The 144179-nt window shown below is 37.6% G+C and overlaps 1 protein-coding gene across 40 annotated transcripts; it reads left to right on the top strand.

Annotated features, from left to right (window-relative positions):
• Window positions 1–38757: 38757 nt before the first annotated feature.
• On the top strand, window positions 38758–140716 carry LOC310893274 (uncharacterized protein). Of its 40 annotated transcripts, none has more exons than XM_083821972.1 (9): window positions 60665–60965; window positions 61294–61317; window positions 69957–70089; window positions 70963–71101; window positions 74271–74393; window positions 76922–77130; window positions 78674–78768; window positions 90574–90666; window positions 91311–92005. In XM_083821972.1, the coding sequence occupies exons 5-9, from the start codon at window positions 74368–74370 to the stop codon at window positions 91449–91451; spliced, it is 564 nt and encodes a 187-aa protein (XP_083678098.1). In that variant the 5' UTR covers window positions 60665–60965; window positions 61294–61317; window positions 69957–70089; window positions 70963–71101; window positions 74271–74367; the 3' UTR covers window positions 91452–92005. The 40 variants fall into 40 exon arrangements, 30 of the variants coding, with proteins under 30 accessions (XP_083678100.1, XP_083678118.1, XP_083678114.1 ...); XM_083821967.1 differs by lacking the exons at window positions 60665–60965; window positions 61294–61317 and adding exons at window positions 61331–61822; window positions 63068–63103; XM_083821969.1 differs by lacking the exons at window positions 60665–60965; window positions 61294–61317 and adding exons at window positions 61331–61822; window positions 63068–63103 and having other exon boundaries at window positions 69945–70089.
• The last annotated feature ends 3463 nt before the right edge of the window (window positions 140717–144179 follow it).

Here is a 144179-nt window from a genome sequence, read left to right as displayed (position 1 = left end):
AGCAAATTTTTCACACGACTGATTAAAAATGATTGACTGGCAATTCCTAACTTAAGGTCGTATTACCCATTTGTGTTACAATGAGAAGATAAGGCTGTACCAGATACTAGTCAGGTCCAGGTGTTTGGCCTGGTTTCTATCCCACACACGAGATGATGAGAATTATCACAGTGATGATATTCAGAGGTCCCTGACTAACTAATATATACATATCAGGTTGTTATAGCTCTGCTGTGTTAAAAGAAAGTTTCTAGAAGGGATACCATTTTAGTATGAAATAGACAAGATATTTCTATTTATAGGTTTTGTGATATCTGTGTAAAACTATACATCAACAGAAGTGGAGATTGGCACAAAAGCTACTAAGCTCCCTTTATTATGCCAATTTATTATGGCAATATCAAACACTTGTGTAAAGCATGAATTTGCCCAATTTTCTGTACTTCCTATTTATAACAGTTTTATTCCTGAATTTAATAGATTTTTAGTATCTAGATGATTCAGAGATCCAACTTTTACTGCTTTAAATAAGTGATTTGCAATATTAACTTAGAACTAACTGAATGTTGTTGTAGAAGTCTTAGTATTCATTTGTTCATTGATTTGGGCATGGAGAGATAAGGAGACTATAGCTTAGTTGCAATGGCGGCTCTATTCCAGTGATATCAAGTTATTCTTTGATATGTTTTAGAAAGGGCATCAAATCTGCTAGGTGAATAGAACTGTAAAATTGCAAGGATTTGTAGGGACAGAGGGGATTTATTTTGTTTTGTTTTCTCTTTCCCCCTCTAGTATTACAGAAATGCTAAACAGCAGCCACCTCAAAGGAGCTTATATAAAGTAGTTTTATAGAAAAATATTTTTAGTTGACAGAGCTATTTTGCTTAAAGTTGCTAAAGCTGGACATAATCTGCTAAATGCATAGACAAGATTTTTCTTAAGCATATATTGAATATTTTAAATCCCTTAAATGATGCAGTATTTCTCTTCTATGGTTTGCACTGGGAAACAAGGATAAAGAGGCTTTCTAGGAAAATTAAATCACAAGAAAACGGATCATGTTTGCAAGTCTTTCATACACCAGATCTAAAAACCGTACTTTTTCAAAATTTGTTTCAGTTTACTGAAGATGCTGAAGTATTTAAAGAGTTTTAGTGTAGTGTTAAAAATGTTTCAAAGCCTGTGCTCAGAAGGGAAGGTAGATTACAGTCCCTCTGATATGGGATCTGATGTAGCAAAAGACCAAGGAGAAGAAAAATGCATATGCAATCATGAGGAAAGCCTGCAATAGAAAGACCAAACTATACTTAGTTCTGCATTCAAGTTAATCTGAAGAAATGATAATAACGTGGGTAGACTTAATTGTGGCATACAAAAAAAGTAGATGAAAGAGAACATCAGCATTTTACTCAGGTAAGTAAAGAATGATGCACTGGATTGAAACTGCAGTGGAAGATAAAATAGGTGAACCTATTTGTTTTATATTTGCCTAGAAAAACAAAACAAAACAAACAAACAAAAACCAGTTCAAACCTTTTTTTTTTTTTTTCTTTGTAGAAGTTTCATTTGAACTCTGACTGCAAATGTTGAAGAACTTGTTCTATCAGTTACCTGACAGCCAGTATCTGCAGCATAGTTTCTATTAAACGAATCCAATGATTTACTATCGGTTCCCAAGAAAGTGTCTGCACCAGAATTTCCTATTTCAGTTGTATCTCCTTTAATGCCTCTCAGTCATCTGGTACCTCAATCTGATGTAAGCTGTTTGGTTATAAGTTTCCACAGGATCCTAGAACTAAAAACTTCAGATTGAATTTAATTCTGCAGATAAAAGATTAAATAAAAATTAGAAGATCTGAAAATTTTGAGAACCTAGGAAACTATTATAGTATATGTATCAGCATTTACATAAGATGTAAAAGTGTTTTAAAGCCAGCAGAGTCCATTAGAAGTTGTGCAACTTCTTGCCTTAAAGCCAAGACTTGATTTCTTTTTGTGTTGAGCTTTTCAAAGGAATCCATGGATTCCCGTAGTGACTGTTTTTCTTTTCCTATGAAAAGACTATCCAATTACACTTTTTTTTTTTTAAAGGAAACTGCTACAAAAATGTTTGTATTGTGATACTCTATTTTTACATCAGCTGTACAGTACCACTGTATGATGACTTAATTAGATTGGTCAAAACAGTATTATTGAGGTTCTGAAATTTCACATGAAGGTGTTTTTAACTCCCCGGTGCCTCTCTAAACCTGTGGGAAGATTGGAGCTTTGTTATGAAACTCTTGACCATGAGCAATAATCGTGACACTGGCAGTTCTCTAAGTCAATATGGAGAACTTGTGGACATGTCACATTTCCAGGGTGTTGTAAGGTGCCAACTCAGCTGTGATTCACTGCTGATTGTTTTTTTCATATCACAGAATCGTTTAAGGTTTCAAGCCTTTGGGGAATCTTGCAGATTATGCCTGGCAAGGTGTAAAGTATCAACTAATGCATCATGTAAGAGAGTAGATAATGATTTGGTAAAAGCCAAGCTTTTTTCTTCTCCTAATGTTTTGTTCTGATTGTTTAAAAGGCAGTTATCATAGATTCAAGGAGAAGAAAGTAAAAGTAGTATCCTACCATTACTATTCACCTTTTGTTTTGTTCAGTTAACATTGTTAGTAGAGGAGTTATTGTAATGAAACCCCTTTAACGTTGTGTTTTCTGACTAAGAGAGAATGTGAGTGCTAAATGCTGTTTTTTTCCCTTTCCCTCTGAGAAATTGCTAATAGTTCATATTCATTGAATTAGCTATCTAAAAATCTGGAGCTCCACTGAGGCCAACATAATTTAAGAAAAAGCCTTTGGTAAGACGGCAGGATCTTCAGGGAGTTTTATTCATTGCTAAAAGTTTTATGGTTAGAATAAATGGTTTATTATCTCTTGTATTGGTTTATTACATTATATTCGGACATACTGACAAAGATTTGGTTCACAGTATAGTGGTATAAAATAGATGCTATACAGTTACCTAAATGACTTTGGATTGATAGTTGAATAGCTGAGAACACAAATTACTACCATTCTTACCTATGTAATGAAACATTAACAACTGTACTTTCCAAACATGTAAGCTATAAGGTTCTCTAATCTGTCAGAAATGATTGAAATTATTTAAAGGATCATTTGAAATTCTATACTTTTCTATAAATATAGTCATTGTTGAATACTTCTCCATGTACAAAGTTGGAATAAGGTGCTGTAAAATATTAATTCTAAATATTTTGATTAATAATTGGTTAATCAGAAGTGAGCTGAAATAATTAATGAACTACTTTAAAACCTGTTTAGCATTTTTAAGGATAGATACACTTCTGTTGTACTGTTACCTAGTACTGACTGCTCAGTTGCTGACATTAAGCAGTTCTTAGACCATGAATAAGCTTTGAGGGCCAAACCTTACAGAAGATTTGTCATTGTTTCAATTAGACTTCCTACCTAAACTTCACATACACATATACCTCTTCTAACCTCTCTCCCAATCTGCCTTCTTGGTCCAACAGACAGATGATTTAGCATCACCAACTGCAATAATAACTTCAATATTTTAAATATATTTTTAAGGGAGATATGAATGTGCCTGGGCATGACTGGGACACCCCTGCTTTGTAGGTTCCAGTTAAAGAAAAACACATTATAGATGTTGCATATCTTTTCTGGCATTGAAGCTTTCTCCTATGCTCTGCTACTTCCCCACAGTAAAAATTCCTATGTAGGCATCGATGTTATAATTGTAATCATGTGTTGATAATAAAGTGACTGGGTTACTGTAGGTAGGCCTTCTGTACTTCAAGGCATATGACCATAGCTAATAAAACTTTAGGCTTGGCCTGAAAACAAACAAACATAACCAACAATATTTGTTTGGTTAAGTAATTCTGAGAAGATCAGATTGAATTTGGGAAAGGAAGTAACCTGAGGAAAGAGGTTAGTTGTCTGGATGGCTGATTTTTATTTTTGCCTTAAGGGACAGGTCTAATACCCTGAACAGAAACCTCTTTAGCTGGGGAAGGAAAATCTCTGAATTTGGAGTGCTCATTCCTTTTAGAAGGAATAAGCAATTCCGTATCCCTCAGGTCAGACGTCGATATTTTAAGCCATCACCTGTGGAGATAGGAAAGACAGAAATACAGTCTATCTGCCAGCAGAGGAAGACTGTGAACTAGCCAGTGAAAGCAAAATGTAGCTTAGTTACAGCCTTGTCAGGTAAATATAAGAATGAATGTGTTGCTATCTACCAAAGAAAACAAGAGAGTATTATGCATTGATTATTCGTTGGGGTGATTTTTTGTTTGTTTGTTTGTTATGAATTGATACATAAAAGTCACAACTGATTTAGAAGAAGAAGCTAAAACCAATGTTAATAATCTCAAGTCATAAATAATAATAATAATAGTAATCGTAATAATAATAAAAACTTGCTTTTCATCAAAGTGTAAAATGTCAGCAGCAGAATTTGACCTCTCATCTGCCTCTTCAGTACTTATTATATGTGGGCTTACAGCTCTTCCCCTACAATCCCTCTTCTTTTCTCACAAAAGAAACAACCAACCAGCCAAAAAAGGATGTGCTGGAAGCATTTTTTTTTTTCCAAATCAAGGTGAAAGTGTTTATGACTGAGGGCAGTGATGGGTTAGCATGTCACGTTTCCAAGGACTTTTTTACTTTTAATTAGAATATATATTAGATAAGCAATTCCACATTTTTCCTTTAAATTATGAAGGAACCATACAGATATCTATTTAGAAGAATCTGCTTTTGCACTAAAATGTAAGGTGGTGTTAAAAGGGTCATCTAGTGAGATGAAAAGTTAAACTGGTGTCAGTCCTGAGCTGTGAAGTAGATGCTTGCCTCATTAACAACAGGCAAAGGTCTACCTGATTCATGCTAGCAAAATGATCTTGGCCTATTATGTTGCTTACCTTGTCATCCTCATCTTGTGTTTCTGTTAACCAGCTGACTCTTAGCAGGAGGAGACTTAAATGGAGCCAAGACAGCCATTACGGCACCAACCCTTAATTTACTCCAAAGACTTTCTTTAAGCTTCGTTCTGTTAAGTCCTTTTCTCCCAGCCATAAACTTAGTGTCAGCATAGGCAACTTATTCACTTTGTACTTCAATATCTAGGAGCTGAGCTAGGGGCCAGGCCCACAGAACTTCGTGAGGGAAACAAGAGTTTGTTTCACTCTGGAAGAGCCTGTAGCTGGGCTCTGGTTTGGCAGTTGTGTGGGCTGCAGTTAGTTCCTGTGTAAGCAGGGATTGCTTGGCTCAGTTCTCTAGTCTGCAGGCTGGATTAAGCTACAAATTTGGGTTAGGCATACGGTTCAACTAGAGAACATCATTGCTCAAGCATAGATGGACTCTAAATCAGGTACATGAAGGAAAAAAAAAAAAAAGGTGGGAAGTTCTCACCAGCATAACTTATTTGTTAATGTAAAGAGATGATGCTGTAGGTGTCCTTGACTTTCAGATAAGGCAGGAGTGTGTATGCAGAGGATGACAATGAAGACATACAAGGTTTGAACTGAATGTGGCATTCAGACAAGCTTTTGGCTTGGTATTGAAACCGGCCTCCAGGATACACTCAGTTTTACACTTTGTAGACATGTGTGATGGTTTTACTCAGGTGGGTGGCTGAGCTCCACCACAATGGCTCACTCACTCCCCCTCCTCAAAGAGGAACAGGGAGAAAATACGATGAAAAGGGCTCGAGGGTTGAGATAAGGACGAGGAGATCGCACAGTAATTATTGTGACGGGCAAAACAGACTCACCATAGGGAGATAGTAAGATTTATTGCCTATTACTAAGAAGCTAGAGAAGTGAGAAACAAAGGAAAGAAACCAAAAGCAGCTTCCCCCCCATCCACCCTCTTCCACCTCCTCCCCCCGAGCGGCGCAGGGGAACGGGGGAATAGGGGTTATGGTCAGTTTATAGAGCTTCTTCTCCGCTGCTCCTTCTCGGTCGCTCTTGTCCCCTGTGCTGTGGGGTCCCTCCCACGGGATGCAGTCCTTGGCGAACTGATCCTGCGTGGGCTGCCCACAGGCAGCAGCTCTTCAAGAACTGCTCCAGATATGGGTCCGTACCACGGGGTCCATCCCTCAAGAGCAAACTGCTCCAACCTGGATCCCCCACAGGCAGCAGCTCCTGCCAGGTCACCTGCTCCTGCGTGGTCTCCTTTCCACGGGCTACAGCTCTGGCCTGGAATCTGCTCCGGCAGGGGTCTTCCACAGGCCGCAGCCTCCGTCGGTGCAGGTCCACCTGCTCCACCATGGTACTCCATGGGCTGCAGCGTGGAACCCTGCTCCACCGTGGTACTCCATGGGCTGCAGGGGGACAGCCTGCTTCACCATGGTCCTCACCACAGGCCACAGGGGACTTCTGCTCCGGCGCCTGGAGCACCTTTCCCCCTCCTTCTTCACCGACCTTGGCGCATGCAAGGCTGTTCCTCACTCCTCTCACTCTCCCAGCTGCTGTGTGGGGCAGCGTTTTTTTTCCCCTTTTTCCCCTGTCTTCCCCTCTTGCGCTCACAGAGGCGCAAAACAACATCACTTACTGGCTCAGTTCTGGTCAGCAGTGGGGCCCTTACCAAACATGGGGCAGCTTCTAGATCCTTCTCACAGAAGCCACCCCTATGGACCCCTTCTACCAAAACCTTGCCACGTAAACCCACTACGACATGGCTAGACAAAAGCTGAATTTTAGGCTTCGCTTTTGTACTGACTGACTAAAATGACTAGGTCCTGGACTGAGATGGGGCTGACAGACTGTTATGATTAATTACCATGGGTCTGTCTCCCCGCTGCCTTTAGCTTGCAACTGCCATAGATCTCTTCGCTACGATTTAAGTCTGGAGTAGATCTGAGATTGTGGATGAGGTCAACAGGAAGGACAAGGGAGTATAATTGGAATTGCCACTGAGTAGTTTTGACTTATATTCTGATTTTTTTTTTTATGTACAATACAGAAAGGTAACATTCAGTAACCTAAGGAAAAGATCTTTAATAACTGTATTTGTGGGATGAAGTCAAGAGGTATACCATATAACGTTATTCACTACGGTCATTTAATTTATGGAATAAAATGACTGATAGCAGATCTTTCAAATAATCTAACAGAGACTGCTTGGCCATCCATTCTGAGGATTCAGACAGAATAAAGAGTGTGAGGTTTGTATATTATCTACATTTTTATAACTTATGCATATCTTTGTTTACAAATATCTCTTCTGGAAGTGGGTTGATACTTTAAAACACCAGTTATAGTGACTGAATTTTCTCAACCAAGTTCTGAAATTAATTTTTTGTCAGCTGACCACATAAAGGCTGAGGAAGGAAACAGTCAGTGCTTGACAGATTATGAATGTTTTGCAACAAAATGGATCTTGTTAACAAAACAGAGTAAGGTTTGATAAAAAGCATTCCTTAAAAGCGTGTAGATGGTCAACACAGTGAATTACAGCTACAGAAGTGGGTCAGTTTAGTGGTGAACAGTTCCATATCTATGCAGAGCTAATCACCATTCGTCAAAGTAATATTTGTGCAGCCTCACTGAAGATGCTGTACTTAAAAGATCACAGAATCACAGAATTGTAGGGGTTGGAAGGGACCTCGAAAGATCATTGGGTCCAACCCCCCTGCCAAAGCAGGTTCCTTAGAGCAGGCTGCCCAGGTAGGCGTCCAGACGGGCCTTGAATATCTCCAGAGAAGGAGACTCCACAACTTCCCTGGGCAGCCTGTTCCAGTGCTCCGCCACCCTTACTGTGAAGAAGTTCTTTCGCATGTTGGTGCGGAACTTCCTGTGCTCCATTTTGTGGCCATTACCCCTTGTCCTGTCCCCACAAACCACTGAAAAGAGGTTGGCCAAATCCCTCTGTCTCCCACACCTCAGGTATTTATAAACATTGATGAGATCCCCTCTCAGTCTTCTTTTCTCCAGGCTGAACAGATCCAGGTCTCTCAGCCTTTCTTCATAGGGAAGATGCTCCAGGCCCTGTATCATCTTTGTGGCCCTCCGCTGGACTCTTTCCAGGAGATTCCTGTCTTTTTTGTACCGGGGAGCCCAGAACTGGACACAGTACTTCGGGTGAGGCCTGACCAGGGCAGAGTAGAGGGGGAGGATCACCTCCGTTGACCTGCTGGCCACGCTCCTTTCTATGCACGCCAAGATCCCACTGGCCCTCTTGGCCACGAGGGCACACTGCTGGCTCATGGTCAACCTGTCGTCCGCCCCAGGTACTTCTCCTCAGAGCTCCTCTCCAGCAGGTCATCCCCCAGCCTGTACTGATATGTCCGGTTGTTCCTTCCCAGGTGCAGGACTGTACACTTGCTCTTATTAAACCTCATTTGGTTTCTTCCTGCCCATCTCTCCAGCCAGTCCAGGTCTCGCTGAATGGCAGCACAGCCTTCTGGCATGTCGGCCACTCCTCCCAGCTTTGTATCATTGGTGTACTTGCTGAGGGCAGACACTATTCCCTCATCAAGGCCGTTGATGAATATGTTGAACAAGACTGGACCCAGCACCGACCCCTGGGGAACACTGCTAGTCACAGGTCTCCAGCCGGACTCTGTGCTGCCGATCTCTGAGCTCACCCTCTGAGCTCTACCAGTCAGCCAGTTCTCAACCCACCTTACTTTCCACTCCTCTATCCCACACTTTCTCAGCTTTGCTAGCAGGATATCATGGGAGACAGTATCGAAAGCCTTGCTGAAGTCAAGGTAGATGACATCCACTGCTCTCCCCCCATCTACCCAGCTGGTGATGCCATCATAGAAGGCAACAAGGTTGGTCGAGCACGACTTCCCCTTGGTGAATCCATGCTGACTACTGCTCATAACATTCTTCTCTTCCAATTGCTTGGAGATGGCATCCAGAACAAGCTGTTCCAACACCTTTCCAGGGACAGAGGTGAGACTGACTGGCCTGTAGTTTCCCAGATCCTCCTTCTTGCCCTTCTTGAAGACTGGCTATCCTCCAGTCTTTGGACAGCTCTCCTGTTCTCCAGGACCTTTCAAAGATGATAGAGAGCAGTTCGGCTATCACCTCTGCCAACTCCCTTAGCACACGTGGATGTATCCCATTGAGGCCCATGGATTTGTGTGTGTTGAGCCCACTCAGACACTCCCGAACGACTCTCTCGTCAACCAGGGGGGAGCCCTCCATTTCCCAGACCCTTTCTCTTCCCTCCAGGGTCAAGGAGTCCCAGGGGAGAGTCCTTGAAGCAAAGACTGAAGCAACGAAAGCATTCAGTATCTCCGCCTTCTTGGTGTCTCCCGTTACCAGGACAGCCCCCCTCGTTCAGCAAGGGACCCACATTATCCCTAGTCTTCCTTTTACTGTTTACATACTGAAAAAAAAACCCTTCTTATTATCCTTTATCTCTTCTGCAAGCCTCATCTCTAGGTGGGCTTTAGCCTTCTTCATCGCGTCCCTGCAGGCCCTGAAAACACTTCTATACTCCTCCCAAGAGGACAGGCCCTTTTTCCACATTTCATAGAACTTCCTCTTCCTTTTGATCTTATCGATGAGCTCCTTGCTCATCCACACAGGTTTCCTGCCCCCCTTCCCTGATTTCCTACTCTTAGGGATGCACCGATCCTGAGCTTGGAAGAAGTCCTGTTTAAATGTTGCCCAGTGAGCTTGGAAGAAATGCTGTTTAAATGTTGCCCAGAAAAGATAGTCAACATTCCCACTAAAACAGTGCTTTCCAAGAGCTTGGTTGCTCACTGTAAAGATTTCTGGCTGGGATTCAGGTCAGTAAAAAATTTAAAGGACTAGCATCTTGCATAAACTGGCTACCACTTTATTGAATTATTTGCTGGCACTTTGAGTCCGAAGCCAGGCTTGAGTTTGTTGGCCTCTTGAATTTTTCTTAATATAGACACTGATAATGTTAAGTGTAGTGTTGATAACAGTGACTTTCTCAACAGTGTATGAAGGGAGATCTAAAAGGAAGAAACACAATTTGACAACCCTTCTTGAGAAACCTTAAACTAAGTTGGCATGACTTAGGTCTTTTGGTCAAATTAATTTGAGTGACAGTTGACACGTCTGCATTGGGTCAGAGTTTCCTACCGTGGACCTTCTAACACAGGTCAACTTAACCAGGCTTAAGGTTAGCCCCGGTGAAACTACTTTGAGCTTCTAGTATATTTCTGCATAAAGTGTTCCATCAGAGTCACTGAAATGTGATAACAAATGGAGTCACCTGGCATTAAGATGTTTTATTCATGCAGCTTTACACTATTTCCAATAACATTAATTTTTAATGGAAATAATATTTGTCACTTTTATAGCATTTTCCATCTCAAAGAAGGCTAAACTACTTCATGTACATGCCATGCTTTATCCACTAATGAAATGCAGTCTGAAAATTCAGCACTAAAAAAGATATTTTTTCCCCTTTTTCAGTTTTTCTGTTGCCAGTCATACTTTTTAACAATACAAATAGATTTTCTAGAGGGATATATATGTTTCTGTATAGCTTGGCACTGATATTAACAGAAATTCATGAAAAGAGAGTTGTGCTAAGCAGTGCCCTATTTATTACCTTAGAGGCCCTAAGAGCAAAAGACACACCAATAAAAATACGTATATTTGGTCACTATTTCTGAAGAAAACATCTCGAAGAAATAAGTTGGAGGAAGTATATTTTTTGAAATAATAGATACAGAAATTACTGTTGAAAATGTATGAAACTTCTAGATAATTGAAACCTTACACAGAAAGGAGAACGAAGGAACCAGTGCAAACATTTAAAAATGCTTTCGCACTGGTAGAGAAATGGGAAAGGATGTGTGGCGTGTCTTATCCATTTGTTTGTTGGACTTTTTTTTGGTAAAGTAGTTGTAGAGAGTGATGAAAAAAATACAACATTTTAGTTTCTGATATTTCATCCCCTTCTTCACGTGTCCCTATTTTGCTTCATCTCTGTTAATTATTTCCTCTGAAATTCCACTGTTTGTTTCACTCTTGGGCAATATTTTTGAACATTAACTAATGAATTTAAAAGCTTCTGTCTTGGCACACCGAATTGAAGATTTCTGTCTTGTGGCTGATAACAACATGATGACTACTTTCTACTCTTGTTTCTTTCCAACCTATAATCAGTATGTATGTGCAGGTGAAAAACACAGAAACTGCAAACTATGTCCCTGTGAAACTAAATTTGCAGAAGAAGCAAGCATGTCTGAGTTTTAAACACTTATGCCAACACATCCAGATTTGGAAGAAAGTCTCAAGAACCACTTTTAGGGAACTTTTTAGGGTAAGTAACCCATGATGTGGCAAAAGAAAATACATTACACTAGACCTAACTTTTCCCTTCTCAAGTAATACTGTGTATTTAATTTTTAGTAGGTGAAATCCAACATGATCTCATTGCTCTTCAATTATGAAGAATATTTAAATATTTAATTTGAAGAAAAATAATCAGTAATTGTCATGAGTTGGAAAGATGACTTGTAACTCTGGTGGTTTAAGCCATACAGAAAAGTTTTATTTGACTATTTGCATATCCTTGTCGTAAATAACCTGTGCATATTTTGACAAGACCATTTTTGGCAAGACTGTGTTATTGTATTTAATGTATACATTTTTTCCTTGTACATTTTCTACTGCAATGTAAGAAACTGGCAGGAATCAAAACCATCACAAAACTCTCTCTCTGTCTCTACGTGATGTGCATTTTTTTGAAGAAATAAATACTAGTCATGATTTTTACATAAACCTTGACAATATGACTATTATAAAACATAACATAGTAGTATGTCAGTATTTGCGAAAAGCACTAACAGTTTAAAAGTAGGTTAGCTACTCCTCCTCAAACCTTTGAATTATAAACATATGCTCTCAGTCCTTACTCCTTTCCTCTCTCAGACTATTTCTAGGAAGGAAGAGGTTCATGTATTATGATGATCGTTAGAATATATTATTAATGGGTCCCTTCCAACTCGGGATATTCTATGATTCTATGATTCTATGATTCTATGATTCTATGATCTCACATCTGTATTTTACTATGGGATACCTAGAATGGAATACCAGTGATCTTTACCAATACATATGACATACACATACACATATACACACATATTCAGAATTGTATTTAACATTGTAGAGGAACACAGAAAGGAAATGAAAACCGAAGGAACCCTGCTCATATATTATATTAACCTTACATGTATTGAACCATCGCCACAGAAATCAGCAGTTTTGTATAATATTGTCATGACAGCTAATGCAAAGATAAGTATTTGTTTCCTCGCATGAATTTTGAAGATGGCTACTGAATCCTTCCTTGGCAACTTTACCTGTTTTTTCAATGCTAATAGGTCAAGAGATTAGCTCAAATTTGTAAGGTATCACCTAGGTTTTTTGTTTGTTTGTTTGTTTTTTATCAAATATGATGTTAATGGAAATATATAAATCTATAATTCTTTGTCTGAATTTGCAATATTGGTGTTACTCTGAGACAAGAAGCTTAGAGATTCCTACTCTAGGCACAGTCAAAAAAAGTATAATGAAATATGTCATTTTTATACACGGTAAACACTATATATTTACTTCAAGAAGCAGCAGTGGTTGTTCAGATGCACAACATAATTTCCAGCAATAAATATGCATTGAGTTTTTGTGGAGAAATACAATGATAAATGCACATTTTCTAAAAGCTATCGAAGCTTATTCTATTGGCAAAAATAAAGCAATTCAGTCATTGCATTGCATACAACCTTTTGCTTGGAGGAGTGGGAGGAACAGGGTGGGTTGCATGATTTTCAAACTGATAAATACAGGACAATGAGCTAGAGTACTAAGCTTAAGTTGAAATGTTTATTTGGTCTTTGGTAGCTTTCACGTGATTAGATTTTAATATTTTCAGACTTGCTTTTATGTATATTGTAAGTTTGTTTTTATTGCTTCCAATACTAAAACAGACATACAATCAGAAATTCTGGAAACTGTTTCTATTATTGAAGGCTGCATGAGATTTCTCCCTTCTCTTCTCTGTCCCCCTCAAATAGCTAACTTAAAAATAAACAATTTTCCATGTAGATTTTCCAAATGCAGCTATAGCTTTCCTCTCTGTTGTAATGTTTTTGGAGTTGGTTGTTAATACGTGATAGAAGGTGAAACACTTTCTTCCTCTTTATGGTCTTAGTATCATAAATTCCTTCTTAATTACAGAATAAAAAGCACTATACCTTTAGAAACCATTGGAGAGTTTATATCTATTTATTAGTTCTTTTAGAACAGAAACACCCTCTTACCCAGTGGTCATGAACGAAAAAGGCAGATTTTGTGTGGGAGACTAGCTTTAGAGCGTGAAGGCCATAATGACCCCAGGGATAAATGCCCTTGTCAAATCTCCTTTGAATAGTGTGTACAGGAATTAATACCCATTTCAAAACGGATGTCCAAATGGGAGAAGAATTAGATAGGTATTGCTGTGCTATGGAAAAGCACTGAGAACTAAATATACATGACTTGACTACTTTTCCCTCTGTTGCCAATTAACTGTAGCTTCCTCTAATAAGTGTAATATTGTATAATATTGAGACATAGTTTTCTTACCCTTTTTGTTAGAAATTAAATGATACTTAGCAGGACTGACTGCATTGATAAGGTTTTGAAAACTTACCCCTGATTAATCCTTCATTCCTAGAATTCAGAAAAAAACATGAGCTACTTTAGAAGTTAGGAGACTTTTTCCTTAGAATCTGTTACTGGAAATGTAACGAAGTAGCTGGCCAACAGCAGCAAAACATACAAGTCTAGGAGGGAGTTTAGAACATATTCTCCTGGCAATCATCATCACAATATAATTTGCTTCAATCACATTTATGGAACAAGAGATTAGGTAATATGTATACTAGTCTGGATTTGTGAGACCACGTATATAGATAGACCTGAGCTGTTTTCATTTATGTTTGTTTCTCTGGTTTTGGCAGAGTTGTTCCAATGCCTGTGGTCTGTTGTTTAAACAGCTGTGCCATCCTACTAGTGCATATATGCCACACATCACTGAGACCATAGTGAGCACATACACCATTTTGAAGTTCCAGTGATGAATCATATATCAAAGCACTGCTTGCTGCCATTAATGGCTCTCTAGACCTGTCTGATATAGGAATAAAGAATTCAGATATTGGGTATGCAATACAAACATCTGTGGTCCTATCACAGGACAGCACGTTCTCCTGCTGTCCCTTCTACAGAATTTACAGGTTAAATGGCACATAGGGTTTAGGAACATAGCTGGGGGCAGGTAGAAATATGAAGAGTACTGAGTACATGGTTAGTTGCTTCTAAAGTTGGCTGGAGAGACAAGAGAAACAATTGGGACAGGCTCCCCAGGGAAGTGGTCACAGCACCGAGCCTACCAGGGCTCAGGAAGTGTTTGGACAACACTCTCAGATGTATGGTCTGATTTTGGGGTGATCCTGTGTGGAGCCAAGAGTTGGGCTTGATGATCCTTGTGGGTCCCTTCCAATTCAGGATATTCTATAGTTTCCAGCCTCAGTGTAGAGGATACTTGTGTCTTCAGAAAGAAGTGTCTTACTTAAGCTAATATAATGAAAACTAAAGGAGAGATGCATGTGGCAACTTTTTCATGTATATTAATTAACAAGCTTAAAAAAAAATCCTGTTTCTTTTCTTGCAGTAGGAAGGCTATGAATCTGTTGTACTAATTATAGTAGTCCATCCTTTTTTGTGATGACATATTTGCTTATAAGTGCAGGGTAAATGTTACAACGTTACAAACAGATAAACAGATTAGATTTTGTTAACTTTGAAGGGCAGTATTCTGTAAAACATACTATAGTGAAATATATTCTGCACTGAACAGTTAATCAAAATTTTAGAATAACAAGTTTCCTCCCTGTGAATTTTCTTACCTTATCACCAAGTTTTTTTGTTGGTGGTGGTGGTTTTTTTTTTTTAAGTATCACTACATCTGTTGTTCAGCAAGTGTGCAACCCTCTTCCCAGACATTCTTCCAAAAGTTTTAATGTTTCTATTGACCCAGTTGTTACTGCCACTTTCATGGTTAAAAATCACCTCAGGTTTAGTTTGGTGTACTTTTTTTCACATTTACTATATAGCAATTAGGATTCAAGTCCACCTAATCCAATGAAAATGCTACTGCAAATGTTCTCGTATGATTTTTTTCTTAGCTCCTCTGTGTTACCATTTTTAATTCCAAATTTGTAATTTAAAGAGAATAAAAAGGTGAAGAAAATTGAAATAGTGAAATAAATGGAAAGAATAAAGTTAGCAGCTATTCTAGGAATGAGATACTAGGATTTTTAATACTTTTCTGTAGCTTCCAAAAGGCTTAATGTGATGCAACATTGACACTGCTTAGAAATTTAATAATCTTCATTGGTCCATGCAGGTAATTTGTAACTAAGTGTGACCATTAAGCACCCAGTGTGAATTAAGGAGACAGTATTTGGAATGAGGATGACGTCTTAGTCTAGTAGATTCAGTTCTGATAGTCTGCTTGGCTTTCTGCACATATAATTGTCTGTGTACTGCCTGTCAAAGTGAAACGGCTAATAACATTAGCTTCTTCATCTTATGCATGTCATGCAGAAAGGTAACTTTAGTTGTTGGAAGGAACAGACAAGTGTGTCTTTTTTTTTTTTTTTCCTGCCCTTGACTTTCAAGATCACCTTGTGTTCTTTAAAGGAAACAAAACAACAACCAAACGAGCCTCTTTACTAGTTATGTAAAAGCTAGATAGGGAATGGGGCAACTTAGCTTACCATTCTACTCTGAACTTCATTAGGAAATTTATGAACTTTTTTTTTTAGGCTTCTAAGGGACATATACATTATTCAGACCCCGATTCATCCCACTGAACTGAGGCATTCCAAGAGAGGAGATGAATCACCTGAGGTTGGTGACAAAACTGGTTGGTTACTGCCAGACAGAACTATGCTGGGTGAATTGCTTTCTGCAGGTACTCTCCCGAATGACTGTAAAGTGTTAGGCAGGTTGGTTACATGCCTTAAACTAATCCCGACTCTTAAAAAACAGCTCAGTTTTTGTTTTAAAAACTCATGTTCATTTTCTGCAAAGACTAAGGACAGCTGTCAACAAGACAAAGGTAAATAAAGTAAACAAAGTGTTTTAATTCTTCACTAGAAGAGTTCCAAAATATTTTAAGAACTGATGAAAGACAAAATCAGATGGATAACAAATGGAAAAGTAACAACAACAACAACAACAACAACTTATTTTTGGACTTGCCATGAAGCTGTGTTGCAAGTTCTATGACTTCGAAGAACTGAGGGCATCCTGTTTTCTGCCAGCCTTTATAAGAATCCATACAGGACCATATACCTACAGTGAAAATATTTCTATAAATACTGTCTTTTTTAATTTAAGAATTTACTAGTCTGTCTACGGCTTTTAGAAGGACAAGACAGCAAAATTACCAGTTGTTTTAAATATTCTAGAATATACAATGACAAAGGGTTTAGTTCTGACCAAACTATCTTGTGTAGTGTAGAGAGCAGCAAAAATGAATTCCAGCCTTTTCTCAGAACTTCCAGGAGGATAAGAATGATCTTCAACTGGAGCAAAGGCAGATAGGAACATCTAAGGAGAGCCCAACACCAGGTTGTTCTGAAGCAAGACTGAAAGAGACATCACCTAGGCTAGCCTGACTAGCCAACGGTGTCAAAGCTTGAGGCATGAAATTTTTAGCTTGAGGCTAAAAATACTCAGGATGATGATTTTAAAAGAGATGATAGCAGACATTCAAATTTTTATTTTTTTTTTTTTTCAGTAGCATGGTTTTATTAGGTTATAACAAGTGCTATGTGTGTATGGGCACATTTGCATCATCAGATTTTGATAACTTTGTGTTGTCTCTATAGAGTCTCTGAGGCAGCAAGGCACAAACTTTTTTTTTTTTTTTTTTTAAGGGCGCCCTTTAGATGCAGAAAGATATGAATGTCTCTCTGTTATGAAACTCATTTGTCAGAAAATAAAATAAAATAAAATAAATTGTATTTTGCAGAGTTTATAGGAATCTTCATGGGTCAAAACTTACATGTCAAGGATCTGTTGTTGATATGAATCTACACTATCAGTAAGGTATTATTACTTAGCTTTGTAACATCATAGAATCATAGAATATCCTGAGTTGGAAGGGACCCATAAGGATCATCGAATCCAACTCCTGGCACCACACAGGTCAACCCAAAAATTCAGACCATATGACTAATAGCACAGTCCAAACGCTTCTTAAACTCCGAGAGGCTTGGTGCAGTGACTACTTCCCCAGGGAGCCTGTTCCAGTGTGTGATCACCCTCTCAGTGAAGAACCTCTTCCTGATGTCTAGCCTGAACTTCCCCTGTCACAGCTTGACACCATTCCCTCTGGTCCTATCACTGGTCACTAAAGAGAATAGGTCGGCGCCTGCTCCTCCACTCCCCCTCATGAGGAAAGTGTAGACCACGATGAGGTCTCCCTGCAGCCTCCTCTTTTCCAGGCTGAAAAGCCTGGAAATTTTATTATATCATTTTTTTTTTTTATTTTTATTTTTTTACTAGTGCTTTTACTTACAATGTAAACTTAATTTAGCTTTAAATAAAGTATTAATTTATTATTAATGTCCCCCCAAAATACATAAAACCTTTCAGTTTCTTCCTTTCACAGCTGTCACCACACTCACCTTTGGAGGTCAAAGATACATTAAATACTTTTACAGGCCAGATGGCAGTGCTTTCACATTTGTACCTCAGACTTTCATGCTGTGCCTCATTCCCATTGAAATCAAAAGGAACTGGGCATCTTAGCGTGAGTTCACAGTGTGCTAGTAAGACATGTATTAGAGAACAGAACTTGCTCCCTCTTCATATTAGTAGTATCATTCCAATTTATTTTGTTGCCTGTGCCAAAAGACTGTGTCTCCCTTAGAAAGAGCAGATTCCAAGCAGCTGTCTTTGCATCTTCAAGCAGGGGAATAAGAGGAGCATGGAGGGAGAGTTTGGTATGTCTTTTCAGTTTTATGTCTCGTTGAAAACTTAAGTTTCAAATATATTTAATTACTCAAAGGTTTAGGCTCATTCATCTTCAGACTAAACGCAAATAATTAAATTATGTTCTAACTTTTGGCATTTGTGAGACTTTTCAATATATGGATAAGTTCGTATTCTTAATGTAGAAATGATATTCCTATATTGTATTATAATGAATAAATCCTAGCATAGGGGTAGATTTTATGTATTTATATTAAAAAAAAAAAAAAGCTACAACTTTTTAGCTGCATTTGCTATGAGACATAGATAGCAACAGCAGCAGCAGGAATTTTTATCTTTTCCATTTTTCAGTGCTTGAAGGGTAACAAAGTTATGAGGTTATGTACATTATGGTATGTATTTCAAACATGCATTCTTTTTTTTTTTTTTTAAATCATTATTACAGATGATAATTCCATGCGGCTACATGACTTTGAAATATTTGGTTTTAATAAATCATGTTTTACTGTTAGCACTCCATGTTTTACAGGATATTTTTATCAAATTCCTTAAAAATCAGTCTGACTGTTCCACTCTTCATAAGTCAACAGTTGTACATTTTTTTCCTGGAAATCAACGTGATTCAGAGTTGATCCTTAGTGGTCCCAGGTGCCCTCCTCCCAGATGAGACCAACCCTGCATTCCAGACAATTCCTACCATGCTCAATAACTCACAGGAGAGCTTGTTCAGCTGATACAAGTGAGAGGAAGCATCCTTCTTTAATGACCAGCCTTACTGTTCCTGCCTAAATGTATACTAACAAACAGAACACGGTAAGTTCTGCCTGATTTCCAGGAACTGTTTAGAGATCCTTGACTTTGGCTGTACTGCCTGAAAGCACCCTCAGAGAATGAATGAAATTTCAGATTCCCATACTACCCTGACTAGTGAATCGAACATGAACTTCTTACATTTTAAAGAAAAGCCTGAAACAGATCCAAGCCAAAACAGTTCAACCTGTTTTCCCATTACACATTGAATATAATTTTAAAAGGCCCTAAATTCTATTTTACCTAGGACTTACTTTGCTTATTCACATTACTGTATCCATTTGCTTACTCACACATTTTGTTGTGGTTTGTTCTGTCTTGTTTACTCTATCTTTAAAAAGTAATGATAGGGTACCATCTAAACAATATTATGAGCTTGGTTCCTATCAGCATCTTGTTCTAAAAAGTTCCACCTGCAGGCTGATATAGCTGTGAGACAGAATTGCTAATGTTAGTGGAGCCCTGCCTCATGCTGGTATTTGGGATTACCTGTGCTAGGATTTATGCAAGCTAAAGAAAGTTCTAGAACTCTGCAAATCCTTTGCAAGTTTGGGAAAACATTTGCAGGTATGTTTTCTATATTTTAACATGAAAAAAAATGTTTGTTTGTTGAAAATGTGTGACCATGCATCCAAGCCTCATTTCAACCAAATCTTGAGCAAAAGATTTAGGAACACAGTGGATTTATAGATATATTTTACTATTAATGCGAGTTTATCCAACAATCCCCAAAGAGTTAACTGGTAGGACCATGAATCCAGCGGCCTATGCCTTTATGTACTTAAATCCAAAACTGCTAACACTAACAAAGATTTAAGATCCTTTACCAACAGATTAGAAAGTAAATCAAGCTGTATCCTGTATCTGTATCTATTTTTATTCTAGTTATCCTCACATTTTTTTTAATCTCCAGATAAAAAGTATCTTTAACATGTTGCATATTCAGGGCCTGAGAAGCTGTTTTTAATACTTTCAGTCTGATACCAATTTAACAGTAGACAACATTCTAATGTATAGAATTTTCCACTCACTACCCTGATTATCTATCTAGGACAACAATTTACATATAAAACTTATGAAATTACTTATGTTTTTAATGTAGTGTGCTTAAACATAGTATATTAGCATTTTTCTAAGTGCTTCATTCTGTGGGTATTGAAATTATGGTTCAAAATTACAAAATACTCTGCCAAACAGAATTCTTACTTTCCTAGCCAGCTCTCAGTTAAAGGTCAAAACTGATTGATACATATGAAGGTCTAGTTTTATGTCAACCATTTCTCTAATTGAAGTGCTCATTATGATGGCAGCAATAGTTTATGTGCAAGCTTTTGTGGGCCTACATGTGCAAATGCATTCATTGCAAACTTTTCTATTTTATTTTTGTTCTTCCACAGCTGTTACTACATAAATTTCTGCTATGGTAATGAAAGACAAGTCACTGCCAAGTTAGCCTGGGTCTGAAACTGTAAATTAGGCCCCTAAGGAATCACAGAATCACCAGTTTAATTTTCAGAATTTCTATGGAAAGATACATAACATTCCTAGATTGTTTCCTGATGCTTTGTAACACCACAGTGATCAACTACAGATAGCCATCCCATGAAAGATAAAATCACTTCATCTTGTTTGACTTCCAATGTATTTAAAGCTACAATTGAGATGAAAATTACAAAAAGAAATGTTTGTGGTTATTTTTGGGATCATGCTGGTTAGCCACCTGCTAACTAATCTATCCCTATTTTAGTTGAAGTATTTTCTTCTATAGTAAAGTATATGTTAAGCCTGAGGGCCTATCAGTATTTACCTTTGTTGGGCTATAACTTTGCTATATGCTGTACTCAGCTGTGGGAAAGAGCAACTGTTCTGCAGCATACTCTGTCTGCCCTTGTGGTAACCTACTGCCTATTTAAGAGCCATCTAGGGAGTAGCAACTATTCATATTTATTTCATAATAATATTTTACTCACGCTCTTCCCTTTGTTAAGTATGAACATTTCAAAATGTTAACAAAGGGTTTTCTCTTTTTCATGTCAAATATTTTGTGTTCTTTTTATAGAATTTGAGGTTAACATAACCTGCCTCAGAAGTTTCATACTTTTATACGGTCACGTGGTTTAGTGTATTCTTTTTGTACATCCTTCAAATTAAAAATATAGCATCAATGCTCTCAACATAAAATCGTGAACCGTTGCCTACGAGGTGTGCAATTATCTAATCACAAATGTCTTGTGCAAAGAATAGATGCAGAGCAGCTTGTAATCTACCATAATGTTAGTGATTTATTTTTTTTTAATGTGACATAAACTTAGTTCTTTAATGCTTGGATTAGTAACTCTCTGTTTCTGAGATATTGTTACATTTTTTTTCTCCCCACTATTGGTTGAGTAGCTCATTTATAGTAAAATGCTTAAGATTTCTTTCATCACAGCAAGGATATAGCAAATGCTTAATAAATATTTAAAAGCTCCATCTGCCAGAGTAAACTAGCACAGGCAAAGCTTCCACGTCCTCTGGAAGTATTTTGCAAAACATATTCCACAGCATGTCACTGTTCTAGGAAAGCATACCCCGGCACTATATGGGAATAAACTGCGTTTTGCAAGGCAATCAGTTATGTATTACATCCTGCTTTAGCAATGAGGTCTTCATATAGAACACCTTTTAGAACAGTAGCTAAGATGAAATAAATGAAAAATTTCCCTGATTTTGTGTAAAAATAAAAAAAAAAAAATGTTGTCTATATAGTCTGTAGAGCAGATTGTAGTGGTGGGATTAGTTTCATCCAGGAATGAAATCCAAGGTTTCTAGAGAATGTTAACCATGTGAGCTTAGTACCACAGCACAACAGCTTCTTGAGAAATCTCTTCTTGTGATATAGCTAGCTCTGACAAATGATGGCTATATTTGTCACTTTGCATTCTTGTTCAAGCTATGCTTTTTATTCCTCAGTTTGTTCCCTGGGGATCACTGAGGTGTATGAAATCTTGAGTATATTTGGAAGGATTAGACTATCAAATGGTAAAGTTATTCTTCATGAATGTCATTCTTCATAGGATGTCAAAAACATGAAATATATCAGGTGGTCCAGAGTGTAAAGAATCTGGAGAAATGCTTTTTCCAACAGCAGAGGGTGGTTGCTTTGTTTCCCAGAATGCTTCTGAGTGCATTGGTGGCTGCTACTTCAGCAGGTCTTCTTCAAAGCACCTTTACAAATGGGGAAGGACAGCAGAAGCTTTCTTCGTGGCCTTTTAAATGCCATAAAAATTGTGCTTGTGCAGTTTCACTTTATTCTACTTCACATTTGGATAGATGTAGAAATAGTTAAGCTAAATTGCCAATACTCTTATTTTAAAGGCATAGTTCTACAGTGAGCTAAATCTGAAGACCATACTGACCTTCCGAAAAATAGTTTACCTCTAAGCTGTAAAAGCTTAGTTTAAGATTTGATAGAATGAAGATTTCTTAGTTGCACTTACTGCGTTCTGGCATGGCCAGGAGTCAGACAAAAAACTTACTGACTGTATGATTCTCCAGGTTTTAGAGCACTACATTGAACCAGGATAGTTTTTATGTCCTATCAATTTAAGCAGAAGTGATAAATGGGGTAGAATGAGAATCAACCAACTTCTCACGCACCCGTTCATCCAGTTAATGATCTGAGAAAATGATAAAAAGAAATGATGAAAGAAATATGTGACTAATTTTGAAATGTGTTGGAAACACTCATTTATCTCTGGGTCTCCATGTCTGAAAACAGGAGGTGAAATTTGAGTAAGGAATACAATGCATTGAGCCAATTTCTTGTTAAACATGGCCATCATAGGGGTGATTTTGTGCAGGAAAAAACAGTGGTTTATAAGTCACACTTGATCGTACAAATTAACGTCAGAAGTCTCGTAAAGCAAACTCCACTGCTTACACCAGTTGGCTTATTTTGGAACCTTATTGCAGTTGATGAAAGCAGTTTGGTAATGCTCTGAGAACTGCAAAAGGTTCATTAAAAAAAAATCAGCTGCCGGCATAGCGTGTATTGTGCATTTTTTCAAAGCAATTATAACTAACTCCTCCCCAAGCTGTTCTGACAGATACACTGAGGAAGCATATGCTTAAATCTTACTTTCTGCACTGTTTCTGTGTGAAAGTTTTTCAAACATCTTTGACAAAACTCTGAATTAGAAACCCTTGAACTGCAGTCTAAAATCAGGGTTAAAGGAAAGCTTAACACTTCAGTGAGATGTTTCCCTTCTCCCACAGTGCTTCTCTCTACCACACCCAGCAGCAGAATCCAGATGTTTTATGGCCACTATCAGTTCTGCCTCACCACAAAGTCCCTGCATGGTCAGTGCTGTCAAAGCACCTCTCAGGCAATGTCCAGAATACTTTTTTGTGACTGAGGTTTCATTACAGCACATTAACATGGTTTAGGATGCGCAACTTAGGTTATTTTAAAGTATCTATGGTCTTTTTTTTTTTTTTAACAATATTCTGTAAGCATTCATTTATCTGAAAGAAATAAGTCATTAAGTCTTCTATGACAATATTCATTGAAAGCTACTATTTTCATTTCAAAGTTGTGATTATTTCCTCCACTTGAGATTTAATAATACTGCTGAGTTGTTTTATTTTTTTTTTTTTCACTTTTGGTTCCTTGCATGTATTTTCTGCTTTGGAATGAAGGCCACGTAAAGTGAAAGTTGCCCAAGAAATTAAGACATTAGCAAAAGTTGCCATCAAAAGATAATAGAGGACAGTGAATAATTTACTGGCATATTATCCATACTCATAGAAGTTCATCCTTTTTACTTGCCTTCTTTGCAACATACTGAGGAAGATTAAATACCTTGCACCTCCTAAATAAATAACAAGGTTCAGAGATTCAATATTTTCCCTAACATTTGGTCATTTGATATATCAGTGGAACAAGTGGTAGAGAAATCTATAGCTACCTTAACCTACAGGGAAAAATCAAATTAAATTGGATTTAAAAGGTGTATCCGATAAACTACTGGAGAATGATGTCATAAAGTGGAGGCACTGGGGAATCAGTTCAGGACCACAACCCCTAAAAGCCTCAGTGATAAAGAATGAAGACATTTATTTCTTTGACAGAGTGTATGAAGATCAGAGTGAACAATTCAATCTTAATATGTGTATTTAGAATGCATTTGGAGAGAGGCCCATTTATGCCAGCTGGATTCAAGAGATTATTGAAAGGAAAGCACCGACATTTATTTGGTATGTCACATAGAATTTTTTAAACTGGCCTTAACATGTCTCACTGGGCCTGGAAATAGCTAAAGAATCTCCCTCTGTTGAATTTGGTTTTAATGAAGTTATTGAAATATTTTATAAAGTGATTAAACTGATACAATCATAGTATGATTAATTTATATCTATATATATCTGCTTACCCTGGGAAATTTATTTCCTTTCTGGTGCCAAAAGTAGGAGATGTCTATGCTAGTGATTTCAGTCAAATCAGGGTGTCAAAAGGCATGATTTCTGTTCTGCTGGAAGATATATGGGTGAAGCCGACTATTGAAAAACTTACTGTTTTATTACTCTGTGTTTTATTTTGGCTCAAATGCTGAAGTAAAAGTGGTATTTTTCCACCATCCTGAAACAAAGTTTAGCGTACAGAATACATCTGGATCTGTAACATGAATGTTTCTGATGCAATATACCAGTAAAATGCTGTTCATGTACATGAGGTAATAGTTAGCACTGTTACACAGATGTGCCTATGTTTGCATTAGTGTGACACCATTAGTGGAGCATGAACAGATGAGCAGCTTCGAATGTGATGCTGATAACTCCAAAGCTGTGGCTATAAATTCACAAGGTGATTAGAAGCTGCTCTCTATTGCTGTCTCTATTCAGCAAGCACCTAGTTATTGTTCAAATCTGAGTAGAGAAAAAATCTCTGCAGATGTTCTTGATTTGATGAGAAGTTTTACAGTTTTTCTCCTAGATCACAGGACATGGATCTGTGAGTTAATAGGACATTTTTAAATGTCAAGATCAGACTGTTTTTAAAATGTTTGTAATTTTTTTGTTTGTGACCTAAAAGCCCTTGCAATTCTGTAGGTTCTAGACATTAAAAATTCAGTGCAAGTGTTATAGGATACTGTCTGTTAACAGTGATATTTTATGATATACATGAAATTAAGAAATTCATTTTAGTAGCTGGATGAGCCAGCTACCTTCGTGCCTTCAATATCCCTTCTGAAGCTAACATCAAGGGATCATACATCTGAGGAATTTATTAATGTTACATGCAGAAGAGAAAGGTTTTCTCACCCTTTAATTAACCAAGTATGAATAAAAAATTTTACATATCAGATTTGTGGTGTTCTTGTTTTCCATACACCATTTAAAAATTTAACTGCAACAATGCTCCAGCCCGAAGTCTGTCTCAATAGCTTGTCTTCATGTATGGCAAGTGGAAATTGCAAGGAAAACCACAGAGGAAACAGTAAAAACAAGGATTATATTGGTCTGGCAATCAGTATTTTATCTTGGGATTCCAAAGCTATACATTTCATCTGAACTATTATTCTTTATATTCATTAATGATCTGTTTTGTGTCTTTACCTAATTGCTTTCTCTTAGCCTTTACCTTGCTAGGCTTTGCAAGAAATACGTGCAAGGATATGACCATAATAAATAATCTCTTTTCACTGTGAAAATTGTCTACTTATGCCAGTCTTTTGCTTTCTACCTTTTAAACCAGTATTCATTTAGTTTACTTTTATATTTCACAACAGTTTAATTGCTTTGTTTGTTTTGGTGACATTATTGCATCAATATCTATCCGAAAACCAAGCATGTTATATCATTAACCCAGACCAACAAACTTGTTGGATCAGTGGAAGAAATACAGCTATATGTGTGAAGTGTTACATCCCTGTATTACTTCACCCTGGTATGACAGAACTGTATCTCCTACCTATGAGGCCTCTACTAATTTTTGTAATTCCTATCAGACAGGTTGATGTGGAAATTACTTTTTCACACCTGTAGTCGACAAGTTCACTTCTGAAAATATGCGTAAATACCCATGTGATATTTGCCATCTTTCATTCCTCTGACACTGAGTCTGTGTTACACGTGAGACTTGATATTTAACCAAGTGTTATGACTGAACAGACATGAAATTGCTGATCCTGTTGATTGGCTGTTGTTCAATGTATTTTGTTTTGTTTGGTGTTTTGTATGTTTTCAGTTGCTTTAACATCTCTGAACCTTTTCTCTGACAGTAGATCCCTATCCAGGTGCAGGAGCTGTCTTAGCAACAGTAGGAATACCAATACAAATAATGATTTTAGCCCTTCTATGACAGCTTTATCCTCGCTGGATAAGAGGTTCTTTCACCTCTTGGTCACCTTTCAGGTCTTCTGGCTTTCATTTTTAAAAAGTTCCAGTATGGGAGAACTTTGCTATTAAAGGCATAAAAAATGGTAAGCTACTTCTTAGCCCTTTGGCCTACCCTGTTGTGATATTATATGCAAACTGTCAGAGATTAAGTTCTTAAATATTTTTGTTGTTAGGGTATGATCCATATGTCTTTGAATATACCTTTCTGAGATGTAGTAGTCTGCATTTCAACTTTTTTTTTTTTTTTCCCCTGGGGAGGAGAAGAAGGGGAAGAGGTAGAAAGAAGTGGTAAAGGGGAAGCATGAATAAATAATTGTGTCTAAGTATAATGTCTTCAAACAATCTCCATGCCATCTGCAGGCATTTTGCAAATTTAACTGCTTGGGTTTTATTTCCTTCTAAGTTACTTTTTTTTTTTTTTTTAATGTAGTTTACATTTCTAAAGTACTTTTACAAATAAAAGTGATAAGGACTGAGTACTTTGTGAACTTTGTCATTTCACATAGCAAGCAAGTCTCCATGTAGTCTCTCATGATACCTTTAACTCTAATGTCTGTGTTCTTAATAACTAGATTCCCAGTGAGGTCTGTATCTCAGCTGACCAGCTAGTTACTCTTGTCTTCAGAAGATCATGGCTGGAACATGAGGCTGTAGGACGTAACATTTCTGAGTCTGGTTCAAAATCTGTTTTATCTTTTTAGATCTTATGCTAATATCAGTCAGGGTAAAGCTTATTAAGCTGAGTGTCAATGTTAAGCATTTCAAAAGCCATATCCATAATATTTAATACATAAGACATATTGTACCATTTTGGAATCAAAGGTCATGCTGTTCACTCTGGTGTCTCTGGCAGAGAGAAGCGAATGGACGTTGCAGAAATGACAGAGGGATACTTTACTGTCAACATTTGAATGTAATTTAAATTCTAAAGATTAAATGTCCTCAGAAAAATAAATAAATGACCAGCTGCTAGACATGACTGTGCTTGAGGTTTTAGCCTGCCCTGCACTCCAGATGAAGCGGGCTCATTGAACTAATATCATTTGGTCACAGCAGGGCTGGGTGAGAGTACACACAAGCTGAAGCACTGTCAGTCACATTCAAGGCAGAGACGGGGTCAAAACTACAGTAACACCGCAATGTTTGATCATATGCTCATAGCTGCATAGCTAGAGATTTTTGAAAGCCTGGAAGCAGCAGATTTACAATTTCTGTGTTTACAGTTGCATTTTTTAACAACTTCCATTGGCACTGGGTTTCACCATTTAATCACAACGTGAAAAATATACATTTCTAATGATGGATCATTAGTCATCTTTTCATATAATTGAATATTTCTTTGTCTTAAGCAGAGGGAACAAAAACATTTCCTCTAGATTCTTTTCCCATTCTTAATTCCATGTACTTATTCCAGTCACTTATTACTTCCTTTTATTTAACATAACCAATCCTGATATTTTTCAGTCAAACTTGTTTCTCAGATCCTTGACAATTTCTGTAAGTTTTCACAGAATGTTTCATTATGCTTTGCTTTCTTAAAGAACTGTGCATTTATATCTTAAGAAACCACTGCAAATTAAATAAGAGAAAAGTATCCTCATCTGGCAGGGAAACCAAAACAAAAATGAAGAAACAAACACGTGCAGGGAAAGGTTCAGGTACAAAAATATCCAACTATGTTGGTATCTGCAAGATATCCCTTACATTTGTAGGAATTAGTCTAGATGCCATGTGTAGCCAACCGTTCCTCTTTTGTGAGCCTGCCTCTTGTCAGTGACTACATAAATTCATAGATTAGGAACCTTGCACCCCTAAAGTAAAGACTTTAAAATCAGAAGATCTGAACCTCTCTTTCCACAGAGACAACTTTTTTTTTTTTTTAAAGGTACTTACTCTCTCATATCAGTGAGAGTTACATTTAATCTAAATACATCTAAATACATTTAAACTTTAAATACATTTAAACTTATAGCTCTGATTAGCTGCAGATTAAATAAGGTACCTGAAGCAAATTAGGAAATCTAATCCAGGTTGTCATTGTTCAAAGCTAGCTAGGCAAAAACTAGTCCATTTCTCTATCCTATAAAATATACAAGTTCTAGCATTCCTATTCCTCTGTATTTTAACTTTTACTTTGAAAATTCTGGCTTTCATTTTTGCCGTGTTATTTAATTACGTAGACAGAAATAGTAACAAAGGTGACTCTTCAGAAACAGTCCTTTTATTCACACAATTATAGATAATGCTCACAGTTTCTTTGTACTAATGTCCTATTCACTCAAAAGATCTTAAAATCTCAGTTTTAATAATTATTGTGGTTTTGTTTTCCTCTCCTTGTGCACACAACTTCTTTCACTTGTATATAATGTTTTTATTTTTCGGACTTCTGTGAAATCCATGTAAATCACTTTTTGTTATAAATAATGGTTTCCACAGAGGAAGGAAAATAAATCAAAACCATTTGTACTTATCTTAATATTCATAAAAGCTTACTTTGGTTTTCTCCCCAAATCTAATTTTGGGGGACTAATTAAGGTTGTAATGGCCCTCCTGAGCTATTAAATTGCTTACAGTCCCTTTTTAGTCCCAATTTTATTGACATTTTGGAATTAGTTCAGAGATCACAACTGCCAAAGTCCTTTGATCACACAGAGCTGGCCCTCCCGCTACTGCTGCTGTTCAGAGCATTCATAGCTACAGCTGCTCCAAATGAGATCAGCCAGCTTGCTCTCAGGGCTCTCCCCAAGCTTGCTCATGTAGCTGCTGTACTTCCACCAGCTCGACCCTAAGTAAAGTATTCATATTCCCAGAATGCTGAAGGGCCAAAACTGCACCGAATGACGTGCTCCGGCTCTTGCCTTCAGCCCTGTGCAGATCCAGTGAGCATTTCAGCACCCCATCGGCAGCAGAGTGTAATGCCTGAGTTTCCTCTCCATCTGGGAGCTGAGCACAGGGGGAACCTGCTCCTTTCCTAGTTTGCTGTTACAGGTTTCATCCAAGATAATGCTTGGTCTCCGTGCTGTTGCTCCTTTTCCCTATGTAACGTTAGAAGAACTTTTTCCATTGACTATGACTTATTAATAGCTCATATATGATAAATAAATGATTAATTGATGTCCTAAGCCTGTTCTGCACTTGAGTCATATTTACTTATGAAGTGCTACTTGTTACTGATGGTAATAAGTATGGCAGTAGATGCTTTTTAAATGATATTTGTGCATAAGTACAAGAAACCTACTATATTCTGAATTTAGCATAACACTTAGTGACTGAACAATCTAACAACATATGTAAATTATTTAAAAATATACCCTTAATATAAATCCAAACCCAACATTACATTTGAAGTTTTGTGATAAATTTATGTAATTAGATTTTTATGATATGATTTATATTTCATACACTCTGACACTTAACTGCCTTCTTCCGTATGAATCATTCAAAATTTAAACCTTTATAATGGTTTGAAGAGAAACAGACAGCAGAGCAGAGTTTGGAGTAAAATTGTACCACATATCCCACATCATGTAGGTATATTTGAAACAGCTGCTGTACGAATGGTTCAGCTGCTGACAAGCAGTTACTCCCATCCCTGGATGTTGCCTATTACCCTCTAGTAGTGATACTCAGCCCGCAACAGTTGTTCATTCATTTTATGCTTGTGCTAGTTAATCTGTTTGTTTTGGTATGATTTTAATGCTATAGGCTATGAGCAATAGCAAGGGCCCAGCAGTGTCAGTGTGCAATTTATGAAAGGCTCTCTAGCCACTGTCTCACGAGCTTCAAATTCCTATGTGTGCTGTTCCAACTCTTCTCTCTTTCAACTATTTATATTAACAGATCATCTCATCTTTTCAACTCATTTCAGTAAGTAATTGTGTCTTGTTTAGGTATGTTGCAACACTCATAAATGTTTAAGAATGCATTAAGTAGCGATTCTGTAATTGTTTCTAGCATGCAGGAATAGAGTATTTCTATCCATGAGACATATTTCATATGCCTAATGATTTGGAATGACCTTTTGTTATTTGTCATAGTAATTTTCCTGTTTACCCTTGTTCTCCCAGCCTGGTTTTTCCTCTACCTGTTCCTTTACTGTTTTTAAGTGTGCTCCAAAGCTAAGAGCAATTCCCGTTAAATGCATTTTTGAGGACATGAACTCCAATTATTACCTTCTGCTAGACTTTATGTTTCTGTACCTGCTTTACTTCAGAGCAACAGGAAACCAACTAGCAGCACTCAGTGCTGGTCTGTGAAGAGCTTCCATTAAACTTGCTTGGCATAATTTCTTTCAAAGAGTAAGTAATTTCCTAATTTATTATTAGGATCAAGTTTTCGGAGTGAGGCTAAGTGGTAGACTATTAGTTCTGCTAAGTTTGCATTCAAGAGCCATTATTTCAACAAGTTCATCTGAAATAATTAATTGGGATTACAGAAGTCAAACATTGGGAGTAACTTAGACAAATAATATGTTTGACTGATAGATATTTATGACATACATGACTGGAATTTCTTATTGACAGCAAATAAACAACCCTTTTCCACACAAGACCTTTGTATCCTGCCTTTTGATATACTTTTCACCATTCAAAATAACATAGATTCTTTTCTCTGATGTAGGTAAGGACTTCAGAAATGCATTTAATTTGCATGATGATATATTTACTTTTTATTTTCATTATGATTAGAATTTTGGGGTAATTTATTTCCTACACTCTATATCTAAACAACATCACAATTTGATGTAAAAACTTCACTGCATTTCTTTGGTGTAGTGCACACAAGGAAACTGAGGCACCTTAAGCAACCAAAGAAGGCAACCTTAAGTAAGCAATGAACATCCCAATAAACAGAGTATATACCAGAAAGTATTTCTGTATTCAGAACTCTTCTGCTGTTTCGGTTTCTATTATTTGTCTGATCGGTTGTGTTTTATTTACTTATTTATTTATTTATTTTTAAGGTGTGACAAAGCAAGAAAAGAAAAGTTCCTAAAATCAGAGAAGAAAAGCTGTGAAGTGTGCAGGGGTTGTGTTTCTTGCCATGAAGACCACATGCCTATGAATGTTTGCAGCTCCCAGCTTCCAGTAACAGCTGCTGAAAGAGAAGGTGGTGTTGCCAAGGGGATGGGTGCACCCAGAGCCTTGCAGCACAGTCAACCAGGGTAAGGGACGCAGAGGTTTCCTCCACCCAACTATGTATTTGCTTTGCAAAATGGAGGGATGAATTAAAATTTCCGTTGCCTGTGAGAGAACCAGCACCCTCAATTCTTCCAACAAAAAATAGAAGAAATTAAACGGGATGAAATGACTATGCTGTGAAATTGTTTATTATTAATGGAGAAGAGAAAGGAAGAGGAAAAAATACTGCAGACTGAATGAAGGAAAATTTTTAGCAGTGAAATAGGAACACCTTAGCTTTGACTTAAAAGGGCGTCCATAAGAATATAATTATGTAAATGTCAAGAAGGCTAGAAGTGGTTTTAATGTACAACATTAAGATATATATTAATAATATGATGGAATTAGGAACAGAAGAACCTATACTAAGTATCATGAAAAACGTTCTGACAGGAAGATACATTAGGCTGTAGAATAGTTTCCCATAGGGAAACCATCACTTAAGGGCTTTTTCTTCCATCATAAGTTCCCCAGTTCTATGAAGATTCATATTGAGCTCTTCATGTCCAAATGGCAAATTAAACAAGAGAGATAATTTAAGCAGGTCCCTAAATCCCTCAGTAATTTTAAGGAAATTCAGTTACATCCTCTTATCAAAATATTCCTTGTTGGGGTTAAGAATAGACCCCTCCATTTATATTTTATCAACTTATATTTAAAAAATAATTGTATTTACCTAAAAAGTGCAGATATTTCTCCATGTTTTGATCCGAGTCTTTTTGTGTATCTTCTGTCACCTACTTGTCCTTCTGCAAAATTCTGGGGCTTTTTGCTGTATGTCGGGTAACAAATGGAGCTGCACAAAATATTTGAGGTTCAAAATATCGTGTAAAGTGCATGTTACATGGAACGTTGGAGTTTGGGGGTCAAAAGAAAAGCTACTCATTTCATCACAGAAGTACAGTTGCTTTTAAAGGTTAACAGTACCAGTGATCTGTTTGAGGCTGGAGGCAAACTGAGTCTCAAGTCTCATATCAGAGCTCTAGTCTTGGAGACAATGTGTCTATGTCCCTTAGTATGATCAAAATGCTGTCCTTTGAAGTAATAGGGCATATCCAGAGGCAATGGAAACCTCAGGGTAAAGAGTAAGCTTTTGCCAGAAATTTAAGCTTTGAGCTTCAACTCACACTGCATTTTTCATTGTTTTCACAGGATTTTCCTTTATTTTGTCCTACGCTTTCTGATGAATGATTTTACATGTTTCAGTTTTTTGTATAAAGTGTGAGGAATATTTCTTTATTTTTATTTTTCAATGTCACTTTCATTAGCATTGCAGTTTGGGTTTGGGGCAAGACAGCTTTTAAGATCCATTATTTTTTGTACTGTGACTATGAGAGAAATAGTATGCTAGTGTTCTGGTTGCAGTCTTGAAAATGTGGATTTAAATCATGGCCCTGTCACAAATTATCTAAATGAGATTAAGCATATTATGATATCAAGAGATTTTTCAGTAATATGCACTGAAAAGTGGAAGACAGCATTTTGAGAGAGACCTTAAGCGTGAAGAGTAATAAAAGATTATATACCTTTTTGGCTGTTCATCCCATGTTTTATGAAATCTCAAGTAACTCAAATCTCACTTCATTTATATAATGAAGATATTAATGACTGTTTCCATCCACCTAATTTGTGTTGTAGAACAACCTGATGTCAATATAGCAACTAAGATATAGAAAAAATGTTGATTCGAGTTTTTTCTTTAATTAGACAACTGCATTTTGTGTGTGTGTGTGTGTGTGTGTGTGCGTTTTTTTTTTCTCCTAAAGCAGAATGTGGTATTCCATACCATTGATGAATTTCATAGTTTTGTAATATATTTTTTAACTGTACAGAAACATGGTTGGTTTTCTTACTGATGCAGAGTGTTTTCATTACTTTCTGCTCAGTTTATTTCCCAATAGTAAAAAATGCAGGTCTTTTGTCTTTTACAAAATTTTGAGTGTACTAGGTTTTCTGCTAAAAAGACGTTTCCTACAGCAATGACTGTGGGTATTAGCTTCTAAACTATTGATTAAACAGCACAACAAATTCTCACATTGAAACATTATGTATCTCTATATATGTTTCCTTTAATTGTCTCTAGTAAGAGACAATTGTTTAGCTTTTTTTTTTTTGGCAGTCCAAGAGGTACTTTATACATTCCTGTGTGTCCAGTTTTTGCTCCATAGTATGTACTACCACTTAACTGAATTGATAAATCTTAAGTCAAATAAGCAAGTTTAACTTCTCAGGGTAACTGAATTGCATTGAACTACAGGCGTTGTGAGAATTTTAGCTGAACTTTTTCTCATCAATAAGTCTGCAATCCTTTGCTAAGAAACTTTGCCTCTGAAACTCTCTTGGGGTTTACTAAATGAATTTAAAGCAATACAGATACCTTCCAAATCCCATAACAGAATTCACTAGTATGCCAAATAAGCTGGAAAAATTCTGTAAGTAGGGAAAGGCAATTCTTGTTGAATTAATGAAAACTGAAAAAACTGAATTCTCTGGTTGCTTATAGCCTGACTCAATAACAGTCTCTGAACAAGTAAGTTAGAAAAAACAATAGAAAGTGGGTTGGCCAACTATAAAATGTTGACCAACTACAATAAAGGAAACAACACAATTACTTTAAAAAAATTAAGGACATCAAATTGTGAAATGAGGTACTTCAACTAGGAAACAAACCATAGGGGCCAAAAAAAATCAAAAAAAAAAAATTTCATATTATTTAAGATGCACAAATGACTGTGGTTCTTTTACTGAAAACTAGATCACCACTTTCCTTACTGTAGTGCATATAACCTACACAGGAGAGATCTGAACTAAACTTCAAAACTTAATGCTCTAGTATATACGAGTAGGACCCAGAATCCAAAGCCAAAGATGTACAAATGGGCCTTTTTGATTTAGTAACACACTAATGTGTATTAAAATTGCATTGTTGAGTTCTGGGGGGAAAAAAAAAAAAAAAGACCCTCAAAAAACTTGTGAATATCAGTTTATCTGTACTGCATCTGAAAAATAAATATATATGTATTTCAGACATTGTACCTTAAAGTCCGTGGTAAAAAAGAGAAAGAAATAAACTGATACTGATATAATCAGCTTGATTTCAAGTTCTCTACCCATCTACTGACTGCATCTAATTTTTCACCTAGATATGCATACTTTGGTTACCCTGTCAAGGTATTTTAAAAAGTTGGTGAGAGCAAATCCAGAATTTTAAGTAACAGGTTCTAGTTAAATAGAAACAAATGGATACAATAAGAATAGAAAACATACACTGCATTTGATTAGCTATCCCATCAGTTTCAAAAGCTTCAGTTGTGTATATTCTAACAAAGTAAATGCAGTAGTATACAAAATATATTTTCCCACTTGTTTTCTGGACATTACAGGATAGGACGAATACCATTCATTAATAAAGTTGGTTTTGAAAAGATGGTTTCTGCATTTAAATCTAAGTATTGTAAGTTTTAACATTTCTTCTAGCAATTTTTTTCACCCTGGCCCAACTTCTCACTTGGGTCTGGTTCTTTGTGATGTTTTTCCAGTGCTTAACTACATTGCTAAGTTTTTTGCTGGGAACACAGAAAAAAAATCAGTAATCATGTTGGCTATATAGAGAGTGGACCAAGTTTCTACAGAGTAGGACTTCGTCTCTTCAATTTGATTCAGAAATAAACCAAAATCAACATGTTAATTTAATTATTATTTTTCAGCTTTTCCCCTCATTTTTAAAAATGTGATTTTAAACCTAAATTGTTGATTCCAAATTGTCACCAAAGACTCACTTAGAAAAGACCAAATGATATTCAAATGGACTATCAAGTACACCTCCCATTCCTACAAGTTTCAAATGTTCTGCCTCTATACTTCCTTTGCCTTGATTGTATTTCCCACCAAGACAAGCTTTTATAGAATGATTAGCATTTTTCTGAATGCAACTCATATTTATTACATAAACCCAAACACCTTCCAAAAGCCAAGGTTTCACTTTTCTAGCCACATGAACAGAAGCATTCCTGAAAAGCTTCTTCTTGTTGTAATACAGGTAATAATATAAAGATGATACAAGATGATGACTGTATTTGTGCTTGCCATTGGTCCAGAGTTAGCATGCAAGTTAAGTCTTTGTTCAAAAGTGAGATTGTATCTTAATTTATAACAGGTTCCTTAAATTACCATTGTTGTCAAGCTTGGACTGTTTCTGTGTTTATGTAGTTATTTAAACAGTTTTGACCTTCAGAATTTGGATTGTAACTCACTTATTTTATTTTTCCTGCAAATGAAGATGTATTACTTTTTAATTTCCAGAGTATCTGAAATCATTATTCTCAGATTCATTTCTGTATTAATGAGTTCCAAATTTTTTGTCTCAATCTGTTCACAGAGCAGCATACCAAGCTATAAATTCTGGAGCATCCCTGCTAAACATGTTTTTTAATATGTTCAAGGAAACATTTAAATTCCTCTGAAAAAAAGTTTTTTTGCTTTTAATCCTGATCATATTTTTTCAATGGGTCTATTATTAAACCACATAATTGACTATAATTTTTTAATTTTATTTTTTGTTTCCAACAACCAAATTTTTAGAGCACTTTTCTCTTTCCTTACTTTCTAAAATTAGTTTAAGAAAAAAGAAGATTGTGGGATTTCTTTTTTTCTTGTCTTCTATGGTGCTGAAGAGCCTTTAGAAAAGACTCCAGTTCTTTTTCATTTGTTTTTGGATATCAGATGACATTATTAATAGTATTTTGGCATTATTCCGAACTATGCTAAAATATTGGAACAGGGCTGTAGTTCTTAATTATGTGCACCTTTTAAACTTGTAATTTAATTGACATAATATTAACCACATCTCATCTGCCCTGTAAGCAATCCTGATCCTTTCCTGCTGTAGTGCAATGGAAAAATGGCTTCTGGAAATGATTTGGCAATTATATTAAAAATTATCGAGTGTATATAATTATCATTATAAAAACAATTCAACACTTTTTGCAGATAACATTGTATGTCCCTTTCAATTAGACAGTATTCAATGTAAAGAACAACCATAATCCTAGATCCAGCATTCATTAAGTACAATTTCCTTTAATTGTAGAAAACACAAACACAGCCTTGACTAATGTGAATTAGCATTGCTCTGAAAGGTGGAAGAAAGCTGATAGGAAGAGCTGACAAGTATGAAAGTAAGATGGAAGAGCTGGACAGATTTAATTTCTTAGCAAATAATTATCCCCAAGCTGTGTAAACTTGCTTAAATAAATCCTTATTAAAAAAAATAATAATAAAAATAAACAAACAAACAAAAAAACCCTGTAGTTCATATATTTACACATTCCAGCAGCCTCCACAGGAAGGCATCTCTCACTGGCCTTCGTCTCATCAACACCAACAGCAGTACGTCTCGGCTATTTTTACCAAATTGTATCCTTTATGAACCAAAACACAGTAAAGGAATACAGAGAATAAATGTTTAGATTTGCTTAAGATCACACTGTATAGTGATGTCTGCTTTTTGTGGACTCCAGTTTCAAGTTTATGATTCTGAGAATGATTCTGAAGGTTCAATCTGGTCCACTGCTTAAAATATTGGTTTTACAGCAATGCATAAGGAAGACATGTTTTTCTTCCTGAGAACAAAAGTTGGCTTCTGTCACAGTTAAAAAGCCAATCCGTTAGACAAATTGGCATTGAATGCACTTTGTACTTATTTTGAGATGTTTCCCTCCCTTCTATCTCTAGGTCTTCCTATGTCAATTTCCTTTTTTTTTTTTTCCTTTTTTTTTTTTTTTTTGTAATTTAGGTGTTTACATGTGCATCCTTGTAATGCTTTCTTTCTCTTTATAAAAAAAAATGCATGCATGGACAAACACATAATTGGATAAATATATATTTCCATACATATATTATAAACTGATCACTGCTTGACAGACAACAACAAAAAAATGCACCAAGATATGGTTTGCATATTCTGACTGCGAGCACTGAATGGTGAACTACTGACAAGAGTTTAAGAATGACATAACTTCATCCAGAACAGGCAATTAAATTAAAATGAGTTATCTCCAGGATGAGGAACGTTTAAGCCAGAATACTATTTAACTACAGGATATAAACATTTTATAATCATCATATTTAAGGTTTTTCAACAGATAATATTTCTTGGTGTTGGGCAGAGGTTTCTAACATCCCTGACTGTACAGATCACCAATTGCTGCCTATTGAAGAAATGTCTTACCACTGAAAATTTCATCCTGACGCACTGAACCTGGAGCTATAATCAAAGAGGAAATCAGATTATAGGATTTTTTATTGTGCAATTTAGAAATACCATTTCTAAATTATTGTAAATTTAGAAATAGAAAACAGGATATTGAAGCAACTCCTACTTAAAATGGAGTATGTCAAATTCTTGTGAAGTGCAGGCTTTTTAGTTGGAGACATTCAATGCAGGGACATTTTAGTCCAATGCTATAATCATCAAAAGAAGGAAGACAAAATTCTGGAACCTGAAAGCAACATTTCTTACAAAAAACCGCCATCAAGATATATATTGAAATGTAAGGGGAGGAAAGGGGGATGGAGGGATTTCCCTCTGATTTAACGTCAGAAGAGTTTGTCATGTTATATATATTTGCACCTCTTGAAAAAAGCAACAGACTAAATTATCTCTCTTTTATTAAGTTTCCAGAAAGAAAAAAGAACTAGGATAAATTAATATTAGAAATATTATTTATTTTAACGAGTGATTCTGTTAACATCAGCTGTGAATCATATTTATGTTCAGTTACTCTCTTGGTTCCCTTCTTTTTTCACATTTCCTGGCTTTAAAATGAAATTGTGTTTTTCATTTAGCATGCACTAATTTCTACTAAGAGAAAAATAAAATACAGAAGTGAGAGAAATTTTGAATTTCAACGCTGTGCATGTCTGGGAGGTCACAGAGACATAACTGGGGCACAAATCTTCAAACTGTGTTCCACTGCTTAGCACTGTGGCTGCTTTTTTATTTCTATCTCCCAATGAAATATTAAGTCTCTTCTCTTGCTGTGATGCTAAGACTGTTCCAAATTTATTTTGAAATCTAGTTTTCTTCAGCTTAAGTAGTCAGTGCTAGTAGATTAAAATTACTGGCATTAGTTTACATCTATAGGCTCTTCTTATTCTGTGATTGTATGTCTGTGAGAGCCTGGGGTCCATAATTATTAAATCACCCCATCAGTCTCACCTGTGAAGATGGTGATTGCTGGTGCCAAATTGCTTAGCTCCTAAATGCTTACTTTGGGAATGCTTTCTGTCTTTTTTTTGTTGTTGTTCACAGCACACTGATATTTTTTTTTTTTGAGTTACTCTTAATCAGTAAGGTGACAAAGTAGAATAATGACCATATAGCTAATACAATCAAAGCAATGTCTGGACACATTTTCATTACATTCTTATAAAAAAAAAAAAATCCGTTTCATCCCAAAGATTAATTAGAGTCTGCTCATGTAATTTAGAAGAAGATCTGTTTAAAAAAAAAAGTCATTAACAATAACCATGTCTTTGAATAGTTCTGATTGTGATGCCTTGGGAAGAAGACATGGGGTATGGTCCCTTGGAAAAGTACATTAAAAAGTCACTGCCAGAGGGGAAGGGATAACTCCCCTTTCACTGAAAGCTGTAAGGTGTGATTCTTTTTGGTGAGTCTATTATCAGTAGATATGTCACAGCAGAGGATGCTCTGTAAATGTATGGAAGGTAGTCCATCCAAAATAAACTTAAAACAGTATTTTTCAGGTAAATAACTTAGTCAACTACATCATAAATGCTACATATATTTTAGCAACAAAATAAAAAAGCTTTATCCCAAAAGGTAAAAGGTGTGATTGTTCTCAGTGACATTTTTGTAACTAAAAAAAAACTTCTGCAAAGAGGTCATTTGATCTTGAGCACATTTTTGGGGTAGGGACATTTAGGCAAGGCAACTATAATGCTTTCTGTTAAACTAACTGAAAATTCCCTTCTGAAATAGTGGAAAATTTGCTCAGCTTTAATCAGAAACAGCTCTGAACATGATTGGCATCAAAAATGAAGCTAAATTTTTCAATGTAAATGTTGCAGGCTGCTTAATTTATACATTCAGTGTATTGAGAAGACACAAGCTGACTTTGGATGCAAGCATTTTCACAGATGTATCTGTACATGGGCATATTACAGACTTATCTTTGTATAAAGTAGTTATGGGTAATTATATTTTCTATTGTATGTAGAGTTAAGCACGATGTCAACGTTAATACTAACTAAGCTTGAAAAACAATTTTCATGAGTTGAAATTTCAACTCAGGTGCAAGATAGGAGAGTTGTAGCTGTCCAGATCAAGTTAACAAAAGTTGATGATTTCCAAGTAAATGGTTAGGGTCTCTCAGCTGATCCTTTCCTCATTGCTAAAAAGAGGTTGGTGTTATGTCACAGATGGCTAGTTTGTGTTTAAAAAAAAAGAAAAAAAACAACAGATAAGAACAAATCAACAAAAATTTCTCAACAATAGTCCTAAAATCATACTATGTTTCTTTTATTCTCATAGTGTCACAAGAATAAACATAGTGTCACAGTATTTCAAGTTATATCCTTATTTCCTTGGGTTTCATTTTGTCCTGTTATCTCTGAATAATAGATTTCTTCTCAATCAGGGAAGTTCTAGGACAAATCCTTCACATAGGTCCTTCTCTGTATGACGATTCATGCTAAGTCAAATCTGGACCTGACTCAAATCAATACATACAATATTACTTTCCCAATTTGAATAGAAATCTAAAGTCCAGGTTACAAGAAATATTTTCATTTCCTCCATGATTTGATAAATGTTTATATAGTGTGGAGTTTAATACAGCCATGTTGTTAATGTACATTTTATTAAGCCTAAAGGACTTCATGCTGTTTTTTTTTGTTTGTTTTTTTTTTTTGGTTTGTTTTTGTTTTCCAAATACAGATGTGAGTAAAATATTAAATAACTGGACCTTGCAATGAAAATATTATACTTGCTACATCCCTTCATAACATGATCACTGCCATAAATCGCTGCATGATATCATTCTTGTGAGAAGAATCTGAAGTGTGTAATATGACTAGACCACACGAAGACAGTGGAACACTCCTGCACTTGATTACGTTAGGCTGTGGCTGTAAAATCTTGTGTTGTGAATTATAGATATAGGGTCTTCCTGCCAGGTCAGTCCAGTCCAACCTAGTCACACACAGGATAATGATTTTTTTTATCTGAAATACATATTTTACAAACTAGAAGAGTTGCCAGATATGAAATAAGGCTATAGAAAATAAATAAAGGAATAAATAAATAAATAAATAAGATTGAATTTTTTTTTTTTTTTTGCAGAGAAGTGGTTGGAGCAACTTTTTAGTTCATGCTTTGATACATAAATGTTCATAAATCTAAGTACTCAGTTTTAGTAAATACAGATTCTGTCGTGATCTAGTAGCATATTAGAAAGTTTTGAATTTCATCAGTGTATGTTGTTTTCGTAAAATAGAACTAACAGGTAAGTTATTATTTGTTACAGGAAAGTGTATTTTTCAGATTTATATGAAATACCTGAAATCTTCCTCATTGTTACTTCCAATGATTTTATATGTACAATTACGATTGTACCATACATGGTACTTTCAAGGGCAACTGAGCAGAAAAGAATTTTTACCGCTCAAGTAAAGAACACCTTCCAATCCCATCATTTTGACAGGCAAGATATTCTAGAATAAATTGACAATGTATTTGAATCATTCAGATCATTCTAAACTAAATTTAAAGTTCAACTGATTAATCAATAATGTAGTAATAGAATTTTAGATGTATGCTAGACCGATATGGATTTTGCAGCATTAATGTCATTATGTGTAACAGCGAACATTCACCTTAGCCTATGCGTTAATGCATTTTTCTTTTTAATATATGTATATCCTAGTAAGTCTTGTTACTTATGGAACCTTATCCATAGGAAGACAAATGCTCTAAACCAGTGAATGACGGGTGAGAGTTAATCTTTACAGCATGATTTATAAACTCTAGGCACTGAGCATGGTAGAAATGCAGTAATACTTCACTTTACCTCTTTTTGTTTTATTTCTTGAGTTAGTAGCTGATCTTCTTACAGCCTCGTTTAATGTTTTCTTGTATGACTTCAAATACACAGCAGTGCAATTACTACAGTGAAACAGGTTTTTAACAGCAACAAGGTCCCTCACAAGTCTTGTACCCACAGCTGAGCGCAGTCTGTGCTCTATCTGCTTGCTAAATGTTTTGTATTTTCATCTCACAATTAGTTTGTAGTCAAATTATTCTCTTTATAGATAGAAAACTGTGTCATTATTCTAAATTAAAGTAATCAAGCCTGCAGTTTGTGGCGTCACTTGTCTTTTATCAGCAGAGGTCCCTGTGGTGGGTTACCGGGGCTGGCTGCCAGTCACCCCCCTGGCCATGCTCCCAGTTGCCCTTGTCAGCAGGGCAGGGGTAGAAAATGGGAAGGGAAGGCTCATGGGTGTTGATAGGGACAGGGAGAGCACTCACCGAATACTATCATGGGCAACACCTTTCCTCCCCCCAGGTGTCGGCAGGGCTGTTTCTCCCCCTTTCTTTCTTTCTGCTGGCTGCTGGGCAGCGCTGTGCCCTCTTTTCTTCCCCAGGCTGTCCCCGAGGCGCGGCACCGCCATCTTGGCTGCTGGGCCCAGCCGTGCCACTTAGCCACCAGCACCCAGTACAGCCTCAAAAAAGCCCCAGATTTTGGTTCAGTACACCCTGTACTCTGAAGGTTTACCTAAGCATATGTATAAGTCCTATTTTATTTTATTATTTTATTTTTAAATAGGATTTTAGCTGTCAGCTGAATTAATCTGCAGAATTGCAACTGGAAAACAGTATTGACAGTGATGATAGGGGCTCACCTGAAATTATTGTTGAGCTGACTAGCAGGTGATGGTTGTAAATGCCTTGTCTTTCATTGGAATTCTTGCCAGTTCCTGGTTGCCTCTCTAAAAACCCTCCTTTGAGGCAGGGATTCAAGTTGTATGTCTTAATGGAAAGGTGTGCACTTATAGGCAGCTAGGGAAAGTCCAGTTGATTTTATTTACTTTTTGCAGAAGATTTTATTTACTTTAGTCTTATTATTATGCAGCTATCTGCAATTTCAGAGACAGTGAATTGTCTTTGTTGTCACTCAGAACCATGCATTTAAGCGTATCACTTGTGAGGTCGTGACTTATCCACCTGTTTGGGTCCCCCACTTGTACAAAGTACCTGACATTCCCAAACCACATCCGTGGGGTGCAGAGACCTGTGTGGCAGGTAACAAAGCAGTGTTTTACTTAAAGAAGTACCTGCTCAGCTGTCTGGGAGAAGTTGCACAATTTGACAGTTATGTAAATATGTGCTTTACTTTGCCCGATTCCCATATCCATTTATTTTCTTCTCAAGTAGTCTGTCTAAACCAGGATTCAGACACTTCCAAATAAGGAACCATGTTTATCTGATGTTGTAGCTGAGTGTCGAAACAGAAATACAAACATCAAATACAAACACCAGCAATATTTAAAAGATGCAAAGGAGAAGAGCTGCTTTTTAGTGTCCTCAAAAATATTTCCTGAGCTAGGTAAGAGGTGGGTATAGTACATCCGAGCATGTTATCAGCAAACTGTGGTGGCTTCTGCTTGGTTTTAACCAGATACATCATTGCTGAAGGGTGAAATAACTTCCAGCTGTCCCCAGTTCAGCTATGCACAGCAGCAGCGTTCAGGCAGGGAGGCTTGAGCTGCACTTGTCCAAGCTTCCTCAGGCTGGAGGAACAAGCAGTCTGAATTCAGCTCTGCTGCTGTACTAACTGCTGGTTAAAGCCACCCAAATCTGGATGAGGAAGGTGTGGATTGCAGTTGTGCAATTTCTGATGCTCTGTGTGACTTGATGAACACTTTTTGGACCAGCTACAACCTTCTCATTAAATACACACATGATAACACAAACACAGTGTACTCTGCCTCCAAACACAGGTGTGTTTTAAAGGGTATTTAATTCAGGTCAGAATTAGTTCAAGGCACAGTTTCCATTGCATGGTGTGATTTATTTATTTTTTTAATTATTATTGTTTATTTTTAAATGAATTTATCAAGCATCTTCTGTAGGATAATGCAGTGTCTGTTTATGGATCCAATTAATTCTGGGTCCTTAAAAAGTTGTGTAAGCCCTAGTGGGTGTCTGATAGAGCCAAAAGTCTCAGAAGTTTCCATACCAAGTGAGTATATATAATTGTTTACCTTCCATGGTAGCCATAATTCACCACAGGCTTCAATGGAAGTTAAATATCAAAATAGTCTGTGGGTAACCAAAATTAGGTTACCTCATAGGCAACAGAAATGAAACTCAGTCATTTAATCATAGATAAGGATAAAAGTAAAGGTGAGATTCTTTTCTTTTTGCAATGTGTTGACTTTATATAGTTATATGGAATTTGTGTTCAACTGTGCTATTTCAATAGAAGGCTCAACGTGAGGATAACGAGGTAATGCAGATGGGTGAAAAGCTTGGCTAGCCAGGCTTCTGTACCTCCTTAGTTGACAAATATTATTGATTTATCTCTTTATATAGATCACTCATATTACAATTATGGACAATATTCTTTTATATAATTTTCTGAAACATGATAAATTGAGGCATCGAAGTATATATATTTTTCTAGAGGTTAATATTTTTCAGTTGTGTGGGTCAGATTAAGCTTGTGGTAAGTTCCAAAATATATCATTGAACAACTTTTTTTTTTTTTTTTTAATGGTTTCTCAATATCCTTGATACTTTTAATGGATAAAAATCAAGGAAAAACAGTGAACTGTCTCAGACTTGAATACTTTTGATTTTCTCATTAGCAAATGATATGCTACTGGGGTCTACAAGATGCTAATGAGATAGAAACCTTTTTAAAAATTTTTTTTTTCCATGTTTTAAAATACTTTAAATGTTTTTAAACTTCAAAAAGCCAGTTGAAATATGGGGTGCTGGTCCTCTAAGTTAAGAACTGATAGGGTGTGGTTTATTCTGAAGGTTAACTTATATTAATGTAAAACAAAGAAAATATGTAGAGTGGTTTGGGATTTTGTTTTTAATAACGTTGTAGTTTGTGGAAATGAAGCTACCCTTGCCTACCATTAATAAATAGCTAAATACAGATCATATGCAACTTTCATATCTATGAAAACAGAGATTTTCAGTGCAGAGCTCCCACTGTTTCCTTTGGAAGTAGAAGTGTTAAAAGGTGTGTCAGTGTTCAAGCTTGAATGGTGGTATATAGTCGAAAAGTTATACAGAATGAGAGATATTAATGAGAGAAATTATGAGCATTTTGACTTGTGATAACCTTCTAATAGACTCTCTATAAAACATACACAGACAAGAAGAGATTGATTTGAAGGTAGGCTTTCTAAAACTATGAAATGTCACCTCATACTTTCTTAAATTTTGGTAGCCCTATCACACACAAAAAAGTATTTCTTTAGATTATAAAAGGAGGATAATATTTAATCTCACAAATAAAACATATGATGCTTGATTTCTGATTTGACAATAGTAAATTCCATCAGTAAAAAGAACTGCTCTTAGTTTTTGTCTTGCAGAAGCAAAATTAATCCACACAGACTGTGCCTGAAACTTGTAGTGAGCAGCAAAATATGAATGATTTTGATAGCCTGAGCTTCCACTATGAATCGTTGCCTAAGTGAAATTCTAGTCACTAATCACTGAACCATTCACTGTGCAGGTTGCATATGGCTTTGTTAGCAATTACATTTATTTTAAATTGAGAGAATTACTTGGAAACACTGTTCACTGAAGGTTCAAACAGACCAGAGCAATTAAGCATTAGTTGCCAAAGGCCTTCAGTTAAAATTATCGAATGGTACTTTCACTATAAATGTTCATCTACCTGATCTCTGGAGACTCCTGACTGACTTCTAATAAACATTCACCGTTTCCTCACTAACACTAGTCTGAGCATTTAATAATTAAAAAGAAAAAAAAAAAAGTAGAAAAGGGGCTATGTTCCGCTGTTCTGATGGCAAAAGGTGGAAGGTGTTCAGGAATTGTTTATTCTAGGCACTCAAATAGTAGAGACCCCATGCAATCTTAAAATAGTTTCCATCTGATGGAGTCCCTAAGCCAGGTCAAGTAGCTGTAATAATGTCTGTCATTATTAATTGTGGCCCCCTCAATATAAGTACAGATCAGTTCAATTACCTTATGATACTCCTCTCCCAAATGTACTGAATCAGTCTTAATATCTTTACAAATAGACAAAATGGACTTGGAGATCATTTGATACATTGGCCCTTGGTGGTCCCCATAAAACAGCTGTTTTCTAAAACCATGACAGAACTTAGTGGTGTGGGAAGGAGGTAAAAGAAAAATATTTAAATAATTTTTATCAGTTATTCCAAATACAGCTTCCAATTTAAACCTAGTGTATGTCCAGTTCAGTATTTTTTGGACCAAAATATTTCATTCTCTACCTTTGTAGGTCAGTAGGGATAATGCACTTGTGCATAATCACTGCAAAAGTGGTTTTGATTTTGCTTCCAGTAATTCTGTAAATGGTTTAGAGGCACATAGTGCAGATGTGATGCATCTTATTTGGCTAGAAAGAGCAAGAAACTAACCCTATCATATTTATAGAATATAACAGATTCATTGTAATAACATTTAACTTTTGTTTCTAGTTTCCAGTCTGGTTGGTGGTTTCAGTGTAACTCTGACCAATGAAAAAAGATTAATTTCTTACATTTTCATTTACTCTAGGATGAAGAAGGGGAAAGCATGAATCTAATTGCATTATAAAAAGGCAAATTAGTCATAAATCCTGAAATCGATTCACTGAAGAACTTGTATTTATTTGTATTTACGGGATGTGGAAAAGCTTGAAATATGTATTTGCAGTGGAAAAATGTATATATTAGAAAGCCATCTATTTAGAAATTATTGGCTGAAAATACATTAGCAATGCATTGAATAGCATTCAGAGAGATTATAAATTCAGTAATTGAAACACAAATTATGTATGCGTATTATTTATGAAATTTTAAGTATTGCTTTTCATCAGAAAATGTAAATGATATTTAAAACAATTAATGATTCAGATTGGTGAAAATGGAAAAGCTGGCAAAGCACTTTACTATCCCTGAAGTGAAACTAAATAAATTGAGATGACTCTAATTTGTTATGCTGTTTAGTCCTAATGTAGCAGCTTAAGTTATTGGGTTGAAAAACTATCTGTAATTCTAAAGTGTGAGGAGTAAACTGTTAATGTGTGTTCTTATTTATGATAAAGTACTATTAAAATGTATTTGTATTGGATCACCAAGACATTTTACCCCTTTGTCTTCTCTTAGAAGGGACTTTGTTTTGACAAAGAGTGGAGTAAAATAGGGGGAAGAAATCATTGGCTTTGAAGCAAATTTATCTCATTTTCTCTTCCCCATCTTCTTCCACTCCTGAAAGAGAGATATTAGGATGTGAAATTAGAAGAACAAATAATGTTTGACAGCTTCTGGTAGCATTTACCTTAAAAAGATGTTAGTACCAGCATAACGGAGAAGCTTAGCCCCCATGTATGAACATCTCTAGGAATATATCATGATTTTTGTTATTTAAAGTGAATTTCTAAAGATTTTAGGATTACTTGCTCTGTGGTGTCAAGTAGTTTTAGGGTACTTTTGTGTCCATTTTATTCCATTTTATACTGCAGTGTTCTTTTTTTTTTTTTTTTTTTTTTTTTACCTCAGGGCACGTAAAATATCTGTAGAGTTCAGGAAAGTCAGGGAAATGATCTTGGTAAGTCATCAGAGGATTTAATGTAATATTGCGTAGACAGTGACATGAGGATAGTCCAAGAGTTAATCAGATTTTCCAGATTTATAAATGGGGAAATTAGGAGGATAATGAACTGATAAATCAGTAATAAACCTATTCTAAAGAGTAAGACATTTTTGGCTCTCTTCATTAAGATTTGTATCTCCTAAAGGAAAAGTGATTTCTTAATGCTAAGCCTTCTAGAAGTCACTGTGACCTATTTCTGAGAATAAAATTAAAAAGATAAACTTTCCTTTGAAATTCATAGGTAGGACAGAGGAGTCACAAAGGGAATGTAAACTTATTTTCTGCAGATAGCTCTCATGCTAACTATTTCACAAAAGGCTACTGGACTAGAGCTGCCATTGATTCAAATATTTGAAATCCCACTGTAGCAGGTGATCTTCCACTTTCTGTGATTCAATAAAAGATTAATTTTAAAGAAAGGGCTTAATTTTGTAGCTTGAAGAAAGAAGCTCAGCAGCATGTACGCTGATGCAAATTAATTACCTAACTTTTCCAGGCTCAAAACATATATTCATATTTGCACTCTGTTACTTTCTTCAAAGACACTTGTTAGAGGTGTAAGTAAATGTTATTAAGAAGCAAAGCCAAAATATTTCAAAATTTCTGTATTGGGAGAATGTGCTTCTCAATCATCTAATTTGGGTTATGATGCTGATCTCTCTACAGTCAATAAAAAAGTCCTGCAAACTTCAGTAGACAGGATTGATTTGAAAATCTTAGCCTTCATATTTGCAAGTGTAACTTAAGGACTTTTTTTTGGAACATAACGGTTGGACACTTCACAACTACATGTAATATATGTGTGGTAATCATTTTTATTTGTTGAGCAGTTCTGCCAATGATAACAGAACTGTGGGAGTAATGATCCAGGAAATCATCTGCAGTGCTGTATTCCTTTCATCCCATAATTGCCTACTGGTCTAAGTAATCAAGGTATAATAGTTTAAAACTGATGGGGAAAAACTAAGTCTGGAAATTTACACAATCTTAGAAAATTCTTTTTTAAAAGAAGACGAAAAACTGGATGTTACATTTCACTGGAGTTTAGGAAGAGGTCAGTTGGCTGTGTTAAAAGCAAAAGAATAAAATTAGAATGTAACATAAAATAATACAGTGTATAATTAATTAAAATAATTTATGATCATTCCATAATTTAATGTTAACTCTTTTTCCTGGTTGATATTCAGATCGGTTAGGGACTTGAGCTCTAACTTGCTGTTGAAAACCAATAGTAGCTGCTTGTAAATAGATTGTATTAAATATCAACATGAGCTAAACAGAAAATTTACTGGAATCTGAAGATGAAGGAAAAAAAAGAAGTAAATGAAATGCCTAAGACAGATTTTTTTCAGCTAAAGAAAAGGCCTACAGCTATCCAAATCTGCCTTTATTGTGACCCTGGATTAATGTCTGTAACTCAGAGCTGTAGTAAAAGAAAAAAATAAGTTAATTCTGGCTTTGGAATAATGTTATTCAAATTTGAAGGCAACATAAACGTCCTTTTTTTCTTCAGTTTTTCACAAGTCAGTTTTAGAAACAAAGGAAAGCATAAGATACAACTTGATCATTCATCACTTCTTTTTATTTTATTTTATTTTATTTTATTTTATTTATTTTATTTATTTTTTTTTCCCATCAGTAGTGTGTAAAGGTAAGTTGTAAAGATGGGGAATTAAACTTTGCTTCTTTTTGTTACTGCTTGTTTTTTTTTTTTTTTTTCCTAACAGCAAAATAAATATTTATTTCTGAAACTTCTGTAGTTATTTTGTTCTCGTGCTGATTTCAGAGATGAAATCAGTGGCAACAAGCACTAATTAGACCACTTTCTTCTTCTAGTAGTAGTGTGATAACTGTTTCATCCATCAAAACAAAGTTTGTGTTTTTTTTTGTAATACTGTCCTCTGTCCTCTTTGTTTGTAGGTCTTCTTTCCCTCTACTGCAACTCAAGTGAAGAAATTTTGTCCGTTAATGTACTGTGAAAACATCTAGGTTATTGAAGGAAATGTTAAAAAAAAAAATAAATCTCTTTTTAAAGCCTTAGTAGAAATATGGGTGATACATGACGAAATGATGTAGTCAAAATTACAAAGTCACTTGGAAAACAGTTACATCTATCAGAGCTACGTCTGAAAGCTGATGGGGCTTCATTATAAATTTGGCTGGGGTTATTTGAAGGATTCTTATTTTGTGCTTTTGAATGCTTGAACCTGAAAGATGCCATAGGCAACTCACAGCTAAATATCAGTAAAGAACAGCAAGAGGCATGCAGTGGTGCAGCTGAAGATGCACACACAGCATCATGTAATGCTCAGGGCAGGGGTGAGGGAGTTATTTGGTGTCTACTTTCCTATCAATTCTGCCCCTCTGTTTCTCTAGCAACCTGACCACGTAGAATGAGTGGATTTGCAGCAAGACAGTTAAAATAGCAAAGGATGTAGCAATCTAACAGAGGAAAGAGAGCTGTGTAAAAATATTTTGCTGTCATATACGTAGTTTCACTCCCCAGTATGTACATATACCTTGTAGAATTGATGATTTATGTGATCAAAAAAGAGAGCTACTTCTGATAAATCAGGTTACAGCTTTTCCAGCCTGTGCATTTACCTAAGAAAATGGCATAAAGTAAAACGTATGCTACTTTATATACAGGGAAGACTTCTGGAAAGTTAGCAACAAAGCCAGCTTTATTACTGTTGAATAGCTTTCTTCCCAGAGGGCGGGGGGATTAATGGAGCCCTCCACAGAGGAGAGGTGATGGACATCTGGTAACCATCTCCAGACATAAGCCTACTCACCATCATCTTCATGTGAGTAGATTATAATAGTCCACACCTGGCTATTAATTGATCTGCATTATGAGCATGTGTTTTGTCATTCTTGCTCTGTGTGATGTCTGAGGTAAATTTGTGCTTGTTTGGTGTTTTACTCATCAAGAAGTTCAAAAACCCCACATCTACATCTCTTCTGCAGTTTGGGCACAGACCTGTTTGAAAGGCCTAAGCTTCCCAAAAAACCTGTTGTGCTGCAAGAGTTTCTGGAAGCTAGGGGAAATGATCGCCACCCTCCTCTGTTGCCAGGAGCAATGTGGCTCACCCTAATGTTCGTTTCTCTGGCTGTCATTTCCTAATGCAGCTTTCAGACCATGAGCTAGCAGGATGAGGCCTTGCAGTTTGTTCATGGATGTCTCTCAGAACAAGACAGGGACATTTAACCTACGTGAGAGGTGGGTTGTGTTTATCTTTCTGTCTGGATGGGAGAGCACAAGCAGTGGGTGGAAGTATTCAGATGTAGCAGAAACAGCAGAACTGAGGCTGTTTTGTTTGGTAGAAGAGAGGGAGGAACAGCAGTGGTGAAAGAAGCTAGGACCCTTTCACTAAGATTTTATTGTAAGACATGTCTTTCAGTACTAGCCACCTAAAAAAGTTAAACGATAATTCTGCAGTGGTCATTTACACTAAGTTCTCTCCTGTTTTCACTAGAAGTAAATGATCTCCCTTAAGAAGGAAAGATGTACTAACAAAGGCTTGTCTTCTGCTGCAGGTGACATGGTAAATGATAAATGACTTAAAATACCATGGGTCTCATTTTCTCATTTAACAAGGGGTTAATACTCATATTTACAACAGAGTTGATCATCTTTTGTTGTTTGTATAAAGCCTCTACATTTTCTCTAACAGAAGCTGTTCCTGAAATAAGTACAGCTAGAATTATGGTTGTAGGGGAAGCATAGGGGTTTGGGAACTCAAATTACTCTGGGCAGTACTGAACTCAAGCCATTCCTCAGTTTTGGTATGGCTCACATTTTTTGTGTTTCTCTATGTGTACTTTACCCAAGGCCTAGATAAATTTCTTGATCTTAGCTGTAATGGAGGCCACTCACTGTTGAACTGCATAAACATCAACACGTCTGTTATTCTCTGAAGTTTAAGCCATATCAAAAAGATTAAAAAAAAAAGCACTTTTAGTTTTTGGGTGCTTTGTGAAATTAAAACAATAGAATGAATTGCCAAATGTCTTTGTTTCTTTCAAACTGGGGTCTCTGACCATGAGGTTCCTGTGCCAGCTTACACTTTAATTTTATTTTGTAAGACGTGAAATAGAATTTAGAAAAGCTTGCTTTCTCATTATATGAACAAACAGTGTCACCCAATCTGCAAGTAATCAAAGAACAGGTGTTGCTTTTTGTTCAGTGTATTTACTTAAGAGCATAAAGCAGTTGTACTGCAGGAAGGATGCTAATCTTCTACAACATATAGAACAAATTAAGGTTTTTAAACCTAAAGTACTTTGTTGCTTATCCCAAATAAAATTCACTTGTCCTCACAGACCTTAGTCAGAATCTCATAGTATTACTTTTAATTGAATAAATCCATAAGGGTTTCAGCAGATACCTCATCATCTGCAAGGTACCTCACTTTTTTCAACCAGGGAATTCACTGGAATTCTGTATTCCTGCTGTTATTACACCAGGTGCTGGGATGGGTGTTGGGAATGCGGAAAAGCTCAGCTGATAAAAATGCATGCCAGCCTCACAGATAGTGTTTGTTAGACTGAGGTTCAAGAAGATCTCTTCAGCTCAAGAGTTCAATACTTTACAAGAAACAGTTATATTTGAATCAGAGGGAGAGGGAGAGAAATGCTAAATACATACACTTCTCCAGGGTGGCAGTTGTCATTGAAAATGCCTGGTTGCCTTCAAAGCTTGGACTGAAATCAGCCGGTTTAAGCTCTTATCCAGGACATGATTAATCACAACATAAAGCTGGCAGCAACAGCATTTGTCAGTGTATTGTCAACGCAGTCGTATTTATTAAAATGAGATTTGTACCCACACGTTTTAAAGTTTCCATTTGATGCAGCTAATGTGCTTCTTTACAGAGCATTTTATTGTGATGACAAATTGAAAGTAACTGAATGAAGAAAGAACCAAAGGGAAAATAAAAATGTAATGAAAATTATACTGACTCAGAGGACATCTGAGTACAAGTACTGTGTAAACTCTTTTTTTGTTGTTGTTTAAAATTACATGCATTCTGTATTGTCTGACTTAGATATACTATATATCTGGCTTAGATATATTCATGTGCTTAAATTACACATTTTCACTGTTCACCTTAGGGGAATTAGAAGTTGCAATTGAGGAAGTAGGAAGCAAAATACCCTCCCAACCCCTCAACCAAAATCCAAGGTCAAATCTAAAGGCCCTGGAAATATAAGCAGCTCAGGCATAAAAATGATTCCATCTGGTGCTGATTATTTTTGTAGTAGTTCTTGAAAAAGTGTCTTGTTTAACAACATAAGCCTGTTTTTTTCAATAATAATAATAATAGGTACCAATCTATTTCATGTTCAGCAGTGAAACTAGTTTGAGGTTGCTTATGAAATGCTCTGGAACAAGGTCTGAATTATTTCCTTTCATTATGCCTTTATTAAATACCATATTTTAATACCAATGATGTTATTTACTAATATATAATATTTTTGTATTTCAGGAAGAAATAATTTTGTTACTATATACCTAAGTATGTGCATTTACCAAAAATGTAATAAATACAGCCACGTGTTATTAAACTATCAAGGTTAAGAACCATAATCAGAACCAAGAATGCCTTGTTTAAGTTTAACTATGCCTTTTCTTGACCATCTTTCTTGTCAGTCATTATGAGTCAGTAGTATTCAAATGGATTTTCTTTTTAATCTGTGCACACAGTAAGTCATGTTTCCTTATAGAAAATCTCTCTACATATTCTGTTTTTTGAGTTGCTGTAAGACATTAAAAACAAACCAAGTTTGGAGAAAAAGTTACTTAACTTTAAATAATAGAACCTTTGCTTCATAGCTGAGGGAGCCCTCCTGGTTTGTTCATGTGTTTTCAGACAGCAAAGAAAGAACTTCCTTCTGGAATTTACAACGTAAAACTTCTCAATAAATAGTATTTCATTGATGATAGTCTGGTGCATTTCCAGCCCCTCATGAGCTTACTTTCTAGAAGGACTATGTAAGTACTCCACAGCAAAGCTGATTAGTTATTGCAAACCAAATTGGTCTTCTTAAGTCAAAGCATGTAAGTTGTCCAAAAGCATGATAGGAAGAGTTTATGTGCCAAACAGGGGTGGTGCAAGTAGCTAAAGGAAGAAGTTGTGGAGAAAAGACATCAGTAGTTTCTTGATAGCATCTCTTAAAAGGTGGGAGCTCAGCCCTGGTATAGAGTACTTGAGAGGGAAAATTCATCTCAGGATCCTGGCAGAACAGGCAAATAGAAGTTGAACTGCATAGTGCCATTTCTGGCAAAGGACTGATAGGAAAATAGGTTCTTGAGTATGGCACCTTAATTTGCTGTCATTGTATTCCTCATACTTCTAGAACTCCAATAAGCCAGTAAGTATTAACTTTTTCTTAACAACTTTAGTATTCTACATCTGTATTTCTCAGGCTTCCAAATGCAATGAACTTAAAATGCCATTTCTTTCTTACTTTTTTTTTTTTACTTTTTTTTTCAAAGCACATGTAATTAAAAAGAAAAAAGAAAAAAGAAGAATTGTACAAGTGGGGTAGAAAGCAGTTAGAAATATAGGCATCATTTGAAATGCTGTGTAGAGAAGAGTTGGAATAGCATCTGATTTTGCAATTTTGAAACCACTGTTTACCACTAGGAAATGGTAGATGACTCTAGTTGAAACTATATAGCAGAGGAATGGGGAATAGCAGAGGGCTGAGCTGGACTTGACATGGGAAATCACATGCTTACTATTGGAAGATGGAGGTTATTCTTCCTAATATTACTGAGATTTCAGGTCCTCCATAGAAAGCAAAAGGAGAAATATTTATGAATAAATGAACAGGATGGGTGTGTGAAGGATACGGTATATTCTAATGAAAGCGAACTTTGAAATTTATTTTATTGATTCCTTTTCATTCCCCAATTACTATTGACAGGCTTTAAAATAATGCTCTAAATCATCGCGTATTTGAGACATTTTCAGTATTCATCTTAGCTATCTAGAAATCTTTCTTTAAAAATAGCATGTTTCCCATGGATACAAAGAGAGAATTGTCCTTAGTGATCAGTCTTGAGATTCAAAATATTTTGAGAAATTTATTACAACTTGACTACATAAGAAAGCCCATCCAGGGATGCAGAGTTGCTTAATTTACTGAAGTGTTCTGGACTAGCCAAGTTAAAGATGTGTAACAAAATTATTTAAGTAATTTCATCCTCTCACATGTACTGTAATGGTAATAAAAGCTATTTACAGAGGGAGTACATTTTTGGGGGTAAAATGTAAAATTAAAAGCTTCTGCTTTGCTGAAGAAATTGAATTCTTTGTACTCTAGTACAACAAACATAATAAAGGTAATAGTTTAAAATCAACTGAAGTGGTAATATGAATATCAACAGAATGGTTTCTGGAAGTACTTTTCTTCAAGTTCATCTGTCTTTGTTAAACACCACAAAAACAGAATTTTATTTCCCTAGTAATTTCTTTGGCAACATTCTTTCTAATTAGCTGTAAATACATCGGTATATTTATTTATAAACCCATCTTTCACATCTAGCAATTAGTATTTTATTGATGTGTTATTTGCTTCTACATTTTTATTTAAAAATATGTAATTTTAATGCACTATTTGTGCAAAAGGATGTCAGCTCTTCATAGAACAATGTAACACAGTGTTGGAGGGTACTTCTGCTTGTGCTTTTGCTAGGTCAGTGCAATTTTACATTTATTTACTTTATAGCATTTGCAGAGAAGCACCTATGTTCCCCTAAAGGAGCCTAAGAACATAATAGAGTTTTGCTAACCCTTTGATTGGGAAGGATAACACAGTCTTTGCATTATTGGAAGTATTTGTAATATGCTTTCATGTCATGGAGAGGGGGACAAAAATTAGGACATGGAGGGAAATTAGTTGTTACTTATAGAGGCGTCTTGGTGTAGGATTTTGTTCTGTTGAACACTGCAAAATTTGACTTGCACAGTAGCAGTCAGTAGTCTGTACATCTAAATTCTGCCTAAATCAGTGATGCTATCCTGATGAAAAAGAAACTGTTTGAAAATAAATAGAGAAGAATTTTTCACTGCTTTTTATGCAAATCACATTATAATAATATACATATTACTTGAGAAGAAAGCAGAGATTTAATGCAAGGAGAAGTTATTCTTAAAATGGAAAAGGATAAATATAATAAGTTCTCCTCAAATTCTATTTGGAAGTGAAATATTTGGAGCCCAAGTTTATAGGACATTCCAACATAGCCTCCCTGTGCAAATCTTTTACAGAAGTACATTGATGAGATGACTTTCATGGTGCACTGCATTTAAATTGATGTTGCAGTCTACAGTCAGATTCAACATAAAAAACTTCCTTACGTTCAGCAGCTTTTCAATAACACTATTAGTGAGGGTAGTAGAAAAAAGGACAGGAAAGCTCTGGGAGCTCTGACAGGCTGGTGTAAAAACAAACCTTAGCATGGTGATACAGTTGTCTTCCATCTGGAAAACACGCAGCATTACTTCCCAGGGTAGTTTACCTGGGTCTCAGTTGGACATACAGGAGGGAATGCAGTAGTGGAGGGGTGCAGTCAGCATTCAGTTTATGAGCTTGGCATTATTTGGGGGTCTGAAGCAGCTGCTTCCTGTGCATGTCTACAGTGTTGTATATATTTTACACAGCTTCAAAGTAATTCCTTAGGCAGGCATAGAAATCAAATGAAAAAAAGGGAGGACTTCAGCATCAGATTTTTACATGTGAATGTTTAAACCAGTGCCAAAACATTCGAGTTTTCTGCTGTCTGGTAGAATTTTCCTCATTCACACATATATACTAAACTGGATTTTTAATTAAGCCCTTCTTTTATCCCATAGGCTACTTAAAGAGGTAACATGGTACAGTTTGATGATACCCTCTTAGAGAAAGCTGCTCAATGCTAGTGTTGCCTCCAATTAACCTATTTTTTTCCGGTTTGCAGTGGTCATTCACAGAGTATATTTCCTATTACTGTTTGTCCCTTGACACAGGGTGATCAAGAGAAAATCAGAAGGGAGGGAATTTTAGCAGCATTAAAATTAGTGCCATTGGACTGATTCATCATATTTGACAGTAATGGGTATTCTTAAATAAGTGTACACTCCAATTCATGCCAGTAGATGTTGTCTCAGTTGGTGTTTTCTCAGAGGCTTTAACTGAAGATGTAACATCTTAATTTGATGAGAATATGATTTTTATTATCATTTATGGGGACAGGATAGAGGAAGAATTCTCTTATATAGGTGTAGAAAACATGCACCATATTAACATGCAAACTAAATCAGGACTCTTTAACATACACACTCAGGTCTTCTATATTCAAAGATATTACAGGGAAACTTCTGTGGAGTTTTGAGATGGGTTGTGTGCACCTCAGATTTATTGGTGGATTTTCAGCAATAGAGCACAAAGCTCTTATGGGCTAAAAGAGACTATTTCTTTTCATAATTCTACTTTCAAGAGAAAGTGTCATATCAGGCATATCAAAATCAGAGTAAGTGACAGTCATGGAGGTTTATAAGATTTTTAGTTCATTAATATAATTGCAGCTTTGTAGTGATTCCCCAGATTTTAACCAGGATACACGAATAAGTTCTTCAATTTAGCATCCAAATAAGTTTCTGAAAAGAAGAAAAAATGGGACTGAATAATTAATTATGCATACAAAGTTAGTTTCAGCAAGAGTAGCTTGTCAGGTAGTGCTAAAGCAAGTGAATGCTTGACCTGGAGATGTTCTAATATATTTCAGTAAAACTGAAATCATTCTTCAGGCACTTTTTTTTTTTTTTTACTTTTGTTTTTTAAGTCATTACAGTATTCTTTGGAATGAGTTTAGAATAAAAAAGTACCCAAGTTTGTACATGAAATGGAACTGTGGACTTTATTTTCCCGTCTTACCTTTCAGCAAGTCAGAGAGGTTAGTTCTTAAGCCAACTGAAACATTGATTTTCATTTAAATCTTAATCTCAGCAGTGTTTTGCTATGTCACTGGCTTTTGTGTTTTACATGAGGGGATTAATGGACACAGAATAAAAAAGGGAGTTAAGATATATTTTGTGTCAGAAAATGTTAAATAATGCAAAGTACCAGATTAGAATACAGATATTTTTGATAATTGATTTATTGCCCTCGCCATCTTGCTAAGTGATAATTCTTTTGATGAAGTACTCATCTGCATGCAGAACCGTACTCTACACAGAGTACTGACTTCTCTTACTACTTTAACAGCTGTTTATCACTGTTATTTACATACTTTAGTTAAGAAATGAAAAATACTCTTTTTAGCTTAAATTTGATGAAACAAGGAACAGAAGGAAATTTTGCTGTACCTGCACACTTAGACTTTTTGTGATTTGGGGGAGATGGAATTATTCAAGTATTTGTTGAACTACTCTATAGGAAACAATACATGATAATGAGTATTGTTTTACTGAATATTATGAAGTGTCTGAGCTGAATGCATTTTCTGTATAACTTGTATTAATAAATGCTCTTCCTCAAGCTGTCTTTTCTAAAATAACTATTTAGGGAGAGGTAGACTGAAAGGGTTTAGAAAAATAAAGAGTAAACCTCTAAGGGTGGAAAAAAGCATACGGGAAAAAAAAAGGTTTCCCAGACAACAACAACCAGAGGGACACAGAACATCTGCACTGCTCATTTTTTTGCACGAAGGTTACCTCTTACGGCAGAGCATGTAGCTGTGAATGTCATTAGTTGAAATCTTAATGTATTATTATGCATAGTCTTAGAGCAACCGAAGTATCCAGGCATTTTTCCCTAGAGTAACTTCTCAGTGGCTGAGACCATCCCATGTATGGGTTATTAAAATCTGTTTCCAAACAAAAACCATTCCTTAGATTGATGCATAGCAAGGATATGCTTTTGAGCTGCGTTCATGCCTAGCTAGCAAGCGTAGAAGTGTAGCCTTTTTTTAAATTAGAAAAAAATACTGTTTGAAAAAGTCCAAATGGTAAAACAGATTAAATGCATACTCTAAGGAATCTGTGTAGTGACTTACTTTTTCTGTCCTTCTCCACAGCAATTCCTTCAAAATTTAGTTGACCTTTTCATCTCCACCTCTATACTCTTCTTTTCTTACTAGCCAATACAAGAATGTACAATACATAAAATTGGCTCGAGATATATTTTCTATAAATATAGCTAAATTCTACCTGAATAGAGATTCACAACTGCGTAGACACTCACTGTGTTCTAATTCCTTGAAGATAAAGTTACAGAATCTACCCTAATATGTAGTAAAAATTTCAAAAGAAATTATGTTAGGGTATAAAGAAAAATTAAAATTCAAAACACAACATACTGAAAAGGTGAAATAAAATACTAAGAATGATGGACATATTTAGTTTGGTGATGCATGAAATTACATTGCACCGTTGATTTATGTAAAAGAACACATATTTAAGAATATAGCATTAAAAATAAGCAGCGTGTTGAATGACTATGATTTTGATATATGTTAGCATTTGTAGTATATCGAAATGGATCATTTGATATGAAATGAGGTTTTAGAATAGAACTTCGTTTTTTTTGAGTAGAGTTTTTCAGAGTTTAGGGGACGATGTTAGGTTTCCACAAACTGTACTAGTATAAGCTGCAAGTTCCTGACGGTAGCAATAAAAAAGAAACCTGACCATATGGAGAGAATTTTCATTGTGTGTTGCGTGGGAATTAATTTCAGGTCACATTTAGAGTTTTTGGCACTTAAGCATTTGTGAATATTACTCTCTGTGCTTATACATACAGCTCTGTATGACTGTGACAGAAATATCACTGGGGGTATATGCAAGGGCTCAAAACAGTTGGATACAGTATAAAAATTAGAGAATAAGCCTAATTTTCAGAAGTAGATCTATGTGCAGAATATTTCTCTGCTTTGGCTGAACAGACGGGAGCTTATGAGTGGGATTTTTATCCAGTTGCTATTAAAAGAAGCAAACAAAACAGACTGTAAAAGATAATAGCCTATGCCCTGTAGTTGTATCTCCTTTGATCAGTGTACTTAAAGCAAGCTTCCTAGATCAACTTGTGCCACTTCCAGAGTTGCCTTTGTTTTCCACTGTCTTAGCCTAAGAAGTCTCAAGTTATCTTTTGCTCTGGCTAGCTAGGGATGAAATGTTTATTTTAATGATTGTTTTTATCTCTTCCCAGCAAAGCCAGTGAAAGCACTGTGGTGTTTGCAAGCTGGAAAATGTTGGCAACACAGTGCAGCACAAGGAGTAAGGAAGTAACTGAAACAAAAGTTCTAATTCTGTTGTTTCACTGCTGTTGCTGGTTTTGTTTTGTTTTAATTAAAAATTTCTTTGTGTGGTAACAAGTGTGGTGAAACTCTTCTGTGGAATTTGGAAGCGAGGCAAGGTCATAAATTGGGTTCATCCCTTCAAATGTAGCTTCTCCTACGTGATTCACAGCTTACTGATGTGGAAAATTGGTCACTTATTTCTTCTGCACCTTTTTTAAACGTGAACCACTGTCCACCTGAGTTTTTTGCTTTTCTTAGAGTTTTCAAACTTTGTGGCCTTGATCTTTTTCATCTTTATTAAGACTTCAAATCTAGTGGGTATTTGGTTTAATTAAACCATTGTAGCAGAGCTGTGTGGTGATATTATAGTTACTATGAGTTGAAGACTAATTACTTTAACTTAATACCTAAAGATCTAATGATATGATATTGTTTGCATTTGCATTTCTTTCAATAATGTTTATTGCTTGGGATTGCAATGTCCCCAAATTCACTAAGAATTTAAAAGGGTGAAAGACAATTTCACATTTCTAAGCCAAACCAAAAACCAAACCAAAACAAAAAACTAATTAAGTCAGCAGAACTTAATACTGAGACTATTTGTTTTAGCCCCCCTTATTGTTTTATGCAGCTAGTGACACTGTGGAAAAAAAGCAAAATACAACAATAGGACCCAGATCCTCAGCTGACAATAAGCCCATCAAACAGTGCCCGTTGGAAGTCTGCTGCAAAGAATATAAAATTTATCAGATTGGTAAATCGATCTTTCCAGCTAAATGTTTGGGGTTTAATACTTCCTAGTAGGGTAAATCTTATTAGTCATTTCCAATTTTACTATCCAATCCCAAGCAGAAAAAAGTAATCTTATGAGATGTATTCATTCGATACCTAATTGCAGAAGGAGCATTGTCAGATATCTGGGAAGAGAGGAGAAAAACTTCTTTCTCCTAATTATAGCATGCTAGCTACTAGGCCCTTTAGGTTTACCAACCAAAAAATAAATAAATAAATAAATAAAAATGGTTTTAAGATTTGTTTCAAAGAAAAAAGAAGCAAATTGCTGCATTCCTACAGAGAAGTAGTTTATGAAGGGTGGGATGATGGCATGGGATGATTGACATCCAGGTGATTTACATTCACCATCTGCAGCCTGAGTAAGTTTACTCAGGATAAGGAGGCTTTGCATACCATGCTTCATGCTGTGGTGGTGGTTGTTACTTGTTTGCATTGCAAAATTGCTTAGTCTTTCTAGCCTGGAGATTACCAGCTCTCTGTGCTAGACAACGTGCAAACTATCTGGAAGATTGTGCTTGCCAAGAGAGTATCTGGTCTTTGAAAATAAGGCACAGACAGAAAGATCAAGAAACACAAGAAAAGTAAAGAGTATTTGTCCACAGGATCATTTGGGGCCACAGCTATCACCTATTTAGCCATTGCTAATATTTTTATAAGCTTTACATCAAGAAAAGATTTCATGGGGATACTTGAAGGGGAACTGAGAAGTGGCTTTATGGGAAGGTCTTTTGAGAGTGAGAGCCCAGGAAAAAGCATAAAATCACTTACTAAAAATGTAATGAGAAGGTGATGAGGGCTGAAATCATTGGGTGATTAGAAATGAAAATCACCACAATGAGGCAATGTCTAAGCACCTGGTTCTCAGAGGGACTAGCTTTAGTTTTGTTTTTTTTTATTTTTGTTTTTTAGTCATCATCAACCTCTGGGGATAAGGTGAGGTGTTAGATTGTTCCTTCTCCCCCTCTTTCCATTTGACACTTATTATTTCTTTCCTTTTCTCTCTTTTGATAGTCTGTCACTGAAGTTTTTTGGGCAATATTCCTTTGGGACCCTGGAGATTAATCTTTGATATGAATAATATTTGCAGTATTTCATATATTGTGGTGTGATGGCTTGTACCTGTCTATTTGTTCTTAGAGAACTGGCTTTCCCTTATAAGAAGAGAGGGAAAACCCAGGTGGGATGGAGAGAGTGCTTCAGTCTACTGGGAGCAGCTGAGGCTTTGTGGGATAGACCAGGTTTCAGCCTGACGTAATGCTGCGAAGGGGTGGGGAGAGTCACGGTGATGAGCTGTAATGCTGCAACTGGATTATAGAGTGGGGGAGTCTCTGAAGAGAAGAAAAAGTTGCAAGAAAGCAGCAGCACCTGGGCAGAGTTTGCTAAAAGTCTGTCTTCTTCTGCAGTGTCTTGAATGCTGTTGCTGTGTGGCTTTTCCAAGGTAGCTCATGAATGTTTCTAATAAGGTTAGAAGCCAGACTGTTGAGCATTTAAATTATGCAGTGGAAAGTGGGTAGAAATCTTATAGGTAGCAGAGATCTGAGGCAGTATGGCCACATGGTGCAATAGACATTGTGGTTCTGGTCCAGAGCAACACTAATATGGGCACAGTGCTGTGTTTTGCAGCTGGACTGAATAAGCTTTAGCTAGTTGGCAGGCAGCTAGCTCTGGTGTTCTTGCATGTGTTCTTCATTGTTTCTTCTTCAACAATGTGGGTGGATGCAAGTAAGCCAAGTTTATTTTCATGTGTTTATTTCTATGGTTTTGGACTGTAAATTAATTCCTTAGCAATTACTCTAATTCTAGAATTTCCAAATATTTGAATTTTGCTACTTGCTGCTACCTGTACATGCTTTTTAGTCAAGTTCTCTTTCATAGCCATCCGTTTCTAAAAGCTGAATGAATTGCATGGTCCTGTGCCAAGAGCTAGCATAGTACTTGTTAATGTGTCGGAACACAGCATTATATAGGATGCAATAGAATATAAAAATTACTTTTCTTAAAATTCATTCAAGTGAGAATGTAATTAGGGGGTCATAAGAATCCCATGAAGAGGAATACTCGAATATAACCTTAACTATTCCTACTTGTGTGCCACATTATTAAGCCTGACCTACTAAGCCTGCCTCCTGAATACAGCACACCTCCTCAGTGCTTGTTAAAAATGTCTCCCTACCACTAAAAGCTGCTGGAGATACTGTGTGGTAGAATGCCTTACTGCTTACATATGCTCCATTTTCCAACAGTCTAATCTAAACAACTAATCACCTTTCTGGACCTAGGCCTTCGTAGTAGCAGGAGAAACTTGATACCTGAGCAGGAGGTGGCTAGAGGCTTTCTAGGTTTGGTAGGGAAGCGTTTAAGGAGATCCTCAGGAAGTGGAGCTTGCCTGGGTCTGACTGTGATCCAGGGTAAATTCTGTGTTACTAACCATTTTAACTATTAACTGTTTTATCTTTACAAGATATCAGGCTCAAACTGTCCTCATAGCATTCATTTCTCAGTGATGTATTTATAAATTCATTGGAATAAGTGGAGTGAGGAGGTTTTTGCGAACTTGAGCAAGCAGAAGGGGTTTAGGGGGAGAGTAATAGGACTAAATGGTGACAGTCTCTTTCAAATAATTGATTGCTGGGGGGTAAAAAAAGGCAAAGCTTAAACGTCTGAAATGTGAAATCTGTTGGAGTGAGATACTTTGAAAAGACTTCAAAATGAGCACCAGGTAAGTTCTGCTGCAAATGAGTAACGGTTTAAGATTTTCCTCTTGATGCTTCTGTGATAAGCTCATGCATGTAGATGTATCAGGAGGCTCTGAATGTTCCCTGCCTACAAAGCAATAGATTCAAACATCCTTGTTCTGTCTTCTTTCAAATCCTACGCTTGCTTTCTTCGGGTCTTTATGCGCTCTGAGGTAGTGATCCTCCAAGGGGAATTTCCTAATTCAGTAGTCTCTGAAGCTCTGTACAGAGTGTTTCACAGACTTGAGAGGACGGGTTTCTCTGGTGCTCTTAACAGAGCTATAGCCTTTAACTGCAAACAGAGCTAGATTTCATACACTTTTTTTAATTATTATTATTATTTTTTATTTTTGCCTGTGATCATATTCCACCAGGTCTGTTTTTCTACTACCTTAAACATTTAAAATCTTTGACTTTCTTCTATGGTCTCCTTTTTTCCCCCCTTTCTAATTTTGCAATAAAAAATAAGAGGCTGTTTTTGGCATAGGAATAGATATGTTACTCATTATGAACAGAAAAAGGTGTGCAAGAAACTGAGTGATTTTTTTTTTTTTAATGATTCTCAGGTCCTTATGCATTCCTCATTGCTCTAAAATTTGAATGTATTCTGTAAGTGACTAGCAATTATTAAATGGCATTTTCTCTATTTCCTCTTCACTCTGTATGCTTTTATCTCAGTCTGAAACTGCTAATGTACAAGGCCTCTTAAGAATACATACGGGCTTTTTAGGGAGATGTCGATACTCTTGGGCATGGGAGATAAGCAGAGCTCTGAACTCTTCGTATGTCTCACTTTCCTTGCATTTGGATTATACCTTCTGTGATGGAAATCTTTGGTCTTTTCCGTAAAAATGTTAATGTTTAATGTTTGTGGTTGAACACTGACTATTATTAAGTTACTCTTTTTTTATCTTTCTTTTTTTTTAAAAAAAGACTAATATCCCTTTGCTAGATAGGGTACTTTTAATTGTGTTGCAGATTAGGTTACTAGAATTATTAATCCCTTAAAATGCTTATTCTCATACATTTTTACTGCATGTCTGCTGATACTTAGAGAAGTTTTCTCATTACTACTAATGATAATAGTGTTAGCATGGTATCATAATTGCTTTGCATTCTGGTAACATGAATTAAGGGTTAGGGAGTTGACATTTTTTCTTTAAACTTCTTTTTGTTCTCATGTGTTTCTGTTTTGCTTAGTGTTCAGCAGGATATTTTTATTGGTGAAATTCCTTACCCAAACGTAATGCAAAGTGGCTTTGCAAGTAAGCAGTTAAGGGAAAAGAAAGAAACAGTTAAGGGGGAGAAGGGGCGGGGGGAGGGGAACACAAGTCAAAATCTTTCTACTCTTTTCCATTATGTTCTGTTATACTGTTTTGGATGGCTAAGGGATAGATTTTGATACAGCTAAGAGTGCCACCGGGTAAATTGTGAGGAAACATTTGCAGGATGGATATGCACTGCTTGCTCTGTAACAATTGCAAGAACTATTATTAGTGGGTTAGCACTTATTAGGAAAAGTGAATAAGCAGCACTGGACCCTGAGGGTACGTTGACACTGTGTAGTAGAGCACAGCACAAACAGTCCCCAGCTAGCTCCAAGCAGGCCGAAGCATCAGCATGGCACAGTGCAGCAGCAGATGAATGCCGACAGCAAAATGACTGTGCTGGCACGGCAGTTCTCAGCAGTACTAATGAGCACCAGTGACACAGTTAAACTATTTCTGGTTCTGGAACTAACACCTGTATAGGGCTGCAGACTTTATTCCCTGCAAAGGCTCACGTCATAAGCAATGTAATGTATTACAAAAGGAGGGAAAAAATAAAAACAGAAGAAATGTAGCTAATCCAGAGCCATGTACATGTGACCAGTGGTGTTTCATAGAGCAACTCTGCTAGATGTTACGGTTTCTGTTGCAGCTTCTGCCTTTTCTGACTTATTCTTTTGTTCGTGTGTTCAGTACACTCTGGTGATGCATATGCAGTTTATTGCCATTGTGCATCGAAGTCTCTTTTGGTGGTTTGGACCATTTGCAATGTCCTTGAATGATGGCTTTTAGTTCGTGCACATGTGTCGAGGTTTCTGATGCTCATGCTAACTGTTCACCAGTTGTTCTGGCACCAGCTGCATGCTGTGTGTGTTAAAGCAGACTGCCATCCCCTATTTCTTGGCGTGCTTGTGTAGTGAGGGAGAGAGCTTAGGCTTCTTGGGAGATGTAAGTTAACTGCATCATCCTGGTACTCATCCCAGAGGAAAATGAAGGAAAGAGAAACACCAGGGAAGGATGCTTGCACTAATGCAGTGTGAACCAAAGAAATTTTCCATGAAAGAGCAGGTGTAGTAATCAAGTCATCCAAGTTAAAAAGGAAGCAAAGCAACTAAAATACATATGTTTAAATATTTATCAATAAGCATTTTATATGTAGTTTAAGTTAATGGTGGTGGTGGGTTGACCTTCATCAGCTGTCAGACGCCCACCCAACCACTCTCGTTCCCCTTCTTCAACAGTAAATATGCTGGAAAAGCTTTATGGTTCGAGATGAAGACCCAGAGATCTTTTACCAGTTGCTGTCACAGGCAACTGGTGTGGGGTTCTTCATAGGCCACAGAGTGGGTGTCTACTCCAGCAGGGCCTCCTGCCCAGGGGCCGCAGGGGGATCTCTGCTCCAGTGCCTGGAGCCCCTCCTGCCCTCCTCCTCCTCTCCCCCATGTGGGGTGCTGGCAGGGCTGTTTCTCCCTCTTTCTTTCTTTCTACTCGCTGCCGGGCAGCGCTGTGCCTTCCTTTCTTCCCCAGGCTGTCCTTGAGGCGAGGCGCCACCATCTTGGCTGCTGGGCCCAGTTGTGTCCTGCCGTGGGGCTGTTGGGGCCAGCATGGGGCAGCCCCCGCATCGCCCCATGCAGCAACAACGCAGCCATACACCTGCACCCACGGGTGCCCACACCCCATACAAGTGCCAGTAAATTGAACGTTAAAGTTAGAAATACCTGGCTTTTGTTGGAGTAGAAAAAGCCTCACCAAAAACTCAAAAGGGCATGCCACTTCAAACATTTTAAAGTAAGATTAATTTCCCTAGTATATGTGTGCTGTTTTTCTCTTGAGAAACTTCAGCGTGAGGCAAATAATACCTTGAGGCCTTCTTGTGATGATGATAAGTGAGCACTGATGACCTTTATTTCACTTGCCTTGTGATCAAATTCCTTAACATTTCTCATGGAACAGAGTTACCGGTGAGGAGGAGGAAGGGAAACTAAGGTGCCTGCGTTGGTGTTTTGTTTTGTTAGTTTGTTTCTTATAAATGCAGCAACTTTGTTGTTGGAAAAGTTGAGAGAAAGAAATCCTAACGATTCCTGGCTGCGTTTCAGATTCCTTTCTTGCCACAGGGTGCTGTTGCTGTTTGCTCGTGAAGGGCGTACGTCACAAGGCACACCTTTGTGGCTGTACTTGGCATGGGGTACCAGCCCCAGCATTGCAGTCAGATGCAGCACGTTGCCTGCAGTGCTGACCAGCAGTTGAAAGGAACCACTTTGACGATTTTCCATTTTGACCAGAAGGTGAAAAGGTTACGTGGAAGCACCGATGTGCAGGCAGGTAGAGCTCCCTTGTTGTATCCTGTGTTCCAGGTATATTCAGTTGTGTCTTGGATTTGTGTCCTTTTTGCAAAAAGTAGATGATTGTATCCCTGATGTAATTCTTGGCAGGTCTCAAACTATTGCGTGTTATTAAGTTTCTTCAACTCTGCATTCTGGGTGCAGATTTGTCTCCTCCATGATCCATGACTGAATACCTTACGCAGTCCAGAGGGCTGGAATTGCAACAACCAGTGTCTGTTAGCATAAATGTCTGAAGCCTTATCTTCTCTGTAAATAAATGAAAAAAGGAGATTTTGGGGGAAGAAGAAGATTTGCAACAAGATTATTAATGTTTCCTGTTAGAAGAATGTGAAAGGATCAGTTTTGAGATTTTTAGAAACCAGTAATTACACAGTGGTTATGTCTGTCTTTTTACCCACTCATCATCTCTGATCTTTATTTCCCTCATGACACTTGAGTTGTTAAAATACATTTAGGTAAAACCGAAGTGTTAAAGTATGTGTGTATATATATGTAGGAACAAACAATGTACAAGGTCTAAAATATTGAAGAGTAGCGATAAATACTAATGTTTTTTGTACAGCAATTTTTAAGCTGTGAGAATAACTTCAATTTTAATTTTATAAAGTGAATACAGTGCCGTCTCACAAATCATTGATTTTGAAATGAAAGTATTAATTGGGGATCCTGATGTGACATAGGTTGTTATTTTTATAAATTATTTGAGAAATTCCGAATTCTAAAAAGCTGTTCATTCATCAGCAGCACCTGTTCTTCACAGATACTGAAATTATTGTATGCTTTCTTCTTTCAAGTGGTATAAATATGCTCTGTGGCTCCAATTCCTTCACTGCACCCTGCTTTAGCTGAGTTTTGCATGCAACTCCATAAAGACTCACTGCCCAAAGGAAGCTTGCTGTCAATAAGGTTTTGGTGTGTAATCTACTGCCATTTGCTACTGGCTATCCACCATTGCTGTCAAAATTAGTGTTGGAGAAATGCTGAAAACCTCTGCTGTTCCTTCAGTCTCCAAAGTCTTATGATGTTTTAAGCCAAAAAGACAAGCTTTGTCAAGTGGTTTGCTTTCAGACCTAAACAACAACTGGTAAAGGACAAAAAAAAGGGGGGGGGGGGGGGAGTGTGTGTAGGCAGTCTGAATATTAAAAAAAAAAAAAATCCGTATACACCGGAGGGTGGAGTTTTTTGGTTTTCTGTTTGGATGACCAAATTTTTCCTGTCTATAGTCACAGATTACTGTTTCCTTTAGATCTGAAAGCAGTCTCCTCACAGTTTTTCTTTTTTTCATTTGTTTTCATTTCTCCTCTTATGTTCCTACAACCTTTTCTGCTATTTTGTGTTCCACACAAACTGCTGTGTCTGTAATGAGATATATCACATTTGAGATGTATTTATTTACAGTAACTGTAAACAAATCTGGTTTTATATGATACATGTGTACAGTCAATTAGGAAGTAAAACAGAACTTAAATATCCTTTTGACTGCCAAGTGACAGATATTCATGCATTTTTTTTTTTTACTACTGGTCAGCTTAATCTTACCTTGTGTTTTAAAAATATGATCATAAAGTAAATACTTGTAGTTTGGTTGTCAGGAGTTGGTTACTAGATCTTGATTATGGAAATACCAAGTTAGTTTCTCTGTTACAGAACTAATCTTCAAATAACATTAGTAGAACTCTGTCATCTTGGTATTATGTTATATCACTGTGTAGAACCAGATGGGAAGGGAAAGGAGAACTCCCTTGGTACAAATACCATCTGACAAGAAGAAATAAAACCACCTGTTGTGCTGTGTAAAGGCAGAGTTAAGGCTTCTTAAGATAGATGAAGAATTTTGCTTTTCTTTATTTTTTGGCCCACGTAGGCCTATTTCTTTTTCTTACACTTTATTGGGATTATTAAATGCATTCCTGAGGCCGTAGCCCAAAATGTAGTTTATCCAGTTTTTAAAGCTTGCCTCTTTTGGAGTAATTAGCAGTTCCTGCACCTCTTTTATGCTCGCCTTCCTTCCCTATACATACTCATTATCATGGTTTGTCAATTATCTTCCAAAGTGTATTTAAAAAAAGATAACTCTCTACCATTAGCAATTGCTCAGAAGTTGCTAATAGCTCTCATGAGAGCACTTGTCTCACCCCATATCTCCCACCTTATCAAAAGGTCACATTAATTACAGGACCCTTGCTGGGAATAAATCAATGTGTCAATCAGAGACCCACAATTGTGCTGCAGTTGGAAAGTAAAAATTCCAGAACAAGGTTATATTTAGGGGCTTTTTTTTGGATACTATATTTGTGAGTTAGCTTAAGAACAAGGAATAATGCAGTATGTCGAAGATGAAGGAGTATATATATATATTTAAAATCACATATTTACTTGTATCTTTCCTTCCAATTATTCATCTACTTCTTAAAATCCTAATACACTATTCTTACTTTAAAAAAAAATAAAAATCTGAAAAATGATCGCCTTCAGTTAAAAAGAATACTTAAAACATAGGAAAATGCGTTGAATTCCAGGTATATTCAGTCTCTGGCAAATAATGAATTTTGGTCTTTAAGCATTCATCTCTGAATGTTTCAATTATGGATAATAAGAAATTTGAGCTGTAATAAAGATTTCCTTATTTAGTCTTTTTTAAGACTGTGAACAGACCTAGAGACTGTCATTCTTAAAATCTGTAGGGCTCTTTGTTTTATGGGGTTGTGTTTTGTGAAACAAAACAGTTTCTAACTGAAATGATAGTAAATGAGAACTGCATTAGCAAATAGAGGAAAACATTTAGTTTATTCACTGCTTCACTCATTTTTCCTCCAGTATTATATTCCACTGAATTATTATAGTCCAGTATTATTATATTACACTGTTTTCCAGCAGTGATAGACTGCATAAAAACTCATTCACAGACTGCTGTTAAATCCCAAGATTTAGATCAAGTTGTCACATACTGTTATTACCACCAGCGTGGTTCTTCAGGATCTTAATTGTGTGCTAACTACTCAAGCAGGTTAACGTAAAATTTAATTTGTGCTCATCACCTTAAGGCTACAGAAATGCATAATAAACTTGATTTATAAACTTCTAATTTTGCTCGCCATTAAATAAAAAATAATTTGTGTGTGCATATGTCAATATTGGAGAGGAAGCAGTCTAATAACTTTCTAAATATAGTTGGACTGGTTATGTTACATCCGTTTAACATGATGTCTGAGTCTTTGTTTTAGATCCAGACAACTTGAAGTCCGATTCCGATAGTGTTGAGAGGCAAAACTGGAAAGCTTTCACTTATACATGTGGGGAACTCAAGCAGAGACAAAATACAGGAAAGCTATAGGAGAAGATTCTATGGATACCAAGGTAAAGGGAAGATACAGCAGTGGATAACTTCTTATTTTGCCTTTTTTTTTTTTTTTACAGGAACAATAGTAGCTTCATAAAGAGTAAGCTATAAAAAAAAATAATCACTAAGCATTGTCTCTCTTTCTCTTTCACCTCCCTCTTACTAGCATGTCTTATAAAACCTTATCCATTTCTGATTGCAGCTAAACACTGTTGATGGCTTCTTTTCTTGTATTTACTCCATTGTTTTAATTATTCAGTGTAGATAAATAAAAATAGTAACAAGCAGCTGGAAGGCAGTCTGGGTTCTGCAACTCATAAATAGTAGTATCATCACTCTCCTTCCTTTCCCAATAGTGCTTTGCAGGAAAGTGTGAGTGTAGCTGGTGCTGTTAATTAGCAGTGTGCCATTACAATTTCCTAAAGACGTGCTGTAATAGTTATAATGCTCAGATTACAGGGTTTATCCTGTAATGATGTTGTACTGCATGAAACTGTACTGTGTGAAGCAAGAAGTATTTTCCAAAGAAATTTATAGTAGCATGAATAATTTCTAATAGCAGAGTTCACATTAAGTGAAATTGAGGTATTTCACATGTGTACCTTGATTTCACTTAGGCAAAAGCATCTTTTTTGAGTTGTCTAAGAAATGCTGTCATGAGCGTGGCTGCAACTGGGATTGGGATGGGATGTCTGAGTATGGATAGTTCTTGGCCATACTGTAGCGTCTCTTCATGGGTTGGGACAAAGCAGGTCGTTGCCATGCTTCTCACTATCATCTACCTATAAGTTGATATATTATGCTGCATCTGGAGTTACCTGTATTTTGAGTTTCCACCAAAAGGTCTCCTTTTTCTCCTTTTTTTTTTCTTTCTTGAAAACTCGGCTCAGAAGAATTCAAGGAAATCATGAGATTTCTGCATAAACTGCATAGTTTTACGGTGCATGGTAAACTGGATGCATCCAGGATCCATCTGACCTATAAACAAAATAGCATGTGAAGTGCTGCAAAGAATAAAGCCTGTGGGAGGTATGGCATATAGTTATTGCTCATGATTTATCACAGAAAGTAGGGTGTGTCCCAGATGCACTCGATTTACTCTGCGTGCTTGTGAAAAGGTATTAATGCTGTTCAGAGTGTAGGGCTCACTGTTGCAGTTAGGCAAGTCTTAGATAGAAATATGACAACTTTGTTCATATCAGAAAATAGTTTAGTAATTTTTAATGTCCATGAAATGGTCATATGTGGTGATGATGAGCTGAATATTAATGGAAAAACTTTTGAATGAACAGCATAGTGTCCATTATGAGGCCAGAAGGTGATTTTTTTTAAATTAAATCAACATTTAAGAGTTGGATCATGAACATGAAGGTCATACATCTTGAAATGTGCTGTTATATTATGCTAGATAAAGCATTTGAACTATTCTGATCTTATTTCCTTTCTGTGTTTTTTTTGAATTCTTATTAGAGTACCATGGGCACAAAAGGAAGAGATTCAACTAGACCACTTTCTAATTTGTGAACTATATTGTTTGGTTTTGTGAAGTGCAAAGTATTCTAGTTTCTTATCCATCTAATGTCTGAGCGCAGTGCACAATAAACTTCTGCTTCTAAACATTACTTGCACATTTGGAAAGAAAGATTCAAATGCTGCTCAGCATCCTGTTGGTAGAACCTAACTGGAAGCTTCCAAAGTGGGTTTATTGTTAAATGTGGTTTGTGGAGAGTGGTGGGTTGCGTTCTGCTGCAGTCAGTGAATGGCCTCCTCTTGTACCTATAGTTCCAGAAACAAAGCCAAAGTCCTTGTGCAGAGAGAAGGATGACAGCAATAAAAAGGTGCAGCTGCATTTGCAGAAGAATACATTTACTTGCTAAAACTCTTACGAAGTAATGAATACCAGAATTCTAACTTGGGTTGCAAATCTACTTGTAACATACCCATCTTAGGAAAATGTTATTAACCTGCATTACTCCAGGTAATTGCAATCAGACAGCAACTGCAACGGAATACACTGTAGCACCTCTATATTATTGCTCTATTGCAAGTTCAGTAGAGCAACTGCTACTTCCTCCTACCATGTTTTTCGAGCAGTCTTTACCAGTGAGATGATCAAGGAAACACGAGTATTGTTTCAGTGGTGGTCATTCTGTGCTGTTTGAGTATTTTAAGGTATGATGCTGGTATGTCATTCTGCACAAAATCTTTAAATGATTCATTTCAAGGAGTGTTTAAAACACTTTTCATATGTGTCCGTCTGGATAAACGTACTTTTTTTTGCCTTTAATTATTATGATAATTGTTTATAAAATACAAAGTTGTTGGCAATAGCACATGAGTAACCGCAGTTGTTTTCTGCAGTGAAGGAACAGAGGACAGCCTGAAAAAACATCTCTTATTCATAATTTTTACCTTTGTAGAGCTGGTTGATTGACTGGCTTTATTCATTAACTGGGAAAGTCATTTACATATGAACAGTACATTCCTTTCTTAGGAAATTATAACCATTATTAAAGAATACCTCATTAGCTACATTGATTCTTTTGACAATAACTAATCATGAATCAACTAAAATATAGAAAAATAATATCTCAGTGTTTTATAGTGTATGTTAATTTTACCCATTTCTGCTGATTGGTATTGCTCTTTCAAAAGCAAATATTTAAACATTTCAGGTAGTTAAGCTATGTCCTATAGGTATGTTGTTTGAAAATACTAGAAGATTTAGAAAGGGCTTCTGCCTGTAGGGGTGGTTCCTCCTCCTGTACCATGCTGGCGGCAGGAGGCTGAGCAGAAGGTGCAGCCCCCTCTGCCCCTGGGAGTTCACAGCTGGGGGAGCTCAGAGGAGGAGGCTGGGTTGTGTTGCTGGTCACAGGAATAAGCATTGTAAACCTTATTTCCAGACTTCCTGAGAGACAACAGCTTTTGACCTTGTGAATAAGTTATAGGTTTATATGTTGTTGATGATGACTTTTCAGCCAAAGAAGGCCAAAAGGCACTTCTTAGCTGTAGCTGCTCTGTTGATAAAGATAACTTTAAATAAATACACATAGGTCCGCTTTCCAAATGGAGGAGCAAAGGGAACTTTTTTTCAGAATGCCTGCAGAAAGTATGTGCTCTTAATTTTTATGCCAGACTCTTTTCTGAGGCAAAGGGCAGGGACCACTAAAGTAGTTTCATTCTGACAAGGTATTTCTAATGTAAGTAAAAAGAAAAAAAAAACTATAGTAAAATAGAAGTGCCCATCAAAGCTTCATGAGAATATTTGACAGTCAATTTAACTGTCTAGCAGTAGAGTATTTATTGCAGGTAGATAGGACATTTGTCTTTTAAAATTTTGGATTCCTCTTGTGTGAAGTTAGATACTATAATTAAATGTAACTGTGTTATTGTATTGTAATATAATTGTATGGAACGAGATATAATTTAAAAACCTTCTCTGTATAGTATTTAAAAATATTTTGCTATTCCTGCAATAGTTAGCTTGAATCAATAGTTTTAATGTAGGTGCTTTAATCCATTAATCATATTCTATTCGATAAGAACTGAAGTAAATTTATACATCCAATTGCCTTTTTTTTTTTTTTTCCAGAAAGCTGGGAAGGTATTTGTCATAGCCTTTCAGCTTTCTATCTCTGTATTTTCCATGTTCTGGTGAGGAGGCATCATGAAAGGCTAGTGTTACTATATTCTTGGCCCAACTCCAAAAATTTTGTAATTCTTGACTGTTAGGCATCCATGTTTTGGAGGCACGGGAAGGACTAATTAACTTTTTATTAAGAAAGTATTGGGATTAACAGAAGAAAACATTCTGGTAGTATTTTCTTGATGTATCCCATTTAAAAATACTGATTTTTAGGTTTTTTTAAGCAAGTGATAAAGCAGTTATTTACTAACAGCTAATCAGCTATTATAATATCTGAGAATGTGTATCTGGTAACACCTTTAAAAATCACGTTCATGTGCCGTGAAAGAAAAATGATGTTTTTCGGGGGTTACCTTGTTATTTTTACTGTATGGCCCTTTTAAAGGTGACTTTTTTTTTTCCCAAGAGAAACTGTAAAGTTCTTCAATACTCATGGGACTTAAGGCTGTCTGTAGTGAACTATGTCAAGGAGGTAGTTGAAGCATTCTGGATTGTGTGCCTGGAGTTCCTCCTCCCCTCCCTCCTCCTGGATAACGACCCTCCTCTTTCCAGATCAACCAGTAATTCCAGAGTTCTGGGTGGAATCGATACAGGCAAACAGCAATGAGAGGCTGAGGGTGTCTTTGCTGGTCCCACAAAACATGTAGAGATGTGGACAAGGAATTGGGATTGCAGGTAGGCTGCTGTAGCTGCAGGGATGAATGATTCAGTTTGATTCTGGAAGCTACTCATGCAATGGATAGTTGTCTTCCAGACCTTATAGCACACAGATGTATATTCACCTCAGAGTGAGTTACAAGTCAATGTGAGGCTGCCTTTAAAAAGAAATGGAACTAGGACGTGGCTGTTAATGACGTTAAATTACATGGATTAGTGGAATTTTTAGCTAGTCTTGCGATGCCATCCTACGTGTGCATTTGAGTGTAATAGATAGCATCAGTTTGTCTATCTACAGTCAAAAAAGTGAGGAAAAAAGAAACACTTTTTTTCCCTACTATGCTTTGTAACTTGCATGTGGTGAAAAGTACCATTTGTAAAGCAGAGGGAAATACAATAGTGCTAGCAAAGCAAACATTTTGCAAACACTTGAAACTCTTTTTTTAATCTATAAACACTATATACTCCAGCTAACAATTTGGTTACGGTTTATTGTATTTACTATTAAATACATCACAACTCCGTGTTGTGTTTACTAATGTGTTTTCATGTAATATAATGTGTGTCTGATGCAATGTCATACATTTTATAAACAAAGCAAGAATACACAGCTGTGCTATTAAAAGTTCCTTAAAATATAGTTCATGCCAGGGTCAAAAGAATGTTTAATTCTCTTGGTTCTGGCTGGAAATGATTTTTCATCCAAGATGGTTAATTCAAAAATAATTAAATCCCTTTTAGATTGCCTGCAGGCAACTTTATTATTTAACTTTATTATTTTTGTAACTGCATGGATTCTGAGCCAGCATGATAGATCTGTAATTGTTTTCGTTTCTTTATCTGCCACGTTTAGTTTTTTCTCCCCTCTCCCTACAGCAGGCATTGTCTTCATTTTGTTTTTTGCTCCGAGCATGCTGTTGGTACACAAGAAACAATAAAAACTAATCACAGTCATCAGCCACATTCTGTAATCCTTAGGGCTTGATGTAAAACCTGCCAGCACTGAGAGGTCTTTCGCATGTAGCGTGATAGAGCTCCGCAGCCAGCGTTGCATGCTGTGGTTCTTACTGTGGTCGTAGGGCTGACCTACTGCATGAATTTGTGCAGGTTTCTTTACCTTTCTGTCCCTCAGACAGGCAACACGCAGAGCATGTGCAGCCTTGCTTATTCAGACAGCATGTTCTCCAAGCCATGTGCTGTTGTTACTTGGTCTATGTTTCTCACTGCAGGGGAGGAATTTGGTGGCAGTGTCTTAGCAGGAAGATGTTGTAATGTTAGTGTAAAAATATCTTGTGTTTGGTGACCATTCCTGAATCTACTGGGGCTGAGTCAAAGAGACCCTGTCATGGCAAAGCATTATGCAATCAGCAATGTAGATGCCCATACCATTTTGGTTGTGTGTTCAGTTCCATTAGATTCAGTTGTATTCCCAAGTGATGAATCTAGGCAAGCTGCAATGTCCTTCTACGTCAATAGTAAAGCAGAATGTAATTTTATTGTATACTGTAATTGTAATGTTTCTCCTATCTGCAATTTTCTCTTTAGTATTTATAAACAAGCACGTTTGGTTTTACTGTTCTGTCACTTTAAGTATGTTTTTAATCAAAAAATAATGGAAATATCACATTAAACCTTTATTTCAGAGAGATTTATTTCTATATGAGTTGGATTTACACCTGCTGTTCTGAGAAGCCTTCCCCCTATATCTTTTTTAGCTGTCGTCCTATTGAAAATCTGCAGTCAGATTGTAGAAGGTCTGGCTGTGGGTTCACATCTCACAGCGCCATGTGTCAACTGGAGATGAGAAAAGAACTAGGAACAATTGGATTCAAGCCTTGTTCTGCCTCACTTTTATAGCTTCTTTTTACTGTTTCTCACTGGGTCTGGAAAGAATGCTAAAAGTCAGGTAATGGAAAGAAGGTATCAGAACGCAAGCAATGGTGTTAAATAACTCTTCACCCAATGTGAATTGGTAACTTTGTTCCTTGAAAATGTATATTTATGATGGTCATGGTATAACACCTTTTAGAGCAACAGGGGGAGCATGCCAGCAGAAAATCTACAACAAGTAGTTGTAGTATAAACATTCAGCTTTATTATCGATGTAGAATGATATTGCAGCTTGCCTAAATTCATCATGTGGGAATACAGTTGTCTGTTAGTGCTCTTCTTAGTTAAGTCTTCCTACTCAAGTATAGACTTGACACTTGAAATGGTGGTGGGGAGAGAGCAGTATCATTGTCCCATTTGAAAGAGGTGTCACATGCTGTTTAAAAAGTGAAGCGTGTGTAACAAAGCCAGCAACTTTTATTTCTTAAGAGGCATGGTGCTCTTGGAGGAATCCACAGAGTTGTGTGGCTAGCTTTCCATAACTTGAAGGCTTTAAGTCAGCTGTTAACATCTCTCTTAGAATACCCTAACTGAAGTAGATTTCTTATCTTAGTACAGAAATTACAGTCTAAGGCAGTTTACTGACCATGTATTATCACGGTAGGGACCAGTACTACATCCCAAAATACTGAATTCAGAACTTTTTTCTCCCCCAGGACCTGGCAGTTTTCTGGAGCACTGGAGGATTCCACAGGAGCTGCCCCCAGATGCCTTCTGCATTGCCTGGACCTGGTGCTTCCAGCTGTCAGCTCTGGAGCTGATATAGCAGCCCTGTGTTTGAGCAGCTGCAGCCCCGGGAAAGTTGTCTTACAGAGTGAAAGGACACCCAGGCTTCTGGCAGAACTGCCAGGTGGCCTCACAGGAGGTGGGCACAAAGATTTTAGCTCTACAACTCAGGAATAGCATGTTTTGCCGGAGCAACAGCTCATGAATTGCTGCGATCGCTTTTCTTTTAATGAAGGTTTGGCTTCTGTCAGCAGCCAGCATAGAAGCCCTGAGGACACAGCTGGACAGTTTTCTGCATAACACTCCTATGAAACTGAAAACAGCCCGGGGTCTGAAATAGTTCAGGGTCCTTTCCAAACCTGTGTTGCTGTTGTGGGCAATGTTGCAATATATATTTAATCTGGAAGCATCTGTTTCACCTACCCTAATTCTAAAAAAGCAGTTTGTAAGGTTTTTATTTTATTTTATTTTTAATATAAGCCTACAATAAAAGACCAGACTCTTAAAAATTATATATTTTGCATAGAAGAAATCGTAAGTAGCCAATATGCTGTTTTGTCTGCAAATCTATTAGGCAAATTTCTCGGCTGCTACTTAGGGAAGTGTGCTAACCAACTTGGATATAAAGCTCAGTTTAGTTCCCAGAGAGGTTTGGAATAGGAAGGTGATGCTATTCTATGAAAAAATACAGATTTTTCAAGAATCCATCTCTTGTTACTCAAAAGGGGGAATTTTTTTTTCAATATTCCAACATGTTCTTCACACCTTTTCTCTAGAAGTGTGTGTAACACAATACAAACTGATGACATTCCAGCAGGAGATTTCAAAGATGGCAGAAGCAGCTTGAAGCACAGTCTGTTTATTTTCATCTTAGGTCTGAATAACAAAATTAGATTGCCTCCCATTGGGAGCAATCCAAATAGCTAGTTGACTCGAAATATCACACCTAAAGTAAAAAGAGCTGTAATTTCGAAACAAGAAATTCCACAATATATACAGTGCATCACAAAAAAAAAAAAAGTTCCACGATCATTTTACCTTAAGTATTGTGATGAAATCACAAGAAAACAGATATAAATATTATAGTATCAAATATCATCAAATATTTTGTTTCTCATTGAAATACTTCAGCACTTCCCTCTCAAAGTATTTGTGGCATTCCCATTATGGAAAAAAAAAGTTCAAGTTTCACCTTCTTAACACTGTTTTGAAAGGATTAAATATTAGGTTTTCTTGTAGGACAGTTACTCCACTTTTACTTTTCCCTTTTGTTCTTATGCATTTTTCCTAACAAAGATTTCCATGTTTGCGCATAAGCTTGGAGGTTTTGTGTGAGGAATTCAGTGCACCAAAGGAGGGTGTGTTGTAGTTTGCAAGAATTCTGAATTGCTAGTTTAGATGGATTATTGTTCAATGGGGAGACCAAATATATTGAAGCTATTTTGTTTCATTGTGGCAAAGTAGCTTCTAAGGTTAAATATTTGTTCCTTTTAAAAACAAATAATCTGCTTCCATTGAAGAAAAAGGGTATTTGAAAAAGAATTTGGAAGCAAAACAATTCAGCAACAGACTTAATAGCTTCATGGAAAAACGAGAGTTAATTCTCATAGCATGCATACATGATAGGTGGTAGACTTGTTCAGCTATTAACAGTCTAATTCTGCTGCTTTCTATGCTGATAGCTACTGTGGGAATGTTTGGTAACAGAATGAGGACACAAGCAATAGCAGAAAAGGAAAGATCATGTCATCTTTGGCATTCTTGGTCCTTGCTTCTAGTAAGTGAACTTCTGGCATTTTTCATTCATACGGTAGCAGGGTCGCAGGAGTATTGAAATAGTCTAGTGGCACACTTGGTTCCCTTGGAATCATTTTCCACACAAATATTCCACTTGTTAAAATAGCAACAATAATCACCCCTTGCTGCCCTTAAATCCCATGTCATAACATGCTAAGGGTATTGCATAAAAAAAAATAGGATATATATTTGAAAGGGCCAGAAGTGAACTGAGAAAGAGGCAGGAGGAAGGGAGGAAAATGAAGTGTTTGGAGGATGTCTACTTTGAATTTTATTTTTGAAAAATATTTATCTGTATATATGAAAAGCAATCAAAATGGTGCGCAGAGTTCACACCTCTTTGTAATCCTTTTTTGTCCATTTGCCTTTGACAGGGTATTATGTTGAAGGAGGGAAGACTTTCACAGTCTTTCTTTGTAGACTGTCATGCAAGAAATGAATTTCTACTTCTAGCTGATATCTGAACATCTTTACATTTGTAAACCTATCCATACTTCAGTTGTCAGAAACCTTGTTTCCATGAACTAGAATAAAGTCAACTTTAGATACAGCTATTATAAACAGTGTACGGACTAGGCTTACTGAATTCAGTCCTGCCATTTTAAATGGTTTCCAGTGAAATTCCTCCTTATTTTTATTCATACGTATATGTATATGCACACATACGGTGAATGACAATGTATCTTATGTAATTCCAAGAATCAACACACGACTTATTAATTCATTATTTCTTTTTATAAAAGATGGAGCATTTTTAAATTTTATTTGTTGAGCACAACTGTATCTAAAAGCCTAAAAAAAAAAACAGGTGCAGAGCCTTAACAACCATGGTAAATCATGTGTTTCAGGATTATGAAAGTCAGTGGGACTTATGCAGATACTCCGTACCTGTATGTAATGTAGCTTGATGTGATATGTAGGTTTAAACTATATATGTATGCTCAAGTTTTGTAACTGGTATCTAGTCTACACAGCATATGCGATGTGAGGATATTATTTCTCTCCACCAGTCTTTCCCTGTATTCTGAGAGTTGGCTGAGGCTTTCTGAGGTAGTGAAAGTGTTTAAAAAAAAAATGAAAATTGAGAAAATGCAGTGTTTGATGTTTTGTTATACTTTTTTTTTTTTTTTTAGAGATAAGAGCAGACAGAGGCAAGTTTGCTCACACAAATCCATATTATTTACTGGAATTAAAATGTAAATATATTACTTGCTTCAGAGAATAGCTGTAGGGAGACACTTGAGCATCACGCTATATACCCAAGAGAAGCTTATATAAGGACAAGAAGAAGCTCTCCAATAATGTCGGACAAAACCTACTGAAGGAATATGAGTTTCTTGAAGCCTGTAATTTACACAACTGCTAACAAATTACATAAGTACCTTAGATTAATCTACTGAAGCTTACAACTGAATGCTTTAAAAGATACAAAAATGTTCAGCTTTCAAAACTGTTTTATGTCAAAACAGTGACAAATCTATGCAGATTTTCCCCATGGAATAGCACAAGCATTTGTAAATGTTTTGCTTTTAGAAGAACCCAAGTCATCTGTGTGAACATTCAGCTGCAAATGTGTCCAGATGCTTTGCAGGGTCTATCTTTGCAAGTTCTTTTTGAATAGATAACATAGTAGCAGCGCCTTGTGAGAAATGTAGTTTTTGTTTGGACCGTGTGAAAATACAAGCTTCCTACACACTTTTTTCCCCTTCATACAGACAAAATTATTTTTTGTTTGGATAGTGATACAGCTTACACCCATGCATTTAAAAAAAGAGTTTCTGAACTCATCTTTGTGGGAGCATTAATATTACTAGACAGTAATGATGCTCTTTGCTGTGTAGTATTTCAGCAGCAAATACTAATGCAAAATGGCTTACATAATTGTTCTCTGACAGATGCTGTTTTATTTTCTCATCTTACTATACCCTCCCTACTCTGCTTTTTTTTTTTTTTTTTTGAAGACCGAAGCAAAGGCAACAGCCCTTCTTTCACTTAGAATCACATGCAGTTATTGCTGAAATAAGGTTGCAGTGGGGGAATATGAGAAATTCAGTTGTTTGAGAGCTATGAATACAATTCATTTCAGATTCTAACTGGGGTGGTCTTGTTTGAAGACATTTTTTTGTTGAAAAAATGGTGGTCTTGTTTGAAAACATATTTTTAAGTTGAACATAGGGATAGCTTCACAACTTGCAGATGGGTTTATTTTTCTTACAGTTTCACCTCCTGCTTCCTGCTCTTACACAGCCCTGTGCGTAAGCGATCAGAGATTTTAAGTTTGGATGGTGTGTGCTTTCTTTGTGCTTTCATGCATGGTCAAGAGGATGGTTTCATTTCTGCATGAGAAATGTTTTCTGTTTAAGTCACTCCAAACCTCTTCTCTTATAAGGCTCTGAATTATTTCATACTGTTGTGGTTTAACCCGGCTGGCAGCTAAACACCACACAGCCGTTCGCTCACCCTCCCCCCTCCCTCTCTGGGATGGGGGAGAGAAACGGGAAAGTGAAGCCTGTGAGTTGAGATAAAGACAGTTTATTAAGACAGGAAAATAATAATAACAATAATAATAATAATGATAATGGTAATAGTATTAACAATAATAATGTGTAAGAAAACAAGTGATGCACAATGCAATTGCTCACCACCCGCTGACCGATGCCCAGCCTATTCCCGAGCAGCCGGCCCCCCCACCCCGGCCAGCCACCCCTATATATTGTTTAGCATGACGTCAGATGGTATGGAATACCCCTTTGGCCAGTTTGGGTCAGCTGTCCTGGGTCTGTCCCCTCCCAGCTCCTGCTGCACCCCCAGCCTGCTCGCTGGCAGGACAGAGCGAGAAGCCGAAAAGTCCTTGGCCTGGTGTAAACACTGCTCTGCAACAATTAAAACATCAGCATGTTATCAGCGCTCTTCTCATCCTAATCCAAAACATAGCACCCTACCAGCTACTATGAGCTACTTAACTCTGTCCTAACTGGAACCAGGACAGATATCCACCCCTTATTCCATACCATTTATGTCATGCTCAGGTTACACTCTGTCCAATACATTCTAATTAATCACCATTTTCATCTATGATATATAGCAATCATGGTAGTGATGACATACATTATTATATAATAATTAACATACTACAATTCAACTCATGGGCTATTCTCACCCAGTATCAAATCCCCTTGAGGTACACACCGGACCTCCCCATTCTTTTGCATTACCCACCAAGTGCATCCAGGTCCCTGAGCAAAAGCAATTCCACGAATGGGTTTGCCTTTTCCTGAGGCAGGAGTAGCCCAGACTGTTTTACCCAGCATGTTTCTTACGTGCACTACAGGAACTTTATCCCCTTCTACAGTGCGTAACAGGTTTGATTGGGCAGGTCCAGCTCGGTTGGCAGATCCCCTGGTATTGACTAACCAGGTGGCCTTTGCCAAATGTGTATCCCAATTTTTGAATGTCCCAGCACCCATTGCTTTCAGTGTAGTCTTCAACAGTCCATTGTATCGTTCAACTTTTCCAGAGGCTGGTGCATGATAGGGGATGTGATACACCCACTCAATACCATGTTCTTTGGCCCAAGTGTCTATAAGGTTGTTTCGGAAATGAGTCCCGTTGTCTGACTCAATTCTCTCTGGGGTGCCATGTCGCCATAAGACTTGCTTTTCAAGGCCCAAGATAGTGTTCCGGGCGGTGGCATGGGGCACAGGATATGTTTCCAGCCATCCGGTGGTTGCTTCCACCATTGTAAGTACGTGGCGCTTGCCGTTGCGGGTTTGAGGGAGTGTGATGTAATCAATCTGCCAGGCCTCTCCATATTTATATTTCAGCCATCGTCCTCCATACCAAAGAGGTTTTGACCGTTTGGCTTGCTTGATTGCAGCACATGTTTCACAGTCATGAATAACCTGTGCTATAGTGTCCATGGTCAGGTCCACCCCTCGATCACGAGCCCATCTGTATGTTGCATCTCTACCTTGATGGCCTGAGGTGTCATGGGCCCATCGGGCTATAAATAATTCACCTTTATGTTGCCAGTCCAGGTCCACCTGAGCCACTTCAATCTTAGCAGCCTGATCCACCTGCTGGTTGTTTTGGTGTTCTTCAGTAGCCCGATTCTTGGGCACATGAGCATCTACATGGCGTACCTTTACAACCAGGTTCTCTACCCGGGCAGCAATATCTTGCCACAATGCCGCAGCCCAGATGGGCTTGCCCCTGCGCTGCCAGTTGTTCTGCTTCCATTGCTGTAACCACCCCCACAGGGCGTTTGCTACCATCCATGAATCAGTATAGAGATAGAGAACTGGCCACTTTTCTCGTTCAGCAATATCTAAAGCCAGCTGAATGGCTTTTACTTCTGCAAACTGACTCGATTCACCTTCTCCCTCAGCAGCTTCTGCAACTCGTCGTGTAGGACTCCATACAGCAGCTTTCCATCTCCGATGCTTTCCCACAATACGACAGGACCCGTCAGTGAACAAGGCATATTTCTTCTCATTTTCTGGTAGCTTGTTGTACAGGGGGGCTTCTTCAGCACGAACCACCTCCTCCTCTGGTGATATCCCAAAGTATTTGCCTTCTGGCCAGTCCATAATCACCTCCAAGATTCCTGGGCGACTGGGGTTTCCTATTCGAGCCCGCTGAGTAATCAGTGCAACCCACTTGCTCCATGTAGCATCAGTTGCATGATGCGTAGAGGGGACCCTTCCTTTGAACATCCAGCCTAGTACCGGCAGTCGGGGTGCCAGGAGGAGCTGCGCTTCAGTACCGACCACTTCCGAAGCAGATCGAACTCCTTCATATGCTGCCAATATCTCCTTTTCAGTTGGAGTATAGCGGGCTTCAGATCCTCTGTATCCCCGACTCCAAAACCCCAGGGGTCGACCTCGAGTTTCCCCAGGTTCTTTCTGCCAGAGGCTCCAGGTGGGACCATTCTCTCCGGCTGCGGTGTAGAGCACATTCTTTACATCTGGTCCTGTTCGGACTGGCCCGAGGGCTACTGCATGAACTATTTCCTGCTTAATTTGTTCAAAGGCTTGTCGTTGCTCAGGGCCCCATTCAAAAGCATTCTTCTTACGGGTTACTTGGTAGAGCGGGTTTACAATCAGACTGTAATTTGGAATATGCATTCTCCAAAACCCCACGACACCTAGGAAAGTTTGTGTTTCTTTTTTGCTAGTTGGTGGAGACATAGCTGTTATTTTGTTGATCACATCCATTGGGATTTGACGGCGTCCATCTTGCCATTTTATTCCTAAAAACTGGATCTCTCGTGCAGGTCCTTTAACTTTATTCTGTTTTATGGCAAAACCAGCCTTCAGAAGGATTTGGACTATTTTCTTCCCTTTCTCGAAAACTTCTTCTGCAGTGTCACCCCACACAATGATGTCATCGATGTACTGCAGGTGTTCAGGAGCTTCCCCCTGCTCCAGCGCAGACTGGATCAGTCCATGGCAAATGGTAGGGCTGTGTTTCCACCCCTGGGGCAGCCGATTCCAAGTATATTGGACTCCCCTCCAAGTGAAAGCAAACTGTGGCCTGCACTGTGCTGCTAGAGGGATGGAGAAAAATGCATTAGCGATATCAATTGTGGCATACCACTTGGCTGCCTTTGATTCCAGTTCATACTGGAGTTCTAGCATGTCCGGCACTGCAGCACTCAGTGGTGGCGTGACTTCGTTCAGGCCACGATAGTCCACTGTTAGTCTCCACTCACCATTAGACTTTCGCACTGGCCATATGGGACTATTAAAAGGTGAATGAGTCTTGCTGATCACTCCTTGGCTCTCCAGTTGACGAATTAGCTTATGGATGGGACTCAGGGAGTCTCGGTTGGTGCGATATTGCCGCCGGTGCACAGTTGTGGTAGCGATCGGCACTTGCTGTTCTTCAACCCTCAGCAACCCCACAACAGAAGGGTCCTCTGAGAGACCAGGCAAGGTAGACAACTGTTTAATGTCCTCTGTCTCCAAAGCAGCTATGCCAAAAGCCCAGCGGAACCCTTTTGGGTCCTTGAAATATCCTCTTCTAAGATAGTCTATGCCAAGGATGCACGGAGCATCTGGGCCAGTCACAATACGGTGCTTTTGCCACTCATTACCGGTTAGACTCACTTCAGCCTCCAATACAGTTAACTGCTGGGATCCCCCCGTCACACCATAAATACAGATGGGCTCTGGCCCTTTATAGCTTGATGGCATTAGAGTACATTGTGCACCGGTGTCTACCAAAGCCTTATACTTCTGTGCGTCTGACGTGCCAGGCCATCGAATCCACACAGTCCAATAAACTCGATTGTCCCTTTCCTCCCCCTGGCTGGAGGCAGGGCCCCTCTAGTCCTGGTCAGAATCTTCATTTCTGTGTTTAAAGGACTGCCTGCTGGAAGTTGGAGCAGCAAACCTTTCAGAGAACTCCTTTTTCCCAGTTGTTTTCCTTTGCAATTCACGTACCCGTGCCTCTAGGGTCGCAGTAGATTTTCCATCCCATTTTCTCATGTCCTCTCCATGGTCACGTAGGTAAAACCACAGGGTGGCGCGGTGTGTGTGCCCACCATATTGTCTTCCTTGCATAGATGAACGTTTACCCCTAATAGCTGAGACACTGGTTTGTACAGGTGGGGAGGAAAATAAACTCTCTTTAAGTTGGTGGATCTCTTCAGAAAGTTTCTCCAAGGTATTCTCTTTTAGCTGGTGGACACTGGTTCGTTCAGGTGAAGGGGAAGATAATCTTTCTTCAAGTTGGTGGATCTTTTCAGAAAGTTTCTCCAAAGCATTCTCTTTTAGCTGGTGGACACTGGTTCGTTCAGGTGAAGGGGAAGATAATCTTTCTTCAAGTTGGTGGATCTTTTCAGAAAGTTTCTCCAAAGCATTCTCTTTTAGCTGGTGGACACTGGTTCGTTCAGGTGAAGGGGAAGATAATCTTTCTTCAAGTTGGTGGATCTTTTCAGAAAGTTTCTCTAAACCATTCTCTTTTAGCTGGTGGACACTGGTTCGTTCAGGTGGAGGGGAAGATAAATTCTCTTTAAGTTGGTGGACCTCTTCAGAGAGTTTCTCCACAGCTGAGACACAGGCCTTTAGGGAAGAGGAGAGATTTCCTTCGTACTGCCGGAGTATTTTAGTCACTTCATTCACTGTGGGATTCTCCTCCGTTTTCCAGGCTAGTATTGCCAATGAGTTGGCATATGATGATGGGGCACTCTGTACAAACTTCCGCCACATGGGTAGTGTACACCGGACTGCATCTGGATCTGCGGATGTTTGTGCGTCGTCTAGGTCCTTATAAATTACTTCCCGTACGGCCAATTCCCTCAGGTACTGAATTCCCTTCTCCATGGTGGTCCATTTGCTTGGTAAACATACAAGTTCTTCCTTGAAGAGATACCTTTCCTTCACAGCTGACAGGAGACGCCTCCAGAGGCTGCGAGATTGTGCTCCATCTCCAATTGCTTTGTCAATGCATGCGTCCCTAGCAAGGGATCCCAGCCGCCTGGCTTCCTTGCCCTCCAATTCCACATAATTGGCTCCCGTGTCCCAGCACCGGAGCAGCCAGGTGACAAGCTGCTCGCCTATACAGCGACCAAAATCTTTTCGCACATCTCGTAGCTCACGCTGGTATAGAGTCCGGGTGATTACTGTTGATTTTTCGACATCCTCATCCTCATCTTCAGTCTTCTGCACCTTTGATGGCCGGTGTAGAGTCCGGGTAGTTACTGTTGATTTTCCGACATCCTCATCCTCATCTTCAGTCTCCTGCACCTTTGATGGCTGGTATGGAGTTCGGGTAGTTACTGTTGATTTTTCGCCATCCTCATCCTCATCTTCAGTCTCCTGCACCTTTGATGGCCCAGCCTCGTCTTCACTACGCCCAGACTTAGCAGAAGACTGTCTGCGTTTTAAACGACCTGAGCCTCTATACCATTTTTTCACCTTGTCTACAGGGGCAACTTGCACTGCTACAGCTCGTTTCTCTGACCCAGCCACAGGGTCTGCCACAGGGGTTGGAATACCCTCTGCGGGGTCAACTTGCACTGCTACAGCTCGTTTCTCTGACCCAGACGCAGGGTCTGCCACAGGGGTTGGAATACCCTCTGCGGGGTCAACTTGCACTGCTACAGCTCGTTTCTCTGACCCAGACGCAGGGTCTGCCACAGGGGTTGGAATACCCTCTGCGGGGTCAACTTGCACTGCTACAGCTCGTTTCTCTGACCCAGCCACAGGAGTGGGAGCAGCTGCAGGAGCTGGGGCAGCTGCAGGAGCTGGAGCGGCTGCAGGGGCTGGAGCTGGAGCGGCTGCAGGAGCTGGAGCGGCTGCAGGGGCTGGAGCTGGAGCGGCTGCAGGAGCTGGAGCGGCTGCAGGAGCTGGAGCTGGAGTGGCTGCAGGGGCTGGAGCGGCTGCAGGAGCTGGAGCGGCTGCAGGAGCTGGAGCTGGAGTGGCTGCAGGGGCTGGAGCTGGAGCGGCTGCAGGAGCCGGAACGGCTGCAGGAGCTGGAGTAGCTGCAGGAGCTGGAACTGGAGCGGCTGCAGGAGCTGGAGCGGCTGCAGGAGCTGGAACTGGAACGGCTGCAGGAGCTGGAGCTGGAGCGGCTGCAGGAGCTGGAGCTGGAGCTAGGTTGCTAATAGCATCAATTGCAGCTCGATAGGCACAAGCCAGACCCCAGCACGCTACAGTGACTTGTGTCACTTTGGAACTGCCAGAGTCATGACACCTTTTTTTCAAGCATTCTGCCAGCTTTTTAGGATTTTGCAGTTGTTCAGGGGTGAATGTCCAAAACACTGGAGGTGACCACTGCTCTAGAAACCTGCCCATATCCTCCCACACTCCCTGCCACTCGCAACTATCCCGCCTCAAGACAGATCTCCGGATGAGATTCCTAAGTAGTTGTTTAACCCTCCACAAAATCTGAAGCGCATTCAGGAGACATAACAACAAGAGCAGGCTGGTCTGAGTATCCCAAGGATATTCAACATCTCGGAGAACCACCGTAACTAACTCGGGGGATAAGAGGGTGGTGGTGAAGGAGAAAGGGAGAGTGAACAGGTAGGGAAACATGTCTTCCCCTGTCCCCTTCACAGATTGGCTCCCTAACGAAAACAGGCAATAGGTGTAATTGCTAATAGCTTCCGAGATATGGGTTCCAAAGTATAGAGTCGATGTCAGTGCTGAGTACAAATACCAGGTTAAAGTCGTGACCAGATATTTCATCATTTCATAAGCCATTGTTACACCGCACAGTACCATAACAATCTTAAACCAGGGCCCGGAAAGGATAAACAGTGCAACAGGGAGCACATACAGAAAGTAACGCACCATAAAACTCAATTTGGAATACAGGTACAGCAGACTGGAGATTAAGGCAATCAACATCGTGACTAGCAACTATTAAGCAGGTCCAATACTTATACCAATTTTAGTTTAACACACTCTGGTCAGATTTGTCGATATCTCAACCCTTCGGGCCCCACGTTGGGCGCCAAAAAGACTGTTGTGGTTTAACCCGGCTGGCAGCTAAACACCACACAGCCGTTCGCTCACCCTCCCCCCTCCCTCTCTGGGATGGGGGAGAGAAACGGGAAAGTGAAGCCTGTGAGTTGAGATAAAGACAGTTTATTAAGACAGGAAAATAATAATAACAATAATAATAATAATAGTGATAATGGTAATAGTATTAACAATAATAATGTGTAAGAAAACAAGTGATGCACAATGCAATTGCTCACCACCCGCTGACCGATGCCCAGCCTATTCCCGAGCAGCCGGCCCCCCCACCCCGGCCAGCCACCCCTATATATTGTTTAGCATGACGTCAGATGGTATGGAATACCCCTTTGGCCAGTTTGGGTCAGCTGTCCTGGGTCTGTCCCCTCCCAGCTCCTGCTGCACCCCCAGCCTGCTCGCTGGCAGGACAGAGCAAGAAGCCGAAAAGTCCTTGGCCTGGTGTAAACACTGCTCTGCAACAATTAAAACATCAGCATGTTATCAGCGCTCTTCTCATCCTAATCCAAAACATAGCACCCTACCAGCTACTATGAGCTACTTAACTCTGTCCTAACTGGAACCAGGACACATACAGATTGTTTTTAGATAAATTTGCCCTAATTTTGAAACTTGTTTGGTTATCTAATTGTGCTTGAAGACTTGAGGGTGCTTTCTTATACAAGTCTGTTATAATGAGCCCTGACTCTCCTGAAACTTAAAACAGTCAGGATCCCTCAAACATTATGCTAATCTTTTTCAGAACATACTGTAAAGCTAAGCTCCCTGATAACTTCAGGGGGCAGAACTATCCTATAAGAAGGGAATTAATATTTCTAAGGAGTGCAATAATAACAAAATCTATTTCTTCCTTTGTGCCAATTTAAGGTGTGTGTTTGTTTTTAAACAAAAAGTGAAAAACAAGAAACACATACAAAAGTTTAGTGCTTATTGATCATATTGAGAAGGAAACCAGGAATACAAAACTGACAGGAACTTAAAAGGTTTCAGTTCACATTTTAAGAAGATAATACAAAGAGATGCATGCCCCTTATTAACTACATGCCCTTTCAAGCCAACCTAGAGTCCTCCAGATTCCCCCTCATCCTCGTTCTAGCCATTCCACCTGCATCTCTTGGGGGGAAAAAAAATACAGAGCTGGCCTCCTGCTTGCATTGGGACTGGTGGGGAGTTTCGGTTTGTGCAGAGGTTAAACAACTCTGCACTTCCTTCTGCAGGAGCAGCATCACTAGATCACGAAATGAATCCCGGAGCCTGTTTTTGAAAATCTGGCAAATTTGCATATTGGAATATGCATTATGCATATCTAGATATCTAGAAATGGAGTGATGCTGTGAGGGATGGCTTCCATTAAGGGTACACAGCTTCCATTAAGAGTACACAGATTTGGCATTTCAACTGCGCTTACTGTATGTGAAATTTAATTGATCTGGCTTAACGTGGCATAAACGGACAGCGGTGCTTTGCACCAAAACGTTTTCTTGCCACTTAGTATTTTTGATTCCAGAGAGAAGCCTTGAGGAAAGGTTACCATCATTTTCATTTCTTTGTCAGTTGAGTGAATTATACACACAATTACATGTATTAGCGACTATCTTCAGATACTAATCCAGGAGTGTGCGTTTTTTCACTTTTTTCCAAATTGTATTGTTTTTCATTAGAAATACTTTAAAAAAGTTTTTGCTGTAAGCTTCTTATTTATATACTGAATTACCACTGTCTATTCGTACTTCATATTATTTTGTTAAGCTGGAACAGTAACACTGAATTTTTTTTCTCTTAACAAAGGTATGTTTTCTAGAATCAACTTCCCAAACATATTAGTTGTATTTTTGATACAGCTTACCATTTTAAGAACACTTCAGTTGCTCTGCAGTATTAAAGAGCATCCAATTAAATTAAGTTGGCATCAAGGAATATGTTGTGCTCCTGCAAAAGGAAACACTCTCACACCTTATAGAGAAATCTTAATGTCAACGATCACTTTGCTTACGTATTTATCCTAATTATAAAACATTTTCTTATTTTAAGTGAATCTTACATAACATTCAAAGTGTCTATTTTACATTTCAAATTGAAAGCTTCTCTTCAATGTAGCTCTCAAATTATAATATGCAAAAGCATAAAAGGATTCTACTTATAGAATTGTAGAAAGTTTCAAGATATATATTTTGAACTTCCTTTTGTTTCCTTTAAATTGTTGACATTATATAATAAGTTGCATTCTCTTGCCTCAGGGATGTACCTCTTAAGAATGCAATGCCTAATGTTCTGTCTTTATTGTTCTTTCTTTGCAGTTCCAGGGAGACCAAAGTTTAGGACACAATCACAGGATGAGTTCAGAGTGTTCATTTCATCAAGCCATGATAATTGACAGGGTTGATAAACTAGTAAGTAAAATTAGTGAGCAACTAAGGATGGGATGAACTAGATGAGTGTACTGTGTTTGTGAAAAATTGAATGAAAACAAATAGAAAGCAGCTGTTCTTCAGTTGTCTAAAAACAAAATTTTTCAATTTTTAATGTAAAATATAAACCACCATTTAGTAAACTTTTCTATCTCACCAGAATACTACTATATTCATCAGGATCTGTATTAAGAATATGTCTGTCTTAATTTTGCGGTGTTGTACAAGCTTCAGATCACATTCCCTGAATCCCACAAGAAAGCACTGATTCTGTAGTTCAAAAGATCACCCTAGTCTGTACCATTGCTTCTACTAGTATGGATAATTACATGGCTCAAAGCAGAAGGCCTTGAACAAAGAAAGTAACAAAACTCTTCTATAATCCACAGAGTTTGCAGTAGTTAATGGGCATGAAGTTCATCCAGCTTTTTTTAAAATGAAATATGTGTTCATTTTAGAAGAGCTTTCATCCTAGCAGCAGCTGTGTAAGGCTGGGCACTATAATGGTGTAGCCTGTAGATGAAAGAAAGTAACATTAGGGATGCCCATACATTTGAGTGCATCAGAAATTTATGGGGTAGGTCGAACAATTTGAAGATTCAGTGTCTGTAATGTCTTATCTTCAGCAGCCCTTCTGTGGGGGAAAGCCTTTGTGTGGAGTTTCTCATTGTCTCGGCTATTCTAACACTGGATCCTTCCTGAACTTTCTTGTGTGGGTTTGCCAGGGTATCAAAAGAGGATACCTAACACATTCCTATAAACACTGAAGATTCTTATTTTGTATGCTCTGGATGTAATGTTCAGCATCACAGCACTGGAAGTTCTGTTTTATCTTATATCTTTAGATTATCTAAGTGTAAATTCACAAAGAATAGCTATGAGTGGGACCCTGGGAAGTCGTTTAGCTCTTTCTGGTCCCTAACACTTCACAAAAGGAATGCAAGTCCACTGTTTTTGTTTTCTTGTTTGTTTTCCTCAAAATAGTTACTGTTACAGACTTGTACGTATTTTTAGTTTCTAAGTGACTTGGCATACATTATACAGCCACTATTTTCATAATTCAGAATCATGTGAAAATCTGCAGGAAATCTGTCTTGGATCCAGTAGCGTTGAGTAATTTTGTTAAGGAACTGAATGATGGAATAGATGGTATGTTTATTAAACTCAAGGCAACAAAAAGATGGTTGACACTGTCCAGTATCTTGAAGCCTGAGTTAAAATTCAAACTAATCTTGTCCTTCATTTTTTATGTCTTTTCTCTCTTTTGTCAATTCCTTAATTAAGAATATTCTTAATAAAAATTAAAAAATGAAGAACTTCACAGGTTCACAAGATGGATATGACCTAGTAAAATCAGGCTGACATTTGTCTTTTATATATAAAACAATACTTCTGTGATTCACTTTACTCAACAGTAGTCAGGTTGTGTGTGTTCTAGTAAATTAAATATGCCAGAGGCTGTCACAAAAAAACTGGCGCAGGATGGCAGATATGTCTGATACCAAACCATTATGCCACTTACTACCTTTCAGAAGAGGATGACTGGATCCAGACCACATGCTGAGAATTGTTTCTTTCATATCTTTGAGAATTATTTTGAAAAAATGGTAGTTCATATCGGTCAAAATATGACGAAGGACCATTCTAACAATTTAACAGTGTAAGAAATTAAATCTCACAGCCTGTAAGTATTCCCTGGAAGTGTTTCTTTTACTAGTACAGACATAAGCATTGGCTAATACTTTCAGTGATGGGCATCTCAATGCAGTCACATAAGACTGAAAACTCACAGGCAGAACCAGAAAAAAAATAAAATAAAGAAGATGCAATAAAATGGCTTATAAGCAGAGACTGAATAAATTGCAAGAATTTATCCTAAAGAGTTGATTGTCCTTTCTTCTCCCTCCCTCCCTCCTGTTACCTCAGTGTTTTTCAAATAAATAAAAATACTACACTGTTTTGATCAAAAAAAAAAAAAAAAAAGAATTTATATTGTAATCATGACATATAGGGTGAGGTATTAAGTAAATTTTAGCACAGACTCCTCAGATAAGACATGGAAAACATTCTGCTCTTAAAGAAGAGAATATTAAAATAGGTTGCTGAAGAGATTATAGGGACCCCATTCTCAGATGTCCTAGCCATAGAAATATTCCTTAAAGAATTACATTGCTATAGGTCTTGATGAGGAAGGAGGGAAATCAAATGAATTTTCTTCTTGCCATGGTTTTACATGGTTGTCTTGAAACAACTTCGCATTGCTGAATGTATTTGGGGAAAGTCATTATATCCCCCTTACATTAGCTATACCCTGCTTCAAAGCAAAATCAGTTTTTATTTTTGATATTCTTTTATTTGTGATTAAAATCTCTTTTAGATGCAGTCATACCCAATCTTGTGTATGCAAGCAAAATTAGTGGTTCTCTATTTTTTGATCTTCACAGTTACTTGCCAACTGATAGTCACACCATTATATCTCAATAAACAAATTTGCATTTAGTTGGCAGTTTCACATGCCATAGGTGTTTCTTTATCTTGTTTTCATACACTGCTGTCAAGGAATGTTTGTCTGGGCTGTGTTTATTAGATATCTCCTGGTATATGGATGCTCTTTATTTAATATTTGAAGGAGTTGTATTGAAGGTGAGCTGCTATTCCATAATATCCAAATACGTGTGTAAGTTAGGTCGGCTGTCTTCCTGTTTGTTTTCTTTCAAAACCAGGGAGGAAAGAGAAAAAGAAAAAAAGTTAACCTCATATCCTCCAGTATGCTCTTAGTGAAACTGTAAAATTATAAAACTAAGTCCCAGTACTGATCTCTGTGGTACTCGACTCAATGTTGTACTTCTCTCCACGTGGATGTCAAAATTGCAATTATAACTGGATTTAAATTTGTTTCTTATGGAATGAGAAATAACTAGGTTTAAAAACAACTAACTTTAAAGCTTGTTCACAATATATTCACCTTTTTCACTGCCATGCTAGTTTAAAGTTTTGCATCTGTTGGCAAGCCATTAGTTTCAACAAGAGGTGACACAGTTTCTGTGATTTTCCACTTAAGCAGTGGAAATAGCCGTGTTTCATTTAGACTGACCAAGAACCTCATATATTTCTGTTTTTCCTCTGAAAGTCACTATTTTAACAAATATTTATCAAGCATTATCAAAATACTTTCTCTTCATTTTTTTTCCCCAAACCTTCTGCATCAGTTTTATGTTCATATATGTACCAATGTGTGTTCTTCAAAATTCCTATTTGCAGAAGATATCCAAATTTTTCAGGTTTCCTGAATCATTGCTTATTGCTCTGTTTCAAGGTAAGGTTTCAAGGTTTGTTTCTCTGTTTTCTAAGGGTAAAAAATCACACTCAAGGTAAAAGGTGGAAGACCCAAACTCTGTTTGTTTTAAAATTGTTTTATAAATTGCTTGACAGCATGTTTTATGTACCTACATATTTATTATAAACACATATATATTTGTCTTTTAAGATTAGTATATGTGAGTATCCATGCTTCTTCAGAGAAAGTATTGTGTTGGCATTCACCAATAAGTTTTTAAATACTTTCTGAGTTTTTTCTGTTCAGTTTCTAGGCTTGTCAGTCATGAAAGTTTTAGCTTCTTCTCTGCAACAATTACTTACAGTTGAATTTTTCTTTCCAAAAAATGTAATTCCCTCTTTTTTCAGTCTGTCAAAATTTCTTTGATAAAATCAAGCTGAAATTATATTATAGTTTCTATTTTTGTTTCTCCCGTTTTTCCATTATTTTTCAAAGGACTTGTTTGTGCCCTCTATAGCTTGCTATGACATAAACATTGTACTAACTTGAGGCTGTGGTTTATTATATAGTAATAGGAATGAGCTAATCAGTATATAAAGTCATTCATTGGACATTCAAATAGGTATGTCAGTAAAGTGGGAAAAATTGAACACAAGCTGGTTTTACTTAATACATACATACCCCTTGTATTATCTTTTATAATGACATGCATATTAATGATTTTTTTTTGTTTCTATTTTTATTTACATACATGTTTATTTCACTTTGGTCATTTTATAGCTCTTAGTCTGGCAGGCTTTCAGTGTTCCAGCTCAGATATTGCTTTTCTCCCAATTACTTGTGAATAGCAATGATCAGATGTTTCACTGAGATATATATTTACATACTTTTAAAATGGCAGCTTTATAACATGAATATAGTGTAGCAGAAGGCCATGCAATGACCGCACCTCAGTACTGGTGGATGTTTGTGTTATCTTTTACACTAAGCTCTCTGTATTAATGTAGCTGTAGTCTGAGGATGTAAGTAAGATATGGAGATTTATAACAGTTCAACACAACCTGTTTGAAAATATGGTAGAGCAGACAGGGCTTTTGATGTATGGATAGGAAGATGATACAAGGTACCCCCATTTTACCATGAAAACTTTTTGACTGCAAAGAAGGAAATTTCAAAGAACTTACAGTGTAAGGAAGTTTGTATATAATCTCAGGGGACCAATTTTAGCATATTTAAATAATAGTGGTATACATAATTTTGTGTGTGTCTTGATTGAAATACAATGAGCTGTATATGCTTACAGTAGCAGTAAGCATTTTGGGCAGATTAAAGGCCAACAAGGTCATAAGAAAGTTTATTTTGAAACCTTGCTATTGACTTTTTAACTCTTATTTCTCTGAATGTGAGATTTTTATTTTTTTTATTTTTTACTGTTTACGCCAGGAGAAAAATTTAATATACATGTCTCTGTGTGTAAACAATAATGTAAATACTATTTTATGTATTATGTTTAAAGACAACATTCTGTACACAATGAAAACATCAATATAATGTTAAGGCAGGTTGATGGGGAACACCCAAATCAGAGTTAATTACCTGGGATGTGATACTTACCACACTGATTTCCTGCAGCCTGTTGATATGGTCAGACAGCACTGCAGAGTCTCCTCTCCCCATTTCAGGGGAATGTGTGCTGGCTGTCTTGAGTATGAATGATAATTAACCTTGTGTGTTGCTGAAAGTGGATCAATCAGCACACGGTAAAAAATCATCATGTATAAGAAGCAAAACAAGCAAGTAAGGCTTGTGAGTTAGAGTAGAATGCACCCTTTAAGATTTGATGTTTTTTTTTTTTCCATCATAGTCATAAAAGTGTACAAGTGTGATGGGGGGAAAGGCTAGAAATTCTTAGTATAATTTTGTAGCCAACTCAGAATGCAATATGCTATCTTTTTAATTAACATTTCTTATAATGCTACCTATATGCACAAGTATTTCTGGAGCCCTTGGAAAAGCATTGAGAACCACGCAGCACAGAAAAGAACCTTCTCCAAAGGGAGCCAAATAAGAAAAATAAATGTATTAAAACAAATTAGAAAATTTCAGGAGGGGTTTTGAACATGTTAATGTCCATGGAATCTTAATCTAGCCCCTGAGTGCTTCTGTCCTGCAATCTCAGTGAAGTGGAGCTCCATTTGTGAGGGCATAAGGAAGATGGAGGGAGTAAATGTATGTGTGGGTAGGAGAGCGGTGATGGTAGGATGGGACTGTGAAGTTTAAGACAGCATTGTCCTTCATGGGCACAGGGAGGTCAAGTTAATGAACAGTGGTAAAAAGGCACCTGCTTATAATTATAGAACCAGTTTGCTATTTTTGCAGTAAAAATATGCCTCTGAAGCACTTCTCGTTGGCATTTCCCAGAAAAAGGTTCTTTGCTAGCCTGAAGCATGTTTCCATACCAAATTTTCCATGTACTTCCATGCACGGTGGAAGTTTGAATTTTGAGTTATACTGGAAAGTGCAAAATAATTTTAATAACGACCCTATTATCAGTTTTTCTAAATCACATTATATGATATTGCATGAAATTTTGAACTAAAAGTGTTTGAAACAAGGAAGCAAGTATTAAAGCCTATACCCATTGAATAACTTAGTGCAGTTATGGCAACTTTATTCATATGGATAGTTCAGTAACTAGAAGAGGACAGAGATACTATGGAAATCTGAGCTGTTCTCCAAATTATTAAACACTTGTATTAAAAGGGGAAAATTACAAAGAGCAAACTGGGAGTCAGTCTTGTCATGCTTTAAAATGCAGTTTGCTCTTGTTGGCACATGTTACCAGGCAATGGTCCAAGGTTCGTGCCATCAGCTTGGCTTCTTAGAACTTCATGTCAAAGGCCATAGTAGACGTTGCACAATCTTTCAAATATTGTTTAGTCTTTTTTTATGAAGAAACTCATTCTCAATTTTTCCACGTAGAATTCATCTCACTCTTTCTGGTAGTGCCAAATGTATTTTCTAATTTTTAGTAGAGACACATTTAAAGAGAAACCTTACTGATGCTATTGCTAAGTATATATTGGCCAACATCTTCTCAGGGGACCTGGATGCATTTCTTCTACACATACAAATAACAACTTGATTTTGTTGAAAATTTTGTGAAACTTTATGAAAAAATGTGCAAGACATGAACAATCAAAAGCTTTCTCCTCAAATGGGAGAGCTTTTGAGAAAGGGTTGAATAATGTCTTTCATGCTCCCTATATTCCCTGCCACGCATTCCACCCCCCCCCCCCCTCCCCCCCAGACACACTTCAGATGACACCTTGCCTGAAAATAATGGCTTGCTGTTGTGATACCTCCTCTTGCTGTCCTCACAGATGCAAAACTGTGCCAAGATTTAAATAATTTTCTACTTCCTGGAAGTGATTAACATAAATCAACTGATTTACTTCCATCTGTCAGGTGGCAAAAGATTAACCAACAGTGCTAAAGCATGTAATTTGTGGTGGTTCACTGTCAGGAGAGACAAACAAGTCTCCTAATTGGAAATTGACAGCTCTGACACTCATTTGAGCTAAGCTTTTCCTTGCATTAGCTCTTGAGTCACTTTGCTCAATCTATAGCTAGTCATTAAAACACCATGAAAGTTCTCTCTGCAGGTACATAAAGCCAGATCCTTGCCTGTGGCAGACTTAATTAAGGTAACAGCTGGATATTCAATCTTCACACAAAAAGAGGAAAATGCAAGTGATGTTAATGCTTATTGAAGCACAAGGAAAGGAAAGGATTGTATGAGCTGGGAGTGGACTTGTCATGGCAGTGGTATCATATAAATAGTAAAAAGAAAAAAAAGAGTAAATGTTAGAAGGGGGGAAAAAACATGCATTTGTTAGACATCAGCTCAAACAGTGACTAAACTATAACAACATATGTAAACTGATCACGCTATATGGGCAAATGGCTTCATTTCAAAACTAAACATCTGCAGGCTTGAAGTGTTAGGATGTGGTTCTGAATTCAAATGAGCTAAAGGTTTTTGTAATGTAATTTCCTTGTAGGAAATATTTGTTTATGGAGAGTCTTCCCTACAAACAAGTGCAGACAACAAAATTACAACTTGCGTCATATCCACTACGTACATACAATGTATATCCTACAATTTTATTTTTTTACTGTAATATGTTGAGAAGATTCTTTGGGTATGTAATTAGGACACATTCCTTGTAGTAGAAATGGAGGAAGGAGAAAGGTATAGACTATTTCTGTTTATGTTCTACTTACTATGTTTTTTTGGAATAGTGATTGAATATCATTGTTTCTCTGTTCAAGAGAACTTAAAACAGCACTATGTTGGGCATTCACACCATGGAGATTGGTCTTCCAATTGTGTATTACAATCTTTTCCATTAAATGATCAGGTTCACCTTCTCAAATGGTGGGATATTTGTTTCTTTTGACTTGCTGTTGGAAGGCTTTGGAAAACTCTTGTGTTTGCACTGGCTGGAAGCCTCCTTTAAATTGTCAGCCTAAACAAAAGGCTGGAAAAGGCTACTTGCACTTAATTTAGACGGATCATTTTCATCTGCACCTGGAATACTGGGTTGAATTTTAGTAATCTCATTATCAGTGTTTTCTTTCACAAATTGTAGAGAGTCAGAAAAAGGAAAGTTTTTTTCATAAATTTATAAAAAGATAAATTGTTTCACTTGTTTAATTACTTAAACATAGCAGCAAAGGTGAAAAAGAAACAAACTGTAGACAGCAGAGTGAGTTGCCGATTTAGGGCTAATTCATGCTGAAGCAGTGCTGAGTACATGGATCGCTGACAGATTCCCATAAGGATTCATCTTTTAGTGCTGACAGTCACAGTAGGCTAAAAAATAATGACATCCTTAAAAAACAAATATTTAAAAAGCAATAAATATTGGTTATTTGTATTACTATAGCTGAGTCTCTGATGTAACTTCAGTGAAGTCAATAAAGCTGCAGTAGAGATAAAGCTGTCCTAATCTCTGTCAGCTTTAAACACACATTTTTCAAATCCAAGTCATCAGCTTTTCTCCAGTCCTTACTTTGGTTTTACATGTTGTAATCTTTTATTGCATCCCACTCAGTGCCATAAAGGGACTTTTTTTTTTTAATCCTTGTTAGGCTTACTTCAGGATTCTCACAGCAGCTAGCAGCTCTTTTACTTGCATAGAAACAGTATGAAGATGTGAAGTGGAAGTATGTCAAGTGAGGTAAATGAAGTGTGTTTGATTCTACTGTTAGCCACGAGGAAAGGAAGTGGACGGGTTCTGTAAGAGACAGCTGAAGTTAATGACCAAGAGAAGTGGATAGCAAGAAGAAGGCATTTAAATCCTAACAGGAAATTATATTTTCGTATGTACAACTTGGAAGAGGCAATGTTATGACTTTAGGAAACCATTGGCTTTGAGACAGAAGAGCTATAGTCCTGCTATAGAAGAGCAGGAACAAAATCTATTCAGTAGACTGAAATTACACAGCCTTAAAGTTTTGCTTTCTTCTTTCTCATTTATGATCCTAATATATAATCAAAACTGCAAGGAATGAAAAAGTGAATCTCCAAACAGTTTTTGCCATTGAGATACATTTGAGTTAAGCTCTACTATTTGGCTAGTTAATATTTCAAATACTTAAAGGTTCTATTTCATCTTTCTGAAGACTTCAAAAAGTATATGTTTTCATGAAGTTTTTATTTACAAAAGGAGAAAAGAGATTATGGTCACAATTCTCTTCCTGAGGTGTAAGCTTCTACAAACAAACTTTTGAGACACCTGAATGATCTTACACATGACACAAGCCTGCACCATTCTGGAAGAACTGAAGGTAGGATATATCCTGAAGTGGTGTTAGACATTTGTAGTCAGACAACTGAATTTCACACAAATTTGTTTCTTTTGTTAAAAAATAAAAAATCTTAAATTCAGTTCTTGTCAGTCAAATACAAATATATTCATTTAAGGTTCCTGAAAAGGCAGTTGGGTACCAAAGTCCAGGCAACTGAATCCCAACAATGTTATCTCATAATAGAAAGTCACCTTCAGCAGACCTGAAAAGTGTAGGTTAAAAAAATATGTTATTAAAGGCAGACATGTGTACCCGTATTTATGGTGACTGTACAGGTATTAGAAATGGCAGATGTATGTCTTACTGCCCATGTGTGTAAATTTATTATATTGAATTTTTACATAGTCTTTCTTAGTTCATGTCAGTGTTACACTATTCTACCATATCTCCTGCAACACTAAGTAGATCCAATTTATTCTTTACATTCCTTACAAAACAAAAATCATCAGTGCAAAGATAAGCTGAGACTGCATATCTAGCCAACAGTGCAAGACTTAGCACAATGAAAAATACAAAGATTTAACTATAACTCAATTAGCTGTGAAATATATGCTTTTAAATGAAGGCTTTCTTTTTGGTAGTTGCGGGTTTTGTTGTTGTCTTATGAATAAAAACTCATAAAAGTTGCCATGAGAAATGTCATTAAAGTCTTTTAGGCCCTGCACAGTACTGCACAGAAGGAGAAGCGAGAAACTATATGCAACACAGGGCTGAGGTTTGGATGTTGGCTCTTACCTTGAAACGTGAATGACGTCTAAGATATTTTTATAGTAAATTTTACTAGTGGTGGAAATTGCCTTTAATTTTCATGAGCAACAGGCCCTTCAGAAGAGCAGTAAATCCACAAAATGGTTTAGTTTTGCAAGGGCTAAAAATGTCATTACCAAAAGAGTTGCTGAAAAATCTTATCTGTTGCCTTCTTTATTAAAGTAGAATTTGTTCATTTACTTTTGTTAACATTTTGTCATTTTTATTAAAGCACAACATATATTAAATAAGCACTGCTCTGTGAACAGAGGTGTAGAGAAGGAAGACAAACTTCTTCAGGGGTGTCTAACGTATTTGATATACCCTTAACTAAACCTTGTTCATTGTATTGGTAACAGCTTTAGAATGCATTAAGTATCTGGAACTTTTTGGTCAAATTCCTTAAATGATATTTTGCCAAATAGATTTGGTTTCAAATATTTAATATTATGCGGTAGAGCAGATGGCTGGTGGAAACTATTCAGATATTTATTTTAGAAAAATGTCCAGACATTTCATCTTATTTTATTTTATTTTTTAACTATTTGTGGTTTATGAACACTTGCATTTTATGGTTTTTACTCTGTGGTCTTTTCAGTTTATGCCTCATACTGGGGGGTGGGGGGGTGGGGGTGGGGTGGTAGATTGTTTCCTTATTGCAGGCTACTCCAGAAGCCTAAAATGAGAGTGAGTTGTGCTGGTTTGCAGATCCCTTCCTAATGTATGATTTCTTTCCTTAGACAGAGTAACATGAATATAACATGAGACAATCTTGTTTCTCATTATGTTAGTTGGGATTGTTAAAGTGTCAACATTGCATCTAGCTTCATCCATGTTAAATGAAGGTTAGAAACCACTCAGTTACCCAACCCTCTAGTGATTCACCACCTCAGTTATTAAATGTGTTTTCTCCTGATCTTGTTAAAGATTTCGAAATTATAGGGTCATTTGCATTGTTTCTCATGAATAGATGGATTTTTAGCTGTCCAGGGTCAATAGCTGCATGTATTTTGTATTTATAAAGTCAGTGATCAAAATAAATCAATGATTGATTCTGCTGAGCAAAAGCATGGGGGGTTGAGGGGGGAAAGCTTTCATTAGTACAAGATGATAATATTTTCTGTGCTCAGTATTGCTGTTTGTATGTAATAAAGACTTAGTCAAATGTCACTCTATTCGTGTTCTTTAAGAAAAAAAATGAAACAAAAAATAAGTAAATAGCAATTGATGACAGATGAATTGAGAGCTCAATTTTAATGTTCTGTGGAAAATAAGGTACCTGTTGGTATTTTGATATTGTGCTTTTTTATCTAACCTATGTGCTATGAGCACGATAACACTTTGATAAAGGAAAAGGAAGATGACTTTGGTTTGGACTAGTAGAAGGAAAAGAGAAAAATGGTAATAGAAGCAAGAATAAAAGTTTTAAATAGCTTGGGACTTACTGGCCTGAGACCCTTACGCTACAACATCATGTTCAACAGCTGAAATGATTGCCAGACACCTGAAATGACTGTCAAACACCAGTCCATCTGCTGTATGTGACCAGGGAATAGTACTGAGCAGGAGCTTGGGACTATGTGTTTGCAATTTACTTGTTCTTAAAGGCTGATTAAGATGAGGTCTGTCACAGGTTCGCAAGGTGTTTTGAACTTGACTTGCGGATTTTCAGGAGAATAAGACTACTGACTCTGATAGAGCCCTTTCTGACAGGGCTTAATGAATGTTTTGCTTGTGCCATGTGTGTCACATCCTTCTGTTGTGTTGAGTGTTCCAGATTTCTTTGGTTCCAGATTGTTGCCTGTTTATTAGTAATGATGCGTTATGAGCAGTTTAATGTATGAAGATAATACCAAGGGAAGGGAAAATGATTTAAGGCAGTATGAACAATTTGATACTACAGAAGAAATTTCAGAGGAGGAGAAAGATGCTCTTCATAACAAAAAATGCATCACGTGGTGATAAAATGTGAGAACAGATCTACTGTTGGTGATGAAAAGAACAGTCCTTTTAGGCAAAACATTCTGTAATTAATTTTGTCCAGGGAAGTGATTTTTTTTTTTCCCTGGATGTCTTATGGGTGTACAAGCTGTAATATTACTACTTTCTCTTTCTTCTTGGAAGCCTCTTGGCTATTGTTCTATACCTTGACTTTTTTTGTCTAAAAGGAAACCACTTTTTTTCTTGAATATCTTGTGATGAATCCAATGTCTGTGGTACCACTATACAATGCCGATTAACCATTCAGATGATCTGTTTTGCACATGATGGCTGAGCAGCTTTTCAGGAAATAGCCAGGAATGTTCATATCGCCATGAGTTAGACAGACAGCATGGAGCAAAGTTACTTGTTGATATCTATAATCTGAACCCTAAAAAAACAGGGTTCAGTGAAATAGTAGAATGACTTTTTAAATTTGAATATGCCTGGAATAGGATGAGGGAAGATGAGGGACAGCTGTGTTGATAGCCAATTAAATACCTTTAAATACTAAAATACCTTTAGTTACTCCCAGATCAATTCCAACAGTGTCAAGTGAAGTTGCATGTGTGAACAGAGACAATATTCTTTATTCTTTTTTATTCTTTCTCTTGTGGCTTAATTTCGTTAATGACTTTTTTTTTTTTTAGTACTCCATTTAGCTACCAAATGATCAGTTAACTAGGCTAGGTAGTAAGGTAGTAACTCTGGACTACAGTAGATTTACCTAATCCTTATAGTTTACTTTGACAATAAAATAACACAGACATGGGGGAGAAGGTGTAACCATAACTTACTCTGTGTCATTTCTTATAATCAAAGTAATAGTGTACATATTACAGTAATATACATGCAGTATCGATACTGTATATATAACAAACATACTAATGGTATACCTACCACACTAATAAGCTGTGTATGGTCAGAGTTCAGAACTAGGAAATACCACCCAAAAACATGATGGGGGGTTGAAATCAAACTGCCACCCCCCCTAAATTTAAAGACTTTGGATAGAAAGACAAGTGAAAATTAGAATATTTTTGCATTCTTTACCCACTGTTTTTGTGAGTAATGATTTAGTTTTAAGACTATTCTATTTTTTGATCAAAAATTTTGATTCATAAACCAAAACATAAGTAGAAGATATAAAATCGGGGCTGTTTTTTTTTGGTTTTATTTATTTATTTTCCCTCCCAGAAAGTTACCATGTTTGTTATCCCTCTTCCCACGTTTCCTGTACTTGTTTTATTTTTGGGAGTGTTCTTTTTGTGATTGTCATCAGGAATGTGATAAACTTCTGTTTCATTCTTATTATGTATTATTCTTATTCTTATCTTTCCCCTGTAAGGACTTCTGAACACATGAGAGAGGGTAAAAAGCTGTTTCCACATAACTCACTGGCACAACACTTCCAGGCTGCAGATTCTGGGGAATTGCAGGGTGCCCAGATCCAGGGAACAGTTGGTTTTCCTTGGTGCATGCGTTAGAAGCAGAAGTGAGACAGAAAGAAAGTTTACTGTCGCAGAGTGTGTCCAGCTTGGGGAAGGGAGAATCAGTCATTGATTTGATTAGTATAGTGAGATTGTGAAAATCTGTTGATAGGTATTAAATATGTTTTTTGTTAGTTTATTTGTTTCTCTGAGGTATAGTATCTGGGGGTTTAGCAACAGTAGGATTTTATTCTGGGGGTCAACTTTTTAACCAATAAGTCATTTCATCATGCTGTTATAATTTACCTCCCCTTTCACATTCTACCTATGCCCTTTTCTCACCCTCTGATCGTGAAGACGAGTTGTTTTTTTTTTTTTCCAATTTTTTATTTTTTATTGTGGATATTGTGAATCCTGTGAATCCTTGTAACAACCCAGGCTGATCCAAGGCATTTTTGAACTTTTTTCCAGCCACTGCTCTTTGTGGGTTATTTGTTTCTAATGAGGGAAAGGATTCCTACTTTCAAGTCTTGACAGTCACTACTGGCATTTCTTAAATTTCAGTGCTGCTTGTTTTCTAGCTAAACGTCATTTTCTGTCTTTGAATATTCTCCTGTGCTGCATTTGCTTTTATGCCATTGTGCTTCTTCCATAAGTCAAATTATTACCCTAGGGAGTTGGGCAGACAGTATGTATGGATGGTAGAGGCATGATATTTAAATGAGTTCAAAGGTATAGCAAAACTCTTCAGTCCAGATTACAGTATTTCTTACTGCAGAGGATGACTTCGAAAACAACATCTTTGGAGACATTTTGATGTCCCTGGTTTTCTGCTTCACCTCTGAAGGGCGCTGAATCTGCAAAATGCTATCCTAATTCTGCAGAAATAGCTTAGATGATGTCGTATTTCCTTGGAAGGAATTTCATCATAGTGACTGAAAATACTCTGAATTTAAAATTAAGCCTAATAGTCTAAGGTCCTTAACACATAAGATTTTATCATTTTCAAACATCTGCTATCTGCTTTAGCAGATAGAACGAAGATTACTTTATAAGCGCTCAACCATGATTGCCATCAAAACCATTCCCAAACTTTTGAATGATGACCTGTTTTCGAGAAAATAAAAAGGTACGCCCTCAAGCATTCTCCGTCTTCTTATGGCAAAAACATCCTGTAAAATACCACTTACCCATACCTCCAATTGAGAAAATTGCTTTAGAGTTTCTTAATGTATTAAGACGGGTTTCAGGAGTATACCTGTATGGTTTATAGGCTCATTTGCATTCTTTTGTTGGTTATGGGTGTGCTGCTTTTCAGAGACGAAAATGAATTAAAATCTTGACCTGAGAAACAAGGAGTTAGGGGCAGAGGGAAGGAGAGGGAATGATGGCGTACATTTAATGCTTAAACTGAGAGGTAGGTAGCTGATCAGAACTGAAGCATCATCATCTAATACTCATCTGCTTTTTACAAAAAGCTCAGTTGGAACAGACTTTAAACTAGTATTATTGGTGCTGCACAGCTCACTGCAGAATAGAAGCATTGACAAGCTACAGCTTTGAGCATTTGCTATAATGCAACAGAGAAACTCAGGTGTGGTTTTTTGTTTGTTTGTGTTTTTGTTTTTTTTTCTGAAATTATTAACCCTTCTTTCCACCTACTTTATAAGACCTTTTGCTGGGTTGCTGGGTTTTTGTTTCTTTTACTCTAATTGTTTTAGGATTTTGACCTACTGCAGTGCTCTCAGAAGAGAAACAAAGCAGCAGGGACTGATTACCCTGATTTGATATGCAGCTGTTGCTCTGATTTAATCTTCTGTTGTGTGTAGACCATAGACTTCAGTATTAATAATATAGTACCTGGTATGTTCTGCTGACAATAGGAAATTATTCTCCCACCTATTGTTAATGTACTGTTAAGAGGAAAATATTTCCTGTTATCCATGAATATTGCCAGGTTTCACTCAAATCTGCATCATCTTTCATCAAATACTTATCAGTTCGCAGGAATGAACCCTGAAGTTACGTCACCACAAGACACGTGCTGAAACAGAGATGTATTTGATAATTTTGGTAAACATAAACTGAAGGGGAAAAAAACAACTTCCTCGAAATAATTGCACAAACATTATGGGAAATATTGGATGGTTTTGTTTTCTAGGTAGCAGCAGTCACGTAACCTGACGTTCGTTATGTATACCTATGTGCATCTGTCCTGTTAACCTGGCCTGTCACATCTTCACGAAATGAGTTGTAGATGTTCTCCTAATGGGTGCTAAACATTCATTACCTGTTTAATAAACTTATCACAAATAATACCTAGTGGCTATCTACACTTTAAATAGGATTCTTTTAATTTACCACTTTTTGTTGTATTTTTCTATAAGAAAGAATGTTGTTTAAATAATACAAACAGTCTTTGTTAGATGACAAAAGCAAGAAATGAGGCATTGTTGTGTAGGTTTATTTTTAATATTTTAAATTGGAACGTAGGAATATTGAGTGTCATTTTTAAGAGTTTTTTCTTGTTCCTTGTTAGTTTTACTCAGACTTTTAATCTTATTTAAATGTCTCCTTTGTGTTGTATCCATTTCTGATCTGTGATAAAATTAATAGATATGGTTCCGTATTGCTCTAAGGAACAACTTTAACAATTTTGGACACTATAAGTTAATATTTTTCTCTCTCACTGAACAGACAGTGATTGATGACAATTTCTGTATTATGGAAGGAAAATGTTTCCTCTTTGATTAACTGTTTTAATTTCCTAATGAGGATGCTAACACCAATGTATCCCTAGTGTGTTCTTTCTCTTTGCACTATTTAATCTAGGTCATAGTTTCTGTACCTTTCCACATGGCTCAGTAATATCTAGAGAAGGTTAGAAATGGAGGTTAAAATACCAAGAAATAATTTTAGTAGTAATCGAGCTTAAAGCAAACATTTACATTTGCACTATGATTTCAAGTTCTGTTCTACAGCACATTATCTCATTTGCATCCATTAATGCAATATTTCTATCCTGGGCATTTCCAACCAAGCATTAGATAGTGTTTACATATATGTATGAACACGAGCTGGTGGGGTTTGTTTTTTGTTGTTGTTTTGTTTTTCACTTATTCCTGATCACAAGCAGCATAATGATGGAAAAGAAAACAAACAAACAAAAAAAAACCTATGGTTTATTTAGAAGGTCACAAATTTGAAATAACACCCAAGTCACCTTTTATGAAAATTTCACTTTGTTTCCCAAACTAAAAAAAAAAAAAACCTACCTTTTTTCAGAACTTAGAACCAGTTTCTACTCTCTGTATCATATGCAAATAGTACTAACTAAATTCTAGTACCAGCAAACCTCTCCTTGCAAGATTCTGGCATTAAAGACAAAAGAGTGAGTTAATAAACCCAATCACTATGTTGAACAATGACAAAATTTAGGGCATATTTTCACAGCAGTACTTATGTGCTTATTTCCCCGTGATTTCAGTGAAGGGGTGGGTGGGAAGAAAGCACTAAGCACCAAGTCTTTTATGATATCTGTCTCCCTATGGAGAATTACAAGCTTTTGTATTTTAAACATCAAGGTCCAGTACCCATCAGGAAAGGCAGAACAAAGGGGTTCCTAAGCTTGAAGAAGAGGCAGAGGGAGGATATTAGAAAATGCATTCAAAACTGATTAAGGAAAAGAAAAGAACGATTGTGTCCATAGTTGATAGAAAAGGAATTAACAGGTGTAAACTGCAGTAAGAGATCTTTTAAGTTAGGCACAAAGAATGTAGCAGCTTCCTTACAGTAGTTACTGTAAGGCATCAGTCCAGTAAGGTTTCTCAGACTAAGCCATGATGTTTCTGATCATCAGTATGACAGTAGGTCCAGAGGATGTTGCCTCAGGACAGGATTGTGATCTGGATTACTCTTGAACTTTCTTGTAGCCATTGTGGTTTAGCCATTGTTGACACATCAAAACAAAAAACACTGCTGTGAAGAGCTTAATCAAATCAGATGATAGCAAATGTTGTCTCTCTTAAAATCAGAGGAAGGTTTTAGGCAGGAAGGGACCTCTGGAGATCATTTTGTAATCTTCTCTTGAAATCTGGATGTTAGATCAGGTTATCCAGGGACTTGTCAAGCCAAGTGTGGAATACTTATAGCAAGGGAGACTGTATCACTTCTCTGGATGACCTACACCAGTGTTTAATCATTCTCATGGCAAAGATTTTTTTCCTCATACATGCAACAGAATTTCCTATAAATCAACTTGTGCTTATTGCCTCTGGTACTCTCACTGGCCATCCTTGTGAGGAGAGAATCTCCGTCTTCTGTATAATTACATTTCATGTTTTAGAAGTGAAGTGATAAGATTGCCTCTGTTGCCCAACTTTGTATTTCTGTTTAAGAGAGAAAACCAACTCAGGTTTTAACATTTGGCAGTTATTTGCCAGGACAGGAAAGCACCAGGAGACTTACCTGCAAAATGAGGAGATCTATTTTCAAGTTTCTAAGTGTGGTCAGAGCCTTGGCTCAAGACAACACCTGTGACCCATTGAATATCCTTTTTGGCTAAGCGCCTTCTAGGATGCTACTGTAACTACTGACAGGCAATGTTTACTGGATCATTTTAAACACCCAAAACATTTTGGTCATTTAAAAAACAAACAAAAAAACCCCACAACCATTATTTCATTGATATACCACTTCAGTAGTTACGAACTGAGCGTGTCTCAGCTCTAAAGTTACCAAATGTTGTTGATACGTAAACAGATTCAACAAGTGAACAGCTTTAAGGATAATTCCTAGCCTTCAGTATTGAGGAATCAGAGAACTGAAGTGACCTGAAGTTTGTTTTCATAAACTCTTGTAATTGTTTTCAACTTCTTGAAGGCTATTCTAACTGGTAATCAGGCATGAGGGACTAGCTAATATCTGTTCTTTAGCTTGCAAGCCAAACTTCCTTCCATCTCACTTAAACTAGCTGAACTGCCACAACCCTTGACATTTCAAATGCATTGAATATTTTATCATTCCATTCCCATGGATATGCTTTGTTTAGACATAATCCAAAGCAGCAGATCCAGAAATAGAAGAGTTTTGTTTTATTTTAAAGTTGACTTGCTGTGTCACACCTCATTTGTCATGCCATTCTGTGTCTCATAAACAACCAAATACAGTGATATGTTCCATAAAATAAGAGTTATGCCTCCAAGATTCTATGCAGGTTGTTTCCATTTCGAATGGCAATACATGTACATGTCCTTTGTATTAAGATGATGGACCTTTCTTTATCATTTCTGGAAACAGGTAGAAAGTGAACTGCAGTTATTTTTTGTGACATGCATTCTGTCTCTTGGAGCAATGTATTATAACTTTCCAGTCTAAACTCTTGTATTTTATTTTAATTCTTTATTTTTGTGGTGTGTGTGACCAAATTGTAATTCATATTAAAAATACCATGATTTTCAGAAAGTAGGTACTTAGTGTATCTAAAAGACAAACTGCTTGACTTGTGTCATAAGTATATTACCCAGATTTTGTTTATGGGGCACTGCATGCAACTGCAGCAGAAAGACATCATTTAACACACTGATCAGTTGATGAAAAGCAATTATTATCTTTGCACATAAATAGGTGATCTGTAGTACAAATCCTTCTGTTCACACATTGACTTTCATTTGCATCAAAAATCAGTATAATATCATGGTTTCAGAAATGCCATTGTCTGCTTAGTCATTATGCTGACAGTTGCAAAACTGGGGCCTACAAAGGAAGTATTTTATTGTTGTGAATAGGGCAAAGTACTTTCTTAAGTACCAGACCAGACAAAATAAGTAAGTAGTCTGATCCTGATTCAAAATTCATTGACGTCAGTGAATTTCTTTCCCTTCTCTTAAGGTTTGAACGAGGTCCTAAGGGAACAGGGCGATGAATGTATTGGCATTAGTGCTAATCTTACTTAAACAGTATAGATTACATTATTGTCTGACATTCAAGCCAGAATTACATAAATCTGCTCTACGCATTTGCTGTCATTTTTTATAGGTGTTTCACTTAAAAAAACAAACAAAATAACAATGTTCTGTTTGCTTTACTATGCAAGAGATTTGAGTGCTTAGGAAGTGTATTTACATTCATTGTTGCCTGTGAAGATGCCATTTGTGTGCAAAATCAGTGAGAGGTAAGATAAAGCCAACTTCAGTTCTCAGATGATAAGAAAATATCATTCTTAAATCCGTTTCATAAGCTAATTAAAAAAAAAAAAAAGAGAAAGAATGAAGGTGAGGAGACTAGATTGCAGATTCCCAGAGGGAAAGTAATATATGGACTGAGCAAAGCTATGGGGAAGATAACTCCAATCAAACAGTTATAATGAGTTAAGCCAGATGGATATGATTGAAACCAGTTTTAGCTTTAGGAAACTAAAAAGAAAAAAAGCAGAAAATTAGAAAGGTGTTAGAAGTATATATTTCAAAACCCTTATCATGAAAATAGGAAGGACTAGAAATAGAGGTAGCTACATTAGGAGAGCTAAGGAAATGTTGCATTGCTTGTACTTTTATTTCAGCAGTCTGTCTGCCTCCTGAAACAGTCTTTTGGTTTAAAACTGCCTTTTTGTTTAAAAGGCAGTTATGATTAATCTTGATAATACAGTCCTCAATCACTGTAGGTTGCTAAGGGTTCAGTGTGCATTTTGGTTTGTTTCATTTTCTGAGTGATGCATATGACAATTTGGCTCTGTGATGAAATACAGCTGTGTTTTAAGGGGCAGGTGGAAAGGAAGGAGAAGAAACACTGAATTGTGTTTCAAAAACACAGACAAAACATAGATAAATAAATGCATTTTTCACATTTTTTGAGAATATTCTTCTCATAAGAGATGCTTTTTACTCATAAGAGACATTGCGTTTCACATGCATTAGTTGATGTAAACAACAGAGTGAAGATCCTAGCATCTCTGAGTATACCTTATTCAGGGCAAATTATAAACTGGTAAAAGAGGTTTCCCTATAAATGCCAAATTGCTAGATTTTAGACCACTTTCCTTAATTCAAAATCTCTGAGCTTGTGAGGAACAGCAAACTCTGTAGTCAAGAGATAAATGCATGTAATAAGAAAGGTCAGAAAAATTCTGCTTGCTCATAACAATCTTGTTTTCTCCCTGCCATTTCTAACTATGGAGCTGCAGTACAGCTGTCCGGATGAAGTGACAGCTTCAGGTATCCTTAAAACCAACCAACAAACAATCTAGAGAGATCTAAAGAGAGAGACCTGGGAGGTCCAATTTTTGCAAATCCATAGCCTAGTATCAGCACTTCACCTAACCTTGGGTGCTGGGACCATCTGAATGCAGTTAGGTGCCTGCACTTGCTCCTCCTCTCAGCCAGATGTAGAAGCTCAGGTGCTAGCACTAGGCTGTGCACAGGAGGCAGTGCATGTAAAATTAGCTGGGAAAAATTCATGACCTATACATGTATATTATGTCATTGCAAGCTAAATCTACAACTGCTTTTGTTAAATGCAGGTCACCAGTAGCTGTTCATATTTCTTGTTTTGTTTCTGTTTTAGAGTAATCTACACGAGAACCAGAATGGCCCTTCAAAATTGTTAAAGGCCTGTCCCTTTGGGGTAAGCAAGAAGTATTCAGGAGAGACAAGTGCCAGTGACCCTCCCCTACAGGAATGCATACACTTTTATTTATCTTTACACTGGCCAGCATCTGCTACCCTAAGCTCAGGTTTCCAAGGTGCAAATAGTAAAGGTGTTCAACTTAGGTGCCAGGATAATGTAAGATCTCTACTAGCTCGAATGTTCGTGTAAGGATCCTCTCAGTACTTTAAAAAATGTCCTTCATTCCTAGTCTGTCACAGTAGACTAGCCTATCTTGTCAAATATTTCTATCTACAAAAAACAGTGAAGTGACTTAGACCAATAGTAAAAGTGGCCAAAACTTGTCTTACAGGTCATTGTTATCCTGCTGTTTCTTTACACTTTGCTGTCAGTTCATGTGCTCCCACTGTCTCTTGCCTTATGTTTAAAAGTCAAATTGTCTGGGACATGAACCTTCCTTTTGGTCTGGGTACACATAGTGTCTGATACAAAGGGTCTGTGACTGAAGTTCTTGTTAGCAGTAGGGGAAAGGTATCTCATAGCTATGTGGAAAGTTCAGTTGAAGGAGTGTTTGCATATAGGATAACCTAAAGGATTTTCAGAAGAACTAAAAATAAGCTGTTTTTGTCATTAAACAGAGATTAGAGTTGTCAAATATATACCTTCAACTAGGAAAATCACTCTAATTGATTCAATACTTGCTGAGAGCTTGAGTATAATATATATGAAAATCATAGAATATTTCTCAGGTTATGACAGCATAAGAAAACTAGTACATTAAGACTGGTTTCTACTTTTGTCTACAAGTTTTACAAAACAAGGATGCTGGGGTGAGAGCTGGAGTACATACAGTGATCTCTGTTGACTCACAAATCTATCTCATACTTTGGGGGGGAAAAAAAAGTATAATTCGTGGGTGTGTATATGATTGATGTGAAATCAAACATCAAGTTGTCATTCAGTTATGGGCATAGAAGGTTCTTTTTGTTAAAAAGCCTATGTTTCCACTCCTGTTTACATGCATAGTGCAACTGACTTGGACTGATTTATAATAGCATGTTAATGATAATACTTTATAGAATGTTACTGGCCCAATCCTGCAGCCTTTATTGCACAAATATAACATGATTCTTTTATGTGCAGTAAACATTTCCATTAATAGGAAAAAAAAATACCATTTAAGCTGTAAGAGTTAAAAAATTAAACTTACCTGTGTGGTAAGTCATACTTAAGGATACAAAGCCATCTAGTGAAACACTTGAAATTAAATACTTAATCCTTTTTTTTAAACAATTTTCTGTACTACCTTTCCTAAAATCTGATAATACTTGTGTCACTACAATAGAATTTAAAGAGATATTTCATCTGGGTCTCGTAAATGAAAGATACTCCTGTATACTTAAGAGGTAAGTATACTGGTATAAAATAAAGGGTATTCATTTAGAAGTGGGACCAGAAAAAAAAGAGTAAGTTTTCCAGATTCTTATATTACAACACCTGATGTCTAACACTTCTGGCAAAAGATGAAAGGAGCTTAGGGAAGAAAAGAGGAAAATAAGAGCCCAGTGTTAAAGGCTATGTGTAGACTTGTGGTAGTGGATGCAGGAAAAACAACAACCCTTCTTTATAAAAAAAAAAAAAAAAAAAAAAAAAAAAGCAGTTGACATTTTTACAGATCTGTTTCTAACTCCTTGTACAAAAATCTGACAATGGTGTGAGAATATGGCAAAATCATACAGAAGCCTTCATAGTCAGTGTGAAACATCTCAGAAGAAATGGCAATATGCGGCACATGAAAAAAAAATAATTTCAGTAGAATATTAGGAAGGTGGAATTGAAAGCATTTGGAGACAATAACAATACTTAAATGTTACAGCCGCTATGACGTAAAGTACCTGATGTGAATGCACTTCCTATCATTCATGGTATTTTTTTAAAGTATAGAAACGTTATTTCAGCATAGGCTATCAGAGAAGAACAAACCTCCTCCTGTTACAGTTTAGGTTTTAGTTTGTGGTAGCTAGCCTGACTAGGGACATACAAGAGACTGACTGTAAGGGAGAAAATTTTGAGGTAAGTCTGAGGGTACATTGTCATTGGAAATAGCATTGATGGATTGTTGAATGTATATTTTTAAAAAGGCAGGAAGTCAAGCAAATGTAGTGTATTTCAAAAGAGTTGGGTTTTTCTGTTCGTTTGTTTTTCACAAATTCCAGGTTGTTTGCCTTTATATGTCCTTCTCCATCTGTCCATATTCTGGACACACCTTTTGCAGCATGAAGAAAACTGTATTCTTATTAATGCATTCTAAAATGGGGAGTTAAAATGGTTTACCATATTATAAAAGATATTCTCATGTAATTCAGAAATGGTACTTCCTGGTTGAAAGGGCTTCTAACTCATATTTATTATTTTTTATTTATTATTATTTATTATTTTGCAATGCAATTATCAACCTGGGTACATGGACATTTTCTTCTTTTTGTTGCTGTTTTGAGATACTAATTTTCTGGAGACTTTCAGAGCTGTGATAATGCTTTTGGTATTTTCTTTCCTTTACTCCAAGCTGTGTGCTTCTGGGAAGATATGTTCTGTAATACATAGATCACTAGGCAAGTTCAGGGTTGGAATATTTCCTTTTCTAAAGAATAAAGGCAAATAGTTAAAATATTCACAAAATAGAAATAGTAATAACAGAATCCAATTAAGATATGTCAAAAGGTCAGTACTAAAAAGTTCAATTTTGACAAGGTTGCTGCACATTTTATTGATGAGACAATATCTAATCTATTTAATAAAATCATTAACTATTTTATTCACATAAATATTCAATCAGAAAGTGAAGTCAAAATGCAGTCGATTTATAAGGATAAAAGAATTATTTCACTTAGATCCTGAAACTCCTGATGAAGGAGTGACAAACCCCATCCAATCAGTGCTGCAGAGAAGCCTGTACCACAGCCCAGCCTGGAGGGCAGTTCACATTGTGGAAGCAGGGACAAATGAAGAATTCAGGACTTTGCCCAGGAATGTGGGGTTGCTGCCAGGAAAGCCAAAGTTCACCTGGCATTTAGATCTGCTGGAAAAACCAGTGGCAACAAAAAGAGCTTCCCCTCCTATGTTTAGTGGTTAAAGACTGAGCATGTTGTTGGCTGGCATGGTTGATTGAGGAACAGCGGCCACAGACCATTACTCAGTGCCTTCTTCAGTCTTCATTTGTGTGGTCTAGTAGCTCCCTTCAAACAAACAAACCAAAAATTCAATACCACATTAACTCTATCTCTAAGCCTCTTGAGTTCTAGGTTAGAAGAACATGAGGCCACATGCTCTAAGTATGTTGAGAAATATCGATCTGGTTTAAGTATGTTTAGAAGTATCAACAGGTTACTTTTGCACTGACAGACTTTTTCCTGGTACCATCAGTCCTCTTGCAGCACCAAGACAATATAAGTACGTCAGCTCTGTATTCTGTCTTCAGGCTGTTCCAACACAAGTGACACAAATGCTGGCAAATCATCAGCATCAATTTTGTACTGAAGATCTAGCAGCAGCAATCATGGCATCATGACCTGATTGTATAGCAGTAAAGAGGGATAAGCAGACTTCTTTGGTGGATGCAGGATTCTATAGAAATTCTGAAAAGAAAAAAAAAAAAAAAAGGTACTGTTCAGATTTCTGACATAACAGTAGCGAATGACAAAATCATGTAAAAATAGTCGGGGCTAATCCTGGCAAATAATTGCTTACTTTATTTGTATTTATACATAGACGTAAAAAAATGAAACAAGTACTGAAAATTAGGAAGTGATTTGTACCTTTTTCATATGATAAACTTGAATTTCTTCTCTGTTTCACTATATACATCTAGGAGTTAAATTTGTCAGCTTTGACTCCTGATTAATGTTTCGTTGTTTCTTTATTTGAAGTCTTTAAAGGAAAATCCTCCTTTATTTTTGGATGTGGAGCTAATGGTAATACTATGAGCACAGTTCCAGTTTAAGGCCTTTCTTTTTCTCTAATTCTCTCAAATGGGAATTTTTAAATTTATCTTCACGTAAGCGATTAAGTTGAGAATCTCTTTTTTGGCCTCTTTTAGGTCTTGTCTGTCATCAGTTTCTATGGAGATTTTTATTTTCCAATCATCTTGCAGCCATAAATAACTTAGCAGAGAACAGTGCTGAAATTGGTTTTCAAGTAGAGATTCAACACTAATGCGAAGTATTAATACTGACCTCATATGCTTACATCAACAGATTGGCACCTTTGACTGTCACACATTCCAGGAAGCTGGGAATTTATTCTACTCTGATAGTGCTAAGGTTGCTGCTAAGGCTGAAGAAGTGAGCTAGGAAGTTGGAGTCACTGTTGCTTTTTGAAATGGAATGGAAAAACTTGTGATGTCTTGGTGTATATTATCATCAGAGCAGTTTACCACAAAAGAGTAGGGAAGTATACGTGAACTCTTTTCTTGAAGTTATTCTGTAATAACAGGGTTTGAGTTTGTGACAGGTGGGGGCTACTTTCACCAAGCTAAATAGATTTCTAGTTTGTACTAAAGTGTTGGTGCTTCAGTTACAGCATGCCTCTTTCAGCAGCTATCTGTCATGATGATCTGTTCCTATTTAAATGATAGAACTGTGACTCTGCATCATCCATTCCATAGTAAGGGGAAAGGACAATAGGGATAGTCATAAAGCAGTAAGGAAGAGGTGCAGCAAGTGGAAACCAGATGCCAAATAGCTACTTCAGAACCACTGTTTCATTTCTCTGTAAGGTTCAAATGGAAGATCTTTGTCAAAGAAAAAAAGTAGAAACATCCACACAAAAATAAAACGGTGATGCTTTGTACTTTCAGCACCCTGCAGAGTTGGAGAGATTTCTTTCAGCTCTCAGTGCTGTTATCCAAAAATGATTGTGATGATTAATAGGACAACTTGAAAATGCAGTTTAGCAGTAGTAACATCAAAAAAAAAAAATAATTACAAAGGAATGGGAAAGCTGCAAAAATATTTACATTTTAAAATGTCAAGATGAAAGATTTTGATGACACTTTGAAATAGCATCACGTAACTTCCCAGAATTTTTAGGGATAAAGCTGTGTTTTAAAAAATTTTTAAGAAAAGATGAAAGCATTCAATAGTTAAAAGGAAAATTTAAGTGAGAAATAGAACGGCAAGGATTCTTTGGCTAATTGACTGGAAAAGAGTAAAGGAAATTTCATGCTTAATAAGCAGATCAGGACTATTTTGTATCCCAGTGGCATTTTAAAACTGATTCCTATATTGCCTATATACTGAGTTTCTTCTTTTGTTTGTCATGTCCTGTTTTCCCCTAATGCTGTACCAGTGTTTCTCTACCATCAGCATCGGTTGCTGTAAGTTGCAGCGTGAGTCCTCACCCTCACTGTAGCCTGGTATAAAGCCTCCTCAGTTCAGGTGGAAACATCAAAGCTTAATATCCAAGAGCAAGACTGCACAGAACACGTGCAAAAACATGTTTTGTTTTTTTTCTCAAAACCTTTTATTGTCAAAACTTTTGTCAGTTTTTCCTGGGAATCACAATGTGAATTTTCTGTGGCATATTTAAAGTTCCAGAATGTAAGGGCCTCTTTGTTGAAGGGGGCAACTTTTCAACAAAGTATGGTTTCTGTTTCTTTTTATTAAAAAAAAACCAAAAAACTATGCACATCACACCAACGTTCTTCACTGAAAAATTATGTTAAGATCTCACTGTACTAGGTTTTCTGAATCCTGAATTAGAGAAAAAGTTGACATCAGTTAACAGTTTGTGTAAGGTAGCACAAATATGATATTATGAATCTTTGAAAATTCTTAGATTTAATAAATTAATGCATGCTTTAGGACAAATTTAATATGAACTTGTCAGTGACACAAAATTGTGACCATGTTCATCAGTTCAAGTAGCTGCATTTTTACTGCATTTTCCAGTATTATTAAAGCATCAGTTAGAACCAGCAGATGCTGTGCATATTTTTTCCTCTGTCACATATTCTGCTGTACGCTCACTCTTCTAGTAACATTTTACACTGGCTTTGTAAAGGTAGAAACAACTTATAAAGACACAAGCAGAACTGTTGGAGAAGTACATTTGTTTGTATGTGTAGCATTTGATGTAAATTATTCATGTGAAGGTTAATCTTTGTTTTCAAAGTAATTTGAAATGCATGTTATAATTGCCTTGTGTATTTGATTAAAGCCAGCAATTGAATAGGATGCTATAGAAAAATAATGAAATCATAGAACTTAGAACAACCCATTAAATTTCATCAATTTTACTGAATGTACTGATGCTGCTTACTTTTTTTTTTTTTTTTCTGTTTTAAGGAGAATAGAATCAGAGCACAATGTGTTATCTGCTGCAGATAAAACTAAAAAAATAGAAAGTCTGAAGTAACTCTCCTTTATGTAGTGCCAGACAGGAAAAATGGATCCTCTCCAAGAAATACTACAGAAGTTAGCAAGCTGTATATCAGATGTTGGTTAGCATATTCAGTACTCATCGCCAAAAGAAAAACTTAAGTAAAAGGACAGTAGTATTTCTCATTATTCAGTAAGCAAACAAAGGAACAAACAAGCTATTCAACATATGCACATAGTGTTGTGTAGAGACATCTGGGTTGTATTTGGATATGTAATTGAATAAAGATTTCAAATGTGGAAAAGATTCTTCTTTATTGCTCATTACAATGAAGTAGATACGGTCACACTTTTCACAATTTACTTAACAATTCCATTCGGTTTTGCTTGTTTGTTTGTTTGTTTTCTATAAGGAGTGTATATATAAACTTCTGTCAATTGCAATCCCAAGAATATGGGGAACAAATACCATCATGTGAGTAGTTTATTACAAGCATTAGTGTTTGCATTTCTTGATTCTCATTTGAAAAGCATTGTACACTACATAGCTTACTGAATATGAAGACCCTTTTTTGAATATACGATGTGATAATGACAGATGGAAGGTCTCAGTACATTGGTTTGGTTAAGAGATAATGTGAAATACATTGGGTTGTGAGCAGCATTTAACTTTAAGATGTCAGCCTTTCCACTTCAGGTGATTAGTCTTGTGTGAGATGTGGTGAACAACTAGATCGTATTGCACATGCCACCAAACCAGACAATTTAAGCAAATGCATTTGACTTCGAATCTGCAGCAGGTTAAAAAAGATTCTCGTGGTCAGTTTCTGTGTTTTACTGGGGGTGTCCTTTAGATGTGGCAACACCGATTATTGCAAATCCATTGCATGTAGGCTGAGTTCAATAATTTGCCATAGGGATGTGTTTAACATAATCTTTCCTGTCTTGCTCTTGATAAGAGAGAGTATCTTACATTTCTGCATGCATATCCCCAGATCAGAACATACAAGTTTTGCTTCTGTTCAGACAGAAAAGAAGAAATACTAGTTTGGAAATTCAGTCCACTGTATCTTGGTTCTATCAAGGGCTGACATCATGTCCTAGTAAAAGATCACTCAGGTTTTTAGTGGCCTACAGAAAGTCCAACAAACCAATTGCACCAGAGCATCACACACTTCATATTCTGTTTTTTATGCTGAATCTGCCTGCAAGAAGGTCCCAAATCTTGACAGCCGTCCGAAGCACTGCCATCAGCCAGTGAGTACAGAAGTACTGTGTCATTGGAAGCTAAACCAAAGGACAGTGAGGTTGATGCTTAGTTAAGTGTTTTTTTTCTTTTTTTTTTGTGGAGGTGTTGTATAGTCACAATATTCTTGCTATGTAGAAGTTTAGCTAGCATAGCTCCAGTGGTCCTGGCAGTAAACTGGAATTGACTGAGTTCCACCCCAGTGTCTTACAACAACCTGTCCTGTTGGTCTGCTGGAGATCACTTAGTCTCGCTGTTTCCCTCCTCTTTGTTTATCTTCTTATACTACAGGCTTTTATCTTAATGCTTGTTTGTACAGTTCTTAAGTTAATATGATCTTGATCTTAATAGGACTTCTTATGTGCCCCTGTAAAAAGCATATAGCAATTGACAGAGCATTACAATATTAATCTGAAAAGGTGTCCTAAGAATTCACCAACTCAATACCAAGCACACAATACCAAGCTTTAAACTTAAGTGAGACTAAAAATATATTTTATCTGAAGTGTTATTTTAGATGGCTGGTGCAAAATTCTTCTGTTTGATCACAGTAATTAATGTTACAAATGATTTGGTAAGCTAAACAGCTTTTGCATTGTAGCATTCAGGGGAAGTGAATACCACAGTAAACTTATAGAAAACACTCATTTTCAGTGCTATTTTATGCCACTGAGCAAAGGAAAAACAAAAAATAAGAGTCCAGAATAAGGTGTTTATTAACAGCTATATAGGGAAAACATCCTTTCTCACTAAATGCTTGAAAAAATATAAAAATTGTCAGAAAATATTCAGTACTGTCATTTTCATCCACTGCTAGCACATGCATTTGCTAGTTTAGGAAAGAAGCCAAGCTTACTTAGTTTTGTCTAAAATACTGCCTGCTTTTATATATCCATTAAGTGCAATGTGGAGAAGGGAGCAAAGAAACAATGAGAGAGTTGCTTTAATCACCAGAATGTTTTCTTCAGCTAGAACGTACCAGAAGTGCTTTTTCTATTCTGCAACTGCAATTTCCATTTACAAATGTGCTTCACTAAATGCACATTGTGGACCAAATTCTCTTCTTTCAGTGAACACATCTGTTACGCCCGTGAAACCTCATGATCACAATGTTAAGAAATGCTTGGCTCATCTTTTACCTGGAAACCCATAGTGGATATGCTTCCCACGGTACTCCCCTTCTCCCACCTAAGTTCTTGTCTTCCAATATACCACATCAGGGGATCACTTGGAGTATGGCTACTGTATAAACTAGTATTTGTGTATTTTTTAAAAACAGAATTAATAATTTTATGCATATGCATTCGTCAGGTATATTTGAAATAGTGATTCTGGAAGTTTTCATATTTAGTGCTATCTTAAAAATGATAATTTAAGAAGGTTACATGCATTTTCTGGCAAATGAAGTCACAACAATATATGAATGGCAGACGTTAATATCTAGCTGGGAAGTGAAAGACTTAGCATATTACAGATTACAAGATAAAGAAGAGAATTCCTTTCTTAGCAGTAGAGGGCTATCTCAACCATGTCATTATGAGGGTTACCTAACCCACGGGTGCCTAAAGGTCGTGGCTGTGGGTTGCAAGATCCCATAATACACAAGGACATGGAGGTTTGGTTTCTGTGAATTTCTTTATTACAACTTACTACAAAATTACTGCTAGTAAAATAAATATATATACCACATGTTAAAAGTAAAACAAGTACATATTATAAGTTCCTATAGATTTCCCACTGGGAAAGCAAGTGTGAATTTCATTTGAACTTAAATGTTGCACCTATATATAGTGTGAGGTATTACCAGTACCACGCTCACCAAACCGCTACCAGGAGTGGGGCTAATCAGTGATGGAAAAGTCTTTCTTCACTAATCATCTGTTGCCAAGTCTAGAGTCAGCTAGGTTTCCTTGTAAGGTTCTGCTGTATCTGGGAGATCTCATGCAGAGAAGCTCATTTTGTGTAGACAGAGAGTAACTTTTTATACTTTTTTTGGTGTAGATACCTACGTGGACATAGGACATCAGTTCTGGGAACAGCTGTTTGTGACTCCTGTTTTCCTGGAAGGTCAGTTCATTTTCATGGTTTCTTTGCTAACTACACCTCATCAAATAAGTTTTGGCTGAGTTTATCAGGGGTGGCTGGAGGCTCCCAGCTAATTGGTATCCCTCTTTGTTGGTATGTTTACTGGGTTGCCTTGGAGCTGGCTCAAGTCAAGGGCTCAAAGGAAGTCAAGGGCATTCAAAAAATATCTACATTTGAAATGGCACGTTTTCATAAATGTTCTGTCAGGAAGCATTAGCTGTTCTCCCTGATCCTTACATTTGGGATCCTTAGACACCTACCTGGTGCCCTAGATCTTTTCATTACAAGATTAGAGTGTGTCAAGGAGGTCCTTATGGATGTGTGTTTTACTAATATTTTTTTCCCTCTTACTATTATATTGCACAGTCAGTGAATCAGAATGCAGGTGGAAGAACTGGAACTTACCTTATGCTATATAATATGTATTTTTTCATATTTTGTTATGCAAAACAGACTGATATTTTAAACATGCTTGCTATTTTCCATATCAGGAGTGGAATGAATGTATATCTTCAGTTCACATAGTATTGTGTAATCTTCAGCAGCAATCATAAAGAAAATAATTTGAGATTTACGCTGAATATTTGACAATGTGCAGTTCTTATATTTGTATGTTTTCAACGTAAAGCAGTAGAAATATCAGCATGTAAACATCTGTCCCATTAGATTTTAAGTTAACAAAGTTAAGGTGAGGGCATTTAATTTTGATTTGCATTAGATCTCAGTGAAGGCAAAAATTCGACTTACTGCTATATTTGTCCTTTATATTTAGTTGAAAACGTAAAAATAGGGAGTGGAAGATGGTTTGATGTACAGTCTTCCTTAAATAACTGCCACAGAATTATTCATAATCATGTATATAGTAGTTTTTAAGCGGTATTTTTTCTTATGTTTGTTGACTTTTGGAGTGCAGCTTAACGCATTTGTACTCAGAGAGGCTCCCAGCTGAATATTTGATGGCTGTGCTAGCTAATACAGCCAGCAATTCAAAGTGATGGCCTTTAGATTACTTTATTTGGGGAACAGGAGAAGGGGGAATGTGTTTTCTTTAATTGCATATTTTGAATTCATAGGACATAACACATTCTTCTGTGAGGAATGTCAAACAGAAGTAGTTATTTGCTTAATTATGCTCCGAGGCCCTACATTTGTGCTCTTGGATAGCTTTATAGAAAGCTCCTGCCTTCTGGCTTCTGGAGTTCTTGGTATGGAGAGCAAATATGAACATTGCTATGTCCTGTGCTACCTCGGTGGCTGCCATTTTTGTCTCATTGCTCTGTAAACCTAACTCTCTATGGTGGGAGGCTAACGTTGATAGTGTGCACAAAGATCATGATACAGATTTTAAAACACAGTTTTGCGTATTTATTTATTGTGGTGGTTTTACTCAGGTGGCCAGCTGAGTTCCACCACAACTGCTCTCTCACTCCCCCTCATCATAGGGAAGAGGGAGAAAGTACAACGCAAAGGACTCAAGTGTTGAGATAGGGACAGGGAGATCGCTCAATAATCATCATGACGGGCAAAACAGACTCAGAGTAGGAAGATTAGTAAAATTTGTTGCCTATTACTAACAAACTAGAGAAGTGAGAAACAGAGGAAAGAAACCAAAAACACCTTCCCCCCATCCACCCTCTTCTACCTTCTCCTCCCCCTGAGCGGCGCAGGGGAACGGGGAATGGGGGCTGCGTTCAGTCCCTAATGCTTCATCTCAGCCTCTCCTTCATGGTCACTCTCTGCCCCTGCTCCCCGTGGGGTCCCTCCCACGGGATGCCGTCCTTCCCGAACTGAGCCTGCGGGGGCTGCCCACAGGCAGCAGCTCTTCAGGAACTGCTCCCACATAGCTCTGTATCACAGGGTCCATCTGTCAGGAGCAAACTGCTCCAGCATGTGTCCGCCATGGGCGGCAGCTCCCCCCAGGCCCCCTGCTCCTGCGTGGGCTCCTCTCCACGGGCTGCAGCTCCGGCCCGGGGCCTGCTCCTGCAGGGGCTCTCCATGGGCCGCAGCCTCCTCCAGGCCACATCCACCTGCCCCACCGGGGGCTCCTCCATGGGCTGCAGCGTGGAGATCTGCTCCATGTGGGACCCATGGGCTGCAGGGGGACAGCCTGCTCCACCAGGGGCCTCTCCACAGGCCGCAGGGGAACTGCTTCTGCCTGCCCGGAGCACCTCCTGCTCTCCTGCTGCACTGACCTTGGGGTCTGCAGGGATGGTTCTTACTCCTCTCTCCCAGCTGCTGTTGTGCTGCAGTTTTTTCCCTTTCTTAAATCTGCTCTCACAGAGGCACAAACAACGTCATCTATTGGCTCAGCTCTGGGCAGCAGTGGGTCCCTTTGGAGCCAGCTGAAAATGGCCCTTATCTAATATGGGGCAGCTTCTGGATTCTTCTCACAGAGGCCACCCCTGCAGCCCCACACTACCAAAACCTTGCCACGTAAATACACAACATTTATTTGGCTGTCAGGTCTGAAAATTTTTCAACCTTTTTTCTACAGCAATGAGAGCTAGACAATCCACTTACATTAAAAGTTATGCAGAAAGAACTCCGTATCTACTACCAAAATCTAGATTTTATTTTAGAAACTCAAACTTTATAAATGACCTCTTCCTAAGTGCATTCACTGCATGTGGTTGTAGCACCGAGGGGTTAACTGGAGATGCTTCACAAGCCTGACAGGGCAATCACAATTCAGTGTGGAGAATGTGATGAGCTATTCAGTCTGATGGCTGTGTCTGATCGAAGGAAGAGACGCATGTGCACCTTGAGGGATGCCAGAACACTCCCAGGGGTTTTATCACTGCATACTTGGTGTTGGGCAGGGAACAAAAAGCCTAAAGGCAGACTGCCTGTTGTCCAGGGATGTTCATAAATAGGCTAATTGTTTGCCATAAGCCAAAAGGAGAAACACACATGAATACTCCTATACCACACCTCAACCTAACATGGATGTTTGTGACTCTGTTTGATCCACCAATAAATTGCTGACTGATATCAGTTAGCAATGTTTAGCAACACTGATGCAACATTCTCTTCTATCCTGGGATGGAGGACAACCTCCCCAAAATAACTGTATTGTATATTATTGGATAATTGTATTGCTAACTTTGTAAATTTGGTGTTTTTTTTTTTTCTTCACCCCCTTTTTTTTCTTTTCCTTTTTTCTCTTTTTTTTTTTTTTTTTTTGAGTAGGCAGAGGGAGACTTTCCATGTTCCCCTATCTGGTATTATTACTGATATTTTTATCACCTCCTAACCTCTTTTCTCATACGTTTTAGAAGAGTGTGAAGGTTGCATCAGATGCATAGCAAAGCTATTTTGTTTGCTTTTTTGTTTTCCACTGCATATAGGATTAATATAATCGGGACTGGGCAAATATAGTTTAGGTTTCACTTCTTTACCTATGTGATACTTTTGAGTAGGCTTCGCCTTGTGACAAGAACAGAGAATGATGGTGCCAGCACTGAGTCACTTCCCAAATATGTTTGTCTTTGAGCTCTGAAGTTTGGGCAAATGTTACTGCACCATATCAGCCTTGTTCTTTGCTTTCTGACATCTTCTTCTATTTTGCGTGTCTGAGAGACAAGCAGGTGTCTGAGAGAAGCCTGTCAAAAAGCAAAGACTCCTCAGTATCTATGACAAGATAGCAGTGGCACCACACTGGCCACAAACACAGTGATGTTTTCGCTGCTTCTGCCCTGTTCAGTTGTCTTGTTGTATCCTTGGGTCCTGTCCTGCTTTTAGCTAAGTGGTGCGAAGGGGCAGCCAAAGAAGGAGGACTTGGAACAAATCAGGGAGCTTGATAAAAGCATGCAGGAAGAGACAAGGGTTGTTATCCTTGCAAAATGGCAAAAGATTTTGGCTAAGATGAGTGGTAAAATAAACTCAGAATTTTGACCCCAGATTATCAGGCTTCTCAAATCCCATCTCACACGCAGGCAGGAGGGATGCTAATGTGCACATGGTTTCTGAGCAGCCAAGTTTGCTCAGAATCAGATGTTCAGTACTGCTTGCCCAGAGATAGCACTCAAGGTGTTAAGAGGAGCTAAGATGCTCAGGATGATGGTTTGAGCCACTGCAATGAGGGCAGAAGACTTTTTTCTTGTTAAAGGGAGGGAGCCAGGAGACTAAGATATTCTTTAACAACTGTTTCCTCAGAGAATCCCCTGCTGGGTTCCCTTTCCAGGGCTTTCACCAGATATGCTGCATTTCAAGAGTGCCTTCAGGCTCTGACAGATGTGCCTGGCCGACCTGCGGTGGCGTCCCCCTGGTGCCTGCTGGGGCAGGGGTGGGAAGGAGCTGGCAGAGGGCAAGCAGAGCAGTCTGGCCACGCATCTCCTGCTGCCGCTCTGGCTTTTCAGGGTGGTAGGAGCAGCTAGTGGAGGGGAAGCCACGAGGCATATGACTGCCTCTGGTTGTTTCCCTCTCTTTTTGCTCTCCTCAGTGCCTGGAGTCAGAAACTCAAATGGGAATGTTTTTCTGTTTTAAGAAGTACATGTATGTTTGTTTTCTGTGCTCTTCTGCTGTCTGCAGCTGGGCTTCTGGCACGTATGTAAAGATAGCATAAATCTAAGAGCTGATCACATGTAATGATTATTATCCGGTGCCACTTCTGAGGTATCCTGGAAGCATATCCCATCACACAGTCATCTTTTTCCTGTGCTTCAGTGTTATTAGCAGAGATAGCCCATGTTATCTAGGTTACATGTATCAAAACATACCAAGTTAAAACTAGGCTTTTAAACTAGTTTTAGCAGAACCAATTTTACATTCCCTGTAACTGGCTTCTTTTATACCACGTGTCTTACCACATGTAAGCCATGTGTCTTACTGACAGTGACACGATGAAATGCATGTAACCTTTTTTTCAACAATGTCAACAGATAAATGATTAAGGTAAATACAGCCAAGCTGTTACATGAAGATTTTCATGACAACTGCATTTCTTGTACTTTGTATCAATAAAAACTAGTATTCATAACTTAGTCTATTAAAAATGTACACCATACAGCTTTGCATGAATGAAATTTTAATTGCTACATCTCAGCGTATCAGAACTACTTACACAGAAAGATAAGGATATGAGTTGGCAGATGTGTCCATGAATGTTTAGCAATTTGTGTTGAATGTCTGAATCTTATTGTTTAATGACTTAAGGCCTTATTCGGCTGGGATACACACAGCGTGTAACACATATTTGCATAATTGAACACAATAATGGTAGAACACCACTATGTAGGTTACATAAACCCCTGTAGTGGGTTTACGTGGCAAGGTTTTGGTAGAAGGGGTCCATAGGGGTGGCTTCTGTGAGAAGGATCTAGAAGCTGCCCCATGTTTGGTAAGGACCCCACTGCTGACTAGAGCTGAGCCAGTAAGTGATGTTGTTTTGCGCCTCTGTGAGAGCATATTTAAGACAGGGGAAAAAACAAACAAAAAAACAAACAAACAAACAAAAAATACGCTGCACCACAAAGCAGTTGGGAGAGTGAGAGGAGTGAGGAACAGCCTTGCAGGCACCAAGGTCAGTGAAGAAGGAGGGGGAGAGGTGCTCCAGGCACCGGAGCAGAAATCCCCTGCGGCCTGTGGTGAGGACCATGGTGAAGCAGGCTGTCCCCCTGCAGCCCATGGAGTACCACGGTGGAGCAGGGTTCCACCCTGCAGCCTGTGGGGGAGACCACGGTGGAGCAGGTGGACTTGCACCGACGGAGGCTGCAGCCTGTGGAAGACCCCTGCCGGAGCAGATTCCAGGCCGGAGCTGTAGCCCGTGGAGAGGAGCCCACGCAGGAGCAGGTGACCTGGCAGGAGCTGCTGCCCGTGGGGGATCCAGGTTGGAGCAGTTTGCTCTTGAGGGATGGACCCCGTGGTACGGACCCATATCTGGAGCAGTTCTTGAAGAGCTGCTGCCTGTGGGCAGCCCATGCCAGATCAGTTCGGCAAGGACTGCATCCCGTGGGAGGGACCCCACAGCACAGGGGACAAGAGCGACCGAGAAGGAGCGGCGGCGAAGAAGCGCTATAGACTGACCATAACCCCTATTCCCCCATTCCCCTGCGCTGCTCGGGGGGAGGAGGTGGAAGAGGGTGGACGGGGGGGAAAGTGCTTTTGGTTTCTTTCCTTTGTTTCTCACTTCTCTAGCTTCTTAGTAATAGGCAATAAATCTTCCTATCTCCCTATGCTGAGTCTGTTTTGCCCGTCACAATAATTACTGTGCGATCTCCTCGTCCTTATCTCAACCCTTGAGCCCTTTTCATCGTATTTTCTCCCCGTTCCTCTTTGAGGAGGGGGAGTGAGAGAGTGGTTGTGGTGGAACTCGGCTGCCCACCCGAGTAAAACCACCACAACCCCAAATACTCTCTCAACAGAATTTATTTTTATTATTCGAAAACTCCATTAGAACCTGAGGGTGCAAGTCCAGTGGAGCAAAGGGAGATTTTAGGTATTCTGTGGAAATTTCAGATGGCTAAAGTTGTACTTGTTTATCGCTATACTATTTAGAAATACTGCAAAATGTCAGATGAGCCAGGTATTACTCAGTTTTTCAATCTTTTTATTGGGAGACATCACTCAAATTAGCCAACCTTCTGTGCCCAAGTGTCTAGTGACATTTTTCAGAGGCTATTTTGGAACACAGATATTTTCTTCATTTAAAAGAAGCTAACCTCATCAGCAGAAAGTCAGTGAAGATTTATCTGTACTGTCTGGATTCCCAAATGTATTGGAAGTCTTTGACTCTGCTTATGCCAATGACATCTACTGGAGATAATGAAAGAATCTATGGGAATAGATTGAGCATGAAGAAGATGAATATACTATTGCCACAATATTACGACAAATTTCTGATTTACAGATGCTAGTTCAAATGACAATACATGTAATATTGTTTTTTCCTGGAAATCAATTATCTCTTGAAACTCTGATCACGAGTTGGGGCTGTTCAGAAGGTGACAGAAATGTATTTTATGGGTCAGGTCATGGGAAAATAAAATGGAGTCCATATTTTAAAATATGAATACTCTAAACAAAACACAGAGGAAATCTGTTTAGTAATGGTGACTCAAGCCTTATTGGTGGCATCTCAGATCCTGGCACCACTCTGTGGACATCTGTTCCTCACTGCCTGTCCTCAAAATGACAACTTGAAATGTCTTTGTGGAGCTGGAAGTTCCTGTCAGGTATGGCTTCACACAAAGTGTTTCTGTGATGCTGTTTTGATACAGCTGTATCCAGCTTGGTGGACGTAAGTGGTATAAGAGATCTCTGGGCTTTTTGTAAAGCATTATTCTGTTGGAAATCCGATTCCGCACCGTCACATTTTGCCCTGGCCAGGTTAGCCCTGCTTGAAGAATTGAAGTCTGCTGGCAGGGTGCAGCTCTAAGCAGATGTAGCAGATCAAAGAATATGGCTCAAAGCATCATTTTTCTGTGTCAATGGATTCATATGCATGGACATGTTTTTCTGCAGCTCTGAAAGATCAGAATCCTGGGCTTGTCACTGTAAAAAAGAACTGTTGGTTTTTGCTAGCTGCAGAATGTCTCCCACTGTGGGAGTGAAGCAAACAAAGGGGAGATGAAAGTAGGGGATATAGGCTCTCACGTCCAAAACTAAGCAGAAAGGGTTAACAAGAGGGACATAAAGCAGCCTCATTTCCTTGCTCTTTTCCCTGGTGGTAGATCAGAGCCTGCAAAATGTCAATGTTTTTGCGTACAGGCACCCAGTACATGTAACCTATTTTTCATGTTCTTTTTTAGCTTACTTAATCAGCACAATCAACTTCAGAATTAAAAAGAAAAAGGAGGTAATGGCTGAAAACTAAATAACCATTCCTATAGTTTTTAAGCACATCATTTGAATCATCAGCTATAGACATTTAAACTGAGACGCATTAAACTGGTTAATGTGCAAAATGATAACTAAACATCTGACCACCTGGTTGATTAGCATTTAGAAAGAAATTGTACAGTTGAGAAATAGAAACCAATTACAGACCTTAAGAAAGACTATGAAAGTCACATATCTTGCAAATATGAATCTGAGGAACTTAATAAAAATACATTTTTGCCAGCTGTTTCCAGATTTGCTAAATCAAACTAAATGGGTTTTAAAAGCCATCTAGCAGATGGAAGGAAAATGTTCACATTTCCTAAAGTGTTAATGAAATTTAGTTATAGCAAAATTGGAAAAAACAAAGAATAGATACACATTTTAATGGTTATGTGGCACCAACAGCTGTCACAGTAAAGTACTGAAATGAAAAAAAGAAAAAAGAAAAAAGGGGAAAAAAGGCAGGTTATTTCCCCTCTTTTCCTAAGCAAAAGTGGCAAAAGAAAAAAATGAAAAACGGGATTTTTTTTTTTTTCAGATATGTCTTAATGAGTGCCGTTTTTCATTAGGCAGTGGTTATAATGCAGTGCAACTAACTCATAAATACAGTACTGTTGAGACTGGTAATGATTCAAATAATAGACACGAATCCATTCAAATTGATACTTAGGGCTTTGATAAAGAAGACCAACAGCCTGAAACATTTTAAGTGTTCATTTCAAAAGTTTTAGCACGAAGAACTTTATTTCCCTACAGGGATTTTTTGCAGTTTTTAGAAGTTTTATGCACTTAACCTGTAAGATTCAGACAATGAAGCAAAGAGACAACAGCACTACTGAAGCATAGTAGCAGAATTTAAGTATCTGAGTATTAAGTAGTAGTTGAGTATTATGGGACTAAAGATTTTATTCCCATCATTAGCCACAGGAGGAAACAGAAATACGCATCCTAAAGATTGAATTGTTTTATTGTGCTAGGCAGGAGAAATTCAGAATAAGAAAGGCTTCTGTTCTGGCATGAGGAGTCACTAAACAGCTTGCACCATTCACTTTGCCTATTAGAAAAAGAAAAAAAAATAGTTGTTTCATTAAATTCTAATGAAATGAAACCCGTAAATCCTGCAGGATAATCAGAGCTGTTTAAGATAGTTTTACTTAAACATTTTCTAATAAGTGAAAAAGTAGAGACCTTCGACAATTTTATCATCGTTTGCTTTGTTTGATCACCAGTTGTACAACACATGACAACGAATTTCTTATCTTGTTTTCTAATCCCCTTCTTCATTTGTCCTTTGCCTTTCTGTCTGACTTTTTATTTCAAAAACTCTGATCTTCAGATTATGTTAGTCCTTTTGACTTCTCATGCACAAATTTCCTTGTGATGTCACCAAATCTACTCAGCAAAGAGCAATTATTGTGTCCCAGGAATGCTCATCATTATCCCACCTATATTCATAGGGAAAGTGTGAAGGTGAAATATAAATAGATAAAAAAGCTGTTTTAAAGCACTGTTGAAAAATTGAAAATTGTAGGTGCCTAATTGCAATACACAGCCATCTAGCAAGTCTCCTTTGCACTTTCCTCTCATCACATTTCATGTTAAATGCTGTCTGTATATTCTTAGTTGGGATGTTACTCACATATCATTTGTAAGGTGCCATACGTGTCTCTGAATCTTGAAGAAGACTTGATAATTGCTCAAAAAAAAGATGACATAGCTGTCTTTTTTTTTTTGATGAAGCTGCTTTTTTCCATGTCAAAATGTTTCACAGAAAAATACTAATTATTACAAAAACTATAATTTCAAATATCAAAATGAATTGACTGAAACATATTGCTGAAATATTCCATTTTAATGAAAGTAAATAAAGAAATTTTATTTCTTCTCACTTCTGTAGTCTAGCATAAACCACGTGGAATAGAATTGCAGTTTCTCTGAATCACTGTTTTACAGAATTGTTATAATTCTAAAGCAAATGCTAAAAGTTTAAGATTTTGCTTTGAGATCATAATGGAAGTAGCTTTTGAACCAGTGGAATTTCCTTTTGACTGTTTCTGATATCTCTTGCTAATGTTAACCCCAGCTAGTTCAAGGAAAGTTTAGTTATTTGAAACGTATAAGTTGGGAACTTCCAATAAAATGTGTTACATGATGGCAGACAAACTTGATTCTTAAGAAACTGTCTTTAGTATAGATTATTGGGTAGGAAATGTCATGTTAGTATTATCTCTGGTTATCACTGATATTATTATTATCCCTCACAAGGAGAGGGCAGGGGTAGGCGCTGAGCTCTGCTCTCTGGGGACAGCGACAGGACCTGAGGGAACGGCATGGAGCTGGGAAAGGGGAGGGTCAGGCTGGGTGTTAGGGAAAGGCTCTTCACCAAGAGGGTGGTTGGGCACTGGGACAGGCTCCCCCGGGCAGTGGTCACAGCACTAAGCCTGTCGGAGTTCCAGAAGCATTTGGACAACGCTCTCAGACACGTGAACTGATTTTTGGGTGCTCCTGTGTAGAGCCAGGAGCTGGAATCCATGACCCTTTTGGGTATCTTCCAACTCGGGATATGCTATGATTCTTTTACTCCATTTGAAAAGTAGGTTCAGTTTCTGGAAACTTGGCCATCAGTCACTTCAAGGATGTGCTGTAAGCACCAGTGTGAGAGCTGTTGGTACGTCTTTCTCTTTTCTGCTGAAAAACTTTGTAAGATATTAGTTTCACCACAAAGAAACAAGTAGAATAGCTTTGGAAATCACAGACACATTTGCCAGTTGGATATTAAAAGTCTTTTTGCCCGACTCCAGTTCTATAGTAAGGACACGTGATCTGTTATTACCACTGTAAATAATCATTATGGCTCTCCCTAAACTTGTATACTCTTTTTCTGTTAGTTTTGAAAATAAATTTTGAGAGGTTATGAATCTTCCTGTTTAGCTTTTTTAAATTCTAACTCATTAATGCTAAGGAAAAGTAGCACTAGCTTAGTATATAGAGATTGTATAGTGCTTCAGTTATCTGAATATTAACTGCTTTTCCCCATATGTAAATAGAGGTTGGAGCATTCCCCTGAAGTGGTTGCCAACTGCAATGTACCTGTGCTAGAAGACGTACTGAAACATTAACAAAAAGTGTTATCTTTCTTGGTTTTATGTTGGTAGCCACCGTTGTGAAAGACCCAACAGTTTTAGTGGAACTTGCAATCCATACACATCGCAGTATCCACACATTTTGAGAAAGGAGGTATTTTACAGCAGGAGTTGGAACAACTTTACCTGAAGCACTGATTCATGTTACCCATGGAGAGTTAACTTTTATTACCAATTCAGATTTGAATGGACCATTCTATACTTCCGTTTCTATTGGTCTTCTTAAATTCTGCCATACTGTCAGAGTGTCTGCAGTTATAAAGTGTTTAATACCTTGTCCAGGCTTCCAACTCTTCTATAAATTATACGTGGAATACTTTCCTTTCAGCATACTTGCATAAATTGTTGGATTTTCTTCAGCCTTAATATAGGGTTATGTAAAAATAATTATGGTGCTAATGACAATTTAAACACCCCCCTTTTCTTAAAAAACATCTTTTTAAAACAAATGTCAACTTCACAGTCAGATTTTCCCTCCACCTATGCCAGAATTAGATTTAAAAAAAAAAAAAAAAAAGAGAGAGCTAATCTAGTTCTGGTGCAAATTAATAATAAACTTAGGAAGCTCCTGGGTCTTGCACTACACATGAGTACTGTGAAGGTATGATACTAGCTTTCAAGAACATTTCTTTGAAGCTCCAGGCTTCCAAGTATTTTATCCATTCCCATCTAGATCTGGGAATATTAATGAAGTTAGTTCATTCAGATGCATTTAGTGCCACACAATGACAGGTATGTGCTGTGAGCTTTATATATGGGACTCTCAGGCAAGACTACTGCATTTATGACTTTCACAAACCAGTTTGATATGAAGTGCTTGTCAGTCAGCCAGGAAAGAGCTTTCCTCCACTGAAGGCCCCAGATCTGGATGATGCCTATGGGATGGATCTGAACAGTATGTTGATTACAGTGTTTTGCAGCTATCAATGTACTTCAATTAAATCAAAATCAAAGCCTGTTACATAAAGATTTGGGTCTCTCTGTGCCAGGACAGAGTGAAACAACTAATTTATTTGTAAGTGTGCAAAAGATATTTTGTAATAACATTTATTATAATTCTGTATCAGGAGATTATGAATAAAGTGTATATGGACGTGTGGTGGGTAGGACAGGTGGTGTTGTACCTAGTGCTGTAGTACATCCAGCCTCAGTTTGAGTGTAGCTGGGGCTAAGTGGCTGTGTAGCCACTGTGGTATCACTTTGCCTGCTTTTCTCTCAAAAACCGAAATCACAAAGAAACCCCAACAGAGTGTTCATTCTGGCCAGACACAAAATGCTTTTTTTTTTTTTTTTTTTTTTCCTGTCTCCAGTCTTTTAGTTCCAATGTAGAAACATAACTTTTGTTCTTTGCAAAGTTCTGGTGGTCACCCAATCTTAAAAACTTTTTTAGAAGAGGTACACCTGCAAAGCTGTACTTACTGTGTCTTTTAAGTTGAAAGCTCTGAAAAATGGGATCAATGGAGGCATTTTAAAAAATAAGAGTAAAAAGCAGATTTAAGTACACACTTTGGAAGGTGTACTTTTATGGTGGGTGGTCCTTTATAGTTGTCTCTTCTTTGTTTCCTGGCATCCACTGTTTTAATGCAGGTATTTGTTTTACCAGTATGCTTATATGAATGGTATCATATAGGAACGACATCGTATAGGAACAGTAGTAACAGGTTTTGTGCAGGCATGCAGAAGTTTTAAAATCTTCCATAAGAACAGTTTTAAGAGCAGTACTGCCTCTGTTGATGCATAATGTAGTACCTCAAAAATCCTGTGCTTAGCTTTATACATGTGCATGCATTTTTATCATTCCTCTAGAAATTTCTACAAAATTCTTTCAACTCCATTACAAGAAAACAACAGATTTAAGCTGATGGCTGTGAATATGTTTCAGGTAGAGTTGCTTGGTAGGAGGTACAGTTAGACTAAAACTAGATGCCAACCTCATCAAATAGAATAAAAAGAACAAATTGAGTTTAAAAAAAGAAAGAAATGAAGTATTTCCAAGATAAACCTAATCTTTATCAAACCAGCAAGCCTTTTGAAATTAAAAAAAAAAAAAAAAATGCTGGGGAAATGTTCATATGACTTTCTGGGAGGAAATACACTCCTTCCATTTCAGAGAAAATTCAATTTATGCTTCCTTAACTAGTCTTCAAAAGTGTGTCACTAGCAGGTATGCAGTTGATCAGAAATAATTCCATCATTACAAAATAGTCTTTGTCTCTCTGTTGAAGAAGATGGCTGTGTTTGAAATACCAAAAAGGTCTTTGTTCCTGCTGATGCATTCCTCACATGTAAGTTCCCTTGTCTTTTGCCCAATTTATAGATCATTCTGTGGCTCACCTGACATTCAGCATCATCATCAGCTTAATCAGGCATTCATATTCTTTGGCCACGATAACAATGAATCTTTACTGCATACATCTAAAGAAAAGTAATAAAAATGTGGTAAGTGCTCACAATATCAGTTAAATTCCAGTTTGTGTATTAACCTGCATCCAAAGTTTTAATTCTTGCAAGACCTGTTCTACAGAAGATCCCAATGGCTTTCATTTTATTTTTCAGAATTGATTTGAATTCAATGATGAGATTATTGTAAAAAATACTTTAAGGTGAGATTTTGATAGGCTTGACCTGTAGATTAAAACAGCTGGTAAGTAAGTACTTCTTGTATCTTTCGCTTTCTTTTTCTGAGAGAGCTGATAATGATACAATTTCTATCATGAGTATTTTGTATTAAGTCCAGTCCCGCTGCAGGTTTTGTCTGTACAGAATAGATTAACTTGGATTTAATTTGTTTTATGCATAAGGAAACTCAAGAAGAGCCAGCATAACTAATTAATTTTACTGTTTTTTCTGTTTTTTTCTGTTTTTTTTTTTTTTTTTTTTTTTTGTATTTGGATGGTACTATGGGTTACCTGATATTCATGAAAAATGAAAGGTAAAAGATGAAAACTTTAACTGAACTTTGGAAGGAAAAGAGAATAACACAGATTTTACTGCATTTATTGTAGTTCTTTGGTGCTTATAGTTTATTCCATTCACACTGCTCCCATCTGCAGCACCAGCTTGCTTTTCTTCCCTTAGGACTGCAGGGTGTTTTAATAATAGGCCTTCAAGACCCCCACAGCAATGAGAAGTCTGATAAAATAAAGAGAAAAAGGAGCTGAAGTGATCCCTGGAGAAGGAAAACATATTTTCCACTTTTCATTTCCATTTCACAACAGAATGATGGGCTGAACTAATAAAAGCCCATTGGCATTCCAACAGACCCAAACAGTTTGCCTGTTGGGTAGTAATTATGTGTTCCAAGTATTCACATACATAATTAAAAAGTGTTCTGTTTCTTTAAATAAACATAATCACGCAGAATCCAAAATAGTCAAATGGTCTCCTCTTTCTTATTTGGACTACAGAACAATAACATAACTTCTCCAGTAAAATTTTCTTTCCTTGCCTGCTCCTACTACTAACCTCAATTGATTTGCAGGAATGAATATGGTTGATACTGGTAATCCTGTGATATTACTCATTTCTGAAACACATTTTTATCATCTGGCCAGAGCTGAAAGCCATGTCATTTCCTATGAGCAGCCCAAATTCTAACCCTTGGCAACTATTTTGGGTTTGAGCTATTGTCTGTTTAAGTTTTGCTTGCCATTAAGAGCGTGTCTGTCAAATTGACCTGCATGCCTGTTTTGCCTTCGTAAGGAATGTCCTGGCTGCCCCCTGCCTCCCATCCGCCAACTGGCCCAAGATTTCCAAATGCTTTCCCTTTCCCAAGCGAGGTTTCTTTGCCAGCCAGCCTTGTGCTGCTCTTCCTGGTCATGTGCATGGTGCGTGGCTTTCCCTGTGGTGGCCTCACCAGCAAAATAGAGGCTAGGTGCCTCCAGACGAACCAATACTCCAGACAAACTGCACGCTGCAACGCAAAGGGGAAGGGTGGGAGGCAAATGGCTGTGACCAGGTCTGGCACACACAGGAGCACGCTTTCTAGTTCCACCAAAAGATCCAGTACATTTCCCATATTTGTGCCATCAATATCAGTGTCTCAGGAAGGAGATAGGAGGCTGTGGTTTGAGCCAGTGAGGATACATGGAGATGTAATGTTTTGTGAGTTTGTGGTTACAAGTACACTGAAAAGACTAAAGCTGTTTCAAGCACTGCTATTGATTAGTTGTACTGGAGCAGCATCTGTGAATCCTGGTCCTGCAAGTTCAATGTCATGGCATATGAAACAAACAAAAAACTTACAGTTACCACAGGTAACTGCTGTTAATGCAGGTAGAAAACATACATCGGAATAGGGGAAAGGGTGTATATATATTTTTTTCCACATCAGTAATTCTGTATTCTGAGCATGTGAATGATCCATTGGCTTTTCTTGTTTTCTTTTCTATTTCCATGGCTTTTTCTTGTTCATCATGGCAGAGGTGGGGTTACCAGCATGTATGTATAGGAAGCTCTTTCATGCAGCATAAGACAAATACTGTTGGGTTTGGAAAGTGGCTGCTTAAAATGAGAGCGCTTGGAAGCTGTAGCTTGGGTACTATTTGGGTGATAATGGGGTTGTCAGGAGACAGACGTTCATGGCTCTAGATACGTATGTGCAGGGCTGATACTGTTCATCAAGGCTCCAGAAAAGGACATTGCCTTAACTAAGACATGGGATCACCAGGACATGTACAGAACTCCACAATGGTGGGTAGGATAAGTTTGTGTCTTGTATCGGTTTTATGCAGAAAGACTTTTGGTATCACTTCTCGCATGTTAATAAGGTGGGGATCGCTTAGAATTTGAAGAGACACTCAGAAGAACTTGAGGCAGCATAATAAAATGCTGTTAGTGATACAGAAAATAAAATAATTTGAAGTCAGTGTTCTTGGGGGATGTTGGAGAGGTAAGTACTAGCATTTGGTTTGTGAAGAGATCCTAAAATTAAAAACTTCCCAGAAGCAGAATTGGACCATATTGTTAGCTAAGGAATTATCATCAGACAGACCTTTTAAAACACCCTAATTGTTACTCAGCATACTTTGAGAAGCACTCATTATGGCTATATTTAAGCAAAAGTGTGGTATGTGATCTGTTTATTAATGATACTGTGATTTCAGAGTGATTTCAAAGTCCCAATTAATCATCTGGGACTGGTCACCAGGCCGATATATTGCTGCATCTTTCCCTTGAGATATCCATCGAACAGGAAAGAGTAAAATGAAAAATTCAAGGTAGTCATTCAAAAAGTATGCTATGTGAATCTTTGTGCAGATCAGTAGTTATTTTCTCCAAGGGCTTTGGTTTGTGTTCTGAAAGTACTATCAGGACAGAAGAATCCCTATTTAAAAAGTTGTTGTTAATTAATAATAAGTAACAGACCTTTGAGAATTCTTTTTTTTTTTTTTTTTTTGTTAATTTGAACAAGTGGTTGAATATGCTTTTCATGCTTCTTAAAAAATTCTCTTCTAGAGGCCTCTAGATTTACCAGAATTTACATTTAATGTTAACCCAGATGGGAGGACGTAATATCCTTCTCCCCTTGCTTTCTTCAGAGGTTGTGTCTTTATCAGTACCCAGTTTGATCGAGGGAGTGTCATTAATTATTTAAATTAAATTTCTGTTTAAGGAGATCTAAAGATGATTCAGATTTGTCTTTTTTTTTTTTCCTTTAATGGTTGAAAATATAACACATAACATGGCAAATTGAGGAAGAAGGCTGGGTGCTATTTTCAAAGGTTTGCACATTTTTTTCTGTGTGTGTGGTTAGTGGTTGTGGGAAAGTAAACTTGTGCATTTAGAAAAAAAAAAAAGCAGCTCACACATCTGTCAGCATTCTATGACAGTCACATTAAACATTACTTGCTTGAGAGTATAAAGGAAAACAGTCTTACAAGTACCTCAGTTCCCTGCTTTCCATCAACTCATAGCACTAGACATTGTTTGCCATGGCTCCTTGTAGCTTCAACGTTTTTCTTTGTAATTATTTTTCTAAAGGTGTCAGGAGCAATTCCAGCTGAGAGTTCTGGCCAGAACACTTCGAAGTTCATGATAAAAGCAGTGAAAAGTATGACTAGTACTTTACTAGTACCATAAAGGAGCATCCCTCAGCACATTCAATAATGAATCCTGTGTGTGGCTCTTTGTCTGTAGAACTTTGTCTTGGGAGAATGTTCCTGGGAGAATCAGCACAGAGAAGGGCGAAGAGGTCTTCAGGTTTGAAAGAACCTCTGTTGTACAATTGATCTTCAGTAATCAGTCATGTTAAGTTCATTATTATTATTTATTGGGGTCACATGCTTGAAAGGGGACATAAAAGTGAGATTCTGAAACACTGCTCCTGGTGTCTTTAAGAAAGAAGAGTGTTAATATTAGACCTTGGATAAATTCCAAGTCAGATAAATTATGTTTTACCTCTCTATAAATTGTAGGAATTTTTATTAGATAAATTATTCTGGTTTTTAAACTCAGCTGTTAGTTTCTGTTTCTGCAGAACATAAAGACAGTTATCCGTAGAGCTTTGAAAATCCCTGGATTTTGTTCAGGGAAAGAAGCAACATTTTTCTGAAGAGGTGAAATTGGTTGTTATGCATACTTCTGTTCCGCTTGACATAAGTTAGAGAACAAAGTTGAAACTTCAAGATTAAGCCTTGCCAAAATGAATAAATTTGGGGCTGATGCCATGTGAAACCTGTAGGAATTTTCACTGCTCTTACTGAATAAGACCAGAGCCTAAAGAGCGGTTAAGCATAAGTAAACCCAATAGCTATTACAGCAGAACTATTACAGTTATTATGATTCTTTCCTTTATTGATAAGGGAGATAAATATTGTTATTTCCATGTGTATTCTGTTTTTCAGTTTTGATTCCAAAGCAGTAAATATGAATTATTCATGATAATTACAGTCCTATTTTCCAGACCCGGGAGCTGCCAAGAGAAATTAAATAATTTTCTAACCTATTGGCTGATTACTTGGAGTGTCACTATTACATGTAAGTACTCATGGGTTGGGGTGGAGGGAGCCCTATACCTTTCTAAACACACACTAACTGAGAAATTCAACAGGAATCCCTATCCTATGCTTTTAATTTCCTTTTCTACACAGCAGCTGCATGTGAACACTGAAGTGGAAACTACACTTCAGGAATAAATGACCCATTCACTCACTTGAATGGACCAGTGGTTAGGGCACGAAGCTGAAAGTTAAGAGACTTGGCTGCTGTTTCCCATTATGCCATTTACTTGCTCTGTGACACCACATAAATGATGGCTTTGCTGTTTCAGTCTTCTTACCGTCATAATGCGGCTAGTGAAAATTTCTCACTTCTCAGCTATGTAATGCAACTTAAAAATAGTGAAATGCAGTGTGTAAAAGCCTCAGTGCAAATGCAAAATGTGATTTTAAGATGATTTGGGCTTATTACCGTGGACGTACATCATTACACTTTTATCACTGCTCTGATTACTCTCTTAGTGCTTTTGAGGACGTACGAAGATGCTAACAATCTGTTGAGCTGTTACAAGATGACAGTGCTTGTTGCTTCATTCTAAAGAGCATCTTGCTCTTACTGGGTTTTGTAATCTGTAGTGGGGACAGACACCACAAGCCAGCTAAGACAGAGCTTTCAAACTGGTATCCAGGAGGATCACACAAGACCAGACAGCTGTTGCTAAAATATCTTCTGTCACAGTTGGCACTTCTTCTGCTGTTGCTGCTCCCAGTCAGTGGCCCCCAAGGTCTGAGTGACACTGATCAGGGTTTGCCTACGCTAGGAAGATGAAGCCAATTTTTGTAATGAGAAAATTGAAGTGCTAGTGCAGATTAGTACCCCCCTGATGCTTACTCTAGGATGATGGGACCTTGGTGAAGCAAAGCTTGGTACATCAGTGCATTATCAGGAAAAGCAGCAGCTTCTGACTGCAAACAAAAACAATATTTTGGCTTCTTGGCTAAGAGGCACTAGAATACTTTGAGCACCTAATTAGATTACAGTTTAAATGATGAACATTAAATGTGCAATGTTATTAATCCAGCACCAGAAAATATAAGCAAAGGTGACCAGATGTTCCACTTTGACAGATTAAACTTTTTTTTTTTTTTCCTCCCTAATAAAATGTCCTGCTGTCCTGGTGATTTTGCTGGCTAAAATGTGACATGCTCCAATTACTGTTTATATAAGAGCGGAGACCACGATCTACAGTTCTGCTGTCCCAAAAGAGCTATCCGTCCGTTAGGATAAAGAGCCATATTATTTCTTGTCCTAGCTTTGCTGTTTCCTTTTTTCACTCTAAACCTCTGATTATTCCACAGAATGCAGAATAGCTTCAATACGAAAAGTTAATTCTTATCTTTTTTCCCAAACAGCACAGCCTATACTGTCAATTAGAGAACTTCCTTGAAAAGCAGCAAATTGCGGCACTTGCAGGGCAACCAGGCGATCAGGCCCAGTCAGCATGGGTTTATGAAAGGTAGGTCCTGTTTGACGAACCTGATCTCCTTCTGTGACCAAGTGACGCGCTTAGTGGATGAGGGAAAGGCTATGGATGTGATCTACCTTGACTTCAGTAAGGCTTTTGACACCGTTTCCCACAACATTCTCCTCAAGAAACTGGCTGCTCGTGGCTTTGTTGTGTCGTACGCTTTGTTGGGTTAAAAACTGGCTGGATGGCCGGGCCCAAAGAGTTGTGGTGAATGGAGCCAAATCCAGTTGGAGGCCGGTTACTAGTGGAGTCCCCCAGGGCTCAGTGCTGGGGCCAGTCCTCTTTAATATCTTTATCGATGACCTGGATGAGGGGATCGAGTGCACTCTCAGTAAGTTTGCAGATGACACCAAGTTAGGTGCGTGTGTCGATCTGCTCGAGGGAAGGAGGGTTCTGCAGGAGGATCTGGATAGGCTGGACCGATGGGCTGCGGTCAACTGCATGAAGTTCAACAAGGCCAAGTGCCGGGTCCTGCATCTGAGGTGTAACAACCCCAAGCAGCGCTACAGGCTGGGAGATGAGTGGTTGGAAAGCTGCCTGGCAGAGAAGGACCTGGGAGTATTGGTTGATAGTCAGCTGAATATGAGCCAGCAGTGTGCTCAGGTGGCCGAGAAGGCCAACAGCATCCTGGCCTGTATAAGAAGCAGTGTGGCCAGCAGGTCTAAGGAGGTGATTGTCCCCCTGTACTCGGCTCTGGTGAGGCGGCACCTCGAGTACTGTGTTCAGTTTTGGGTCCCTAGCTACAAGAAGGACATGGAGGTGCTCGAGAGAGTCCAGAGAAGGGCAACGAAGCTGGTGAGGGGTCTGGAGAACAAATCTTACGAGGAGCGGCTGAGGGAGCTGGGGTTGTTTAGCCTGGAGAAGAGGAGGCTCAGGGGAGACCTCATCGCTCTCTATAGGTACCTTAAAGGAGGCTGTAGAGAGGTGGGGGTTGGTCTATTCTCCCACGTGCCTGGTGACAGGACGAGGGGGAATGGGCTAAAGTTGCGCCAGGGGAGGTTTAGGTTGGATGTTAGGAAGAACTTCTTTACCGAAAGGGTTGTTAGGCATTGGAATGGACTGCCCAGGGAGGTGGTTGAGTCACCATCCCTGGAGGTCTTTAAAAGATGTTTAGATGTAGCCCTTAGTGATACGGTTTAGTGTAGGACTTGTTAGTGTTAGGGCTGAGGTTGGACTAGATGATCTTGGAGGTCTTTTCCAACCTAGATGATTCTGTGATTCTGTGATTCTGTGAAATGGGGATTTAAACCCATTCCAGGAAATGCAGGCTGTAACTTCTAGCATGTCATGTCTTGGCACAGAGTATTGTAATCACTGAATCACTGATTTATTAAAGAAAACAGAATTTCTGTATTCTGTTTCAGATCTATTTTGAAAGAAAAGAAAAGAAAAGAAAAGAAAAGAAAAGAAAAGAAAAGAAAAGAAAAGAAAAGAAAAGAAAAGAAAAGAAAAGAAAAGAAAAGAAAAGAAAAGAAAAGAAAAGAAAAGAAAAGAAAAGAAAAGAAAAGAAAAGAAAAGAAAAGAAAAGAAAAGAAAAGAAGAAAAGAAAAGAAAAGAAAAGAAAAAAAAGCATCTTCCTCACTTTTATAAAGGAAGACCTAGTTGTTTGATTTTCCAAGAGTACCAGTAGAAAGAGGCACTCTTCTGCAGCCCTGGTAATAGTGCTTGAGTTAGAGAAAGGAGACGATTCATTTCTTTCAGGTCACAACCCTGTCTGAAGTGTTTCCTATCCCCTGCTCTCTTTTCGGCATTTGGGATGCTGTAAATCCCTGCTCTGAAGCCACTGATTCCTTTCTGACACTCTGACAGAAGCTCCGCATTTTGACAGAAACTGTTAAGCATGATAGGGTGCCCAAATGCCTCAAAGCTTAACAGTGTGATGCTGAGGCCTTCTGTAAGCTTAATTTTGAGGCATAGATACATCTGTGCCAAGATAACTACATTAAGAACACAACTGTGGTAATCCCTGTGTTCAGCCAGCAGTCTGAGCCGTGCTCCCACCAGGCAGCTCCTGTGTCTTGTTGCTGACACCGGCAGGAGCCCTCAGTTAGCGACCCAGAATGGCGTGGGGTTGGATTGGGACTTTTGTGGCTGTACAAGCTCTCTGAGGAAACCTGCAGCTCACGGGGGTTGCAGTCTCCGGTGTCCCAGCAGTTTTCTGTTTTCTGCCAGCTGATTCCATGTACAGATTTATCATGGCCCCTGAAGAGTAGGACTGTACATCAAATTGTAGAAATATTTTACAGGGTAAAACTATTGCAGTCAACAATTCAGAAATGCCCTCATGCTCTTGAGTGTCAGACTTTATCTGTACCTGCAGTGTGCATCTGTGATTTTTTGGCACTGTAGTATGTGTTTCATTGTGGGAGGCACATGCTGTTGTAGCAAGTTTTATTTAGCATGTAAAGACTTTGTAAGTATCTTCTCGTTTTCCCTTCTCTCTGTTCATGCTCTGCTGGGGACACACTGGCTTCTTATAATGTTCGATCTGTCAAAATTCTAGTTTCCCCCTGCATTTGATACTGCTAAATGCAGAAATAAAGAAAATCAGGTAGACAAATACAAGGAGGTAGTATTAAAAATACGCTGTGCTAAATACTGTTCGAGTAATAGTTTAAGTTCTGGTGACATCACGTAGTGCATTTGACATTACCAGGGTTTATATATACCCTTTGTCAAGTAAAAGATAAAAAATAACTCTAGTGAGGGTCCTCTGTGGCAGAGGAAGGAAAACTTGCATGTCTTCCACACTGGGTGGAGAGTATTCCAGGATTTTAAAGAACACAACAGTATAATTTAATAAAAAAAGGTACGTAGTACAAAATATCAGCAGAGACCACCAATTCTTTATCAGTAGAAGAATATCAAACTCCATTTTCTACAGGCATTAACTTTTACTTTTAGCTTTTAATCACAGGCCCAGTAGTACAGTGGGTTGTTTTTAGATTGCCTCTAGGATGACAATAAGCCAGTGGTCTGAGGTGTTTAACCTACTTCGGAAACGTCCAGAGCAGAGGCACTGACTCAGCTTCCATCACACTTGGGGTTGTGGCCATCCATTGAATGTTTGCCTTGAATATGTAACGCATCTCACCTTTTGTTGAAGAACTGAAAAGACTGTCCCATGGTAAAGATCCATTCAAGATAAAAAATAAGTTAAACAACTGGCTACACTGGGTACAAAAAAATCCCCAAGGTGCCTGAAGATAATATTTATTTATTTATTTATTTTTCTTACTCCACACCCCTTTAATTTGATACCATTCTTGTGACAGGCAGAGGTTTTCCATCATGCAGCCTGTTTACATGCTGCATGAGTTATACTGCCCCTTTAGTCTTTTCCATCAGTAAGAATGTTAGCAGTCTGTCATTTTCCATTTCAGGTAAGTATCATGGTAATTTGTCACTTTCTATGTCTTCATTATACCCTTTGCATTTTATTT

This window comes from Anser anser (genome assembly GCF_964211835.1).
Source record: "Anser anser genome assembly, chromosome: 2".
NCBI classification, from domain to species: Eukaryota; Metazoa; Chordata; class Aves; order Anseriformes; family Anatidae; genus Anser; species Anser anser.
The sequence above is the reverse complement of the archived record's forward strand: the minus strand, read 5'-3'. Positions and strand labels throughout refer to the sequence as shown.

Coding starts and splice junctions, on each gene's coding strand:
- LOC310893274 (XM_083821964.1), top strand. CDS start 61,680: ATGCTGCAACTGGATTATAGAGTGGGGGAGTCTCTGAAGAGAAGAAAA. Junction 61,823..76,921: donor TGCTGTGTGGCTTTTCCAAG/GTAGCTCATGAA, acceptor TTTCTCCCCCAG/GACCTGGCAGTTTTCTGGAG. Junction 77,131..78,673: donor GCCAGGTGGCCTCACAGGAG/GTGGGCACAAAG, acceptor CTATGCTGATAG/CTACTGTGGGAATGTTTGGT.